Genomic DNA, 144,179 nt, shown 5'->3' with positions numbered 1-144,179 from the left:
GTAATAAAATGAAAATTTAGTTTAGTAAATACTAAACTGAATGAGACAGTGAATGGTAATGAGCGGTGGGAACCAATCCTGCCTACAAAGAGAAAATGGCAGTAGTGAGCTTTCTGCTTAGTGCAGTATGTGCTCAGGTCAAATTACCTCTCATTTAGATAAAATGAGAGTACAGCTGTTAGCCTTCAATAGAATATATTCAATAGAATGCTAGGACACTGTGCTGCTCCTTTTGAGAATGTTTGCCTCCTTTCTGACATGCGTATTAAGAACTGAGAGTAAAGAGAGTAAATATTCAGACATTTTAATCATCTTGCTATTGTGGATTAGGCTTCTGTACTATATATGCTTGTTTTTTATCCTGGGAACCATATGCGAAAGGTTCATAAGAGTCAGACAGACAGAATGTCCCTTTTTTTTCCTTCCTAGAAACTAAATAGCATTCATTTCTGAGAATGCAGAATGGCCAGAAGTCTGGCTCTTGCGTGTTTAGCTTTTGGTGATACCAGCACTGTGCAGCATAGATGTGTAGTACTTGCAGCACTCATTTATAGCTAGGTAAATATGTACCTCTATAAGAGGTTCATCTAACCTTTAAAAATAGGTTAAAATGGAGAATGGTTTTAAAATGAGACGGGAGGTTTAGGTTGGATATTAGGAGGAACTTTTTCACCTAGAGGGTGGTGACGCACTGGAACAGGTTGTCCAAGGAGGCTGTGGATGCCCCATCCCTGAAAGCATTCAAGGCCAATTCAAGGTTGGATGTGGCTCTGGGCAGCCTGGTCTGGTGTTTGGTGACCCTGCACATAGCAGGGGGTTGGAACTGGATGATCACTGCGGTCCTTTTCAACCCAGACCATTCTATGATTCAATGATTCACTCCATGTAGCCTTTCAAGACAAAAAGAAAACAAAATAAAAATGTATAGTGAGCAAGTCTGTTATGACTTGCTTGTGTGGTATTTCATAAAGTACTAATTTCTGAAGATTTCAATAATGATCTGAAGTTAAATCAATTTAAGACGAGAAATATAATGATATAAAAATGTGGTGGTTGTGTTTGACAGGTTTCATTTGCTAAAATTCCTTAAATTACTACAATTTTTTACTTTATATTGATTGAACTTCATTTTGCTTTTAGCAAAATACAGTCAAATTTGCCTTATGTAGGAAACAACTTGAGAAGAAAACCATCAATTGAAATATGATGCCCTCTTTAATTTTGTGCCACTAATCATGCTGAATTTTGTGCATATCTCCAAAATTAGGATTGTAAGGCATCTCAAGAGGTCACATGGACAAGCAGAATTCCCCTCACTTCATGACATTAAAAGCTAAAAATTCATCATAGATGAAAAGTAGTTCATATATCTCCTCTACTATATCATGACCATATCAGATATACCAGAGCAACCTTCCTTGGTACTCTTTATCCCTTTGTTTCTTCTTTAAAGTCAGGAATTTTACAGAAATGATGCTAAAGGTGAAAGAGAAGTGAAAAAGATGACAGAAAAACAGCATTCCAGTCTGTTGGTCTGGAGTTATACTGAAATCTGGTAAGAAGAATATCAAATCTATAAACAAGTTTATTGGTCCTTGCTAATCCCTTTCTTCAAAGCTCATGTGATTCTGTGCATTTAGTGATAAAGATATAAAACAGTTGTCTGTTTTGGATACTGAACTTCTACATTTATAATTAAGCAGCCATTTAGTTTTCAGTATAATAGGTTTGCTTTACCAAAAAAGACAAACTTGTTTTGTTGATGACAGGTATCTTTGTTTGTCGTCTTAATAGTCAACAATGGGTCTGAAAGAAGACTGGTTTGTTTGGGATCAGATACACCTAAATCATTGCTCTTTAATCCATTTACGTTTGCAGAAGGAAGAAGAATTTTCTGAGCTTTCATAATCTTTTCTACTGCTAGCATGTTTTGCTGTAGCATTTACATCTAGAGCATTTTCAGACCATCTGCAGCAAAGCTGTGTGCACAAGAAAAAAGTCATTACAAACTCCATGTTCTTTATATAAATCTATTCTGTGAGCCCCTCCTACCATCGAGGCAGGTTTTTATCTTGTTTTTTTTCCTTACATGATGGATGTAATACTGCTGCTTATGTAACAATGCAATGAGTTGTTTTTTTTTTTCTGTTGGAGGAAAAAACAAGGTAACCAAGCAACAAAAATCCTTTTTTGCTTTTAATGAAATTGCTTTCCTACAGTTAGGATACTAACACCAATGCTTTTAGGAGCTGAAGAGTGAAAGCCTTCAGTGATAGCCTTCCTATTCTCCGCATACTTATTTTAGTAATGATTGAACCTTCTATTTGTAGAGAGAAGTTTCGGGGAAGCATTGCACTCCGATGCACCCTCTTTCCATTGCACTCATTTTCACTATGATCCTGTCTTGATATGCTTTCCTGCATGTGCAGGTCAGCCTATGGGATCACAGCACTCTCTTTGTTTCAGTGATGTTCTCCTCATTAATGCAGATTTTGCTATAGGTGTCAGTGTTTAAGAACTTCATGTTAGCACATGATACCTTACCTAAATTATAAGATGCTTAAGCTGATGATTACTTTTGTCCTCTATTTCTTTGTATATGTTGTTGTAGTCAACGCAACATGACCTTAGCTTTTGCTTGAGGTCAGTAGGTCCTCATGCAACCAAAATGATTGTGAATCTTATAAATTATAAGCAGTCAAATATTAGAAACACAAACAGATCATAGAAACATGGTGAAATACCTTTGCTGGCAAGCATACTCGTATCTCACATCTAAATTCAAAATCTGATGTTATCAAGTAACTGTTTTGGTTCTGATTTATTACTAATACTGTATTTTGGTCAGAGAATTCGGTGAGAGTGTATTATTGGTGAATGTAATGTGTTGGTTTTTTTGAGCAACATTTTACATGGAAGTGTCTTAGTTGGTACATCAAATTCCACAGAGCCTCCAGTGCACAGTTGTTTTTTCCTAATGATCCATGTACAAATTGAGAATCTGATGAATGAGTTAAGAAGCACACAGGCTCTGTAGCCATGGTCAAATCAGTGCTTGCTGGGTAAGACAGCACTTTATTCTGCATGGTCAAGGGGCCATGTAAAATGCCTGAGATTCAATTACCTCTGCCTGCTGTTGATTTTCTTTTTTTGCAACAGTAGGAAGTCTGGAATACAGCTCCTTAAAAATAGGCACCTCTATCTGCATAGGTGCGTCACAAACTGATCACAAAACTGAAATAACAGAACTACGTGAAGAGAAGCTTTTATATCCATCTTAATGAAGTTAACAGGAAAGGTTGTTGCTGCCAAGGGAGGGGAGGGCAGGTTCTGTGTCTTGGGGCTTAGGAGTTTATGCTGCCAACTCAGCCTTGTCTGCATTCTCCCTTCTAGTCAGCAGATGTGTGAGAAGGACAAACCTTGGCACTGCCAGTATCCAGGTGCCCAGTATGTGTGTGTGGAGATGGTTCCCAGTTTTCCCATCAGAGCTCCGTCTCTGCCTTTCCCCCTCTCTGACTGCCCAATCCCCCACTGGCCACAGCAGGCAGGAGGGAGTAAAGGGTTGTATTTCTACTGCTGCTGCAGTGATGCATTTCCTTCACTGTCCCTAAAGAAATGAGGTGTAAGTGTGAACTGAGATAGGGCTGTGTTGATTTGTCAGTGCTTCCATATTCTAAAGGTGTTTCCAGTTCTCCCCAGGCCACGTGTCTGTGTGTGACTTCCCCTCCTGAGCTGCTCCCTGGCTCTTCAGTCAGTCACAGCTCTTTGCTGCACCTTTCCCTCAGCTGTGAACTATTTTTAGAGATTTTTCTCTCATTAACTTTTTATTAAAAAATCACAAAAAAGCCTTTAAAAGTTAAACACTCCTTGAGCAGAAAATTGTTATAGAATAGATGAGGAGTGAAACTGGTAGGTATTGAATAGGATCTAATGGAAATAAAATATTTACAGAACTGTGACTCAAGAGCTGTACAGATTTTTAGGTGGGCAGAAGTGATCTCCTGGATGGCTTTGATCCAGCAAAGCACTTAAGGCACAGGATAGTTTCACTGAGATAATTGAGAAAATGTATGTGTGTGTGTGAGTGCTTTGCTGGACCTCAGCCTTGAAAACATTACGCCTTCATCTGAGTTCCATCTTTAGTTTTTATTTTTATGTAAGGACACGCATCTTAACTGGTTCATTGCCTTGATATTGTGAGACCAGCGAGAGATTGTATCAGTCTGTAGGTGTCAATCAATACCTACTAACTGAAGACAAGCATGATTTAAAAAAACCTAAATATTTAATAATTATCCTTCAGAGGCACTAAATCTGTCCCATTTGTAACAAATGACTTACAGAAACAAATCTACTTTTGAACTGAAGTGTACTAGTATGTTCTGTTCTATGATGATTGTCTTTAGAAAACCCACAAGTATTAAAAGCCTTCTTGAGTCCCTTTCAACTATGTGAGTTTATGGATGTGCTTCAAGGGGAATTATTTCTGAGATGTGCAATTTTATTTAAATTCTTCTGCTTAAAAGAGAAAAGGTGCAGGATATGAATTGAAGATGTATGTATCACTCACTGCTTTTCCATTCACACTTGGATGTAACTTGAAGAACAGGTTTTTTTTGTTTAGTCCCTTTGATGAAGATAATAGGTTCTGGCACAGGCTGCCCAGAGAAGTTATGGATGTCCCATCCCTGAGGGCATTCGAGGCCAGGTTGGATGGGGCCCTGGGCAGCCTAATCCAGGGGTTGGCAACCTGCCTATGGCTGGGGTTTGGACCTGGGTAATTTTTGAGGACCCTTCCAAACAAAGCCACTCTAGGACTCTGTAATCATCCAGTATTTCAAAATGCTGGTTATTACTGAGTCATTCTCTGTTCAGGTCTAATTTGATCAAAAAAATTATCCTTAGCGAAATTGTCATTATTTTTTTATATCAACCAAACGACCAAAATGTGAACGATTAATTTTGACAATTAATCAAAATCTTGAAAAATTTCATTTGATATAAAAGCAGAGCACAAGATTATGAAAACATATGTATTACAAACAAATCAGATAGCATGAGAACGTGAGGCAGTTCACAGAAGGATAACATTTACAGTCATAATATCCTGATGACGATGATTTATAACAAATACAAAATCCACTTAGTGGCATTTAACACATGCATGTCAATAAGCAGCTGTTTCTAGTTTCCTGAGTTAAACTTATGCAGAGCTGCCCTATACAGGAAAGGGGGAAACAGAATGGAATGACATTTGGTGCTCATGACTGCTATTCTGTCAAGAATGAGATGTTTGTTACAAATGTTCAGCCTTAAGATTTTACTTATACAATATGATTATTGTGAGGAGTTGTGTACACCAAACCCCCAGTGCTGTCTTGAGATTTCTGTGAGCTGCTTATGGGCTGAATTCAGAATTTTACAAATTTCAGTAGTTTTAAAAAAACATGATTTGTCTCTTATAATGTATTTCCTGGTTGTTGGTTGGTTTTGTTGTTGTGTTTTTTTTCTATGGGGTAGGGTAGAAATATTTATATTTATATTTATGAAATACAAACTGTTGACTTCTCAGTGAAGTCATCATGCCTGGAGGAAGAGCAAACTTGAAGCCTCTTGTTACACTAGGAATAAAATCCTAACGCTAATCCCAAATAGTTTCGACTTGGTTTCATATCCCTAATTGTTTGTTTTGTTTGTTTGTTTGTTTGTTTTCATTTTAACAGCGTATTTGTGGATGCTACACAGTACCCACCTCTTAGAAAAATGTTCCAAATGTATGTGGACAGTTGGACAAGATGACCTTAGAGGTCTTCTCTGTGATTGATTCTATGAAAATACCATCTTTGCTTAAAACCTGGATAAATCTTTTCCCCCTGCTTTACACCACCTATATCAAAATAAGTATTCTTAATAAAGCAACCACATTAGACTTTTAACTGGAGAGTCATAAAAAGAAAGTGAAATAATGTAATTGGAATAGTGTTTCCCTTAGGGGAGTTATAAGATGTTGTGAAAAGATAGAATTAGTCCCTCTTGAAAGGGTGAATTGAGTGGGGAAAAAAAGTGTGACTACCGAGGTCACCATTTTCTTTTATGCTTTGATGGTTGCATGATGGTTATGAATGTTTATGAAAAAGATTATACAATCTGCCAAACCAGTAAATACAAAGACCCAGCATTGAGTGGTATCCATAGGATATCAGCGTTTAATAATGTCTGTCTTCTTCTTTGACTGGAAATAAATGAGGGCTTGGGGATTATTATTTTTTATTTTTTCAGGAGCTTTTCTTTGTTTGTTGCATGGCTGTTTGAGGGCAGATTTACCTCCTTGTTTTTCATAAATATTAGCATTCAATTTGCATTAAAAAGACAAGATTATGAGCTCTTTCAGCTGAATCTATTAATCTTAGTGGTAGGAAGTCTGCCAGGCTATCTTGTTTGGATGTTTTAAAGTGATTGAGCATATAGTAAGGTTATCTGCTTTTTTTTTAATTTTTTTTTTTTTCTTTTACTGGCATTACCTGTGCAGGAGGATGTGCAGTATGAACAGCTCTATTTCAGAGTTACAGAGCATACTGCTGTATCTTGCAACTTCCACAATCGCATCTTTGGTTCTGCCTCAGTCAGTCTAGTCTATCTTCTCTGTACCATGTATTTTGCATTCCTTTTCACTGAGCTTAATAACCTAAAACTTCCTCACTGTCTGGTTTTATTTGTATATAAATAATAAACTGATACAGAATTTCACATTTCGTCATCATGACAGTATATGAGATGTGAGTACTTAGTGCTTTATTATTGAGTGTAAGTAGCATCCATAGACTATTACTGCTTTATGTGGCACACAGCTCTCTGAGTTCTGGCTTGTTTTTAGCAAGCTGTTTTGACTTGCAAACAAATCAGTCAGTGCCATGTAAACTGTGCAAATCCTGCCTGAAGAGCCAAAGCTTCCTGACATATTTGTCAACAATCCTGAATGAATAATGTTAAGTGTACTGCTGCACAGATTTTCAGCAAAAGACAGGGGTTGCTGGGGTTATTGTTGTTTTTTTTCCCTAGGTTTACAGATTATAATTCTTCATGCATAAAAACAGTTTCAGATTATACTGGTTCTTAATCTGTAGTTGCTTATCAGGGCTCCTTGAAACTAGCCAATATACAGAACTTTTGGCATGCTCTCTGATTCCTGCAGTCTTTGGAACAGTGACCCACTGCAATCAGCTGACAATTAGGAGCCTGCAGCTGTGCCCTTAGAGATGTCATTCATAATCATGACAGAGCTGTTAATGCACAGATTTCTGATAAATTCTGTAGCAGCTATAAAGGTTACTAAAGATAACAAAGTGATTAAGTTGAAAAACATCTAGCACACTGTATGATTCTACACATGGTAAACATTTTGCTATTTTCTGACTTATGACTTCGTTTAGAATGACTGAAGAGTATAGACTAAATAGTCAAATACAAATGAAATTGTTTGGGAGGACAGATGTAATTCCATTGGCCTTATGAAAGCGTTATTTCATTAAATCTCATCTATATAAGTGCACCAGTTCTGTTCAATTAAATCAATACTTTGTGATGGCAAGCACTGGGAATACCCAGAGCACGTAGGCAGGCTCTCCTAACTTGTTGAGTACCACAGAAAAGGAAAAGGCTTTTAGAACTCACTGGCTGAGGAGTAACTGAAATGCTTAAGGAGCCCCTTATACAGTTACTGCTGTGAATGCTTACATGAACCTATTGATCTATCTGCCTTCTGATGAGGTGTTTCTCTCACTGATAATTTTCCTCTGCTGTGGATAGCACTGTAGGGCAATCCTTTCTTGATTGTTTCATTTCTTTCAGTGAGTTCTGTTTTAGAACAAGATGCATTCATCAAAAACAAAATGACCATTTAATTACTTTGGCCTACTGTGAATGGAATTTGCTGATCCAGCAAAATGCTGAAGAAGATTCTGCTTTAAGGATGAAGTTAAAGGTTTTAGTGTCACAGGCACCTATGTCCTGAAAATTCACTAAGTCTTTGGAATTGGAACTTGGTTTGCAATCCATGTCTTTTTTGGCACCGCAAAGCTGTTAAGAATGATAAACCTCTTCTACATGTAAGAAATGCTGATTTATGCACGTACCCTCAGGCAGGACTTGAGGTGATGGGACAAGGAGAAGGTCCCACTATCTTGTGACCTGCTATGAAGATTGGTGGGGAACATCACCTTGAGATGCCTGAGATGTATGCTACATGCACAGCTTAAAATTAAACGGATGAGGTTTTAGTGTGGTCTCTGACACAAGCAGATCTCTCCACTGTGTTAATTTTTACCTACTGTGTGATGCAAATTAAGTCTCGCACCTTATCTCATTGTCTAGTAAATAATGCATAGGCTCAATGATGTGTCTATATAAAACCATTGTCTTCTAAAAATTTTCCTGCGTAACAGCTGATATGCATTTCCATAAATACTTCTGAAAATGACAGCGTGTAGTTTTTACAGTAGTTTTACTGTGGAGCTCTGTCTGCCTTTCAGAGACTTAACAGACATTGTCAATGCAGCTGAAAATTCAGCTGAGGAAGAAAGTATCATTTTCATTTTGTGTCACTGGAGCAGGCGTACTTCAAGTATGTTGCAGCTTTTAGCAGTGCTGCTGGGATTCTATTCCTTTATTTCAGCTAGTGACTCATACTGCAGTGCAACCAGAGGCATCACATTCACATCACCTATCAGCTTATTATTCAGGGCAAAGCAATTGTTAGCACGGTAAAATATTCCACTGAATACTTTGTGCTTCATTTATGAAATATTTGGTTTAAAGGAAAATTCTAATCTCTTCATCCTAAATCATCTTAATATGTCTCTGATATCCCCCAGACCTTCTACTAATGTTATTTCACGTTTTGTTTTTGAAGCAGCCAGCAGTGTGCTTGCAATCACAAATCTATCTGCAGCCCTGCTTCTATAACGGCACAAGCTAAACACCAATGAAACTTTGCAGAACTTCTCACTCTGCTTTCATACATTGCCAGAAGAATAAAGTTTTCAGCAAGGCTGATTATTTCAGGACAGAAGCTGAGATATTTGGACCAAGTGTAATAGTGAGTTCCACAGCTAAACTAGAAAATGCTGTTTTTTCCTTCTTTATTGGATTTTCACTGCGAAGTTCATCCTTTATATTTAAACTTTTTTACTTCTGTTTTCACTTGAAAACCAGGATTCTGGGATCTTCTGTTTTCCACAAGTATTACATAATTTTCTTACCTGTATTTTTAAAGAATGTCTTATCCTTGTTTTTGGCAAAACAAAGCTCTAACTGGTCCTACCAACAGACCACTGGATGACTATTCTGCTAGTATCTGCAGGCTCTAAAGGGATTTAAAACTAATCATTTCTTAAGTATTTCCCTTTCTTAGAGGAGACCATAACAGTAGGAAAAGGACAGAAAATCGGAGCAAGTAAGAAGCTGAGTGGACACTGTAGCTAATCTCATGATGTGTTCTCACCAATAGTAATTTCCAGTGAGTTTGCACAACATTTCAGAAATATTCTGGTTTCAAATACATTAATTCATAAACACTCAATTAAATTAAATGTCTCAGGACATGCTGCTGTTTTGCAGGTATTCATTTTCATAATATACGGCTTAATTACAGTAAGATTAAGCTGAGGTATCTTTATTTTTTCATTAACTTCCACTAAACCACAGTGGCTGGCCTAATAATATCGTCCGTCTGCTTGTTTCTACCAAGCATGTTTTATTTCATTACCTCTTAAATCCTTTTTAATTCTTCTGGAACTATTGCCATAGGATCCATTCATGCTTTCACTTTAATGAAGCAAATTGGAGCTGGTTTTAATGTGTTTCTGCCATAAATTAAGCTCTGTGACTGGAGAGACCTGTGAAGGATTCAGTTCAAATCCAGTAAATTAGCTTGTTTAACAAATTAGTAGCAATGAAATGGCCAGGAAAAAAAAAAACACAAACAAAAAACCAACACCTTTTTAATCTTGGCTTTTTGTTGTTGTTGTTGTTTTTTTAATGTCACCTTGCAGAAGATGTTCAGGCAACAACATTGGTTTATCTGTGAATGAAGGACTGCAGCTTTGTGAATCACCTCCCTGCACCCATTAATTAAAAAAAAAATTACCCTGGAACAAGGTAAAATGATGGTCTAAATGAAAGCTTCCATTAATTCTTATTGTTTCTTGTTTTAGCCTTTAAACAGCTGTGAAAGTATACTGAAGCTCAGGGAGTTTTATTTTTAGTCCAAACAATGACAGGACAAGTCTAGAGAGTATGGAGTAAGTAGGATTTGTGAACCCTTTGCCATCAGCAAAGGCTGAAAAAAAATGTTGATTTTTTTTTTCCTTTGTTTATTTAATTTAATATAGTCTTTTAATTCAGCAAGACCTGATTTATTCCAATTCTATTCTTCTAGCTTTTTTAATGCTTATTTTTTGAAAGGAACCTAATAAATAGTATCCTTATACTTGTTGTAGAGTATTTATGCAGGTGTTCAGAGATTACGCCACTGTAGAAGTAGAGGAGAATATGTATGCAAGATAATCTAATCTTGAGTATTTCTTCCCAATAAATATGCATTTTAGATACAAACCTTTAGTCATCTGCTTAAAATAGGCAGGAAGAAAGTGGGTTGGGGGGAAGGTAGTTTTTTGTAGATCAGTTTTGCCCGAACTATCAGTGAGCTTCTGAATGAAAGGCTATTTTCTCCACAGCCCCTGATGCGCTGCCATCACAACCTTGTGGACAGAACGTGAGCTGTTTTAGGTGTTTTAAAACTGTGAAGTCTCCTGCACACCATAGGATACTTCTGTTGGAAGAGACTTTCAAAGATCATCAAGTCCCACTGTTTGACCCTGGCAGTGCTAACAAAAAGTTTAAGCATATTCTTGTGTATATTATTCAAATGCCTCTTCAATACTGGCAGGAGAAGAGGCATATGAGTAATCAATTATCAGTAATTACTGATGACATTAATTATCTGTATTTCATGTCAGATGTAGTTATTTGTAATAACCTTCATGTATTTCTTGTTAGAATTTTGTCTTTGCTTTCTCCACTACTCACTTTGTCCCAGAAATACAGTAGCTACGGATCAGAAAATGAAGATAGGGGAAAGTGAATGGAACCTGATGAAAGTTGGCTGGAAAGCAGCCATGTGGAATAATCCACAATTAGAGCTGAGCGCTGTATTGGCTGCTAATTTGTCTCTTCATTTGTGAACTGTAAAAAGACTGATGTTTGCTTTTCTGTTTACTTTCTATCAGTATTTCAACAACCAATGCAAAAATTCAGCATGATCCTCCTGTTTCATGTTTGAATAAAAACAGCTATTCTCAGAACATGGTTATCTTTTTAATAAGCTGAGCCATCAGGTTGTTTGCAATTTCAGTGAACATTTCTGGTATTTCTGGATATTCTAAGTTTTTGTAGGTGCACGGGATACACTATCCTTTCTGCTACAATTTCTGGGTAAAACAGTACTCATGTCTTGAGAAATACACGAAATAGGTGACTGAAAGCCTAAGCTTTAATGCAGTTATGCTGAACACAGCATTTATCACCCATGAAAATCTCAAGTCAACTGACTGCAGTAACCTGAGTAAAGACCTATCCCATGTACATACTATCAAAATTAGAACAAATTATTGATGTTAACAGGGAAAGTACCAGAGCTTATCTCTAAGTAATGCCCATGGAAGTATTCCTAGAAGTGTTTGATTCTGTTTTTCTGTAAACTAAAGGATCAGTAAGGTATGCCTGCATTCCATCTCACAGCTAACATTTTTTCACTCAGATCTCTAACACAGAATCCAAACTGGACCATCAATGTTGTTAGTAAAGGAATGTTTTGTCTCAGACCTTAAAATCACTAACTTAATTTTCCCATGTGGATGCAAATCTGAATGATGAACAAAAGAGAAGTGAAAGAGTGAGCAAGAGAACCAAGCTGCATTACACTGAATTTCCTTTGAGAGTGACAGTGAAAATGATCCTTTTTCTTGTGATTGTCATCCTCCCTCAAAAACATGCAAAAAATATTTGCAAAGATTTGATCACAGTACAAATAGGAGTGTGTTTGCTCATTTGTTGAGTTTATGCAGTAAGGAAACCAATGTGCTGCTGATCCACAATGGTGCAAATGAATGGTGCCTGTCTGTCAGTATATCTGTCAGCAAAGAAAACAAACAAAAAATAAATAAATATAATAGTAATTATTGTACTTTGATACATTTCTCCCCAAGGGACCTACACAGCTTAACCTTCATGACAATCGGTGATAGTTGACTTGGATTTTTATTCCCTTCACTGCTGTTTGAATTGTATTCCTGAAAACATTTTGGAACTCAAGGGAATCCAGCTTTTAGTGGTATGAGTGAAGGAAAAACACTTCACTCTAGGATGACTCAGGACACGAGATCTGTTTCTCCTACTAATTTACCACAGAAAAATTTGCTAGAATTCTGGAAATGTTAACACTGTTTAAGAGGCCCTTTTGTGCATTTGTCATCCATTTACCATAATAGAGAGCTACTTGACTGGGAGATATTGCAGGTGTTGTGTATTACAGAGCATTCAAAGCACTCCCTACGTGTTACAGCTGATACACAAAAGATCATTTCAAATGCTTGAAAATGAAGCAGTTCTATAGTAATGTGACCATATAAATGCATGTGAAAAGACAATACGTTGTCAGAGATCCAATTCTCTGTTTAAAAAATGTGAGGAAAACATAGGCAACAGCTGCTCAAGAGAAAAATACTGTTTAATACTACAGCCTGTAGTAGTTGTATATGAAACCTTAGAATCACTGCACTCTGCAAGATGCTGTCACTGAAAACAGACAACTCAAGACCAAATTCATCACCCTATTTTCATTTCTATTTTTTTCTCTAAGGACTGAGAATTATTTGTAAGCTGTCAGACTCAGTGCTGGATAAAAGTGCTATGCTGTTTAAATTAATAAGCTGAGCACTGTAGAGAACATACTAGTAAAGGATTCCTGGACACATATAGCCATTTAAGGGTTAATTTTGGTATGAATACAGCACTGACAGAAACTCTTACACTGTGCACCATTCAGACTTTTTTTTTTTTGACTTCACCATTACTGATCTGCACCTATTAATCAACACTGTGCAGTTTTTATTTATGTTTAGAATGACATAAAGAATGTCCTTGGTACTAATGATGCAATGTTTTTTGGATTCTGTTTTTAACCATATCCCTTATTGGTGATGTCTGTATCTCTTGGACGAGTCTAGCTAATTTATTTGCTTCCTCCTAAGGGCTGCAGCAGCAATACAGTGACTCAGCTAATCTAAATTGTTATCTGTTCTGGCTGGATTGAAATATTTTCTTTGTATATGGAACCAAGAAGATCCTCAGTTTCAGAAGAAAATTTATATTAATTACATGTAAAACTGGGTAACTGATTTCAATTATTTGTCAAATTACGTGATAAAGTTAAATTTCGTGCAAAATATAAGTATCTGACTGTTACTGTACATTGCATTATTGTTAACATTAATATTTGTGCCTGGATATTGGTATGGGAAAAAGAAGCTTAATGGAAAGCACAATGAATCTTTGACATAAAATGAACGTTGTTGTGCTAATAGGACAAACATTAAATATTTTCTATAAATAAAATGGTAGGCATTGAAATAAAAATCTCCCCTATAGATCTTATAACTGGCAAAAGTGATCCTGTCTTGCAATGAAGCATCATTTTAGGATTCCCGACTTACAGGAAAACCCACTTATGTTAGCACTGAGTTCTTTCTCCTTTATACTCTCTTGCAAAATAGCAGGTGTGGGTAGAGGCATTGCCTATACTATGATATTCTCTTGGAAAAAATGTCCTGTCAGCTATCAAAACTGCTTATTTATCTGAAGGCAGAAATTAGTATAACTTGAGTGTCTCTCCTTGTCACAATAAATGGCACAGAACAAGGTACACCCCTGCAGGGATGCCCACTTTCTAGATCAGAGGTAACATCAGTGAAAGGAGTCAAGCTCTATTTGTTTTAAGTAAGACCTTATGTCTTGCTTTAGGGAAGTATTTCTCTAAGAGTTCTTGAGTTTTAATTTCCCACCTCATGACACTTCACACTTCTCTGATTTTCACTCGCAAGCTGTAAAAATCGTTCTGCTAAGGGATTGGAGATTAGGTTTTTCATGCTATGCCATTGCTAAATACTAATTATTCAAATCTAAATGTAAGGCCTTAAAGTCTTATAGAGCCAAGAAAAGGTCAAAGGGGCTGACTCTGTAACTACATGCTATATAATATTTATGGAATTCCCTAATCTATTACTTTACTAAGAAAAAACCTTCCAGTATGATCCTTGATAAGGGAAAAGTATTGTATAAGCAAGAACAACATAACCTAGTGTGCATGCTTCCTATTGATTTTATTTCACACTGAAAAATACAGAAATAAGATTATTGTAACACAGCACTTCTATAAGGAAAGGGAAGGAAGATTATTACATACCTCTTAGTTGCTGTTAAATCTTGTAGCATCTGAATGTCAAATGTCAGATTATGGATCTGAAACAGAGCAAGAGATAAATGAGAAAAAATTAATCTCTCAAATAACCTGGGAGTGATTTTAAGTATGATTTCTTAATTGTACTTAAAGCACAATTACCTTCAGAGTGATTAAAACATACTATTAGTGAAATGCAACTGACTCACATAAGAGCTATTAAGTATCAGAAGTTAAAAAGTCATTATTTGTTAAGACTTTCACACCCTGCTCAAGGCTAAATCTGTTGTTCTGTCTTGCACCAGCCTCTTCTGTTTGTTTCAAAGGGACGAAAGGAGTTTTTGTTTTTTCTTTTTACTCATTTGTGGTCTCTGAAAGGAGCGTCACTCTTAACAGATAATCATAAAAATTGATACGACCATTTTAAGAGCAGTTACAGCATATCAACAACCATTACTTCAAGAGTTTAATTCACTGTATCCCATAAACATTGTCACTGTGACTTACTATTCTTTTTGACAGTGCAAAATATAGAGGTAGGTTGGTACTTGCATTTTGTACTGCTGTGAACGTCATAAAAGTTTGCTTTTGGAAAGCACTTAGACATCCATTTTAAGTCCAATTGATTATTCATGGGTTCTTAAGCATCTGTGTTTCTTTAAATGGCCAAAATATTTATAGAGAGGTATACCATAAGAACATTAAAAGGCATAATGATTGTTATGTAAACAATGGAAGAGTGTTTCCATGAATACAGCACTTACTACATCATGATTTTGCAATGTTAGCACTAGCTAAGGGAACTCAAAACTATACTCTGGCTCCCTCTGAGAAACCATCAGGAACAGGTTGAGAGCCTGTGGGTTAAGATTCCGAATGGAACCAGTAAAGGACAGATGGTGATCAGGGCCTGATCAAGGCGAGTCTGTTGTCAAGGTTTTTTTGCTTCAGCTGCAAAAACTGTCCTCCTCGCATTCTGATGGGGGGATTTCAACCATTTGGATGTCTGCTGGGAAAGCAGCACAGTGCGCTTCAAGTGATCCAGGAGACTTCTGTAGTTCATACATGATAACTTTCTGGTTGAGGTATTGGACAGATCTATCAGAGGTGAAGAGTGTCTGGGCCTGGTTCTCACCAAAGCAGAGGAGACCATCAAAGACGAAAAGGAAAAGCACATTCATGTGTTAGCACAGTGCATCTGTGGGTATGCATATGTGTGTCTGATATAATTCAAGCCTTCAGCTCCATTTTTAGCAGAACTTTTTTTTTTTGCTTCTTCGCCTTTTATCTAGTATTCATGCAGTATTCCTATTTATTTTTATTCTTCAGATAACAAACAACATAAAATGATGTTACAAGGTAAGGTGCAAGAGCATAAGTACAGCACTGAGAAGCTGTCCTATAGAAACATATTTAATCTGCTGACTCCATCAAATTCCAGTGATGCAGTCACTGTGAATATATATGTTTGTTAATCATAGCTCCTATGGCTTATTTCTTTTTGTAATGGTGACTCTCCTCCACACTGAAAAATTTCCACACTTTCCTGACAGAATTATCCCAACATTGCATATGTAGTCTATAAGCAGTTTGTTTGGAAAGACTGGTATTTACTCATGTGCAAAACAGTAAAAGGGTCTGTTTTTGAAGTTGTTATATGTTACACAAAATCAGAAGGTTAACTGTTTCTAAATCAGTCTTCTAGATTGTATGAGGAAACATCTCTCACTGAGACACAAATAAGTTACCTGCTTCTGAGATCAGTAGTACAACAAAGGCTATGCTTTCAAAACTAGAAGAGTAGAAAGCACAAGAAAGACAAGTCACATAGGCATACTGCATTACTGATACGCTCCTCTAGAAATGCAAGTAAACTATATTTGATATATGCTTTATTTATAATATATGTATTTCTTAAACATGTCCTTTAACATACATTGAATTTGTCAGTCAATTCATGCAGTTGTTCAATTTTTGCTGTAAGCTCTCTTTAAACATTAATTATTTAGATTTCTGTGGCATGAATATTGAAAAATTTGAAAAACTGCCTTCGGTCTTAATAGAAGTTTGTCTGAGTAAGGCTGGCAGTATTTGACCCTTCAGCAATTGCACAGTAAAAAGCACTTGAGGTTTCTTTGTATTTGCATTAATGTATTAAAAAATAAATAAAACCCTTAAAACATGGGATACAGTGAGCCTAAACATTAGGTATTTATTATTGGGAAATGGAACACAAGATTGCTACTAGTATTGTAGCTTCCACAATTGGAATAAATCATGGGACAAACTATTTTAATAGATTGTCTATTCCATAATCATTTATTTGTTCTATAGTGATTAATCTCATAGACTGTAACCTGTCTTTGTCTATACAGAATTTTCCAAGATTCCACTTCTCAGCAAGCATTCCTCCTGAGACTAAAAAAGCTCTTTTCTGCCCTACTACTTCATCCACGTTCAAAGCTTGCAAAGGTAAAAGTACTGACTCATATATATATATATGTATATATATATAGTTTATAAATTACGTCACGATTTTTCTGTATAGAAGTTACTGGACTGCAGAGCACGGTGAGTGTGTAATACAGTACTTTGTTTTTTACTTTTTCTTTTTTCTTTTTTTTTCCAAGAATGTTACATGGATTTTTGTTCAAGGAAATACTGCCAGAGGATCATTTGCTTTTGTACTGTCAAGGAGACACAATGTTCCTTTTGACATCAGTACAAGTTAAGTCAGTTTGGTCATTGAGCCCCTTGGAGATTACAGCATCTTCTTCCATGCTCCTGCTGCCCTCTCTTTGGGATTGTTATGGGTGAAGGAAGAAGCTCCTGTCCTGGCAGCAGAGAGGCTGTTCTCCTGGGACAGAAGTGGGAGAAAAGTGGAGTGCTTTTTATTGCCTCCTTAAATACTGCTACAGCCATCAAGTTCTTTCTGACTGCTGGAATTGTAGAGTTATTTAGGTTGGAAAAGACCCTTCGGTTCATCAGCTTCAACCATCATCCTAACACTTCCAAATCCATCACTAAACCATGTCCCTGCTGGTTCTGAGTAGATGACACATCTTATTGTATTATTCTTTAAGCCTGAAAATTGCAAGATATTTACAGAAAATAATAATTTAAGCATTTACACAGAGAAATAAAACCGATCTTTTTTGTAACTGGAATGACCCTGTGCCTGATAGAATGTGAGGAAATGGCCTCAAGTTGCACCAGGAGAGGTTTAGACTGGATATTAGGAAGAATTTCTTCATGGAAAGGTTGGCCAGACATTGGAATGGTCTGCCCGGGGCAGTGGTCCAATTGCCTTCCCTGGAGATATTTAAGAACAACTTGTACAGTGTATTTCTTGCCAATGCAGAACTGTGTAAATTGGTATGCTTATAAAATGTGAAATTGGCCAGGTAAATATTTACTAAGCTGACATAAATAAAAGAGAGCTCTTGTGCCTTCATTTACGTTGATACATTTGAGAGTAACGTAACCTGAAAATTTCTAAATGGAATTGCAATCAGATATTCAACTCAAAATATAGAACACCTCTTTACCAGACTTTGTATGCCTATCTGAGCAGAGAGAAATATCTCTTGTGTTACAGTCATGCCTTACTCATGTTACCATGAGCAGTTGTCTACCTTTGTGAACAGCTATTTTCAAGGATGAAACACCGGAAAAGTAAAATTTCATCAAAAATCTCTGACAAATACCTTGAGAAGTCACTAAGCATTGAAGCCACTGCCCTTGAATGCATTAGCTTCACAAATGCAAGGTCAATTTTCCCTTTAATTCTGTGGTTTTGCTGCCCTCCTCTTTATGTTTTAATAAAAAAATGTGAAAAAATTAAAATATTTTGTTACTTATATATGTTAAGTATATTATATATTTTATGAGGGCTGTTCCAAAGGTAACACCCTCTATTTTATTATGTTGGCCCATGATGTCATTGGTGGATGTTGGTGGGATGGCATAGAGGTTGAATCTTCCTACCAGTATTCCATGATGTTCTGTTGCTGTCTGACAGAGGGGCAAGCTGACAAAATGGCATCTGACATGGAAGTGTGTACGAAGCAAAGATGTGGAACTGAATTCCTCTGTGTAGAAAACATGGCACCTGTTGACATTCATCAGCACTCATGAATGTTTATGGAGATGAAACAGTGGATAAGAGCACACTGAGGTGGTGGGTGGTGCATTTCAGCAGTGGCAGCAGTGGCTGCGGTTCACCTCCTCCAGTACAGGCTTTTAGCAGTGCAGTCTGCAAGCTCCTGTTCATTGCTGATGAAAATGCATAGCTAATGGTGGTGCCTGTGTTGAAAAACAGTGTTTTGTAGTTGAGGATTTGCTCTATCAGTTTCTGTGCTCATTGTATCTGTTGTAGTTTCTATGGAAATAAATAGGCGGCATTGCCTTCAGCACAATGTACTCATATGCAGCCCAAGACAATTCCCCCTAACTTAGTGCATCCTAGGCAAGCAAAAGGTTGGACTCTCATGGTCTAGGTAATAAAAACTTAGGTGTTTAAATGATCTCCTGACAAAAAGAAAAAACAGTTTGGTTAATTTGTGCTCTCTCTTGGTGATTTGTTCTCTGTGCGTTCTCTAAGTCAAAATATAGGATTTTGGAAATATAGAAGCTGATTTTGTGTCCTTTCTAATGCAATGACTTAAACAGTTACTCCCCGGAGTGCCTATTTTTGCCATATCTTCATATGGCTTAGCTGTACTTCTGCCACCTTGGACAACAAAACACAAGGAAGATCAGAAATAGAAAACTGACAGGTTTTTGCTTCAGGGACATCATAGCAGCAGGTGTTTTGGGAGAATTCAGTGAGTCTGTCTACTGAAAGTAAGGGAAAATGGGACTGCTGGAGGTCAGACACCTCTGGTGAGGGAAGTTGTCATGATGTATTTGGAAAATTGCATATTGGACATTTGGAAATGTTTGATAGAAACAATACAGGATTGTAAGAAGTGCATCACAGGTGAAATGAATTTGAAATTTTAGTCTTTTAGAATAAGAAATATTTCAAATTCAGCAAATCCATTGCACAAATGTTGCTCTCATACCAACAATCAGCATTCACATAAGTGACTAAAATTTGTGTTTATGAAGAGCATTATATAACTATCCTGCTATCTTTAAGGGAGAAAAATATTTAAAGAAAAATCGGCCATAAATAAAGTACAGAAAGGGGTATATTGTACTATGATCAAATTTGTTTAGCAACTCCTGTAATTAGAGATACTGTATGTCACATTTATACGCTGCATTATATCCTTGTCAGGAAAGGATACTGAAACATCCACTTCAGCCCTCATTTTCTGTTTCCTTTATACGTATGTCCTTTATCAATTGCAGCTATTATCTGCCATATTTCTATGGAAAATATATGACAATTTTTGATGACCTACTGGTTTAAATAAATTATGAGGCTTTTAACAAGGCTGAATCTCTGCAAGGATAGCTACGTTCTAAAGGAGTACATTCCTTGTTTGCCTTATTTTCAGCACAGAGATTGTCCAGCACTTACTGAGTGCCTACTGTTCCGAACTCCATCATGCTGTCAGCTATCAGCGTTCCGTCCCCTTGGTTCTGTCTCTGTTCTTGCCCTCACCTGGCTGGCAGGCAGGAAATGTGTGCACTGCTTTCCTACTGCAGGCTTTGCACCACAGGCAGTGAGAAGCCCTGCACCCTCCTGGTGTGGGCAGCCAGCTTCTGCCTGCTTGCAGGCTGAGCTGTATGTGCACAGCTGGACATAAACACAGCTAGAAGCGCACCATTAACTGACACATATGAAATGTAATTCACACAAATAATGGAACGTGTTGGGTTTTTTTCTAACCATGTGGTGCACAGAAGCCCATGTGGCTCATAGTACACACTAGCACATAATTCAAAGAAAATACCTCCCTAGATTCTTCCCATTTCTGTTTACTATTACTATATGCAATATACAATGTACAGAATAACGGCTGAGAAGATGAGTAATTTTTGTCCATTGAATGAAATTACATGGGTCTACAAAAATATTTGTGTCAATGAATAACTGGTAGAGAGAGATGTTAGGAAGTTTTCATTTAAAATGTACTTGAATTCAGCCTGCTCAAGTGTTAAGTATCCCTGATTTCTAGCACATATGACTTGTCTGACTCTTTCATTTGCAAGACATACAGTTACCTGAAAGTTGCTTCTCTCTAAAATGCTAATGTAATATTAGGAGGCACTTGACCAGCCTAAAGTTTAGCTTGACATGATAATAGCAAAAGAACATAAATTCAGATCATACTGCTCCTAAGCTGCATCTATGTAGGTCACTCTGAAAGTAATGCCTCCTCTTTATTTCCATGGAAACTACAACAGATGTAAACTGCACAATAACACTATTTGATAGAGAGAATTCTCAGCTATAAGCCAAAGCAGTGCATTTTCGCCAGTGATGAATAAGAGCCCACATGCCATAAAAATCTGCACCAGCAGAGGTGACCCACTGTTTCACAGCTGCTATGATAGCATCACTGCTAGGAAAATGTTGCCCAGGAAGCCTGTCTTTCATTGTCTTGAACAGATGGAAGTCAGAAGGTGCTAAATCTGACCTATGTAGTGGAAATGATAGGACAGCCCAGTCAAGACTGGAAACATGCCCCAAGGTCTTCAAACTGATACAGCACTACTTTCAGAGGAGCCCTCAGTTTTGAACTTTTTTAGTTGTTTCTTTGATAATACCACTGTGTAGATGTGAAAAGTCATTAATAAAGCGTACTGATCTGGATACATCATTCGTGACCAACACAATTAATCTCCAGCAATTTGATCTTTTCTGTATTGTGATTTCTGTGTTAGGAAACAAGACTGAAAAATTCCATTGCACTCTCTGCTTTGATGTTGACCCAATTTATGATTTTTGTCTCTCAACGTACCTGTGATCCGTAATTCTCACTTCGTAAGAGATGTAATCAATGTTGAAATAACTCACAAATGCATAGTGAGGTGTTGAAGTATCATGAATAGTGAGTTGGGCAAAGACAGCCATTATTAGTTCTCTCAGGCAGTGTTCTATATAATATTAAATTTAGCAGGTGCTCTGTCATTGTACTGATACACTTGGAACAAGAGTTTTTATGTACAGTAAAAGCCACAGGAAGAGCTCTGCTTTTTGTTTTGGGCTGCCCTAGGGACCAAGTTCATTGAGGTTTTAGCCAAGCTCGGTTGCCAGTTACCATAGTGCAGCATTGGATTTCTAGTGTCATTACAGTACTTCAGGGTTGCTTTGAATGGCAGGAATCTAACAGATGTTTTAAAAAACTCTGGAGTCTACAACTGGAGAATGATTCTAAATTTTTAAAACTGTAGTCAACATAATGGAAGAAGTAGAAAAAATGCACATCCTAATTGCAGGGGAGATGCTAATAGAGTAATACATAGTGAATGTAAACAGAATATGTAAAGCTGGACATACCTGTCATACGCCTACAGAGTGCACAGGGTGTATGAATGGGGTTCTGCTGTTCCATCAAACATCCAGCAGCTGAGCTGAGGCTGTTGGCCATGATTACAGTTGGGATCAGTCTGTATAATCTTAATGCAGTTACTGTGCTGCATTGAGAATGTACAAGAAAGTACTGCAGATAAGAATCAGATTTCATCAATCAGAAAACAAAAGTTTTCCAAGCAAATATATTAACAAGGATAGGGATCTTCCAGCCCACAAACGGGAGCCATCCAACTGCTTGATGGTTAATCATTTGTTAATCCATTTTACACTAATGGATCCTGACAATGAAATTGCTCCCAATCATATTCACTGCCTGCACATACCTTGCCTTCATACAAAAGAGTGCAGCTGACACTGAAGGTAGGTTTTTGGCCTGCAATAGAGCCCTGCTTAATACTTTTGTTAATGTGCAGAGTGGAACGGGCTGTAGCTCATTCTGCCGTGCTTAATTTTGCTTTGCAAGACTGGCTGCTTGTTGTCAGCGAAACCAGCACTTCTGGTGGTGCGTAGGAAGCAGTCTGGCCAAAGGGGGCTGTTTTTCTCCTATCACTCTTCTACTTAGAACAACACTTTCAAAAATATCTATCATTTTTGAGGAAATCAGACCGATTGAGTGTTTTTCAGTAATATCTTCAGCAAAGCAGTCGGTACTCCATAAAAAACCTTTTGAGTTTTTCTTTAATTTGGTCTATAGCCTTTTAGAAGGGAAGGCAGGAGGGATTGTTGCTGCAGCTGTTGAAGTGGGAACAAACAGCTTCTCAGTCTTGTGCTTTTACCATCTGTGAGCATGTAATACCAGTGGAAATGATGCACACACATTTACCACAGCAAAACGCAGTATTCCACTGTCTGCAAATGACTTGCTTCTGTGCAGTGTTGTAGGTCATCTAGCTGTGTAATTGCGTTTACAACTAGGTTTTTGGACAGCCCAATGCTACAAAGAGCAGTTTATTCTCTCCAGGTCCCAGCAGCTCTGCCTTGCTTCTGATCCAAGCACGGCTCCACAGCTGCTCTGGAAGCACTGGCTGGGGAAAGGATGGGAGCACTCCAACGGCACTTCTGGCCTCAGCTTCCCCCCCTAAATCCCCCCCGCTCCGTTTCTATGGCATTTAAAACGCAGAGGTTCTTCATAGCGTTTTTACTGTATGAAGATTTCCTTGTCCATGAGAGCGGTCGGGCACTGGGACGGGCTGCCGAGGCTGCCGGCGGAGCCACCGCCTGTGGAGGCGTTCAAGCTGCGCTCCCAGCCGCTGCACTTCCCGCCTCGCTGCTCCCAGCTGCGCCCCGCGCCACCTCACGGCACGCGCAGTCCGTCCCCGCGTGGCGAGCGCTGAGCGCGACCGCCAACAGCTCCGCTTGCAGAGCGCGCCCGCTGCCGTGCGCTGTTTGCTTCCCGGGCTATAAATAAAACCACATTCGCACACGCGGTTCACGCCAAGCTCCGCGCAGCCTGTTGCAAGGGAAGGATGCTTTACCGCGGGATTTTAGCTTAGCTACAGCCGCTGCCGCGGGCGGGCTCGGCGCCAGGGCGGACCCGGCCCGGCGGGACAACCGCTCTGCTGCGTCGCATCCCCGCTGCGCCCCGCGGCCTCCGCTCTGCTCCGCACCGCTGCTGCACGCGCTGCTGCCCCCTGCAGGCGGGCGGGCGGGAACGGCGGAGGCGCGCGAGCCGCAGCGGCTGTGGTGAAGGCAGCGTCTCCCCGCCCCGGCCGGCAGTGAGGCGGCGACCGAGCCCGGCTGCGGATCGCAGAGCCCGCTGCGGCGCCCGCCGCCCTCCAGCCCGGCTCCGAGCCCTCGTCCAGCCGCCCTCCAGAGCCTCGCCTTTCTCCCGCCCGGCCAGATGATGAACTTTCTGCGGCGCAGGCTCTCGGACAGCAGCTTCATCGCCAACCTGCCCAATGGCTACATGACGGACCTGCAGCGGCCGGACCCGCAGCAGCCGCCGCCGCCGCCTCCCTCGGCTTCCTCGGCGCCCGCCTCGGGCTCCCCGGCCGCGGAGCGTCGGCAGCCGCCGCAGTCGGCGCCCCCCCAGCAGCAGCCGCCGCCGCCGCAGCAGTCGGCGGGCAGCAGCTTCTTCAGCTCCCTGTCCAACGCCGTGAAGCAGACGGCGGCCTCGGCCGGACTGGTGGACCCCACCTCAACCTCCTCCTCGGCCGCCGGCAGAAAGTTCAAGCTGCTGCTGGTCATCGACGAGCCGCACACGGACTGGTAGGTGCCCGCGGCCCCGTGCTCCCCTTCCCTTCCCCGTCCCTCGCAGCCCCGCTCCCCTTCCCCTGGGATCCCGGGGGGTGGTGAGGCGCGCGGGGCGGTGCGCGGGGCGGGAGGGGCTGCCTGCAGCCGGGCTGAAGCGGGGCTGGAAGATGGAGCCCGGACCGGAGCCCCGGAGCGCCAGCAGGGATCGGGAGCCGCGTCCGTCGGCACGCTCAATAAAGCTTATCTACCGCACCGAAACAGCGTATCCTGTGTTTAGTGAAATAAAGAACGCGTGCGAGCGCGGGGGGCACGAATTTGTTTTGGATGCCCTGCGGTTGTGGCGCTACGTGCGCTAATTCATATTGATGAGCGCGCTTGTTTTCGTGCAGAGCTCACCGGTGCTGGTGCAGCTGCTGAGATGCGTGCTGGAGAGAAGCTCCTCCGGGAGATCGGTGGCGAGTCCGCAGTTGTGCCTTAGCTCTGTGCATGCGTGTGATGATTAGGGTAATTAACAGCTTTGCTTTGGAGTGGGGGGGGGGTTGCATCCACGATAAACATAAATACGTGTGATTTACCAAAGCCAAACTTGTACTGCAACTCGTTCTTTCTGTGCCTCGCTGCTGCCCATGGAAGAGGTCACAGCTTCTTCAGACCCGCTTGTCGTGTATGACTGTGCTGAATGTTGTCGTGTACAGAAAGATGCTCGTTTATTAATCGTTATCAGCTTTCCCTGCGATGTGTTTACGTGTCAAGCTGTGAATCCCCTCACTCGGTGTCGCCAGTTGCGGTGTATAATATCTAAGTGGTGCCTAAAAATAATACAGAGTAAAATAAGTGTGTTGTTATAGCACTGACATCATTTGGTAATGGATTGTGGGTCTGTGATTTTACTGTCAGCTTCTCGAATTTGTATCCCCACTGCCTAGACGTATGTGTGCAGCTCTGATTTGAGACCATTTGCATTGAAATGGTACTTTAATATCATACTTGATACAGAAATTCAAGCATAATAAAAGTGGAGTTATCCATAGCAAGGATACTACGATCATTAAGATAATGTTACCCGTTATGTCTCCCTTTAAAAACAAAAAACAAACCCGACAAGGTTGTTGTATCTGCCAGACTACAGAGAAGCCTGTGTGCCTACGTCATGGAGATGCATCCATGGACACTGCTCACTGCCTTGCAGATTCATCTGTTTATTTGACATTCTACAGTGCACACAGTGCTTGGTAAATTAAATAACTACCCGTGTTCATGAAGTTTGTTTCTGGTAGCATCTTTCTGGTACTGAAGCCAACCTGTGTTTTATAACCACAGAGTGTTTTACATATTTGAAAAATGCATCCAGTGTGAACACAATATTTCAGCAAAATTGAAGCTCTTAAAGGTCTGTTTTGTGAATGCCACCAACTGCAGTTCAGGTAGGAGGCCAGATGCATTCTCAAATGTACACAAGGTCATACTTGCCTGCTTTTTCTCTATGTTTCTTTTTCCTTCCCAGGATATGTGGTATGGGTACATAGTAGTTGTATCAAGGACAGTTTCTTGTTACTGTGCTGGTACCGTCTCGCTTTTCCCTCCAAAAGGCAAATCAGGTTGCAACTGGGGATTTTAAAATGAGTGTTGAAGTATAAATGTGTGTATTCTGATAACATATGCTGAAAACTTTGTTCCATACCGTTGGAATTTTGGACACCCATATTGTAATGTAATGGACTGCAATGGGATTTGACTGTATCACACTTATGAGCAGGCTTGGGCTACACTATTAGTGATAATTGTATTGAAGGCTGGAAGTGGCAATAGATAAATGACAATGATCTGATGGCTCTCCCTCCAGCTCCCTGCCTGGTATGATGCACTGACGTACGATTTAGTGAGATGAGGAATGTAGAGCTGCTGTCATGTGATACGTGGAAAAAGCACCATCAATAACAACAACAACAAAAAACCCCAATACCAAGTAAACCTCTTACAATGAATGTAGATTCCCGAGAAACAATTTCAGTTCATGGATTTAATCCTGAGATGAAGATTATGTGCTGGGAATTTTGAGCTGCATTGTGTTTTCCTTATATTGAAAGTGTATCTATTGCCATTGGGTTGCAGTCTCAATAGATATCAAAGAATTTCAATCTGGTTCATAATGCAGTCCTACTAATTCAGTATCCTCTTTTGGTAAGCTCTAGAGTATGTATTAAACACCTTCTTTTGTGAGCTAGACATACTGCCCCTTAATTTTAGCACCAGAAGTACATTGTGTTTCAGTCGTGTTTAATTTCTATTAGAAATTAATTCATGCTTAAAGTCTGAGATTTAATAACCCTTCCAGTGTTGTAATTGTATGGGTTATTTTACAAATAAATGAATGTCCAGTTGTTGTTTGCATTTTTAATCTTGATTTTGGTGCCTTCTATAATTTTCTTGTCTTAAAAAGTTTTTCCTTTCACAGGTTTTGAAATTATTCCTTTACTGTTTCTTTTATGGCATGGGGAAGTTAACTGATCTGTGCTAATTTGCATATTTTGCCATGTTAACTTGTCTGAGTCCTTAAGGAAAGAAAGCAGGTATAGTCATCTTGTCAAATCATGCTCCTTACTCCACTGACACTCAATCAGCTCCATGTTAGAACTGTGAAAGAAGGTTATTTTCGTACAGGATCTTCAGAAACTTGCAGCTATATAAATGAGAGAGACCTTCAAGGACCTCCAATAAAGACAAGTCTGCAAAATAAGCTGATGTCAGAGGCTTTGTATCAGTTAATACTGTTACCCCTGCCTCCATGACAAGTGAAGGAAAAAAGGAAAACAGGATAAAGATTTCAGCCAGCTTCCAGAGACAAACCCAAGACAAGCTATACTCATTGCTTCTGGATATGACAGAGTTCTTTCTCCTGGTATCCTACATCAAATGATCCCTTGGTCCAAAGGTGGAAGAAAACAACAGTCATTGTTGTCATTTATCTTTGAAGCTTTCTCTCATTGTAGACTATCACTATAAAGAAGGGATGACTTGTAATTCCAACACTCCTTCAGATGAAGCAGTGCTATTCATTTCTATAAAAGCAGTGGGAAAGTTTTTCTTACTTTTTGGATCATTCTTAATGCATTTCAGTGTCATGTTCTTTTCATCTGCAGCTGCATACTGAACAGGTATTTGTAATACCTTTGTTGATGTTCCTGAGTTATCACATCCAGTTGAGAACCTTGCAATCTATTTAAAAGGTAAAGCCATTTTGGTGGAAAAATGTATGATTGCCAGTCACTTCATGAATTTGTTAGGGAGGGGAGAGCTGCAAAGAACCACTTTTACTTTTAGGCTTTATTTAATAGGCTTCAGTCTGATTATTTTACAGGTTTAGGTATCTGTGTTGCTATTTTTACAAATGGAAGAAGCTAAGAAGTAAAATCATTTGCACAAGGTCCTCCAAGAGCCTAGTGACAGAGCTGAAAAAACGTAGATATTTTGCTTAACCTTTTGAGTCTCCTTTTCTAGCTGTTCTAAGTGTCCAAGATTTTCAGCTACATATGTTTATTTTACAGTGTATTGGATTTCTTCAGGAAATAGCCATTGTGTTCTGCATGCAAAATGTGCTGAATATTCAGTTCTGGGTGAGCAATTGATTAGAGGGCGTGAATCGGTGGTAAGGTGCCAAAATGCTGCCTATGTAAATCACTGCCTTTATTAAAAGTTTATCTGTATTTAGAAAGTTGGTTCCATACTGAAAAGTTACTATTGCTTGGCTGGTCTCATGCTTTAAAGATTGACTCATGGGTCATAGTGATGAAAGAAGCAGATGGAGAAAGCACAAATCTTGTAAGTATCAGTGCAATTCCATTCTTCTACTTTTCTTCCCACCCCAATAATTACACATTTCTTGTAATGTTTGCTGCTTTAGTAGTTCCCTGTCTTTTGATAGGTTCAAAAAATCATTTCCAAAACTCTTGTACTATCTATGGGCTGATATGACTAATCATGATGTTTTTAGTCTCTCTGGCATTGTCTCATTGTGGAAAGTCACTGATTTATGATACAGAAATTTACTTCAGGCTTTTTTTTTCATTCGTTTGCATTTGTCCAGGCAAATAGAAGGTGAAAACAGCTTCAGTTAAAGATACTCAAGATGTTATGTGTAAGGGTAACTGCAAAATAACTCAACAAGATTTTATTGCGTTATTCCTATAGGGATGGTTCAGTTGTGCATAACCAATTTGGCTCTGAGTATTTCCAAACCAAAGTTAAACTAGAATCAGAATTTGTTTTACTAGATAGCGACATGTTTTAATAATTGCACCATTCATGGCAAGTCTTCTGTTTGCAAGTTTTCCAGTCTTAGAAGGTGTCACTTAGATTTTAGTAATGCACACATGAGGGCAGATGCTTTGCCAGAGCTCTTGATAATCTTCTGGTTAACAGTAGGGTGATGGTCTCTGGAAGGTCAGTGTTTTTGCCTGTCTTCTGGCATTACAAAGCAAACTACTACTTACTCATAGAAAGAATAAGGCCGTAGTATAGTGGGAAGGAAAGTCCAAAATGGGGACAAGTTGTATAAGCAGAGGTGGGAAAACACAGTATATGATAGAGATTGTGTTTTGACAAGATATTCATAAAAAATGAAAGTAGAAAACACTTAGTGAAAAGGGCTTCTATCCTCTAGATCATGAGTTTCTCTATTTAAATGGTTTCTTACGTGCTGTGATGTAGTTTCAGGCAGCTTAGTGTGCATAAGATGCTCATTAGGAATTTGAACATTCTGTATCTGTTCATTTTGGATTTTGGCTGTCATCTGCTCTGTCATGCTCAGAATTGTAGTGAATCCTGCAGACTTAGTTGAAAAGTGAAGTGTCTCCAAGGGACTTTCTGTATTTTGAGCTGTTTCTGTTTTAAACAGATGCATTAGTCTCTGTTCTGTAAAAACTGCAGGACGCAGCAAGCTGTACTTGTTTCTATTAAAACCGTGCTTCTCCAAAAGACCGATGCTAAATAAATATTCTTGCAGTATATCCTTCATATAACACTTCAGTATTTGCATTTTTAGTACCCAGTTCTTAATAGTACAGTGAAATGGTTCATATGCGGAATTTTATTACCTTCAGCATTCATCCAGCTTGCTCCCAGCGACTGCTCTAAACTACAGAAATCTCTTTAATATTTTATGTTTGTAGATAAAATGCATTTGGAATTTAAAAGTACTATGGTAAGACCTTTAGTGTTTGTGTATGAAGTTGTGTCTGAAGAATGGAACAAGAACTACAGAAAGTCGTATTTGGATACAGAACCTCTGAAGAAGAATTCTAGGTCAGACTGGGTGAAAAGTGCCAGATGAAAGGGTAATTACAAGTAGGTGGAAAACCTGTAAGGAAAGGGCAAGGAGAGCCATGAGCTATGAAGTAAATATTGCCTGAAATAATGATATTTGTCCCAAAAATGAGGCTATTTACAATGTAGAGTGGAAGAAAAAGTGTAAGAAAGTGATAAGACTATAAAAGTGCCATGGGTGGGAGGACATAATAGCTTGGTCTAGCATGTAAAATATTTGCTTGATCGCACTGCTGCTTTTGCTAATTAAACAGCTCTGTCTGTGCTAAGTCAGACTGACTTCTGAGAAGGAGGCTAGTGCACTTTTAGACAGCCAGATGGAGGAGAATAAGGATGGGTATTCGTGGCAACATAACTGCAGACTGTGAGTAATTGGAGGTTTGCAAAAAAGTGGAAGAAGTGTTTTGTTTGTCTGTTTTCCAATACCCTTTTCACAACAAGTGTATGTCCACATATCCACCTGGCTGAAACAGAAATATTCACAACCACTGACAAATACTCTAATAAAAAACAGACCTGTGGTCTTTTCCATCAAATTCTGCTGCTGCTTGAACATGCCTTGTAAAGATAGTATTATATTTGCTAACTTGTTGCTTTTAGCAATAAGCTGCTGCATTTACAAATCAGCTACTTTTGTCTCATTCAGTCACTCTTTGGTAGTTCTGCAACAGTGGAAATTGCATCATGTTCCTTTGAATATTGCTCTAGAGGGGACTGATTTTCAGGGCAGAACAACGTCTAAAGCAGAGCAGCACCAACCCTCAAGCTATACCTAAAGTGGGCTGTTTTCTGGTTTGGCAGTGTCAGGCAATAGCATGGGACATCTGCTTTTCTCATTGTGATTGTGGCTGCCTCTCAGCAAGTGTGCTGCCTGGGCTGCTTAGCTGATGAAGGCCACCAGAGGATGCCTGCTTACTCAGCTTCTTTCTGAACTGCAAACATCAGCAGAGGTGGGATTCAGTTCATGTATGAATCCAGTAGATTGTAATGAAGAAGCTGGGACTTTTGGGTTTTTCCTTTCTTTCTTTCTTTCTTTTTTTCTTTTTTACCTGCATACAGCAGCTGTCTCATCCCTCTTCCTGTGTACCAGTTACTGAAGTGAGCAGAAGACACATAGGGTGTCACTTAAGTTGTTGAACAGGAACAGTGTTTTCTTAAAGCTTTCACCCCTGAACACCTGTTTGGACTCAGAGCGTTTTTTGTAGTTATTAAACTCTCATACAAAAGGGTCAGGAGAGTTCAAGCTTTTTCTCCCCTCTGTGGACATCAGGACACAGTCTCACCTTGTGCAGACAGAAGTGTAAATGTACTTTCCCTGTTTTTGTAAAAAGCACCATGGGATGCATGGTGTCTAATGAAGCGTGATCACCTCTTTTTTCATCCCTTACCAAATAGGGAAGAAAAATGGCACATAGCACCATCAGCCAGTCTGGTGCAAAAAGCTGCAGCTGAGGGCAGTTTGGGTGCAGTATTTGCAAAGGAACAAACTCCTTAATATTGATCCTCAGATTGGGACCCACTTCTTCAGAAGATTCTGCAGGAGCAGAATTCTAAGTCCTTAGACTCTGTGTGGAAATAGTTTAGCTCTTCGTGTCATGCTCCTCAAGAGAATAGTTTTAGGAATTTAGGAAGTAACATTCATGGTGAAAAATAGGATTATGTGCAATATATAAATCAAAGTAAATGATGTTAATCAATAAAAGCAGCTTGTTTGAATGCATGGTTGATCAAAGTCAACATCTCTGCTGGATCTGCATTTGGCTCATGTGTTGTAACAGATAGCAATTAGCATGTCAAATGGATTTCATTTTATGCACCATGAACAGTGGGATTATTGTGGACCCATATAAAGATATACATATGTATTTCTCTTTCTGCAGAAAACCAGGGGTGCTTCCCTGAATGCCCTGTCCAAGGTTGTTCTTCGTGGTAAGGGCAAAGTATTTTGTTTTGCCTAGAAACTCAGGGTAAAAATCCTTGCATATGAAACTGGTAGCAGTTGTGTAAGGATGTAAACGGGGGAAAAGAAAGTTAGAAACAGCTCTGATCAGGTGGTTAAAGTTATAAAAGTTCACTTGTCATCCATATCCTTTAAAAGAAAATCAGGTGACAGGACTCTGACCCAGCCTATATACTTTTGTTCTCTTCAAATGGGATAGTTGTATCTCTGTTCGTGCTCAAATTAAACTGTTAGTAATGCAGTTATTGTCTTCTACAATTCTCTTTATCAGCGGTCTCCCATTAATACTGCTAAGTGCATTCTGAGGATTGTGTGCAGTCATTTATCTAAACTATGTCAAGAAGTAATACAGCAAACTTCTAGAATTATTCAGAAACTGAAATCTTTCTTTAATAATACATATTTTTTTGTTGTTGAATTGAGCCTCATTGCAGTTGTCTAGATAAGATGAGGAGGAAAACTCAATCTGCATTTTCCATTTAGTTGTCTTTTTTAATTAACAAGTCCTTATTTGACCTTTCTGCTGAAACAAAAATGGAATATTTAGCATGAAAGTACTGTGGAGTTTAACAAATGACATGAAAGGTATAAAATACTTACTAGCTATGGAATGTCTCATCACTTGTTTATTTGCCCATGCAGTTCTTCCATGTGAGTGGTTAAGTACTTGCATAAGCTGCCAGTGGATTTTTGTGCAAGTTGTAGGTTCATCACAAGTTTTATTCTAGCTGATCCTATTCAAAAGAGCAATTTCAAACCACTTCTTCAGGATCACTTGATTATTTCGGAAAGTATCCTCATGATTTTAATTCGTCACCTTTTATTTGAAAGAAGAAAATTGCATGATATGCTGGTTATAATTTTCTAGCTACAAACTAGAATAAATATGCAAAAGCAAGTTCGTCTTATTTCTTTAAATCTACATTTATTGTTTTAAAGAAGGCACACTCACTTTTTCCAGTAGTAACAGTAAGTGAAGATAACCCCCATAAGAACTTGGATGTGACAATTAGAGAACTCCCTGAATATCCAGGATTTTTAACATTGTGCTAAATAAATATCACGTTAAGGAAAGAAAGTTCGGAAGTTGAATCATGTGGACTTAAGGCCTCACCTGATCTACGTGCACAATTGATCCATGTTGCCCAGGATGTACAGCAGAAGAAATAGTAATAGGACTGATAAGTGTTATGTATGCTTGTTTCAAGTAGAAGCTGTACTGAATGAGCAGGATTGGAAATTAGAAACAAGAGCACATGGCACAGTTAAGATGGAGCCTTGATGTAAACATGCTGAGTTGTGCTCAGTTGTTGCCTGGCTAGATAGATTAAAGCCAGCATGTGTGTACCTCCCTCTGCCATAAGACATTCAATTTGTCTTTGCATGCTCAGTGGCTCTGTTCTTTATATCATGGAGTATGTGCAATAGGGAGGCTGATAACTTTTGCTCAGCAGTAGTAATAAAGTGGGGAGAGGAATTTGAAACAGACAGAATAAAATCCGTTTCTGCACAGAATTACTGTTTACCATTATTTCTGTACTGCTTTTCACGTAGTTCTGTAATGAGTAGTGAAACATATTTATTCCTCTGAGGACTTAGAATTAAATTAATAAGTACTAACATAGAATGTTCAGCTGAGTACTTGCAGGGAGGTCTCAGCCTGGCAATCCATATGTTGACTGTTTTGAAATCTTGCGAGTCTTTGAGTAACACAGCATACTTTGCTCATTTGACTGTTCTATAAATCATTCTGCCCCTTTTCTTTGATAATATAATTCCTGCAGTTCTAAAACTTGCCCTTCTAGTCTTTTCAGACACTTTCTGTGTCATTTGAGAAACATTCCAGAAAAGGTGGCATTGACCTCCTGGCAGCTGATGGACAACGAAGGCTAAAAGCATTCAGTTGTAGCAAACAATTGGAACAGATTTCCTACATTCCTCAATTAGGTGCCAATAGTGCAAGCAATTATGTCATGAAAGGTTCAGCATTTGGGTGTATTCTGAATGTTTAGGACAGCTAAAGATTGTGATTAATATAATATCATGCATATTTGCAATTTATTAAACAACTTAAATACAATGCATATGCCTCATATTTAAAGTAAATATTTGTATACAAGGGATGGATCTGAAAGTTTCCAGACAATTTTTATGGAAATACTTTTGTAAATGTTTCATCCTTGGACTTCAGTAAAATTCTTACAAGAGATATGGGAATGGAAAAGGGAGAATAGCAGTAACCACTGAAATAGGAGTAAGGGTTTGTTTTTATTAATTCCTAAAGTAGATGTTGAAATGCTGGGAATTCAGTCCTATGAAAATCAGTCGTGACTGAAATGTATTTCAGCTTAGAGAAAATCCCTCTTCTGGGCAGAAGTCAGCACCATGACTCAGCTGCTGCTCTTTTCTGATAAAATGTATGTGGGTGGTTATGCTGCAGTAATCTCTGTAGCCTTCCCTTCTGTTAGTGCCTACAGACATTTTTCTTACACCCACGCATGTTCTCTGGTTCCATACAACAGATTAATAGTTTCTTTGTGACAGTTGGAAGATGTATATAGCAGATTCTGTGCTGTATGTGTATAAGAGGTGTATGTCTATTGTTTTAAAGAAAGCACTTTATAGTAAAACATATGGAGTCAGAAATATGGGAAATATGTTTAAATAAAATTATAAATCTTACGTGTGAACACTGGGACATCCCTGTTTTCTGAACATGAGGAATTTATCTTATTTCCAGTGTGAACTGCATCTGTGTTTTTTCAGCAGAGATTTGTTGCTTTTTAGTCAGGGGAAATCACTAGAACAAGCACTATGTAAGATGTTCATGCTAAAATATCTTACAGTATATGTAAAAGCTGTTAGGTGTTTTCTTATTTTCCTTTAAAGCTCTTATGTGCTGGACAGGTGTTGCAGCCTTCAGCAGGTGAAGGCAGAGAATTTAATAAGATCGGGATTGCTTATGTTTTTTGAAGACAAGTTACACAGTATGGGGTTCTACAATGCTGTGTCATTCCAAATGAAATGAAGAGGAAAAACAAGTACAACTTCTATTACATAGTATGTGTATATATTTTTCCTTGGTTTTCTTTTCTAGTGTGTTTTTTTTAATTTAGAGATAAGTAATATTACAGTCCACATATAGATAGGATGACAAAGATTGTTTACTGACTGTATAACGTGGTTTAGAGGTCACTGAGGACATCTTCCTGCATGCATTCTCATCCATTCAGAGCATTCAAAGAGCACGTTATCGTAGTACATGCATTACATCTTTACTGTGAACCTAACTTGCTAATCCTGTTTTAGTTTATATTTTCTAATCAGTATGAATTCATTATAGTCTACATCTCCTTTTTTTTCCCCCTTTTTAAAGATTTTTAGTTTTTGTAGTATTTAAAAAAAAAGTGCGCATAATTTATAGAGTATGTTGTGTGGGACCATTGCTAGAAATGAAACTAAATTACAAAAGGAAGTTAGAGATTTATAGCTCTGTCTACTCTCAGATGAGTGGGAATCTTAACCATTAGCTCATACTAACAGAACATTTTGTCAAAGCAGCGTTTGCTGAAATGGCCCATATCTCTTCTGTCAGCTGCCCTGTCTTAAAGTCAGTTGTTGCCACAATTCATTGTAGTTTTCCTTGTGATAGTCAGGCACTTTGAGAATGGCCTGCTGCATCTCTGTTAAAGAATAACAGTGAGTGAGTAACCAAAATGGATGAGGTTATCCTTTTCTGAAGGTATTTTTTGCCATAACTGTCAGGTTTTATTGTTTTTTAAATAAAAGCTCCCAGTTATGTTTGTTTAGGTGGATTTACAATAAATAGGACAATTTCATTTTAAACCATTTACAAACAACATTCAGGACGATAGAGAAATTGACAGAGTAAGTTTCTAAAATATTAAGCATTACTGAGAGGTACTAAAGTGACATTGACTCAGAATTTGCTTTTTCTCAGTTTATAGCTTACGTAGCATAGAAAGCATTGCTTAAGGGTCTGAGGACAGTATCTTCCATCTGTATGTATCTCCCCAACTCTGGTTATGTCTTGGTTTCTGCTGGTTTGTGTAAGTAACTCATGCTCCCTTCAGGCTCTGTACCAGCCAAAGTAAAGGTTATCTGAAAAAAGGAGGCTTTGTGCATTGACCTACATAGCGCATGCATGACTCACCAACCTTGTAGACTGTTTGTTTAGGGCTTACTGTTGGAATAAAATCTAACAATAACCCTAATTTTAAGTTGTTTTTTTTTTTTTGTTTTTTGTTTTGTTCTCATTGCTATATTTCCACACATACTCACAATGTCCTTGTGCCAAAAGTCATAGGAAGTTTAATTGCCTGACTATTTATGAGGTATCGTAGTACACAACAATTTTATGTATCCCTACAAAAGAGAAGGAGGAACCTAGGAAGAAGAACCTGGCCTCTGATCAGCCATCTTGCTATTTTTCTCTAATTAATGGCTGTGACATTCAAGGATTCATTTTAATAATGTGAGCAATAATTGGAAGTAAGGTGCTCTGTCAGTGATTGCACTTGATAACAGCCTTGGACAAAACAAAAATGAATCTCCAGCTATGACAATTATGTTAATGTTGATAACTCCTCTTTTCTGCAGGGGCTGTATTTTGCTTTGCTACAACACTACCACCCTACTCCAGTTTTTTGCTTTTTTTTTTCCCTGTTGTGGATACATCTATTTCTCACCATCTACTCCTTACTGTTTTCACTTGCTTTCCTATTAAGCTGACAAAACAGGACAGGGGAAGCAGACTTCAGTACTGTCAAAGATTAATTCTGTATAACACGAGATACGTAGAATTTAGGCAATTATAAATTGTGTCAATACTTAGAATTCTAAGCATTACTGCAAGACAGTAGAAATTATTCATCTCTGAAGAATCAGGGTTGTGTGTCAGCCTGCATGTGATAGTCTGTGTGATGGTTTTATAGCAAAGTATTATGATAAAGCTGCTAGCTTTATTCTCTGGGCCAAACCCTGTCAGAGGAGGGAGTGTCCTTTGTGACCTCATTCGTAAATATGATCTCTTCCCCATGAATGTCAGGTGGAATGCAATGAAGTCTTACTGTTCCATGAAAATCATAACAACAGAATATGAAAATAATACCATACATTGCTGTTTGGATTGCTTTTATGTTAAACATTAAGAGCTTCGTCGAGGCTCTGCTTTTGATAAAGGTGGTTATAGACAGTAAGCTCTTCTGTTTTCTGCTCTGTTCATCATCCACAGTCTTAACTTTGTCATCTTATCCCAGGCTTATCTTGTAGTACAGGAAGTATGCTGTATTTATCTGTTGTTTAAACATACACTTTTTTTGTATTTATCTTGAACTATTTTCAAGGTTAATTTTGTTGAAAGTTATATTTCCACTTCCCCTAGCTGAAAAATGGCAGTAGCAATGTGTGCTATGTTCTTGCCAGTTTTTCTTGAAATAACTGTATGTAAAAGAAAAAAAATTAGAGAAACAATATGGAAAATACATTCACTTTAAAAAGACATTCTCATATTTAAACGTGGATTTAGAAAAATCACTATTGTGAGGGTATGGCTCCAGCATATAATTCTAATGGAACATTTTAATATTTTCAGCTATGCTGTTTCTGCCTAACTTAATTGGTTTAATTAATGAAGAATGATTAAAATAGGACCGAGCTTGTGTCAGAGTGATCTGATACTGACAAGACATTTAAAACTGCGTTGTAACACTATAGAAAGGGACCTGCTCAGGCACTTCATTCACTCTATGTATCACTATCTATTTATTTATTTTTTATATATTAATAAAGGGCTCTGGCACTAGTGGAAAACTCAGGTTTAAATTGCTTATATTAACTATCTATTACTAATGTAAATTTTGATGCCTTTGCCCATAATAATATCTACTGAGGTGGGAAATCTTAGTATTCTGTTTCAGGCAGTTCTGACTCTGGTGAAAGTTATGTAGTTGTAAAGTATATCTAAAAATGTATGATGTGGACTTCTGCACTAATCGCATATTTTATTTCTTTAAGTTTAACTTGCGGACTGGAGGAGAAGTCACTCAGTTCCACCGAGGTATTTAGCACTTAGTTACTGCTGTGTATCCTTGGTGATACTTTTCTGTAATTGTGGAAGATGATGGGGAATATTGTTTTGTAAAATATTGAGGCAAGAGGAAGTAAGATCACAATTGCAGTTCTTCACTTAAATTCACTCTCCAGTGTGTTTATAGAGCAGGTACATTTTCTATATCTTGAAATGGTTAAGTTCCATATCATAGCAAAAGATTTTGTAGATGAGGAGCTAATCCACAGCCAGAGTTTAAGCCTGGAAAAGGGTCCACCCTGAGTGGCAACCAGGAGATTGGCAAAGGAGTTTCCAGCATCTGCAAGATCCAATTACTGTGTTATGACAGGTGTGTGCCAGCAAGGGGGCTATTGCAGGAGTTGTTTAGGTTTTTTCAATGCCTACAACAGAGGAATTTAATAAATACTTTTCTTAAAATAGGTCTTGATACTTAGAAGCTTGTAGAAAGTCTTAACTGTCAAACAGTAATCGTGCTTTATGCACAAATGGATTTCCCAACGGATGACATTTAAATTGGTTCCACTCATACAAAATACTGTCTTCTGACTTGCAGATTTTGTCTGAGGTTGAGGAGATAATAGGCTGACTCCTGTCTTATCTATGTAATATTTCTTTTAGACAGAATTGCTAATACTGAGTTTGTTTAATGCAAAAAAAAAAAAAAAAAAAAAAAAAGAAAGTTCTCTTAAGGGATGGAAAAGAATAGATCTGTGAACTTGGTTCTATATTTTACCTAAAGGCTTTATATAAGCTATGTAAAGAGATTAAAATTGAAATCATACTCTCTTATCTAACATATGAAATAATTTGCAAAGAAATATTCTGTTTTTCCAGCTGGTGGAAAACTTCAGCTTCTTGCAGAGTAAACATTACAGATATAGATGGCAGGGACACAACACAACAGGTGTCTTTTAAAAATTTAATGAATTTTCTTTTCCTAAAACCACATGATAGAAAATGCAGCCTTATGCACGTACAATTTTTCTTTTAAAAAGTGAAAGCCAGAATGTTTATGTGGAATCTGAGTGTACAAACAGCCTCGATATGCCATGTCTGAAGAATGCTTGAATAGGTGGGCATATTATGAATAAACATTAGAAATACTTACATTTTACTTACAAGAATACTTACGACATTAAAACAAAGGAGTAGTCCTTGAGTAGCAAACTGTCCTGTTTGCTCTTAGGAACAATGATGGCATTAGGACTCAAGGTAAAAGATCAGATTAAAATCTGTGTTTTTTTGGTTTTTTTTTTGTTTTTTTTTTTTGTTTTTTTGTGATTGCTTTTTGTTTCTTTATTAAAGATACATTTGTTGATTTCAGTGATACTATCTAGATGTGATGTAGGAATATAAATGTCTAATTTATATACTTCATGATTTCAAAATATCTTTTAGTAAATGCCTTTCCTGGACTACTTAGCAAAATTTATTCCAGGGGCTGGGAATCTAATTTCAGCAATGAGCAGCTGAGTGTGACAGGTATCTTCAGTTACAGGAAGAACAATGTGATATCTGATTTTCTATGACTTATGGTTTTGTTTGGAGCAGTATTTTGCTAATACTAGCTAACCCAATAATAATCTATTAATTTATTTCAAATGAGAATAAGTAATTAGGTCAGATGTAATTTCCATGCCTTGTTCTCAAGGGAATTTGTAACATGACTTTCCACCTCTGCTGTGTGGAAGCTCAGGTCCAACGTTACCAAATCATTTAAACCATGGGGGTGGAGGCTTTTGCATCTGGCCATTCTGCAACACTATCAGTTAGTGGGAAGAGGGTATGAGATGTTCCAGTCTCCAGCAGTTTCTGTCATTGTCGTGTTCCTCAAGCATAGAAAAGCAGCTCAGAAACATAAATAAAAAGGCCTACCAGTACTAGCTGTAAGACTGGTAACACTGTGAATACTAACAACTGGCTTTGCTGATGTTTCTATGGAAAAAAAAAATCTCAGAGAATTTTATGGCAGCACATAATATATTTGCATATGTTTTCCACACACAGCATATGGCAATTACTCAGATTGCAGCAGCCAAGTGTTAGGCACTTATGTTACTTATTTCTAAGTTTATCTGAAACATACATTGCTGTTCTGATCGGATTTATGAAGATTTTCATTTTGTCAGTCTTTAACATGGAGCTAAGTCCTTCAGTTACCTTTATTTGTTATGGTTCCCATTAGTACTTACATACTAAACAACAGAAATAAAATACAAGAAAATTGCCTCTTATTTCTTTCATAACTAAATAAAGCTATATCATTGAGATGCCATGGGAGGGTGCTCAATTCATACCAAAGTGTACCTTTGGGAGCTGCTTTGACCAATGAAAGTAATTACTGATTCTGGAGTACTGTAAAAAATGCAAGTTTGCAATCATATTAATAAAACCTTTTATTAATTTCTGTGGTAGTCAGTGGAGTTGAAAAAGTCTCATTCAGTGTTCATCTACCAACTTCAAAGAAGGAATAATCAGTTTAAATTTAATTAGAGCATATGAGTCAGCTCACCAACAAGTAACCTGTTTCTAAGCCTTATTAGACAGAATTTTTAGTATTTATTCAGAGCTGTTTTCACCAGAAGTCTTAATTCCTCTAAATAGTTTTCTGAGCCAAACATGTGCTTAAGAACCCGTGCCATGATGATTGAGTACAATAAGCTTTAATTAGACAGTTAAAATATTTTCTCAGATTTCTTCAGTTGGGTCAGTAGAAGCAATATTCTATTCTTCATTCCATTCCATTTTGGAATTACTGCTCATCAAGCCTGTTGTATTTACAGGATCTGTTTCTATGTCTGATTTCTTCCTGGTGTCACATAAGGTGAAGCTGACTAAAGATTTGGTGCAGGGCAACTTTAACTTGTGATATGGTTTAATATAGCCCAGCAGATTGGCAGCTGTGTTAATTCATTTGGATTGGATAATGTCAGAGGTGCCTGTGAAAAGTTCGTCGTCACTGTCGTTTTGAATACAAACTTGCAAATGTTAAGACTGCAAAGACTTCATACCCTTCAGCGGGGTATGCACACGTACCCTTCATAATTCTTCCAGCAGGATGTCATGCCAGATGATAAATTAACTTAATTAGTAGAACTAATCCCATCTGTCTTGTCTCTGTGCTGAAAAGCTACCAATTTCTTAAATCATAGCTTAATATCTGAAGAATTTGTGCTTTATGCTATGAAATCTTTGATGACTCTTACTGGTAGATATATGTCGCAGATACTTGCAGGTTCTAACAGTTGTCAGCAATGAAGATAGTGAAGAGAGTTCCAAGATAGTGATGATCTTTCATGTCAGTATGGATCTGTTTTTAGATAATCTCCTGTAAGTAACTCATTCTGCTAAAGTGCAAGATAAAAAACAATTTGTATAAAATAATGTACGTTATTTTTAACTTTAAAGAGAACATTCATTACACTCTTCCAGTAATTCTAGTACTGTTTGGATTCCCTTTTCTCCAATAGTCTAAACAGTATATCCTGACAGTTTTACAGGAACCTTAATCAATCTTACTGTAGGCAGAGTACTCCAAGTTTTGATTTGATAAATATAGCTGGCTTACCCAGTGAAAGTTAAGAATATTAAATAGATATGCTTTTAAGAGACCGACTGTGTTTTTATGTGGGCTATGGAGCAGAAATCAAATTCTCTGTGTTGGTTAAGTGGAAAAGGTTCTGTTTTGACATGGAGATTTGGAGCTGCGGATGATCTAATTATTTCAGTTATTTGGGATTGTTAATGTTCTGTTCTCAATGCATAATACGCAAAGCTCCATTTCCTTTTTTTTCACAACAGTTAGTGATAGCCTCATGCTCATTTTAAAGTAAAATGCAATTTATAGGTGACAAGTCTCTTCAATTGATCTCTTAAAGGCAAACTTGAGACTTTTGCTGGAAAATACAATTTTTATTTCCCCTAAATAAATTTCTTATAGAATACTTGTTCCCTTTTCTTCAAAAGAAAACAGAAACAAGAAAACACTTTTTTTCCCCAGTTATGCATGTAGTGGTAGAAAATAAATGCTTAATTTTTTGGGGAGGAAAAAAAAAACACCAGCAGCAGATTTTTACAGGTCAGGCTAATAATTTCTTTTTGTTGGTGCTAAAATTGGAGTTGGAGCGCTAAAAACAAACTAGAAAGCACAGCCAGTTTTCAGATATATTCAGAGTGTTCTGTTACAAATGATGTGGCTTGCTAATTGCTTTTAAATTAGGGTATTTGTGCCTGTGATGATCGTTGCAAAGCGTCATTAGTGTCTAACAACTGGAGTAGTGTCCTAATTGGAGTTTGATTTTTTCAAAAGAACTTGAGGATTTGGTGCTGTGGGCTTGCAGTCTTATTTTAAAACATCCTTATCAGTGTGTATCACCATGCCATCCTCCCAAGAGATATAAAGCGTTGAATGACATCACTACATAAATTGGATATGTTTTAGATGGACTGGTTAAGTTATTTCTCAATCTAATATAATTTCCAAGATGCTGATTCTGAATTTCTCTTAGATTTTTGTATTGGGTTCAGCATTAATAGGGAAAATAGCAAATGAATATATATATATATATATCAAGCTATTGAGAAGGCAGCCACTTACACAGTCTACAGTAATCAAAATGGGGGGGAAGGGGAAGTAAGAGCATATATTCTATTTCTGTTCATCAGAAAGCTGTTAGGCCTCTCAAATATTCTTTCATCACTATTGCTAGTTTTAAGCTGCTGGGGAAGCTAAAAATGCTATGAAATTTGTATACCTTGAGTTCAGTAAGCATACCGATATAGGCACTAGGTACTGCTTCTTCATCTTCTTTTTCCCTTGGGCTGTCATCAGCTTTTGGTGACCGTGCAGCTCTGTGTGTCCAGGGGCAAGGTTGTTGCCCAAATGAATGAGTGACTTTAGCTGCTGAGATAGTTAGCAAGTGGAGAGAAAGCAAAAACAAACTCCTAAAAAGCATTTCTAATTCACAAGTGATTGAGCAGTGAAAGGGAGGAGAAATTATTTTCTGACATATGTTTACCTGCATATAAAATTCAGGGCAGGAAGCTGTGAAATATGTCAATGGAAGGAAAGCCATAGGAAGGTCTGCAACTGGTAGGTGAGGTGGTTTTTTGAGGTTCCGTTGGGATTTTCATTATCTGTTGATCACAAGAACAGTTTTTCCCTAGGGATGGAGCTGCCTCCTGTTTTGAGTTTGAACAGAGTGATTGTATGTAATTTTTACAAGCCATAATATGAATTAGTCAAATCAACGCCATGTGTGCAATTGCTTGACATCTGTTTGTATTTCCATTTCAGCATTATTAGACCTATAGCTGCCATTAACAAAGAAAGCTTACCTTTTAACTTTCCATACTAGATAATAATGATTGTGTATTTACTCCAGTAATTTCAATAAAGCAGCACTGTAGGAAAAAACATATCAAACTCATTTGCAAACAATAGAAAAGGGGTAAAACTTCCTGCTTCTGTCCTGTATAAACTGTAATTCACTCTTCTTGCAAGGCTGACTAGAGCTCTGAGTTAAAAAGTTAATGCTGCTTTTATTATGATTTGTTGTAAACTTTATAGAAGCATAGTTTAATCTTTTTCTTTTTTTTTTTAATTTTCTTAAAAAAATTTAGTGGCAATGAGATGTTATTAAATAATATTTTACTGATTCTGGCATTTCTTTCCATTCAGTTTGGATTGATAAAAATTGGTTGTTCATTTTTTATGCGATGGGAAAAAAGAGGGATTCCTGCCCTATCTGCAATTTAGGTCAATTGTTATTTTATAGACTTTTAGCAAATTGTTAGCTTCCTTCCTGGAGAAAGCAAGCAGTTGTATTCTTCTGCCTCTGAGTATTTACAGTCATTGTAATAGATATACAACAATTATATGATCAAGAATTTTTTTGTCATTTTATATACATACATTGCTATAACTACTGCAGATTTGTTTATTTTTAATGCATTCTGTACAATATTATGCTGGTCTTTTTTTTTTTTTTTCTCTGCTAAAATTCAAACATGCATCTTTTTAATCCTCTCCCAGCAGGAGATTAGCAATAGCATTTCTTCCATCAGCTGACGAATCTTCCTTGAAATACTTTGTTTTGCCTTTTTTTCTGATTCAAAATGGGAGAAAAAAGATTGCTTAGAATGTTTTAAAATGAAGCTTCTCTTTAGATCTCTTAATAGTACCTTTTTGGCCTCGTTGACACATTTGTATTACTCATGCCTGCCAGTACTGTCTTGGGGTATTCAGTTTTGGAGAATTCTTTTACTATTTGCACATATAATCTATATTGACTTTCTTCTGTTAAAATAGCTATTCAGTGCTTCTGCAACTGTACTCCATTGGCTGTGTGTGTGTTCCAGCATCTATACATACGCACTTTGTGATCTGCACTGAGATTTTATTTTGTCAGCCTGAAGGTGACAGGAAGGTGATCACTGCTGCAGTACTCTCTGTCCTTTCTTTAGAAGCCAGTGAGTAAGCAGCTGGGTTTATTTATTTATTTATTTATTTTTCTGGCCTTTTGCCACAACTGGAGAACTGAGGCATAGAGTCTCTGTGGGAAAAGGTGTTTGGGAAGGGGTGAATGTCACTAACATTTCTTCAAGACTTTTGACAGTTGGAATTTTATGTATAGATGAAGCAAGTGAGGGAGATCAAGTAGTCCTGTCTTTAACAGTCAGATAGCTGAGAAAGGAGTATTTTGGCGTACTCCATTTCTGGCAACAAGGACATTTAAACCAATACCCATCAAGTAGATTACCTGAGTTACAAACTGAAATGTAACTTATGATACTGAAATAATCTAAATGTCAGAAAAAAAGAGCAAATGTTTTAAGGTTTGTAGCAGAGAAGCATGCTAAGAGTCGGTGTATTGTGGCTTCTGGTTTGATGGGTTAAAGGAGTCTGTAGCCAACTTCAAGGAAATTATACCTTTGACAAAAGCTGTGAGACTTCTAAATGGCTGCAGAATTAATCTAAGGGTGTGGAGATCTGCCTTTCAAAGCAGCACACCACACAATTTTCCATCCTTCTAAGGCTATTGCTGTGCTGTAGCATTCTGCCTAAACCAGCTGGTAATCTGTTAAATGTTTCTCTTCTCCACTGAACAACATAGCATGTGATATAGTGGTATGTAACACTGCCAGCAGCAACAGGACTGCAGGGCAGCAGGTGCACTCAGCTGAACACTTGGATGGAAAATAGGAACGGCTCAGCATGGAACTGGCAGCAGGGTTTTAGGGTGTACCATATGCATATGGAGATGCTTGCAAGGAAACAGCAAACTTAGATTTATACCACATTAGAGAGGTGTCCCTTTCAGATATTGTTAATCATTGTTCAGTAAGTTGTGAAGAGCCAACTGGGTCCTGTCCAAACACAAAATGCTTCTTCCTGGAAAGATCTCATAGTAGTTTCATAATAAATCATTTTTTATAACAATAAAGGTGTGTGTGTTTTGTTGTTTTTTTTTAAAGTTGTAAAATGATTAGATGAAATAATCAGTGAGTATGTATTTCCATTTCCCTTTGAAGTGAACTGTCTCTAAGTATTTTTCTATTGTTTTTTAATTTTCATAGGGCCAAATGGTTTATAAGATTCCATTCCTCCCACATGTGTGTTGTAAGTGCTCAGGGGAGACTGGGATGACAGAACAAGCCTTGCTTTTATCAGAAGTTGAACTAAGTTTTTGTTGTTGTTATTGTTGTTTGTTTGTTTGTTTTCAGTAAAATCAGTATGCATATGTATGAGATTCATCGGCTAAATAGATCTGCTGTCTTTTCTAATCTTATCTGTTGTTTTTTTCCCCCCTGTATCCTTCAGAAATGCATACAAATAAGTTTGTTTGTTTGTTTTGCCTGTGGTTTAGCAAGATATCAAGTATAGCATAGGTGTTATCAGGTATTATTAGGTGCTAGGTGCAATTAATGAGACTGGGAAATGATCACGTTATCAGCCAGAATTTGTAATACCATGACAATCCAGTGGCAGAATGTGATACAGAATGTGTAATAACTTGTCTTAACTGTTTCATATTTTTCAATGCAACTGCTTTGCTTCTGTGAGACAGATGAGCTATATGAATAAGATTGTAGCCTTTCTTTAATAAAACAAGTCTCTATTACTTCTACCTATCATGATCATGGCAGTTATATGCATAAGATATTTCAGTTACATTTGACAGACATTACTCAGTACTTCTTGCATGTCTTTTGATAGCTTTCCTTGTATTTAATAGTGGATGCTGCTAATAGGCTAATAGTGTTTTGTGAACAGGTGCTGGCAGTAGCTAGTAGCACAATTCCAAGTAGGTGTTCTCAACATGGCTCATCGGGTGGGAGCTGAATGTGACGTGGAAATATGTTGTGTGAAGTACTGAGCAATGTTTCCAAAAGCATTGAGATTAATTTTGGAAGTTCTATTCAATGCAGCAGCCACTAAGTTTCCAACAGAAACGGAGCAAAATTCTACCAGTTACTATCTATAGGTTTGATGTCACCTAAGTGGAAATTGTAACTAGTTCCTGAATATAGGCTACGTGGGTCTAGTTTGACTGGTATGCATTCTCATTTGTTGTGTTGCCTCTGTTTCAAATTTGAAGCACATGTGATGGCATTACTTATAATTTTGGATAGTGTTGCAATTCGTCTTGGGGTCATAACAAAGTAATAAAGGAGAGCAAGTGGGCAATTGCTCTTTGCTCGCTGTGTTACTTTTCTATTTACTGTGCCAGCAGTCAGCATGGGTCTTATGACTTCTTTAGCTCAGATGAGTAGGCACAGGCCTAGCGATCAGTATTTATGTGTAGTAAAATTGTGATGGTTATGAGAGGTATAGAAATGCTGCTTTGATCAGTTTTTTTTCTTTTCTGTAGCAGTCACGTATTTGAGTTTAGATGATAGAGCTGTTATTCGAAGTTTCAGACAGACTGTTCACAAAAGAAGTATTATAACATCTTTGCTTTCTGTGTGGCATTTGAGCAAAATCAATCTTAACAGGGTGCCAAACACTTGAGCCAGCTGAGCACCAGGGAAGTCCATTCTGCTGTGCACCACTTGATAGAGGGAGATCCCAGGGTTGGAGCTGGTCACATTGCCATCTGTTAGGGAATAAATTTGAGTCAGCAAAGTAATGAAGTTGATGTACTTTTTATACTGAATTCAGCCCAAAGTGTCTTATGAAGTCAATTACGGGGGAATATTTTGATACAAATATAAAATTGTATTGTCTGAAGGCAATAATATGTACATTACTAATGAGCCTTATTTTTCATATGGAAATAGACACTTGTGACTGTTCCTCAAAGGACTTTTCCTAGTTGTGAGTAGGTTTATGTACAAATAACTGATTATAGATCTCTATTGGTGTGATGTAGCAACTTTTGGGCAATACTGAGTAGAACAAAATGCTTTGCACATTTATAAACATCCCCATATTAAGTGTGTGTATGTGTAGGCTTTCCTTTTAGAACTGCGTATAAAACAATTCCATCTCAAAACGATTTTGTCAACTTGTGTAGCTGCTATAGATCCTGCTTGGAAAGAGGGAAAGCTGTTATTTAGCAAACTTTTTCTGTGTATTGGTCTAACAAACATTTAAAACACATTATGAGATATGTTACATAATTCATCAGGTTAGAAAATACATGCTTCTGTAAAGGACTGTTTAAGATGCTTTTAAAAATTACTTGATGTAAGTAAAGTTTTCTAGAGGATGAATTTCTTTCTTGTAAATCCGTATTTGAGCTATCACCTTTATTAAGACTGTAAAAGAAAGTGGCATAGTGTGTAATTGGATCCTTTTATGTTCACAGAGGAAAGAAAAACAGCTGTTCTTTCTTAAAATTGAATACATTTACTGATTACAAACACATGGCACTATGAAAATGTCCTCTTAGATTTTAATGCTGTTGCAGATACGTTATTGAGGTATCTGGTGTGTTTCATGGCAATGGACCTTTTGGTATATTCTTGCTTTTATCTGTTCTATTAATCAGCTTGCACTATACTCATCATGAAAGTAACAGGGATGTAACAATGTAGATGCAATAATAAAAGTGAAGAAGAGTTGAGAAACATCATAGTGGACAGAACAGAAAGAGAAGGTATGAATCATCCCCTTTTATAGAATTCCTGGCAATCTTTTATGTTTATATTCAAAATGAATTGGCACTGTATTGAGCTCCTTTCATTAGTCCCCCTTTTAACTCCCCTTTCAGTACAAACAGACTTTGTCATTCAACTCACACTCTTTTTGGTGTGTTGAACCTTTGAGGTTTTCCTTCTCTTCAGGCTTATACTGCTACCTGTTCTGACTTGTGTCTAATTAAAACTGTGAAATTTAGGTGTGACATGAGCATTCAATCACATGCAAATACTTATATAAAAGCAAGGAGACTCTTGTAATTGAGTTGATTTCACAAGCTTTGAAATTCTTATGCATGCTATGAAGTTGTGTAGACCAAATGAGATTTTACTTCTGATAATTTTCATTTCAAACATCCTCTGGGCTCATATTTTTAAGCATGCTATAGACACTCGTGTATTTGTGAAAGGGGATGAAATAATAATTTCATATTTAAAATCAAGCAAAGGGCTGAAGGAATTTAGAAGCTCTCTCACTGTAACATTAGGAAAGAATGAAAAGTGATAGCTAAATGCTAACTTAATACTCTTAATACACTTAAGACAGGTGTTATGTGAATTATGCTCATGGCTTGCTAGAAGTAAATTAAGGCTACAATCTGGTTTGTAGGGAGCAAGTTGTTAAGAAAGGAATTGGCCTTGTCCCACACAAAATGAACAATATAAAACAAGAGCAATGGATGAGAATAGCATCTGTGGCTATATGGGATAGAGGAGGAATAATTAGCTCCCTGTCTGCTACTCTCCTGTAGCAGAGTAATATACGAATGGATGCATGCTCTTTGGGACATGGTTTTTCATTTTGCTGAGAAAGGCTGGAAGCCATATGTAGGCAAATAAAGGAAGTCAGCACAATTTTAGGAACTATGTGGGGGAAGGGGCAGACATCTGCTGATTTGCCTTTAGCTGTAGAATCTCTAAAACAAGCGTGTCTCAGAAGCCATAATAGAAATTTCAGTGGGGAAAAAATGTAGAGATATAGCTTATTTGCTGTGGCATTTCTTGCTTTTCTATTCTTGTGAGGATAACAGCCTCATATGAGTAAGAAAAATAATGAAAAAAAAAAAAAAAAGCTATTCCTTTTTGTCTAAGTCAGTTTATGCATACCAAAATACTGGAAAAACAGAAGCAGTGCCAGTTGTAGGCATTCAAGTCCCTCAGTGAAATACAACTTCATCAGAGCACGAGACTTTAAAAAATATTAGTTATGAGAATGAAAGCAGATAAAGTCAAATATTTTTAAAAACGTTCTTCTACTTACAAAGTTATTTTTTTACCCAAACAGCCTCAAGTATGGTAGTTTGCCTTTCTCACTTTCACCCAGTTCAAATCAGATTCACATTTGATCATGGTGTTAATAATAAATATTCTATTGAGATTTAACATTTTTGAGGCTCATGTCAGTAAGTGTAAAGTCTGTTAAGAGTATTAACAGGTCTGTGAGTAAATAATCTACATCCAGTTTAGTACCTGATTTTTATTGATCATTCAGCCCAAACCATCTTTAGCCATTGGACTTATCTTTCTTATGGTATACATATCAACTACATTAATGCTTTAACAATTATTTTGAACTTATATATAATTTGGTTTTAGGGAAAGAATTTATAGCAGTCTTTTCTCTGGGCTGGCAATTTTCTCTTCAAATTGAAGAATTTTCTTGTGTGTTAAATCTGCCAGGCACAGGCTGGTGCTTGGTATGCAGGTGTTCGTGCATTTCTCTATCTAAACCAGCTAAGCAAATTACACAGATGAAAGCTAAAGTAGGCAAAATGAGCAGTGCTTACAGTGTTCCTACTTCTTCTTTCTTTTCCTAACAGACATGGCGCTCTGAGAGCTTTTAGCCTTCAGCTGAAATTTAAAAAAGAAATCTTCCCCTCATTTAGATCCCTGCTATTGAAACTAATTATGCTATTCATGCATAAGACACAAATGCCTCCCCTCTAAAATGTTTCTTTGATGTAAAGTCCTTTGTTGTAATTGGTACTCTGAAATCAGCGACCTGAGAAGCCACAGGTGCATAACCTACAAAGACTAAGTATGGTCTCTGAAATATTTGGAGGGGAATTGTCTGCCTTATTCAGATTAATACATAACTGTCTTCTATTCAAATTAATGTAGCATGAACATTTGTTAGAAATGATATTCATAGGCTGCCATAAATTATTCTGCATGTATATACTTAACTGCTTCTTGGAACTGGCTAGTAGTGATCTACTATTGCTATATAATGTTAAATTCTGAGTCATTTGTGTTTGATAAATGTATCCTTCCCCAAGGCACGAGTAGTATGCAAGTGACTTGAGCATGTGGTATTAACTTCTGCCGTGAGTCATGGAGTGAAACGAGAGCAAGAATAATTTTGGTTTAGGATTTTACATAATCAAAACTTTGCTTTGATTTTTTTCTGGCTTTGTTCTCCTCTTCCATGTGGAAGCATGTGGAAAAAAACTCAAGTTGCACTGGGTGAGGTTTAGGTGAGATATCAGAAAGTTATTCATTGTGGAAGAGGTAGTTAGGCACTGGAGTGGGCTGCACAGGGAGGTGGTGGGATTCCCATCCCTGGAAGTCTGGAATTAATTTGATTGTATGCGTAATGGCAGAAATGCGAAGCCCAGGAAAAATATAATTAAGCTTTGTGCAGAAAACCATAAATCATTGACACTTTGTTTAAAAAAGAAGAGGAGAGAGAGGAAAGAAAAGCTAGTTATATTTAGCATATTTTTGCTGTGCTTTCACTGGGAGGTTAGGCAACAGATGACAGAATAATTGTTGATATGTGTTTCACTGTGTTAATTTACCTTCTGTCTACCTGGTGATGGTTTGCAAAATACCATGTAGTTAGTAATTCTTGAGTATGATACAATACTTGCATGCTTAGAAGTCCGTATTTTATAGTCAATGGAAATGTAACAGGCTGATGTCAGCAGACATCTACATGCATGTATGCGTATATGCATATATAGGCATATACAGATACAAGTTCCATTTCAATTTCTGGAAAATTAGCCAATTAAACCTGAAATGGAAATACTGCAAGTGAAGTTAAAACTGTACAGAACGATCAACAAAATTGTTGACAAAGTTTTTTAACATTTAATATAAGTGTAGTACTGCATGTACAGGAGGATGAAACCCAAACTGCCTCAAAGCAGCTTGAAAAAATAAAGGAAAAATAAAGGAAGAAGAACCTGATAAAGGAAACTTCCTTAAAATCTTGATGTGAAGCAGGAAGGGTTGGAACAATGTTTTGTGTGACCAGAAGGAAGGCAGAAAGCATGAAGGAAACCTTGGCTTAGCGAGTCTGCGTCTTGCTTTATGAAAAATGCGTAGGTATCTAGGTGAGGTGAGAGTATAACAACTATGGTACAACTTCCGTGTGAAATAGCTAATTTTGTTTCTGGAAGGCTCAACTCTTTAGTACCAGTGTCAGCAAAACATTAGGAGAGATTGTAAAGAACTCTCCTGGGGAAAAAGGAGATGCCATTCAGAGAAACGATAATTTTTTAAAAATCTTAATAGTTTTGTGAATTTAATGTCTTTTCTGTTTTTTCAATCTGTGACTATTAATTTCAGTTTCATCTAAGTCTGTGTCAGTCAAAACTGTTTGCCTCAGCAAGCTTGAAGATGGAAGCCAACATTCCCCTGTTATGGAGAAGGCTTTAACAGGCTTTAACAGTTAAGGAACGTAACAATATGTTCTTTGGGTCTGATTTGCATCCTTAGTGTTTTTAAATGAGTTAGCACTGATATTTAATTAGAACTGTAGTCACGGCACAGCAGCTGTTCAAGTCACAGCAAAGTTCGTCTGACAGTTGCTTTTCCATGTCTTCAGAGAAGCCAACACAGTTTAATAACTGCCCTACTGATGTAAGCAGTTTTCTTGTGAGCATCTTTCTTTCCCATTCTTTTTTCCTTCCCCCCCCCCCCCCCTTTTTTTTTTATTATTACAGCTTTTGGAACTGAGTAAGAATCTCACCTGTATTTTCAAGTCAATAAAAGGTTGACAATTCACTTGAAGAGAATAGAGAATTTACAAAAACATGCATGCTGTTTTCCTTAAAGTTAAATGTATCTCTTACTCTAAGCTCGTGATTTTTGTCAGGTCCGTGACTCAGAAATTTATTTATTTTTTCATGTTCAATGTTCTTGCTCTGACAGATTTTGCCTTCCCACAGACTACTCCCATCTGTTCAGGGTGATGGGTTTGCTGTCTGTACTCAGGAGGAAGCATATTGTGGAGTTTGAGTGAGAATTTTACCTAAAGAAACCACTAGTTCTTGAAGTCTGGTTCAACTTGGTTGCCAGGACTACTGCATCGTAGGCAAATAGAATAAAAATTTTGCAGTCCTCTCGCATAAAATTGAGAATTATAGCATTCTGACTGAAAGGGAGGAGAAAACTGTGTGCTAATGAAATACAGATTCTGTATAAACACTGTGATTGTGGCATGTTCCATCTCTCTAGTCTTAAACATATGTAGGTGGATGGATGGGGAAGAAGGGAACAGGAATAAGAGTGTGAATCTAGGAATGGTACAAAGAGTTATAACAAATGTTGTGCATACTACAAAAAAAGTAAAATCTAAATAAGAGATCTCATTAGAATTGATGAATTCTCAAAATGCTACAAATGCCTGCCATTTCAGAATATTTTCTAGCTGACAGGTCTGGTAAAAATTCTCAGAATACCGTGATTTTTGTGTGTATAAAATGATTAATTGTTTTAACAGTTGGCCACTACCACTGGAGGCTGCTGTTGTTGTTTTGTGTGTGTATATTTTTGGGTTTTTTGTTTGATTTGTGGTTGTTTTTTTATTTTTTGTTTTTTTCTTTTTTAAATCAACAATTTAGTAGCTTTCACACTTGTTTCTGCTGCTGTCCAAGTCTGTACTAGAACATCACCAGTTTAAGGACTTCCCAGCAGATGGCGGTGTTCAACCGAATATAGATAGAAGCCTGCGCTGTTTTGTTTCTTTTAGATGGCAATTCCTGTAGAAACTCTGGTTCAGTTACATAAACGTGGGCATTGTAGAAATTCACCTCGTTTTGCTTTGCCTTCCTTTCACAGCCAAGTGGTGAAACTGGGCAGCTCGTTAAGTTTGTTTTGTCTTAAGTAATTGTTATTGAGTGGACAACTTGAAAGGCATCTAAAAGGAATATCTATAATCGCTGCTTTATTAAAAATCTCAGAGTGCTTTTGGTTGCTCTTAAATCTTAATGGATGAATCTGATCTTACTGGCTCTGCATCACTGGTGCATATTATGGCAGTATATATTTTTTAAAAAGGGATCTACTAAGAATTTTGGTGAGAATTCCTTACCAAAAACAGTACATAAGATTCAGTTTTCAGCTCAACTGTGTGAATTTATTTGGATTTAACTTATGGGTTAGAAAAATAATAATAAATTGAGAAAAGCTGCATTTATAGAAAACAAAGCTATGAAATTGGATTTCTCAAGTGGCACACACAGGACCAAAGATGGAAATTGCTGTTCTTATTTGTAGTCAGAATTTTTATTGGCTGATTACATTTCAAGAAACTAATTGCCCTGTCTACAAATCCTTGTGGCATTTTGCATTTATCGAGCCATTATGAATTCAGTGATTACTTTCTCGTTGTGTTGCATTTTTTTTCAGTTGTTTTTGTCTTTCCTATTTCACAATTGGAATAAAGAAAATGACAGGCAGGCAGTTATTATATATGAAGGTGATATGAGAGCTGTCTAAAAGCAATCACTGACATAACTGAAGACTAGTTTGTCTTGACGCAGTAGTAAGCTAGAATAACCATAGCAGCATTTATTTCTTTAGCAAATTAAACTTGCAGTGTGAATACCCTGATTCTCTCATTCTGAAAGGTTTTCAACACATCCTGAGCTTTTGTCCCAACAGGCCTTATTGTAGAATAACCAAGAAAACATTCTTCTTCTGAATGCTGTTATTTGTTCATGTTTTGTTTACTCACTGGAGCGATCATCCTTGCCCAGAGTCATAAATTCACTAGCAAAAATATTTACCAGTAACTAGCTGCAGATTTGGGATGTTACGTAACAAGGACTTGCACACGCCTGCTTTTTCCATCTTTGCCAAGTGGCAATATCTTCATGGGAAAAGTACTCCTGTCTTTTTCTGTAACAGCTCCTCATCCAAATGAAACAGTGCCATAATCTGCAGACTTCTGGTTGCCCAAGGATCCATTAGTGGAGAGGTGACTAGTAGCATAAGTGAGCCACTTCCCATTAGGGACTGAAGTGGGTAGGCATAGCCCATAAAATGATGTAGAACTGGATTCAGTTCATCTCTTGGGCATCCCTCACTAACATGATACATGTTGCCAACTAAATTTAAAGTGATCTTTCCACAGAGCAGCCCCTAGAGGGAAGATCTGCTGAAATCTAGAACTTGGAACCACCTTTGCTATTGTATGCAAAAGAGAACAGGTCCTGTTCTCACCCCTGTAGGCCCCGAGGAATTAATCACGTAGATGTGAATGGTTCAATTATGAAACTATTACAGATATTGCTATGTTCTCTTATATGTTAAAAGAGAATATTTATGTCTTAGTTGTTTTGTGTTTGTTATACTGCCATTTTTGGCAGTGATTCTCATAACCATATGATAACTAACAGCTTGTAGTTGTGCAAAAAGTAAAAGGAAAGCTCAGCTGGGAGGGTGAAGAGATGTTGGAATACAATTCTGTGTTCAGCAGATGCTTCTGCTCATCACAGCTGTAATGTACTGCCAGTCAGCTAGGCTCTGGGCTCCTGGGGGACTTGCAACACAGGCCTGTTGGGAGACTTCTGCTCAAAAGGTTAACATGCTGCTGAATTTCAAAATCTGGGATTTGTGGAACAGTTTCCATTAGATTTTGCCCCACTTTCAGGGCTGAATGTGACTTGGTGTAATACAGACAGACCTTGCATAGAGTGGCTGGTACAGTTGCATAGCACACACTTGGGACAGTGTGGGACTTGCTTGATTCCAGTGTTCATTAAGCACTAAAAATTTAGATCAAATTTGTTTAACAAATAAATGAGGATGTGAGCAATTGTGGGATTTTATATTAATGAAATATATGGTTTGACTAAAATAAATATATTGTTCATGAAAATTTTTTAGTTTTTTATTAATTTTAGCTTCTAATGAGATGAACTGTAAGCAAATAAGGTGCTCACACATCTGCTTACAAAATTCCAAACATGAGACAGTACTTTCATGAAACTTGATGTCACATCTTCATTTTGATTCTCATATTTTATAACTTCCCATTTGTCTCTGTATTCTTGAGGCGCATGATGCTTTTTCTGTTAGATTCCGCTAGGCTTCACCTCACTTTTAGTTTTATGGACAATAATTCATTTAGGGAAGAGCTGAGCACTGCTTTTCAGTCTAGTGTATTAACTGCAGTGCCAAATTATCCTAGAGAAAAAAATTATTTGCAGACTTCAGCAGTACCAGAAAATTCTGTTATTCTCCAATTCACAATGGGAAGCTGGAAGTCTTTAAGAACACAGGCTCTTTTTTGACGTTTTAGAGAATGTTAAAAATCAAGAAAACAAACTGTATTTTAAGTACAGACAAAATTATGTCTGATTATACTTTTAAATGTAGTATTAAGATTAGCTTAGTTTTATAATGTACTTGGAAAGTTTAGCTCTGAAGAGAGGAGAGAATTCCTTTCAGTGAGGGGGGGGAGAAAATTTCCAGTGATAAAACAAAAGTCCTGGTACTGAAAATATAGAAAGAAAGAGATATCCTGGAGGTGTCAATTAAAGAAGTATCAGCTAAATACTCACTGGAATAGAAGGTCAGAATAAGCCAATATTCTGTATTATACAGCTCTGTATTATCATCTTATCACATTATCATCATTTTTAAATCCTGGATGTTTCACATACACAGCTCAGCAGCTACAAGAAGATGGAGCAATTCTTGGAATCTGCCACATCATTCTGTGCACTTCCCTGCAGAACAGGGCATAAGATTTGGTTTAAAAATAAAAATAAGAAAGCAAAAAGACAAAAGAAAAGTTAAAATAAAGTAGTAATATGGAAAGAATAAGCATCTGATGCCGAAAATGCATTTTGAGGCTTATAGCACTAGGAACCATTGAAACATTCAGCAGCATTTAGAACAGTAACATTTCATAATTGGATTAGTGATGTTGTTCTGTATAAGAGCTTGGAGTTTTTATTCAAAATACAAATTTAACCATGGAAAAGCATAGTGGTAGTTTGTTTTAATGAGTCTAACAGATTTGGAAAAGGTTATATAACATGTTGCATTAAGTAAGAGGTCTTCTAGTGATGAGGGAATGAACATTTAAAAACTCTTTAATTTGTCATCTTACTTGCAGAAATAACCAACAACACAGAAATTACACTGTGACCATAAATCTAGCAATGTACTAGTGGTAAATATTACATAATTGTAGATGTGGGATTTAGAGACATAAACAGAAAGGCAGTCTAGCATCTGGTCATGAAGTTCATTTTTGGTAAAGCATGCTGTTCAAAAAATCCAGCAAGTTTAAGTCCAAATTAGATATTCAAGTGTAGGAGGCATATTCCTTCTGATCGAAGCTCTATTGAAAGTACTGTATTCAGGCACAAAATAGTGTGGCAAATAGAAGGGATCCTGATTAAAACAACAGAGATGGTTCTTGGGCTGGAAGGTCTGTACTGTGTAAGAACAAATAAATAGCCCTGTTTTGTTTCAACAAGCAAGGATGGTAACTTCATATGTCAAGGGAATGGGATAACTTTGTTTGTTTGTTGTTGAAAGTGCTATTAATAAATCATGTGATTAAAAATTGGGATTGAGTCAAATTGTAGAAACCTACAAAGGTGCCACATACATACAAAGCTGTTCTGGAAAAACAAACAAACAAAAAACAAAAACAAAAAACAAAAACAACCCACAAACACTTTAGCAAGAGGGATATGTAGCATAGGAAGGGAAGTGGAATGATTGCCACTTAATCAGATTGCATTCTTTATTTCTCAGTAGTTCATTATTTATCAAAAACAGTTGATAACTGTTTTTCAGTTTTTTAACTATTGCCAACCTGCAGTTGTGAATGTTGCATTACTGGCAGGAGCTAGTGCTTGAACAGTGTTTTTCTCCCTTGAGAAGACAAGGCCATGACTTAATCTGAAGCAATGCAGTAATTGTAAGGCAGTCATCATGTGTGTCATGCTGTTTTTATGAAATTAATCAAGTTTCTGTGACTTCTCAGATCGCACAGTGAATAACTAGAAAGAACAACACTTGTATCCTTTCCATTTCAATGTCTATATTGAATATAAAACTTTATCAAACTCAGTGATTAATGACAGGACTTAACTAACTTGGTGCAAGGTTGAACTATGGAATCTGATAACATAAGCTGTGCTTTTTACTTCAGAGCTGATAGAACATGCTGCTCTTCAAATTTACAGGCTCCTGGTAATGGAGATTAATGGTAATCTAATTAACCCCACCTCAAAAGAGAGCACTACCAATGATAGGAGTCATGCATAAGTTGGTATGTTCTGTGCTGATTTTATGGTGGTGGTCTGCTTCTTTTAAGACAATTTATGAGGTAATGGCTTAAGAAAACATGTTTTGCATTAGTAAAATACTGATTATGTCATGTGCAGAAGTGTAACTTTACTATGAAACTTCTTTAAAAAAATGAATTCAGTAGTCATTTCTAAACAGGTTTGAACTTGAAGACTGTATTTATTGTTATTTTTTTTGTTGTTGTTGAACTTTTTCTGTTCTCTCACTGAAGCTATTGATCCACACATCAACTTCTTGGAGATCTGGCTGCTTACGTGTGTGTCAGAGTTTGCCAAAATATTTATATATGCATGTGGAGGTTCCTGTGAACCATTTATGTGAGACCGTATGTGTATGTATAAGTAACCTGGCTTGAAGTGAATTATGCTGTTTAGATGCATTGATTGGCTGCAATTTGTGTACTCTAGGGGGTGCTACTGTTCTAATTGGTGAACAAACTTTAACTCTGGTTGTAAACTGGCACTGCAATTATTTTTGAGCATACAAAGCTCTTATTGAAGTGAACAGAAATTGGATCCCACTGTTCCGGCATGACTAAAAACCTACTGCTTAAGCTGATCTAAATCTTGTGCACATTATACAGAAATCATACTACCAATGCTTCTCTAAATTGACAAGAAGGGTAAATTATAGTTTTTAGGTATGTGAGGTGCTGTGCAAATAGGAGACTTAGATGAGCAGGAGCTTGCAGGACTGGAACCCATGTTTTTACAAGATGTGTGCTATTTAATAAAGGCTCTTGCTGGTAAACTCTGCACTGCTGTTTAAGAATCCAAACTGAGTAAGCATAAGTCTGTTATATGGTAGGAAATGATTTTCCTGTTGTTTTTGTTGCCAGCTGATTATAGCATAGTGTTAATGCGTTGTTCACTTATCATTGATTTCATGGCATAGTAAGGTATAGTGGAAATGTATAAAGCTGCTCAGTGATTTGAGGAAAATGTTTCAGTTTTTATTTAAAATATGTTTTAAACAATTTTACTACTCACTGCTTCATTGTCCTTGCCAAAACTGAATAGCATGAGATCATATTTGGCTGTATCTATAGCAACTCTATATTTCATAGTAGTTTAACTTTAAGTGTGAAAGATTTTTGACCAGAAAATTAATTGTGAAGCAAGAAATTCAAAATATGTGAAATACTTATGCATAGATTCTGACTACAAGAAGTTCATGCTAATAACTGTAATAAGGAGCAGTAAGTGCCAATAAGGCATTCAGGTGCCTTGACTAGAAGTCCCATTGTTGAAAGCATTACTCCCTTTCTGCTGAGGTGCAGAATGAGAATTGATGTACAAATATTCCATGCTTGGGATGAAGATGAATAAGGTGTACCTGGAATTTCAAATTACATTTCAATGCAATTCTGTAAATTAATGACACCATATTTTATTCCCCATTTTCCCGTAGGAAAAATAAGGTAATTATTTAAGTAATGTCTTTATTAGAGGATTGCAAATAGAATAATCAAATTAGGCATGACTGTATTTCCTAAGCATGGTGAATAAGACACAAGCTAAGTTCTATTTCACAGCATACTCCTAGTATGAGTACCTCAGAGTTTATTCTGGAATGAGATTCTTAGAATGATTAAAGCTGGAGAAGACCTCTAAGATCATAAAGTCCAGCCATCAAGCTCTCATCACCATGCCCAATAAACCCTGTCCCTCAGTGCCACATCTCCATATTTCTTGAACTCCAGGGATGGTGACTCCACCACTTCCCTTGGCAGCTCATTCCAGCACCTCACGACCCTCTGTGAAGAAATATTTCCCACTATTCAACCTGAACCTCCACTGGTGTGACTTACTGCCATTACCTCTCTTCCTACCACTGTTACCTGGGAGAAGAGACAGACTCGCACCTCACTGACACCTCCTTTCAGGTAGCTGCAGAGCACCATATTGTCTCTCCTGAGCCTCCTCTTCTTCATACTGAACAATCCCAGTTCCCTCAGACACTTCCCACAATTCTCATGCTCCAGACCATTCACCTGCTTTGTTTCTTTGCATATGCTCCAGCGTGTGTCTTATTCTTTGCATTGTAAGCTCTTTTTTTAAAAAGAGATATGGATAAAGTCTTGCTGTTTGTGGATCAACATTTGGAGAATACTGAATATTACACATTTTTTATATAGCTAATGTTGGTTGATGCTAATTTGAAATTAAAGTTCTTGTAATGTTAGTCATGCTTGTTTTCAAGCCTTAGATGACATAATTTCAGTACTTACTATGCTGTTTATTTTCAAAGCTGAAGTCATTTGTTGAAACATGAATCGTGCCAAAGCATAGTTGTTTAAAGGTTGCATCATCTCTAAATGATGCAGAAATAGAAAAAGTAAATTTAAGGGGGTAGCATTTCACCTTAACTAATGTGTGGAGCACATTCTAATAAATGCAATGAATTTAATGCTGAGGAACAGTGGAGCCTCTCTTTGGTTCTTTGTGGTTTCTTAGTTCTATTTCCTGTCATGAAGAAGTAATCAGCTGCTGACATTTCTTAAGGTACGGGCTCCAATTGGCTTACTGTGTCTACGGTCAAGTTACCATTCATCTCTGAAGAAACAGTGTTACTTTAAGATTGTTTTACAGTGTTAAAAGGGCAGCTACACTATAAATTCACTGAGTTATGTAGCCAACAGAATTCCACTTTAATTTTATATGACGTCCAATAATCTATTTATTGTATGCATTATAAATAAAAGTATACTTCCATTATTATCTTCTTACTAATAGCATATTCATACTCATACAGAACTCATTACTGAATAATATTTTAGTTACACACATTACAGCACAAGCAGTTTCTTTGCTTATTATCATCAGTTATCCAAAAAAATTGGAGATGTTTAAGAAACATGTTGCCAAGGGCAGCATTTGCCATTGACCGTCATGATATTTGATTCTTCCAATGGTGGGTCTCCTTGGGAAAAGGATTTTCCAAAAGCAATAGTGAGTTGTTTTATTACATTGTTTACATTACTTCCACTTGATGAGATAATTTTAGTTTAACATAACAAATAGCATTTTGTCCAGTGTTGAAAATGAATAAAGTAACGTTTTGTTGAAACTCTGTGTTCTGTTTTATTTTTCTTTTTTGTGGCAGACATTTTCGTTACTTTTACATGTAAAAGTACTTTAAGCATTGGCCTGAATGAAGAAGATAAAGGGATACTGTATCCTTTTACTTAACTACAGAGTACTTTTTCAGCGAGTTATTTTGTTTGTTTATTTTCATTCTTATTTATTCCAAAGCATGTAATTGCTAGGTTAGAGATAAAACTTGCAAAAGGCTAGAAAGCTGACTGCTTCTTAGGCATGAGAGATTGGACCATTGTGTTTTATAACAACAACTGCAGTTCATAACAGCTCATAATCTCTCTTTCAGATTAATTACAATGACACTTCAATGTTGAAAATCACATTGGGTGATCTTAAGGAGAATCACAAAACAGTATGAGATGGGGTATTAGATAATATGTAAAATAATTTTTTCATAAAGTAAATAAATGAATCTTTATGTATTACTCATTGCAGATATATATCGTTGATTTTTATCTCCCCCTTTTCCTGCAGGGCCAAGGCTTTTCGAGGAAAAAAGGTCCTTGGAGAATATGACATCAAGGTTGAACAGGTAATTAAATGACTCAACCATTCAGATTGGGTTTTTTGTTTGCATAGATATACAAATCTATGTAGTGTGTATATATAGCATGCACACTATATATACACACGTATAAAGGCTGCTCCAAAAGTAATGCCTCCTATTTTATTATGTTGGCCCACAACATCAGAGGTGAATGTTGGTGATGTGGTAGTAGAAACTGAACCTTTCCATCAGTATTCCATTACATTTTGTTGCTATGTGGCAGATGACAGAAGGGAGGAAGTCTAACAAAATGATGTATAACATAGAAACGTGTATGAAGAAAAAGGATGTAATAGAATTTCTCTGTGTGGGGAAAAAATAGCACCCACTGACATTCATCAGTGCTTGCTGAAAGTTTATGGAGATCAAACAGCAGATGTGAGCAGAGTGAGCCTGTGGGTGTTTTGCTTTGTCAGTGGCAAATAGCAACAGTGAGCCACCTCCGCTGGTGCAGCTTGTTATGAGTGTGGCATGCAGACTTTTGCTCATCGCTGTCAAAAAAAAAAAAGTAGAGCTAATGGTGGTGGCTATGATGGAAAATATTACTTTATACCTGAGAATTGGCTCTATAAAACAGTGTTATTGTGCTCTTCGTATTCATTGTGGTTTCCATGGAAATTACTAGGAGGCATTACTTTTGGAGCAACCTACAGACATATATATGTGTACCTGTAGTCCTTTGTACTTTAGCCAAAACTCTCAAGTCAAAATGTTAATGTGGACCCAGCTCACCTAAATTCACTTTAATACTGTCACATCTAGCTTGGCTCTTCTTTATCACACTAATTATAATTCTTGGTTTGGAACAGCTTTGCAGGGATATTCAACCATATTGGTGAATAGAGGGGAAAATATAAATGCTATTTTGTCTCCAGATACTATTCACAAATACCAGACGCAGGTGATATCATGTGTATTCTTTACTATTAACAGGAGCTCTGTGTGATTGGAATTTCCCTCATGTGATCTCTCTCAGGACCAGGTCTACCTTAAATCAGTGTGAATGTGAAGGTTTCTGAACCCTCTTAATCACTTTGTAATATATAACACCTTAAATTGTGTACAAATATTACTAACTTTAGTGTTCTTTTCTTGTTACCAAATAGCGTTACCTTATTTTTGTTCTGCTTACAGCATTCAACATATAATCTACAATATTTTCTGTCAAGTGCTAAGCTTTTAGAGTACAAAACCTATACTACGGATCTTTTTAATCGTATAATATTATCAATGAATGGGAGAGATTATTTGTCAATCTCAGATTAAAAAAAAATAAAATGATTTTGCAATATACAAATACGTCAGTCTCTCACCTTTTGCATTGTTTTCACAGTAATCATATATGTTCCCCTTGTGTTTAGAAAATCATTATAATGATTCAAGGAAGTATGTGAGCATGTGGAATTTAATGGTGAGACATCTGTGCTTGAAGTCAAGAATGTGCTTTAAGCCACTGAGTTGGGACAGTGGCCAGAGGAGTCAATACCTGCTTTAACTGACTGCTAAACTCCTGAAGTCTTACCCAGATTTCACTCAAAAACCTTTAATTATACAATTTTTCAAGAGCAGACTAATGAGAATTCTGACAGTCTCTATCCTTGATTAGTGTCTGGGATAGCACAGACACTTTTGTTTATCCTCCAGGAGACACTTGGCCGCATTTCAATTATTCTGCTGGGTAATGGTATTGTAAAGTGCTTTGAGAGTCTAAGCTGATGAAAGACTGGATAAATGGAAAAGCATCCTGTTCACTTATTTCAAATAACTGTAGATTTAAAGTATGGATTTGGTTCCTTTCAAATGCCACATTTCCTGCATGAGAAAATTATTTACCTGTGAGTTTTGCAAGTGAATTGTTTGGTAGCACAATGTATTTTTGAAAAAAGTGTAAAAGCACAAAAAAGAAAGAAGTAAAAGCAAATGAAGGGAATGGGAGAAAAATCAAAGAACACGTAGTGCGTTGGGCTACAATTAGCATTGTGCCCCATACCAATCAAACATATAATCCCTACTGCATCACAGCCCTTCTTTATACAGCTTTCTACATTTTTTCTTTCTATTACATTTTATCCAAGTGTGTTGCGCCATTACCCATACTGTGACCCACACTGTTGGTTTAATATTCTTTCAGTGCTCATTGTGTTCCAAGTATATACTGTTAGCAGTTCAGATACACAAAGGGTTTTGGGAAAATAAAATAATACAAATCAGCTAATGTGAATCCTCTTTTCATAGGCAGAATTTTCTGAAATCAACTTGATAGCCCATGCTGATGGCAATTATGCAGTAGATATCCAAGTATTTCGAAATGGCACTAAAGTTGTCAGGTAAGAAAAACAAAATAAGATAACAGCAGAAAGCAATAAGTGGCATAATTTACTCGTGTTAGATGTACTAAGTAATTTTATATGTGGTGGGGATTTTGACAAATACAACACAACTTGATCACTAAGCGTGACAGTGGAGTAGATCCTGAGAGAAGAACTCATCTCTCAACATTTAAATCACATGGGAAATGGAGCAGGTCACCTTTGAGCTGTCTGCAGCTGGTTCTTACCTGACTTCAGCTGCTGATGTTTTTCTCACAGAGGCCACCCATGCAGCTTCCCACTACCAAAATTTTGCCAATACAAAAGGGAATTAAGTCTGGTATAAATACATGTTTGGGAATCAGTTATCAATTTGAATATTACATTTCTGTCAGATTTATGGCAGTCTTGGTGGTTTAGTACATGCCAGATGAGTAATAGTTGTTTCTAGCGTTGCGTGTTTTCTATTCATTGAATCACAGAATATCTCAGGGCAGAAGGTATCTTAAAGATTATCCATTCTGTTGTGCTGTTGCCAACCACTAGACCAGGCTGCTCAGGGCAAGATGGGACTTCACAGGGGCTGAGCTGGCAGTTACCATCCTTGCCCTTCTGGCCACAACTCCTTGGCCGGGCTGCTCTCACAAGGTTCTTTCTCCAAGATACAAATATCTGGGATTGCCCCAACCAAGGTGCAGCACCTTTGCCCCTTTGCCCTGCTGAATCTTGTTAGTTTTGCATAGGTCTACTTTTTAAGTCTGTGCAGGCCCCTCTGGATGGTATCCCTTCCTTCTACTGCATCAACTGCACCACTCAGCTTGGTGCCATCAGCAAACTTGCTAAGGGTACACTCAATCCCACTGTCTGTCACTGATTAAAATGTTGAAGAATACTGGTCCCAAGACGCACCCTTGGAGGATACCACTCATGAACAGCTTCCACCTGGGCACAGATCCATTTCCCACAACACAGTGGCTGCTGGCAGAGGCATTTGCCTGCTTCATTTATCAGTTCTTGAGCAATGACATAAAAGAATCCTGAGAACATATTCAGAGTTTATGTAAGTGATTTATCTTTCAGGGGCAAAAAACAAAAAGACAAAAACAAAAAAAACAACACCTGAAAAAACACAGTAACTTGTCTCTCGGTAGAGCTGTAATATTGTCTAGATGCGGATATCTTCAAAAACAATTCTACCATTGATTAGTACCAACATATCTCTTCCTTCCTAGGTCATTCAGACCTGATTTTGTTCTTGTTCGGCAACATTCCTTCAGTATGGCAGAAAATGAAGATTTCAGAAACTTGATCATTGGACTGCAGTACGCGGGCATCCCCAGCGTCAATTCTTTGGAATCAATCTATAACTTCTGTGACAAACCGTGGGTGGTAAGTGATGTACTGAAAAGTTCTCTTGGTGCAAACTGAGGAACTTATTTCTGTTTGCTTATTTAGTTCTTGCTCGTGAACACTGAGTGACCAACCGTAAAGTCACAGAGCAGTGAAATATTTGTGAGAGGAATAAAAAGCAAGCTAAGGTATTTAAACCATCCTTTTTTTCCCCAAATATGACAGCGTAGGCAGTGTGGAGATTGAGAAAAATATTTGTGGTATAAATACTGAAAGAAGTGAGGAAACTAATGGAAAGCCTATCCACTACTAACATCCTTCCTCAAGTGAGGAAAGTATTTATTCACAATTTGTGTGTGAAAAGCGAGCTGAGAATATTTTTCATATTTGTGGTTTTGAACATAATTTAAAGACTTTTAGCCAGTGTTTTCCTCATGCCTGCAAAATTTTTGGGGCTATGCTTCAGCGAGGAAACCTAAGGCTATTAGTTTCATCATTTGAAAGCTCTTTTCATAATCTTGGGCACATTGGTTAGGAGCTGACCTTTTTACAGTTACACCTGGAGTAGTGAGGCACATTGGAGAATCACTGATACAGTTTTAGTGTAGAAGCCTATTCTGCTTCTCATTGCATATTTTGTAGCGATGGAGGTAGACTTGAATCATTTTTTCATTCATAGAGAAATAATTAGCAGGAACAAGTTAAAATATGATGCTGTAAAAGATGATTATGGATGGTACTATCATTTCCTTTTATAGATGTGTTCAGTTGCCAAGACCTAATGAAGCTTTAAAGAATCCTACTTGCTATAAGTAACCAGCAAGTCCTGTTGTTTTTTTTTTCCCTCTTGATGCTGCTGCATAGACATAACAACTTGTGAAGGGTGTCTGTCGCTGCACGGATGGGAAGTCTGGATGCTGAGCAGGCTCAGCCTCTAGTGAAGGAAACTGTTGGCATAGTGACAAAGTGCTACATCATTCTCCTATTCAGCAGTGTGGGTAATAAAGGGAGAAAAATAGGAATTCTTTTCTGGCCAACAGCTGGAAGAGTGGAATTACGATCCTGAAAACAGGCTTATCTGTATTTTGAGGACACCTGAAAGATTCTGGCATTTTATTATGCAGTGTTCCAGATGTAAGCCCATGTACAGATCACTGTGACTTTACTTCACTGTAGGAATTTATTGCTATTAAAGAAATGTAATAATATACTCTGTTATGCCAAAAGTGATTTCCCTGCTCTTCTGCCCTCATTCTGAGTCTGATTATAGCTTTTCCTTTTATCAGACTTCATTGTATTATAAATATCAGTTACTCTTTGTGCCTTTTCCTACAGTTCATGAGTGGGCACTCAAGTGAGCTTTGAGCAAGTTTGAAATTTTTTCCATCTTGCTCCTTTTGCCAAACTTACGTAACTCCATGACTTCATGTGTTGAATTTTACTTCATGTTGTTTTTGCACATTTTTCTCCTTATTTATCTTCATCTTTCTCTTATTGAACACTTTCTCTGTTTAACTTCCTGTTCTGGAAGGTTGTTTTTGTCTGCCCTTTTTGCTTTCTGACAGTATCACAGTATTTTCCCCGGACTTTTCTCCTTCTTTTGTTGCTATAAGAAGTTGCACTTCTGTGCTTTCTCATTCTTCATGGTATATTTTCATATTCTGAACTGCAGATTGGGGCACTGGCATGAAAGTTACAGGCACTCTGCAGGGAGAAGCATATAAAAGAAATGAGCTCTGTTCATTCCAGCTTCCTGTTGACAGAAATTATTGAAGCTGTGCCAGCAGGCAGACACAGGCACATAGATAAGTTTCAATATTGTGTCATAGTATTTTCTAGAGAATGAATAACAGATAAAATGAATGTCCATAAGAAGAAAAGTCTTTTCCAAAATCTGTTTACTGTAAACATACTTTCATAAGTCAACCTTCAGTGTTATTTTGTCTTAATGAGATAAAATGAGTTTCTCATCAAATAAATTGTATTTTCAACCACTCTAGCAAGATTGATCTACGTGATAAGGAATACTGAGGACAGTGAGCAGCTAAAATATGGGAGTATGTGGATCCCACCCACTCATGCTGTTCAGTATCCTTTTTCTACTCTTACACTTCAGGAAGCCGTGGTAGCAAAAGCAGCGTCTTCATTTCAGGAATGGAGATGAAGGGCTTGTACCGCTCTTCCTCAAGCATTGAAGATTTGCTTTTTTAGGTACTGGATGTCATTGTATGACTTACAATATCTGAACAGGTTCATATCACAATGTGTGGCAGTCCCCTCAATAAATTCTATTGGCCTCTTTGAAAGCAATTACACTAAGAGAAGATATTTTCTTATAAACCAGTTTCGTGACTCATATTCAACTGAAGGGTATTCTGTAGGGCAGCCAGAGAACAAACAGTCCACATGTGCTGTTCTTTCAGTCCTGATCTGAGCAGAACTTTAAGCGTAAAAACTGTACTTTACTTCTCTGTCAGCCAGTGAAGACCCTGATGACTTTGCTCAGTCTGCCAGCTAAAGCTAAAACACATTGATGGATTTGTAGTGCAAGAGCTGGAAGTAAATTCCCAAAACTGTCAGAAGGAAGGTGGAAACTTTTATGTTTTTTGGTTAAAAGTAACTTACTAGCAAGTTTGAGTGCTAAATTGGAGTAAAGTACATAGTAATTATTATTATTAAATTGTAACTTCATTCCTGCAATAAAAAGCAGCCATGGATTTGCTTAATTCTGCTTTCCTAAACTATGAAAGTTCACATGAAATGACTTGAGAACAGCAGAGAACTTTAAATAATGACTATGCCACAGTGCAGTGGATTTGTTTTCATTTTCATGTGGCAAGCTTTTACAGCACTGTATTCATAAATCTTTGAACTATGAAGTACTTATATGTAAATTGACTGTGTTTTCCTTTGACTAGTAGCTAATGCTATGAGGCTAATTTAATGGAAAAGTAGCTCCAGATTTTTTTTTCACTGCATTCTTTAATTTTTGTGTGAAGCTGTTGTGACTTTGCCCTTTTTTTCTCTGCACTAAGGAGCAGAACTGGGACCTCTTGACATCCATTATGGACTTTCATTGCTCTGAATGTTTCCAGAGGCAAAAATTAGAAGCAGATCTTTACTAATTGCTTAACTTCTACTGAAAATAATCTATTTAAATAAAGTCTAGAAACTTCCATACCTATCACTGACATTCCCTTTCTACGAAGATATTTTGGCAGTTTTAAAATAACAGTTTATGTACAGAACTGCTCAAAAGTAAATAATTCATTGTTTCTGAAAACAACTTCATGTTTTTTTCATCTGAGCACCTGCAAAAAGTTTCACGAACTTACGAGGGTCCTTAACAGTGACACAGGAGGGCTATATCTGCAAAAATACTGTTTGCATTGTTGGGCTGACTCTTCCCATCTTACTGTGAATCTTCATTGAATTAAGTTTTACTGTTTTCTCAAAATAAACATTTTAACTGGAGGATTTCATACTGGGCGAGGGGAGCAACCCCATGACACAATAAAATCTCTTTATTGTAGTGAGACTGAAATTCACCTGAGAAGTGCCTAAGCACACACCCAGGTCTCATTAAAGTAAACAGGTGCACAAATGTTTCCTTGAACAGGACACTGAACTCAGTGTTCCCATAACAGTGGAATCAACTGCACATTCTTATTGCTGCCAAATGAACCCAAGAAAGAGTTTTTATTTCAGTGACTCAGTTCATAAAATTTTGTTTCCTTTTCTATCTTTTTGTTCTAAAATAAGAAGTTCCAAAAGTCATCTTGATCTCGGCCTCATGGTATGACTAGTTCTCTTCTGACAAACACTTTATCTGTTTCCATGCTTTATGCTTATAACTATTTTTTAATTCTCTTAGTCCCTTACTAATGGGCTGAGCAGCAGGACTTGAATAAAAACTAGTGTGGAAGGGCAGCTCAACTTGGTGATCAGCACCAATATTCTTGTGTGAGGCTGGACCCCAAAAGGGTTGGGGAACAATTCAGTTTGTGTTGTAAAATTACTGCAAGTTCCCTGTAACTTATCTTTCCATTCACAGTCCAAGTGTGTTATTTGAATCACAGCAAAGAACCAGCACTATGAAGAGCACAAAAAGAGTGACACAGATACTGTTCAGGTAGTAGTAAAAAAAAAACAAACCATAACAGTACCAACAAATACAAACACAAACACAGAAATTGTAACAAAAAACAAAGGATGATGAAAAATCTTGGTTAAGTTCACTCCCACCCAGTGCATGTGTCAAATATACCCTTCCACACAATCACTTCTTTTCCCACTGAAGGGGGCCTACAAGTGTTTGTCATTCAGACTGCTGGCTTCCAGGGACCTGCTTTTTGTACCAATGGTACTGAGTGTTTGTGCTTTTGAATGTTTCTTACTATTACAAGGCAGCCATGTTTTCCTTGAAGGACCAGACTTACAAGCCACAGCCTAAAAATGGTTTTCCTTCATCAGGATGCTTTTCAGGGTGGGATCTGAAAGGGGTTAAAAAAAAGAAGTCTGTGTTTTGCAATGTTTGATTAACGTAGTCTGGTCTTCCCACTGTTGTTCAGCATCTGCTCTTAAGAAATGTATGTTCAAAGAAAGCTTTCAGGAATACTGAATACCAAAATTGTTAGAAACTTTAACAATTTTACTTCAGAAATTTGACCCACAAACACTGATACAGATTTAATTTATTTGGAAAAGGGTAAATTTTCATGTGAGAATACAGGAGTAAAACGCTCCCATCTCAGCAGCTTTTTTTGGCAACATAGTGATCACTTTTTTTTTCTTTTCCCTTTTTCTCTACTACTGGGGAATGTATATATATACAGCTTTTGTACAGCTTTCTTATGTCTTGAATGAATGTCCTTATCTCCATAAAGAGAGTTGTTTTTCTCCATCTTCCAGTAAAAATGGGGGAAAAAAAATCGGGAAAGAATCACAGGATATCCTATGAATAAATTTTTAAAGAGGAATTTTTCATAAGGGTAGATTTATTACTAAATGCTTTGTTTTAACGTAATGGTTTGGCTAAAATAATGTATTTGATAGGCAGTATTTCATCATGGAATTTTAAATTTGGGTCTTGGATAAGGACAGGAATAAATGGTAAGTTGTCAGGAATTCTATTTGCAAACCACCTTATTTTGGTAGCTGTGATAATATTTCCTTTCCTTGAGGTCTGTTTTCTACAGCACACATCCAACTAGAGTTTTTTAGGCTTCTGGTGAAAACTATTCATCGTTAAGGTATTTTCCACTGGCCTTCAAAATTTAAATATGTGTTTTACCAAACCTAAGTAAACACCACTAAATTAAACAAATTTTCTATGCCAGCTGGATAGGCAGTGCAAAGCTTTCATCATTATTTTTTTTCCCTTTAAATGGTCTTTACTATCCCTTCACCCTCAATTGCATTAACAGAGCATTTGATCATACCGCATCACAGACAGACTTGTATTGTTCTCTGCTTTTTTCCTGTTTGTAACCAGCAAATCCCACTATTCAAACTGTTGTGCTAATTTGTTTATGTCTCATGTTGGCATAATGACAACTAAACACATCATGGGCATGTACAAGCCAGAGCTTTGGAGTCTTGAGACAATAGTGGTCTTCTGACTGCCAAAGTCATCTTGCTCCCTGGAAACCTCATTTGCTAAACTGTAATTTCAAGAGAGATTTTGGTTTTTGAACTGCTAGAGCAGAAGAGCTGATCTGCTCACTGAAGAGAACAGCCCTTAAATATGTTTCTATTTAATAGAAGATTGCAGTTTTGTGTTCAAACATCGCTTGGCTTTTTATGTTCTTGCTACTGTCTACATTATAGGTAGAGAGGATATGTGTTGAGGAAAGGGCTCAGAGAAAAAATGTTAATAGAATAGCCAATAGGACATAACTGTTTAAATTACCAACATCACTGTTGATTGGAGACAGTGGAAGAATGGCTGTGTGGCTAAGGTACATGGCTAGAGCCTAGGAAATTTAAATTCTCTTCTTTCCTCTTCATCTGACTTGTATATGACACGCAGTTTGTTATTGCTCTCATCTGTTTTCCAATTTTGCAAAATTGCCTTTCAATGTCACTGAAGTGCCAGAAGGTAAATTAATGTGAAATATATTTGATCTTTGAATTGAAGATGGTAGGAAATGCAGTATTATAATGACTTCATCACAAAATAATCTTAAAATATGCAGAATATGAGGTGTCTGAAAAGCAGTATTCTGATTTATTTCATTTCATGTAGGTGTGAGGATTAACTCTTAGAGATACTGTTCTTTTTTCCTCTGTTTAAGATGTTGTAGCTTGAGTGGATTAAAAAGATGTATAGAAGAGAGAGGAGAGAAACTAGATGGTGTTTGTGTATCTTATGCTGAGCTTATGAAACACAGAAGACCAAAAGCAGGGTGATGGTATAAGAACCCTTCAGCAGAATGTGACTGGTCTCCTGAGATTTTGTTTTGCCTTGTTTTACAGTTTGCCCAGCTGGTGTCTGTCTACAAAACTCTGGGTCCGGAGAAGTTCCCGTTAATTGAGCAAACGTTCTATCCAAACCACAAGGAAATGGTATGTGCAAGTACTGCTACTACACTGGTTAACTGGCTCCATTAAATAGTAACTGTAAGCACACATGATCCTTTTCTCACTTCCTGTCTGTTTTAAAAGCTATTTTGGTAGCTTTCAGAGGGATGAGATGTGGTGACCCCTTGAAAGCATTGTGGTAGTTAAATGAAGATTTTCAGAACTTAAGGCTGATGTTTTTTCAACTAATCAGCCTCAGACTTTCAAGAGATTAAATGGCTGTAGAGACACAGAGCAACTATTAAAGCGCAAGGGTTACTTTTATGTTTTGCTTCAAACTAATTCTTTAAGATATGTTCGAAGACTTCATTATTTACCTAGATGACATGCTTACAACTGTAGAACTTTGAACTTACCTAAAATTAGTGTGTTTGTGACTTACATGTTCATGTACCTGAGCTGGCATTGTTTGATTTCCACTCTTTTACACATGTAAAAGTATTCATTAAAGTGACGCTCACGATCTTCACTATTCTTTTTTTCCCAAAAAAAAATTACACTACAGATTTTTGTTCTTTAGGTGGAAGTAGTTACCTTCATCCTCAGGTTGTTCCTGGAAATAGATTGAAAGATACTACATCAGTGTGGCTGTTTCCTTGAAACTGGCCTGGCAGAATGTAAACAGTTTCCAACTTGCTTTTATTTTCAGATAAAACATTAGTATGTTTTTTTTCCTTCTCCTTCCCTTTGGGTATTTTGTTCCTTGACATTGCTTATTAGTGTCTGAACTGATAAGTTATTTGTCTTTTGTTCAAACTCTTGAATGCCTTTACTCTCCAAATTTGAGTGATTTTTTTTACATATTTTTCTACACAATGATTAGTAATCTAGGCAAATTCTGTGCTTCAGTATTGCATTGCCGTACATCATTCAAATATGCTGTAATTTATGATTGTGCTGAAGATCATTTGTGTGTTTTTGCCTTCTGATGAAATTCTGGGGGAACTTTGTGACTTGAAAATAATCAGGCAACATCACATTAGGTAGCATTTTTGAATTTCTAGAATAGGTGGTAAAATTATTTCAATGTTGGAAGTTTTTTAGTTAATAAATTGAAATGATATGCTGTTTGAATTTTCATTTTTAAACACTATTTATGGCCTGCCTTATTTGCATTTACTTTTACAGAATTTGATTTTTACTGTTTCACCTTTTGTAGTTCCCCTTGTGCTCATGTATTCATGTCTTTTCCCCCAAATCACAACCTAGAGTTCCTTTCATCCAGTTCAACCCACTGAGGGGTAAGGAGGGGAGAGCAGGGGTAAACTGCAGATCTGTGGATTGAGTTTTTGGCTGAGCATGCTAGTTGTGCTTCTGGGTTTTTGTTTCTTTCATACTCTGGCGATCGTTTGTACTGAGTCTTCAGGCAGCAGTAAAAGGTAAATAAACAAAGATGCCATTCTTTTGTGTAAAACTGGAGCTGCTTTAAAGAAACACTTCTTGAAACAGAAACATTCATCCATCTCAAATTGATTAGAACTATACAAAATGCTGTAAAGCTTTCTGAACTCATTGCTAGTTGAGTCATATTTACAGTCTTTCCCTCAGTAATTAGTTCCCTTTATTTCACTGCACTTCCACCTCCTATTTTATATCAGGAAAAAAAATATATTCACTGTAATTGCTGGGCATTTTAATAAAACTTGACTAAAACATTGTGTCAAGATTAAAAAAAAACAGCAATATTTAAGGATTTTATTTCTCCAGTATTCACCTGTACCATTTCCATTCTCTGATCTTTTCTCCAATTGTAAGTCACATGAATCACTTTCAAGTTAAAACAGAATGTTGTACCAGGCTGCGTTTCTGCTCTGACCATCTTGACAACATGCATGTGGTGTCAGGAAGTAAAAATAAAGTTAACCTGCTTTTAATAATGTACCAATGCCACTGCTGTCAGAAACAAATCTGTATATAGGAAAGTAACACCCAGAAATCAGCACTACTTCATATTTTTCATAATCTTTATCGGTTTTTCAGGAAAAATAAGAAATCATTTTGAGAGGGTTTGGTTTTCGTAAAATTTTTCTTGAAATATTTATTGATATGGAAAAAAAACACCCCATATCTTCTTATCAACCATAATGGGAAGTTTTGGCACGATTTTTTCAGACAGAAATCAAACTGGACGGCCAATAATTTTGAAACATTTCATATTGGATATTTTATGGCAGATTAAATATAAAACGTTTTAAAAACTCATTATACAATTCATGTTATAGTTTGTTCATAAATACTGAAGAAAACATTTATTTTTACAATGTCTACAAAGAAGGCAATGAGAGTTTGGTTAGTTCAGTTTAAAGTCTACTTTGAGGAAGAAACATAACTGTGTTTAATTTAAAAGCAGAAAATATCTGTTTTCTGCTGAGTGATATTCAAAATGCACCATTACATCAAAATACTTCAGGAAACAAATGCTATACTTTCTGTGTGTGAAATATTAACCAGCCTTGTGCTTGATTTGAACCTTGTATCGTTATTAAGCTTTTGCATACCTTGTCTATGAATTGTTCCTGCTTGACAGGGGAAATTATGCCTGGCTTTTTTGTTGTTGTTTTTTTTCCTTTTTTTATAATGTGTCTCTGAGCTGTTAATATAAATACACAGCACTAGCAACGATTAGCACTGCCAGTGTTGTCTTTGCAATATGAGTTCCTTATTGGAAGAAAAGTGACCTTCATATTTCCCTTACGTAAGCAGTTTGTGCACACACGTATGTCAGTGGCTGAAACTGGCCAACTGGTAATCTTTTGTTTGTCTACAGCAAAAAAGAAAACCAAATGGGCATTGTATTTGGCAGCACACGTGTATGTTTTAATTTAGGACTGCAAAGAGAAAGTGACAGGCAACGTTTACGTCCCTACTAAGAGACATAGGTGACTCTCCCTCAAAGGAATAATGCTGAGTGTTCCTGTAGGTTTTGCAATGTTTGCAGTTTTAAATTCCTATGTGAGTAATACGAGAGAGTAATCCTTAGGCAAAATTGGAATGATTTTCAAGAAACCCAATGAAGAAGACTAGATTAAAATGTAGGATCCATAACTTGTATCGTGGTTCTCATCCAGTTTCTAGAACATGAGCACTTCTTGAACAGCTGTCTAAACTTTGGCTCTTAATAAGTTCTGCAGTTTTACCACTGTAAACTGTGATGCTTTCGTAAACTTATGTTTGTGTGAGACTGGCTACTAACCACAGTAATCAATACTTAATAATTAAAACCCTAAAAATAATTGAAGGCAAACTGTCATAACTCTAGTGTAAGTTCATGAGTTGCCAAACTCATTATGACAAATTACAATGGGCATTCATGAATGAAAAGTCATTAATATAAATTTAATTTAGTATTAAATATGGTCAAATATTTGAGAGCTTTTTAGAAATCTTGCAGTGTAAGTTATTAAATATCTTGTACGTATATTTTTATATGAGTTTCTGAAACCAAGGCTTTAACAGTGCTGAAATAAATTGTCACATAATTAGAGGGGCACTATTAAGTACTAGAGCTGCAGTGATGATGGAAGTGGTTTCTGTAAACGTGTAAGCAGTTTTCACTTGGTGTTATTTGTGTTGATTCCACAAAATGCTGAAGCATTAGAACATCTGCCTTTAGTTTCCTATAGACTAGCTAGACCTTGTAGAATATTGAGTTGGATATTGGGGTTTTGATTATCAACTTTGTGTTTTAACTTAATTATCAACAAATGTTACAACTCTGTAGTTAAAGAAACCCGTGGCATAATTAAGAAACAAAATGTGGGGCACAGATTGTTTTGATCTCAGAAGCGTTCAGCTGGTTTCAAAAGGTAAGGAAAAAACAAGGATTTTTTGAATCTTTTATAGCAGATTGTTAAAATACTTTACATATACACTGTACAATAATTCTTTTGTATCAGAAGACTTTCACATGGGGAAAAATAGTTCTATAAAACATTCATTAGTTCATCAGAATGATTTGAAATAAAACATGGAGCTCTTTTGATCTGTAGGTTAGCAGAAATAGGGGACAGATTTCTGACCATTCTTATGTTCTCATACATTCATATTGGTGGAAAAAAAAATGAAAAAAACAAACAAAACTTGTTATGCCTTATAAAACACAGAGCAGCATTCTCAGTTTGAGCCTCTCTGTACAAAGCACGACTTCAGGAGTAGCTACCTCCAGGAGATTTGTTCCTCTTCTTGCCTGAGTGCCAATTCCAAAGACTCATACTTTAGCTTTACAGGACAATTTGTTTTTGTTTCTAAGCAATGGATACATTAGATGATAGCAGTTCAAAGCTGTGAGCGTGCAATTTTTGATGGAATTAGACTCCAAGGCTTTTCAGGAAGTGATCACTTTAAGGTTCGCTGATGTCAATAAACTCTTTCTCTGGGGGAGGGCCACCTCGGTACCAGCTGCAAGTGCCATCACTTCTCTTGATACAGGCGTAATGCTTGGCTTGGTGCCCGTATAGCTTTCTTTCTATCAGCCAGTCTGTCCAGAGGCACTCGTTTGGTGAAGTGATTGAGCAGGGCACCATGTAGCAGGTAGTGATCTAAATGTGAAGCAGTACATTAATTCAGTAAATTGAACGCCTCTAAAAGAACAATAAAATACATGGTGTATTTCACCAGTGAAAAATGCTCTTTCCTGAAAGGTGAGTTCCACTAGTGAAGAGTATTTTGTTGTATACTTACCTTGCAGCCACAGCCCATTTGATATCTCTGGTTAAGACTCTTCTTTTGAGATAAGGATAAATCATCCCATGGTTCAATGTAGTTGCATAAGTGGATGAGGACTTTACCATCATTTAAAATCTGGCCTAGAGCATGGGAAATAAGGAAAATAAGGCAAGCAAATGAAATTGTTTTCTAAATACTGAACTAAACTGAAGTCAAAAGTTTGTAACTAATTGCACCAAATTTGTCATACTTCACTGTTTTTTCAGTGAATTTTATTTAAAATGTCCGAACTATCCTTTTGAATTGATGCCAAAGATTTAACAAGGACATTTCTCAAAAGATGCTGATAATCTGCAAAAAATATCTTGGACAAGATTACAGAACTCCATGGGTATAAATCTGCAGTTACTTGCAACACCAAATGTGATATAATGTAGGTATGGGTTGTCTCACTAAATACATTTACATTCATAGGAAAACTGGTACTGTTGCTTTTAAATGAATCATAATGGTGATGACATGGTTCCCATTCACTAATTACATAGTTACTGGCTTCAGCTTCCTCTGAGACTGTATTAAGATAGAATCATAGAATCATAGAATCACCATGGTTGGAAAAGACCTAAAAGATCATCCAGTCCAACCGTTCACCTATTACTAATAGCTCCCACTAAACCATGTACCTCAACACAACATCCAGTCTTTCCTTGAACACCCCCAAGGTGTTCACCCCTTCAGGTAAAGGATGAAAAGCATACAAGATTGCACATTAACTGTAGCATTATACAACTTGTCCATTTAATTCTGTTTGTATTAATTAGACAGCACAGAAATATATAGAGGGATTTTCTTTTAATAAAAAAAGTTAGTGAAATTTGACATTGAGCATTTAGCTTTTTTATTTTTAATATTTTGTTGTGTTTTACCTGTCAGAAGGTACTGTTTTTTGTTGTTGGCTTCTAGTTTCACTCCACAGAGTGATGAATCAAAGGGAGTATAGACATACTGCACATCCTTGAGCTTTTCAAATCCTTTAAACATCTGAAAATTATCAGAAAGTGAAGGTCAGAGGGGGAAAAGAAACATGAAAAAGCGTTGTAAACAACAACTGAAACAAGTATATGGTGCACCTTTTGGAAGAAAAGGCTCTGAAGTTTGAACTTCTCTGAGAAAATACCAACCACTGGGCCCCATCTCTCCATAAAATGAATTGTCTGGGATTTTAGAAGAATATTAGGCTTTTTTTTTCTTTTTAATCATTTTAAAATCTGTTTTTTACGTGTTTTTAATGGCTCTCTAAAGCTTTCTCTTTGTATTATATTCTACTTGTGTCTCCCATTTAAAGAATAAAACAGACCCAGCACTCTTCTTAAAGAAGGTGCTGCCGTGTTGAATCTTTAATGATGAAAAAATTACCAATATATTTGCATGTAAATTCTTGTCTGATCAGTGCAATGGTGTGCAACTCCTAGAACATAAAACATGCTAGTAAATGGAGCTCTGTTCCTATATTCTGTCAGTAAAGCATACAGTTGTTACACATCCAGTTGATAATTTTGCTCAATAGAAAATGGGAGCTAGCTCTTAGAATTTTTCTCCTGCAGCACCAAAATGGATAGGTTCAGAACCAAAGCCCATGCGGTGTTTGGATTGTCTGCTCTCTAACCAACACTTCTAGCTATGGCTAAGCGAGCCATTAAAAGACAGAAACAAAATTAGTTATATCCAAACGTGAGAAGTAACCATAAGATGCTAATCAACTTCAGAATGCCTGTCATCACCTACTATGACATAACTGAAGCCCCAGCACTCAGGGGGCCCTGTTTCGTTACATCATGCTGTGTGTTGACAGCTGTGGACAATTGCAAGGTTCACAGCTCTCATGGGCAAGCTCTCTCTGTTGCAGCTGGCGCCCCTGGAAAATATGTTCATATTACTCAGTTTCTCTCAGGAGATTTAAATAGTACAGCGTGCAACAAAATACACAGTAATATGTTAGGTTTTTATGAAGCCTTATTTATAGAATTATAAAAATAGTCAAAGGTCATTGCTCTTCCCATCCAAAAACATTAGGTACTCATTTGAAATACTTAGTAAAAGAAGAAAAAGATATCCAGAATAGCAACTTAGAACAAAAACAAAACAAAAAAAATACTCAGCATCCTGTACAGAGCTATGGTGAAATAGAATAGTGTAATAGAAAATGCATGTAATGATGATGGACAGTGTGTCTACTGTTATTAGGTAGAAGCCAAATGGAAATGACCTCAAGAAGATGAAGATGCAGAAGCAGGTCATGTGTGCTGCAGAGAATGTGCCTCATAGCTAAAGCAGAGCTCCAACTGGAAGGACCCAAGGCCTTCCTTACTTCCCATGAAAGTCTTTGATTCCTGTCACCTTTGGAACTGGAATCCCTTGCTTCTGTGACACTTAAATCCACCTTATTTGGGGTATGCTAGGCACAGAAGTTTAGTACAGAGTTAACTGTGTGAGCTATGCAAGCATCTTGTGTGTGTTCACTTTCAGAAACCTCAGATAGGACTACATTTTATAGTAGGGTGCAACTTCATGTGTGTAACCTACTACTTGATCTGAATTATCTTGAGCCATACACAGACTACATACATTTATGTAATATATGCAAATATGCTTATATATACATGAATTAATAGCAACAAATATTAGAGATCTGATCAATATTTAAATGAGCATTTTGAGTTTCACTGGAGGTAGAGTTTGGTATTGTTGAATAAAACTCTATGATAAATGAGGAGCAGCCTTAGGCACTCATCAGGCTGCTGTTTGTTTGTTTTGTCTGTGATATTCCAGCTCTGATTTATCTCTGGTTTTGAGATGAATATTTGTTAAACCATTTCTTAGATATGTTTAGTTCAGTAAATTGTATTTGATCTTCTCTGTCATTTTTCCACACCTAGAAGTGTGGATGCTTTTTGAATAAACACCAGGATGGCCTGACCCAGTTCTACCTTCTGATATAATGCATTTACATCTGATGAATGCATCACTATGAAGTGTACATATTGTTTAGTTATCAGCTTGAACATCATCTCATACTCCCACTGTGCACAGACCCTGCACAGAACATTAATGAATGTGTCCCCTTACTGGAGCTGACAAAATAAATGGAAAAATCCTATGGGATTCTGATTTTTTCTTATTTTGTGCACTGCCATTTACTCTCATTGCAGCATTCACACAAATTCATTTTTCTTAGCAGGGAAGGAATTCTGCTTCTGTATATGTCCATATCCACTTGTGGAAAGCTCTCTCTATTGCAGCTGGATAGATGCTGCAGATGCTTCTCTGATATCCAGAGTTCTCTCTTCGTTTTTCAACCCTACTCTTAATTCAGTGTAGTTCACCTATGTCTAACCTTGAAATCAGCTGAATCCTTTTCCAGCTTTAAGCATCTGGAGCTAAACTGTGTAGCAATATACAGAGGTTATCAGTATTGAACTTCAAATTAGCTGAGTGATTCCATGTACCTTTATTTGTTTGATTTCATACCGGATCATTTTGTGGGTATCAAGAGGATTGTCACTGGCAGGAACCACCTTTTCACTGGATATTTTTGCTCGAATCACTGTAATAGAGGGGGAAAACAAAGTTTAAAAGCAAGTGAGCATATACCTGATTTCACAAGTAATAGCTAAAATTATATTTTTCTTCTATATTTATTGATTTTAGCATTTTTATTTACACTTTAGCTAGAAATAGAAGTTAAGCTATGTCAAGAAAGTTAAAAGCTGAAAATAAAAACAAATGGCCTGACTCTTCAATAAATATTTATCTTTGACAGAAATATGTTCAATTTCTTGGATATTTTCTCATATTTCAGGCCAAAATTTTTCAAACTTCTTAATGCTGCTGTTAAGATATCCTTAAGTAAAGCAGAGCTGCTAAGCCAATTCTGGTTGCAGCTGCTGTGGTTCTGGAAATCTGAAATGAGTTACCCCTGAGTTTTGATAACATTGTCCCTCAGGTGCTAATATGTTAAAAGCTATGGTCATGAAATGCACAGATAACAACGGTGTTGCATTCACTTTCCTAACACCTTAGATTTTAGCTTGTTATTACCAACCTTAATTGCATTAGTCTGTAAAATTGAATTATTTTCTTTCTTGACACAATTCACTTATTTCCTATTCTTAACACAAGGAAAGGAAGACATTTCTATGATAGAAAAATAGTTTGTTCTCTTACCTATGCTTGTTTTGTGTTCTTCATCTATATTGTTTAAAATATATCAGGAAAATTTGGCACAGGGAATAAAAGCATACTAATAATATGATATATTTCATTGAGCCCAAAGATTTTCTAGGGACTTCCACCACCCCAAAATTATTTGTAGTCTAGTTTTGGCTTCGTTCTGTATCACTGTTATTGTGTCTCCTCTGCAAATATGCTACTTGTTAGAACAAGCTGTATCTCCATGAAGAGAGAGTGGCAAAGGCCTTAGGTTACACCTCTTCATGCAGGTATCACAGAGAGCAGAAATTGTTGTTCAGCATTAGAGCTAATGCATTAGAGCATTAATTCCAAACTCGCTGAGATGCTGTTCTAGAGTTTGTCCACTCTTATCGTGAAATCCTCATACTTAATGTTCTCTTCAGAAAATCAAGTTGATGTTGAGGAAATATATTTTTTTTCTGACATGCTCCCTTCCATCCCCAGCAAAGTTGTTCAATAACTTAGCGAAATAAAAGGAATAGGAAACCCAAAATGCCATTTTTCTTATAGCCAAATAGAGGTCAGTTTCATATAAAAGTGGGCAATTCTCATTTCCTCACTTATTAGCAGAGACAATTAGATGTAAAAATCAACATGGTGCATATGCCTGCAGCTTCAAAGCTGGAGTCATCCATCTTTTGGCATGGGGCTCCCTCCTCCCAAGCCATTCAAACTCTTTTAAAGACCTTTAGACTTTCTGATTGGATTGAAAGGAAAGAGTTCTTTAAAGTATGAGCAGCAAATTCTTCATTTCAAATAGTAAGTGGCAGCATCTCTTTAATCATCTGCAGATGTGTCATGTTCCCACAAATTAACAGTACTTCTAAGCGCTTTGATCTACTTCCAGACAAAAAGTGTTGTGGACTGTTTGTGCTGTGCTGATGGAAAGGTCAGATTAGAATCGTTTTCTGTTGTGTGTTGTTTTCCTTTATAGCAGTACTTTGTAAGGAAAGGTTTCAGCATAAAAAAGTTCATTCAACAGAAAGTAAGGGTTGAGACAACAATTTAGACCCATAATTTCCTCAGTATCACAACATGTTTTATATGCAGGAAATATTTTCTTTCATACTGAATGTAAATATATGTAGGATAATTAAAACTACTTTTCCCCTTTTGCTTAAGATTGAAATATTATTAATTTTCATATTTGTATTAAATTCTTGTTACCATCTGACAGGAGCGTTACAGGTTACCTACAATAGCTCAAAGAGTCTCCATCGAATGCTGTAAGGCAGTTTGTCATTATGAGATCTTTTTGTGGGTGTGTAGAGAGGAAAAAAACTAAAAAAAGGAAGAAAAAGGAAACTTATTTGTGTAAGAGAGAGTTTCCAGATGGTGGAATTAGTCCAAACTGAGATGTGTTTTTTTCTAAATGACAAGAAAGTTTTTACATTAAAGGATGTCTAAATCTTCAGTTATTTCGGTTTTACATTTCTCCTGAAATCAGATTCATGCACACACACATTTTTCGGGTCTTTTAATCCTCCTCATTTTTTTCTGTTCTTTGATTTTTTTATTTTTTTTCAATCAGTCATTTTGCTGTCTCCTAAAACCTCTGATTCATGTGGTTGCTTCTGTTTTTAACCACAAGCACTTCCTGATTTAGCATTCTTGGGCCCAGCCATCTCCTTTTTACTCATGGTTCAGAGGGTGGTTATAACTTAAGATTCCTCCTTTTCTGTACTTCTTTTCAATAAAAGGTTTCAACTGTGCCATTGCTGGGTTGACTTCTCTACTTGGCTGAGAATAACCTCTGCATGTTTAGGGCAGTAATTTCAGTTTATCTCTCAGACAGTTGTTGGTTCCACATGAGAAATTCCACATGAAATGCATACGCATAGGTTTTATCTTCTAATGCCAGTAATTCAGTCTGCCTCAAATTTGTTCCACATTAAAAATATTGGATGCATTTCGTGCTAATATTTCAGCAGTGGGAGGCTGCATTTATGCAGTGCTCCCATGTTTCGTAACTCGTGGTATTTTAAGAAATATTTTGTGTTTTGTAGCTGAAAACTGTGTTGGGTAGCTGAAATAGGAAGAAATGAATGTGATCAAAGCTATGCAGGTGGTCAGTTAGAGCCTCAAAACAAAAATCCTAATGGTAGCTATTGGTTCCCACTATGGTGTTTAGTCCATGCTGTTAAGTTGCTGCCCCTCTAAGCAACTGCAACTGCAACTGCACTAGGGTCATATCACACTGCACTTATAGGAGGGCACTGTTCTATTTAGTAAATCAGCTTGACAGTTGCATGTTTATTATTAGATTATCTATTAAGAATATTTTTCTTCCTCCTTTCCTACATAATATCTCCCAACCATTTCTACACCAATGAAAGGTAATTTTGAACTGCACAAAAGGACAGAAGTTACTTATCATAACATCAGATATATTTCTGTTGAAACAATGTGGAAAAAAGTGTTGATTTTATATAATGCAGAGGTGTTCAAAGTTAAAAGGTTAGGCATTAGCCTTGTATTTTCTAGTAGTGTGTGGTTTCTCTCTGAAATCAGATACAGCAACTGTTTACAGGTACACAAATGTTACCATCACCTCATCAAACAGAAGGCATTTTATGTGCATTCACTTTTAAATATATAAGCCTAGAAATATATTTAAAATAATGCAGTAGCTGAACAACCTGGACAAAGTTATCAAGATTGTGAAGATCACATTCCTTCCTGCTTGATAATATTAGTGATAGTGATATAATGATAATGGGTAAACCTAAAAGGAACATGCAGTAATCAGGAGCAGATGTTGCACAGTAGTTGGAGTTGTGGACACAAAATATATAAGGAATTGGTAATTCTACATCCAGATGAATTTTAAATATTAAAAAAAAAAAATTCCTTTTACCAAAGGGGAGGAGCAAGGATTCTTATGAAACATGAGTAAATTAGAAGGGTTACCTTCCTTCTTAGTTGGTTATATCAAAATAGAAATTCCTGATTAATTCTCAGTTTACCTGATATTAATTCTTACTGGTGCCAATACAAATTTGGACTGCCTGGTAAAGGTATGTCTGACTGTTTTTAAGAATATGGATTCCTCACTGAAATTAACCCTAAAAGCACGGACCATAATGGAATGGTTTAATACGTTGCCCTTATCCTGAAATGTTTAAGGCCTTTTAAAAGTGAGTCCTTTAACAATGAATATTCTGGTTTCTTGGTTCGTGCTGAAGGATTTGCCAAGTAGTGTCTAATAAAAATGCCGTTTTTATCTTGTTTCCATTTATAATCTCCTTCATTTCTCTGCTCTTAGTCCAAGAGCCCTAACCCTAGCGCTGAGTTCATTTCGCATGTTTTTGTGGGAAATGAAAGATGACTCCTATATTATAACAGTTGTGCTACCAAATCAATGACAGTAATACCAGTTTGAGATACAACTATACACCATCCTGAGAAAATCTAACAAATCTGATACCTGGTGCTGTCACAGGCAAACACTGCATGTTCCACATAGATTTTGCCTTTCATGCTTACAGCATAGAGGTGACTGAAACAGTTGTTTTGCAGCATTGATTTTTGAGCTATTATGCAAGCCTCTAGTTGTTGCAGACTTCAACAGAGAGTAGAATAATTACCTCAGTAGATCTATTGAGATGCTAGCTTGCCTTTATTGTTTTCTGAGTGGAAAACTAAGGTGAAACACCTATGCTTCCTGTTCTCTTTTGAGAACCAAGCACCGTGCTCTTGAGTTATCTTTAAAAAGCTGGAAAAAGAGCAAATGTGTTTAGCAAACAGCTTATCTATTAATGTAGATTTTAACAAGGCTGATTGGCAAACAGCGATTTCATTTCCAGATAGAGACCTAATTGAAACTGTTGTACTTGTTCAATTGTAAAAAGAGTGCTGTGGCAGCAAAACTTGTCCAGTACTGAGTGAAACTCAGAACATCTGTTCCTCTGTTTGTAGGATGTATTTCTTAAATGTAAGTATGCATTGTTAATAATCTCTTTCTACACAATTCCTAGAACAAAAGCCAAGGAATCTATATTTCAAAAGATGCCTATGTTAGATAGGATATGAACACAGCCTTTTCCTGCTTTGTGTTTTAGTTTTCTGATATTCCATTAATAAATGTTCACAACTGTCTGTAAAATAATGAAATCAGTGGCACCATAATTGACTGTCTTTTTGAACATCACAAGAAAAAAAAACAGAACTTGTTAGGCTGTTGGGACACAGACGCTTTGGATCTGTACCCACAGATCTGGTTGGACAATATAATTATAGGAGTCTTTTGTCCTCTACTCCATAGAAACACTGTAGAGGAGCACTGCCTTGTTTGTGTTGCATGAGAAGGCAAGTGTGGTGAGATAACAGTATTATATGAACAGAAAAATCAAATCCTTCTACTAAAATTTTATTGCTTGGTCTGAAGGAGCCCCAGGGAGATTTTTGAAAAGGAAGTTAAAACTCAAGAACTGAGCCAAACCTAAGTTGTATTAATCCAATGTAAAATAGAAAACAGAGAGAAAAAGATGATGGATAAACCTATATTTTGCACATTGAGAGCAAAGATTACATGATCTAATTTAATATTAGCAATAATAATAATATTGCTAACAGGCTAATAGTGCTGCTGTGTAAATGTGCAAATTCTTGGAAAAAGAATACATACACTTCTGAAGTCTACGAAGCAGAAACAAATAATTGTTTTACCACTATTTGATACATACATTAATTTGCACTGATTATCAACTTTTTCAACATAAATGCTTTGCAGACTTCGATTATGCTGATGTGTTTTATTAGTGGTTGTCTGCATCTGAAATTTCTTTCTGTTGAAGCTCATTAGGACTTTCTGGTAGGTCAGGATTTTGTGAGTCCCTGTGTGTTTTTGGCTTGGGATGCAAAAATTCCTTGTGTTGAAGGGAAGAGTTGATTTTGTTTGGCTCCCTTGTTAAACCAGATTATGTAGTCCTTTTATTATTATCAGATGAAGAATATATTCAGTTTGTAAGGGGGAGGTTTTTATACACGTTGAAATGGAAGAGGTGATTTTCTTAACAGATACGTGCTAGTCTTATTTATTACACGAAAAACATCATGATTTCCTAACGTTGTTCAAGGTCGCTTTTATTTTTCTGCACTGTTTTTACAGCTGCTACTCATGTTACCAGAAATATTTCTCTCTACTTCACAAGCCTCAAATACCACATCATTTGACTAGTAATCAACATCTGCCTAATTTCAGCTGAAGAATAACACTCTCTTTATACTCTGAAGTCTGTAGAACAACATACATCATGTTATTGTAGATTTCCATTCATGGCTGCATACCTCTTCCTCCATGCGGAAGAAACCCCGTACTGTTGAAATACTTTTAATGAGAAAGTTAGGGATTAAAATTGTTAGATTAATAGGATTAAGAATCTGGCAGTATTTTACAGTCTGTTTTATATTATTTAGTCATTGTTCATAAGCTTGCATTTTGTTTTCCACACAGTGTATGCAGAATGATTTTGAAACCATGGGTTTTAATTTCTTATCCCTATAATGTTCGGTTTTAAATAAAAGGAACATAGTTGCTGAATTATCCTATCTTGCACTTAAGTCAACAGTAAGTTGATATTACTGAGTTACTTTTAGATCAGTGAACTGCAATAATTGTGAGTTTTTCTCTCACAACAATGAGCTCAGTTGGATTTTTTTCCACCGAAGTGTGATTTTTTTATTGTCATCGCTGATCTGATTGATCTAATTGACAAGAGTTTTGTGCTCTGTGGATATATCTCTAAAATTCTATCCTGTTGCTCACTATTTCATGATGCCACCTCATTATCCAACTTCAGCTTTAAAGCTGTCAGGAATGCTGCCATGAAAAGGAAGAGAGAGAAGTAGGATAGAGTCCAGTATGTAATTTCACTTATCAAACTTACAATTCCTTGAACAGAAATTCAGCTTTCATATCTTTCATTTTTGCTACTTCTTTCCAGTCAGTGCTGATTTATCCTAGAAATATACCTGTGCATTGCTGTCACTGATTTTCACTCTAGAGGCAGAACATTCACACTCTTCAAGTTTGCTGATGATGCAAAATTGTGGGGAGTGGCTGTTACACCAAAAGGTTGTGCTACCATTCAATAAGACCTGGACAGACGGGAGTGTTGGGCAGGGAGGAATCTGATGAGGTTTAATGTGAGCAAGTGTAGAGTCTTGCACCTGGGGAGGAATAATTGCATGCACCAGTACAGGCATTGCAGGGAAGGACCTTGGAAGGTCCTGGTGGACAACAGGTTGGTTGTCAGCCAGCCTGTGGGCAGGAAGGCAAATTAAAAAGAGTGTGGTCAGCAGGTTGAGTGGGGTGATCCTCCCCCTCTACTCTGCCCTGGTGAGGCCACATTTAGAATACTGTGTCCAGATCTGGGCTCCCCAGTTGAAAATAGAAAGGTATCTCCTGGAAGGAGTCCAGCAGATTGATGCTAAAAGGCCTGAAGCATCTCCTGTATGAGGAAAGGCTGAGCAACCTGAGTCTGTTCAGCCTGGGGAAAAGAAGATTGAGAAGGGATCTGATTAATGTTTATAAATATCTAGTTCTGCGATTCTGTGATTGCTATCAAGCAAATAAGATCTGTCCCCATTTGGTAGGACAATAATATAAATATATAAATAAAATACAGTAAGTACAACGATATAAAATATGAATGCATATTATATGCCAAGTACTATAATCTTTCCATGCTATGGAGAAGTCCAAAGGTGTTTTTTTAGACAACTACAAGATGCAAACTGTGTGGAGCCCTTCTCTGATGGTGAGGTGTATTTTACATTGAGTATTTATTATGAGTGTGAAGCCACAAAATCCTCATGACATAAAAAGACAAAATGGCATAGTACTCATCATTTAAACAAAAGGAAATTGATAAGAGCTTGTCCCAGACTTTATTCTTTGCCTATGTTTTTTTTTTTTTCTTGGGTATCTCATATAGACGCTAACATTTCTGAATGCTTTCAAACAATTATTTAGGGACACAAGTAAATCTGTGATTCCATCCTCTCCACCTCCACTTTCATTCCGCCTTAATCACAAGAGATCTTAAAGCAGACTTAAAAAGTTACAGACTTAAAGTGAAAGTGAGAAATTATGCAGTAACTGAATTACTTACCATGCTCAGTAACCCTAGAGACTTTGTCTCAGGTTTTACTTAATGTGAAACTTAGAGGCATGGCATGGTTTCTCGCTTTTAGTATGTGATAGGTTTTTATTCTGCAAGGAAATACTTGAATGTATCTCTGGGTACACAGATGAATGAACTAAATAAGTGAAACAGATGGAATAGTCTCAGTAAGAAGCTGGATTGACGTTCAGTTACTAATGATTTTGGTAGGTGAAGAGCTGATCTCTTTGTTTATTGATATTTTGGAAGTACAGATATGTTGAAACTGAAGTACAAATCTTGAAGTACATGTTTTAATCTTCTTAAATCTTGGAAAGCGTAGGTATAAAATTCTTTATACTACTAGCAGGAGAAGTTTGATGTGTACTATTGCACAGGATACTTAATAGCATGGCCATTTCCATTCAAGAACCAAGGGGTGCAAAGTACGCAGGTGTGGCTTCAAACCTGCTGTGCTTCAAAAAGGAAGAACAGCTGTAGAGGCATTGCCCTGATTCCCATTGGAGCAGCGCTGTGTGGGAAAACTCAGCCTCGTGCTGCCCACTTCCCCAGGACAGCCCCAGCCCTGGCACAAGGGCTGGAGAAACTGCCTTTGCCAAAGTGGTTAGTGGAGGTTCCTCTTATGCAGGGCAAACTGCACCACAGGTCTTCTGCAGATCCTTTGAAGCCATTTTGATCTGCTTACAAGATGTACTGTATCCAGAATAAATCGAGGAATTCATCCACAAATGCTTAGGTCAGGCTTGAAGTATTACATATATACAAATGCATATATATGCATATCCAAAAATATATTTACAAATATTTATTTGATATATGTACATCTGTCAGTTGTTTTTTTAATGTATAGAAATGTGGGTGATAAACAAAGAGATCCATGATAGAAGTATTCCTTAGCTGAAAAGTACAATTGACTTTAAAAAAGAAAATTAATGTAAGTGAGAGCTTGAGCACCAAGTCCAAATATAAATTAGCATTATTTTACAGTTTTTTATTTAAGCCTAATTAAAATATCTACCATTTCTAATATAAATAAATAAATAAAGGACCTTGTCTTAATTAGAGTAGCCAGAATGAATTCCCTAAAGTATATACAACTCGTAACAAGTATTTTCAGTTTCCTCTATACTGTGAAATTATTTACTTAGAAAACTCTCAAACCTGCTGAAAAACTTATTTTGTTATGTCTAGGAGTGCAGCAGATTAATATAATTAACTGTATGCATACGTAGTTAAGCTTCTGGAAGTGCAACTTTATTTTCTTTTGCACCTGAACCCCAAGTTTGTAATGCCTGGTGTAGGTAACTCAGTGAAAAAGAGTGCTTAACACAACCAGATTAAACAACAATTTAACTGATGGCCACAAATAGAGCTTGGAGTTTGTCATGGCTACAAAGATTTTCTGTCAGAGTATAAAAGCAATTAATCAGTATGCAGAAGGTATTGCCTGCCCCATAGAGATGCTAATTTTGTGACACTTTGGAAACTCATGTTCTACATTTACTGTTCACACTAGATGGAAGCTAACCAGCCTCAGCTTGAGCTAATGAAATCAAAAGACTGCAAAATGACACATTTTCCTATCCCCATGCAGTATAATTTTGAGATCTTTAGTTTCTTTCTAAAAGTATTTTGACAGCCGCAGCTTTGATTGAACGTCATGAAATGCAGCCATCCTAAAGACTGGAAAATCCTATTTGTGTAGAAACTCTATAGCCAGATTAAAACAAGTGAAGGCATATCAGTTTCCTGCTCAAGTATTTTTGGAAAATATCAGCAACAAAGTCAGATGCTGGAGCGCAGCAGAACAAAGATCAGATATTTCAACATGTTGTCATTGGGGATTTCTTTACATTTTGCTTTCCCAGAGTGCTGTAACAACTGTTGATACGCACAGTTAGAGAGGATCTGTATTTAGATGGAGTAGTCTAGTATAGATACTGTGAGTAGTAAGCATTTAGAAGTCCACATATTCTTTGCTGCTTGCTCTAAGTTAGGAGCTAACATAGATGTTGTTTTTATGAAGGAGAAAAAGAAAGCCCGCTCAAATAGTGCAGTAATTTCAACAATCTGTAACCACAAAATGTTCTGGAAAATTAAAAAAAGACAAAAAAATCAAGAAAAACAGATCAGCTACTGCCACATTTATTCCCATAGCCGTATGTTTAAAAGGGTTGTCTGCAGCCATTCTGTTCCAAAATCCTCTAAGAGTCGAAGCCACATGGTTAAAAATATTTCTCTACAGCTGTACAGAAAAGAATGCGGCAGTTAGATTAGCTCCACTCGATTTGCTACCAGCAGTTCAAAGCACGTCGTTGTTAATGACTCACCTAAAGCAGAATCGCAGATGAGCTGCTGCGGATGAGCAGGGGCACAGCTGCACGCCTCCACCAGCTCCTGAATTCTGTGGGTCAGCAGCAGAAGCACTGAAAACAACAAGGTACTAAGTACAGGATTCATGCTGCCTTAAGCACAGCTAATCGGTCTGCCAAGGGAAAATGCTTTCTTACTGTTGATTTTATATCTAAACTTCCTACAAACTATCTGGTTTCTTCGGCGTCTTCAATTTCAGCAGACTTGGGTGGTTTAGAAAAGCCCTCTAATGCTCAGTCTGCTTATGTTAACTGACTTCTAATTTCCCTGACATAGGAACCTCTTATTTATGGCCCAGACACTAACTGGTAACTCCGCCTTCCTTTAAGGAAAAAGCACATCATTGGTGAAAGTTATTGTACCAGAAGTGAGATTACCTTAGTAAGCACTGCAGCGTTGCTGTTATGAGTCAGTATAACTATTAATAATCAAAAGCCTTTACAAAAACAGCTTTTACAAGCTTCTGCAGTTAACTTCATGATCTGTAGCAGAACAAGGATTTTTTTTATCTTTTTCTAGTAAATTTTCTTCCAGCCTGAATTTACAAAATAAATCTGCCACCTTCTCTATTCTGGTCAAGTGAACAGCTGTCCTTCATTAAACCCTGTTTTCATGTGCAGTCCTTGGTCTTCCCCTGCACTTCTGTGCATTTTCTTGAGATGACATTCCTGTTTGCAGGCTGGACAGAACTTCATTCATGAAAAAGTAACGTTTCAGTGCTCTATTTGTAAGGCTAGAACAATTAGCCGTAACAAGGAATAATGAATTAAAAATAAAAGCTTCAATAAAGGGCTTTTTTATTATTTTATCAAATATTTAATATAGATTTAACATATGTTGGAGGCACAGCTTTTTCTCTGCATTCATTTTCAATATTAATCCTGATCAACACAGATCTGTATCTGCATTTTCTGGCTACTGTTATGCATGGAACACACACATAAATTCCAAAGCTTGGAACTGTTTTTTCAGCTTCAGATCTTTTGATATCAGAGTCTGGATATGTGTTCTAAATGTTCTAAAGAAGTAAAACGGTAGTAATGTAAGACATAGGTTGATATGGATGACAGAACTTAAAGGATTGTATTTTTTGTCACAATTCAAGTTTGAGAACTGAAAATTCAGTAATGTAATTTGAACCATTTTAATCAAGGCTTATGAAAAGCTATTTTTGTTGAAAGTTAGGCGTACACAAAGTAGTTTATTATCTTTATAGAAATATGTGCAGGTATTTTAATGGCATCTGTGATTTATCATCTGTAGTTGTAGGGCTATTGACATTCAGATCTCACTTGGGGTGGCAGGACTGGAAAGTGTTGAAGGAGTTAATTAATTAAGACCCATTGACCGGTTTCCCAATAACACTGCATGCCTGCTGCCATAAACCATCCAAATAAGCCAGTTTGATTACTGTTTCAGTAAAATACAAGTAATAGACAAATAAATGCTGGGCTAAGCCTTTTCATTGCATTGATACTGCAGTTCTTCCTATTGGTGGTTTCTCAAGGAAGGTATCCTGTGAGGTTGTACGGAATAGCACATTAAGACTGCATGCTCGCCATGTTTAGAGGAATGAACTCTAGAGGAATGAAATCTAGAGCAATCACAATAATTGTACAGCCAAACTGAAATCATTATCCTTGTAAAATAAATAATTTTTAAAATAATTATGACAAGTTAAAATTTAATTCACAACTGCCTATAGACATAGCTGGGAATTTAGTAATTACATTTGACTGTGCAGAAATGTAAACATGCTAAAACTAAATTTTGTCTGGTAATTGTACAAATGCCATAAAAAACACATTTCTTGAGATCTCATATGGTATTGCCTGCAGCTGTTTTTGGAACAAGTCAGTTAGAGTTCTAAGTGTATATCAAAGCTCTTTGTACATATGCAGAATACCTGGAGAATGGTGGCTAGGAAGGGGCTTCTTATTCAACATACACATCCACTGTTGGTCTCTCTGGAACTAGTCAGTGTTGTTAGAGATACTTGGAAAATGCTGTCAGCAGCAAGACCTGTCAGTGGTAATATGAACTTCAATGAAACTTATGGCTGTAACGTTTCTGAGCCAGAGCATGGAACAACTGGCTACCAGCAGCACAACACCAAAGGCAGACATGTACACCACACTAATGAGCAGTTCCGTTATAGGCTTATCTTTCAGATCTTCATGAAAATGTCAATACAGTGTTGATATTAAAATGTAAAAGAGAAACAATTTTGGAGACTTCAGTAGAACTGTTTTCTGATAAATCTTCATTCTCAAGCAAGACGTTTTGTCAACTATTTTTTAATTCCAAAACCAAGGCAAGATAGCTGAGGAGTATCCTTCATAGTGGTACCTCATTTATCCAAGGAGCCAAAGATGATCTGTAGCTCCTGCTGATACCAGTATGACAATTGAGAACCTGCTGCCTCTGAACAGTGTCAGTAAGCATTAGATCTTATCTTGAAGATGCACTCTGCTTTTTAATATTGCATATTCTTTTCATCGCATCAATCTAATTAACTTTAGATCTATGTCAGTTAGATTTTGACCTTACAAAGCACAAAGATTGCTTCCAGAAGACACAGAAATACTCCTTGACAAATCTGTAACCATAGTAAGCTTTTATCACAAGCAATAATAAAGAAAAGATAGCCAACATAAACAAAAAAACACTCAGTCTTTCTCCTATTTGTATAAACAGACTAACTGTACAGGGCCTCTTTGACTGCACTGTTATGTTGATTTTCCTTTGGTTTGATATGTAAACCATGACATCATAGCAAACTGTGTCATAACACTAATGAAGCATGAAGCAGGACTAAGCAGCGCCCACTCCCTGCTTATCATCTGTTATAACTAACACTTGCTAATAAGAGGCAGAAAACTGTTTCTCCAGGGGCACAGTCACTGACTACGTCAGCTCACGATTGACGTGGTAGGAAGAACACTTGGCAGATTCTCTTTTTTTGTCTAGCTAGATAAACTTAATGCTGAATAATTCATTTCTATTTTCTAGTAAAATGCAATGAAATAATGAAGATTGTGGATCATTTGCTGTATTTGTTGATGTGTATGATAGAGAAAGAAAGCAGGAAACTTGACTACAGTCAAAGTTATGATCAGCTTCATCTCTTCTCAATGGAAACACTAATTTTGCCTACGTCTTAGAATTCTCAATGGGATTCTTGGACAGTGGGTTATCTTGTTCCTTATAATTTTTACTATTCATCACTAGTTTCTATCATCAGCATTCTGGAAAAGCTTAAAGGTCACTAATAGCCAAATTTGTTTCTTTTTTTACCTAATGTCCTCTAGCAACCTGTATTAAGAACACCAGACTACCATCCATTGAACTTCCTCAATGCAGGCTTCCATGGACAGAACTGCTGCTTCCCCTGAGCTCCAGAACAAACTCATTGCTTTTATGATGTTCTCATTTCTTCCCTGGGAATGCACCTCTTAACTGTCTGCCCTCTATATTTAATTGTTCATAGGATGCAGCGTTGTGAAGTCAGTTTATTGTTTCCAGGAGATTGATCTGGAGCATTTCTGTGGGCGAACTTGATTTTGGTATTTGAGTTATGTCAGGTTGCTCTGAACTCTGTTGCTTGGGGACTGTCCAAGCAGCTTTTTCACAGGCTTTTAAATTATAAAGGACCATCCAACAGAGAGCTTGCTGCCTGTTCCAGCTGTAGAGCAGTTTGAATCCACATGATGCATTTGTCTGGGCTGCCTGCTCTGCACATTAGTTCCTGACTGTGCACAGAATATAGTTTTATACCTATATCTATCCTATTCTCTCTCTATTGTGGGAAATGAATCTTACTTTAGAATGATTGTAGGCAGGATTCTCCACAATCATAGTTTATCTGTTGCCTTTTTGTTGCTTTGCTAGAGTACTTTTCTCCCTAGTTTTCTTTTGGCACTGCATTTATTTCTCCTAAAAACTGCCTTGTTTAATCACAGCACATATCCCATACAAAAACGTAATTATATTTAAAAAATCCAAATTGGAATAGTGTTTCACAAAATAGGTGAGTTTTCATGGATTTTAATCCCTGGTATCTACACATGTACTACAGCCCACTTAAAAAGGCATGGTACTTATAGCTGTCACTTCCTGAATACTACAGAAAAAATACGCATTAGTTTTACATTCGCAACAATTTGGATCATTTTATTATAAAGTTGTGGAATGAAATTGTTTTAGGGGCAGCTGTCTGCAAAACAGTTGTTAGAATGATTGGAATGGAATGAAATACTGACATTCCAGAATCAAAATATAATAAATCTCTGCCAAGACTTTGTCTTCTCTCGAATTTCTATTAGAAACGTCTGAGAACTGCTCTTGTTGTTTCATTGCCATTAGAATTCTTAATGTCTCTGAGAAGTTAAGACAAGGTAGAATCCAGTATTCTCTGTATTGCTACTTGTGTAAAGGGAATATGGGATGTTTCTCTCTACAGATTTTACACTTACTTTTTTCTAGAATGGTACAAGATAGTAGAAACTCTGGTTTAACATCTCTGAATTGATCTCTGTTGACAAACAGTAGCTGCTGAAGTGTGGAGTTCCTGCAGTTTCAAGTGATGAGGGGAATATGTTGAGCTACCCCTGCTGGTGATAGAGATCTTCTGCATGTTCAAACCCTACCTTAGGTTTGTTTGCCTTAAACCAAAGAGACTACAGAAAGTACTGCTTGTTTATTGATTTAGGAGCCTTCCTGCCAGTTTCTGAGAAAGAAAAAAATAAATGAATGAATAAAAGAACACCTTAGATTTAGTCTGATGCACGTTCCATAAATAAATGACATGGAAGTAGATTGGCTAAGTGAACTTTGCTTGGGGATTATTGGAAAGACAAATATTTAAACAAGTTCAGTCATGTTTATGAAGTTGTTTTTGTGTGTGTGTGTGTTGCTACTTTATTCCCCCCCTTTTTTTTTTCTTCTATCATGGCTTTCTTAGTCTACACAACCATAAGGAAATTAAATATGGAGTGAATCCTGCCTTCAAAAAGCTGTTTTCTGCATTGTTTCCAACAGAGGGCTTTTGCCTGGCTTACTGTAATATGCAGCATTGGGTATATTTTGTATTATGTCTTAACATAATTAAAAGTAAATTCACAAGTATTCCAATCATATCTCTTGGAAATAAAATATCTGCAATACATAACCAGGCATTGTTTAAAAGTGAAGAACTTACAAACTATTCAGCATTTTAGTGATCAAGGCTTAACTTTTATGAATTTATATTAAATCAATAGACTTACACTGCAGCAAAGCACTCTCATAAAGCTTTGAATATTTCTGAAGTAGGGAAGGGTGGTTATTATTCCCATTACATACGGTGTATGTATACAGGTCCACAATTTCAAAGCCAGTTTCTTATTAGACAGTTCCTTCCAATTTCATTATGGTCAAACTGTGTCACCTTTAGCAACCAGATTAAATTCCACTGAGGGGGAAAAAGAAAAAAGATTTTCGACTGAGAGCTTGAGGGTTTTTTTTTAGAAGAGAATAACAAAGCAAAAATAAGTTGTCAGAGAGGGATGTCAAATCTCTGATCATCACTACACTCATCCCAAGAAGTGAAGGTACACTCATCAGGCTAATAATAGTGCTGTGGCTGCCTCTAGTTGCAGTGTAAGTTTTGTTTCCTTTTCAAACACCAGTTGAGTTTATTTTGTGCGGTTCACTGGGAGGACACGACTCTTGTTGATAAGTTCAGGATTTTTTTTTTCTCCTGCTGCTGCCCTGGAACTGCAAGCAAAGGGCAGAAATTCGGTTTGAAAGAAATCATAATGATGAATTCAAGAGGGAGAGAATCACTGAAAGCTTCTTAAGAAGTACTTTCTTTTCTTAATCTAAAAGCAGTGAAAATGTAGGTAGCATTAGAGTGTGGGGATATCGCAGTTCTTCATGAACACAGCATTAATCAGATTGGTGTTTGTGAGCTTTGTAACTCTGTTAATTAACTACCTGGAGCTGGCAGATATAGCACCTTTTTTGAGACCTTCCTTTCTGCAGAGCAGTTTTTGCATTGTTCTTTAAACTTCCCAATCCTAAATCTTTCACATAGACAGTATATGTAGCACTTCAGAAATATCTTGGCATTTCAGAACATCGTTATGATATTTCATTGATTTTCATAGTTTAAAAGAGGTTCTGACCATTAACTAATGAACCTTTTGACTTCATTGTTTTTGAAGCCAGTTTGCTTGTCATCCTAGAAACACAGAAAAGGAGTGTTTGACGTAATAGCTTACATCAGTGGAAGAGTAAAAACCCACAGCGCCAGCCATTTCAAAATGCTTTGTGGTCTCAAGCTGGCTAATCCAACAGATGTCATGATGTGATCCTCAGAGACTTGATGGCATGAGAAACGTGCTCTGTGTTCTATTTGTTGTGAATGCATGCTTGCCTTAATCAGTGTTTCTTCAGCAATTTGAGAATATTGGGTTCAATTTCTCCCTCAGACTGGTAATCCCGTCAGTGTAAGTTCTCCTTGAACTAAATCTAGATAGTTTGATTGCAACTAGAATTATTTTGATATCTGTTGCCTATCTGTATTAGGAAAAATTAATATAGTCAGTGTATCTATGTAATTAACTGGAGAGGATGGGCATATAGTGAGAGGATGAGGGGAAATGGTTTTAAACTGGAAGAGGGTTGGTTTAGACTCGATATCAGAAAGAAATTCTTTATTGTGAGGGTGGTGAGACATGAACGAGTTGCCCAGCAAGGCTGTGGGTGCCCCCTCCCTGGAAGCATCCCAGACCATGCTGGATGGGGCTGTGAGTAACCTGGTCTGGATGGAGGTGTCCCTGCCTATAGCAGGGGAGTGGGAACTACATGGTCTTAAAGGTCCCTTCCAACCAAAACCACTCTATGATTCTGTGATAACATCTTTGGCTTTTCTGAACTAATGGTAATAATTCCAGTAAAAAATGTAGAACCATGAGAGATGTTGAAGGAGCTTTGGAAAATTTTATTGCTTGTTTGTCATGTGTTTTTCTTTCTCATTAATTCTCAATAATATACTATTGTGTATGGTATCATTATTTATTTTATAACAGAACTCCTGATTAACCTAAAAAATTAATAGATTTCCTCTATTTATTATGTACATGCAAGGGTTCATGCAGTATAGTTCATCTCTCATTTATGAGACCATGTCAAATTCATCAATGTAATTTCTGTTGTTGGTCTTCCAGTTTTCTATTCTGATTTGTTACCTCTATTTCTAATTGTCATAGAACTTACACTATAGTGTAAAACCTTTGAAAAATAAGCAATGCTTTTGTCTAACAGTCCTCCCCCCAAAAAACACTTTTGAAATTACACATGCAATGTCTTGGCTGAGTATCAACTCAACTGAAAACTTGCACACCTGCCAGACCTTCTCACAAGATAACTTACTACCAAGTAACTACAGTGGGAATTCAAAGGAAACTCATATAGCTGGTACACTTTCAGTGTCAGTAGCACAGCTGCATCATACATAATGTTAATCCAAATATATGAAAAGTCTTGAGGCTGCCTGTTAAGACATAGTAACAGGAAAGAAAGGACTCGAAAGAGGTGAGGAAAGGACTAAGATCAAGTTATTGCTTGATAGAACAGTACCACACAATCCTGGTATCTAGTTAGTGTTAGCAAAGTGACTGCATGATGGCACAGTCTCCTTGTACAATGGGAGGACTGTGGTAATTAAAGCGAGGCCAGGAATAAAGAAACATTGCTAGAAAAGCAAAATAACTACAGCTTCATCAGCCCCAGGTTCATGGGACTGCCACAGTGATAGAAGAGGAAAAGCACTGGGAAAACTTAATATTTCACTGCCTTTTATGCTACCTGGTTTTTGTCTGTATGATATTTGAAATGCAATACTCAGCACCTTTTTCTGCTGCAACAATCTCTTCACTTGGTCTAAACTGGGATGTGGTATACCACCAAAATCTTGATACTGGACTCCAGAGGCAAATGAATTGTCATTCCTTAAGTGATGTTTGCACACTTTCACATTTTTCTCTGGGAGAAAGCAGAGTTGGTTTTGTGTTTTTTTTATTTGGTTTTGTCTTGAATTAGTGTTTATTCTGATGGTCCTCAGAGGATTCCACAGCTATGGAATCACAGGAAAATACATGGTCTTCTTAATTACAGGAGTGCCATTTGTAGTGCTATACTTAGATGTCTGCCTGCATTTCCATTACCAACCCTGTGTCCGTGGTTTATAGTTCACTCATAAGAATGTGCTGCTGCCCTTCTGAATTCAGGCAATGATTTGTTCCCTCCCTCTTCAAAATTGAGAAAAGAAACATCAAGTAGCTGTTTTTAAAATATGAGAGCAGTAAGTAATTGGATGCTGATTGACTACACAGGCCTTTGCATTCCTACAGTTCACAAGAAATCTAATTTGAAATGCAGAGCAGAATAAAAATGCCCACTAGAATCAGAGTGCTAAAATCTGGGCAAGGAGTCTTTTAACGACTTACACTGTAAGTATAACATGTCACGTATCCAACAGGGAAGAACTGCTTTGCTGCAAGTAGGCCCCAGTCTTAAAACTTCCAAGAAACAGATTAGTTGACAGTGAAGTCTGAACTGTTCAGTGCTTGTCCTGACCGATAGCTCCCTAAAGAGCGGCAAGTATTTGTATGATTTTTCATGAGATTTTCCTCTGAATCCTGATCTAACTTTAAACATTTATTAGCGTATCACTGCTTCACAGGGCTTCTTCCTAGAGCTGCCTCTCAGACTTTTTCCAGTAGATTCACTTTGTTGAAATGGAACTTAAAATAAGCAATACCACTTGTGACTTTGTGATCAGCTGAGATGATGTAAACAGAGCACTATTTAATACACCCCGATTCTGTATAAAATAACAGTTGCAGTTGATTGGAATATCAGAACAGTCTGTGGATCTCTATTCAAATAACCACATGCCAAAAGCAGATCTTCCCCTGTTGTGACTATTAAAATCATTTTCATAAATGATGCAGCTTAATCATTTAACTCACAGCTGGCTTCTCTAACGTTTCCTTTCTGTTCTCCCTCTCAGCTAACAATGCCGACATTTCCTGTTGTTGTGAAGATTGGACATGCTCATTCAGGCATGGGAAAGGTGCAGATGCTACTTACTGCATGTTAGGAGGCTGGGTGTTCATCTAAAATAATATGCATGATCTTTCCTGGATATTTTAACTCTTCGCTGTCCAAATGCTGTCTTTGACCCTCACCCTTGTAAATCTCTGCTTGTCTATTATTCAAGAAAGCACCTCTCTTTAGGAAAAAAGCCAGACAAAAAAGCTAATTAATATTTTCATATTGACACCTTCTAAGGCAGTTTATGTTTTGCTTTTCTCAACACTTTTAAAACATACTGAGATGCTTTCCTGAAGCAGAATCTTGTTAATGAAGTTAGTTGACTGTGGTGAAACTATTTAAAAGTCAATGTCTGTTTGCACAATCCAACTTTTTGGACCTGGGATTCTCGGATGGTTTTGCCTTGGTTCTCTACTAGTTACAGCCTGATCCAGGTTCTTTCTTCATTTCCTGTCTTAATGTATTCCCTGTGGTTGTTTCATACTGCTGTGTAACTGCTGCTTTCTTTCTCCAAAGTAATTGCATTTAAGGGGTGAGTACTGTTGTTTTGATACCACTTCTCTCACAGTGATGGCTCAAATGATAGGATTTAAACACACTTTTGTTAGTGTCAATGAACATTTGTAGTCATTACAGATTATGTTTCACTCATTGAAAACACTTTGATACTGTGTTTTATATTTTAAAACAAATCATCAGAGTAGTTGCATTTATCCTCTTTGATCTCCAAATGCTCTATGAACACATTTGCCACAAGAAATAGAAAGCTGATATATTTGTTGTCATTCAAAAATTGTGCAATTTGAATTGTGTGCTATGATCTTTTGCCTACAACTTTATTTTTGCTTTATTTTTTACTTAGTAAATAATAAGAAATCTGGCAGCCAAATTAACTGGGCGCAGAATTAACCAATAATTACTTAAACTGTAGTTACTGTGGATTGCATACATGAAGTATTATCATGTTTATATCATACTTTCAATATTCACTTCTTGTTTATAGAAGATAGTTCTGTTGGACAAAAATATCCAGCATTATCAAATGTCTATAAACACAAATTAGATTATTATTGTTATTATTTAGCTATAAAGTATTTTAAGTCCTTAAGGACTGAGTGCCAGCCTTACGTAGTGAAATGCTTACTATCAGAGCCCAAGTAATGGTTCCTCTTGTACCCCAGTTCTCCCAGAAGGCATTGCTAGGAGTAGTGTTTCCACTTATAATTAGATTCATACACAGTATTCAATTTTCAGAAACGGAGTTGAGACCAGGAATTGTATCTATTTTGCTGGTTCTCAGATGAAAAATCATTCTGAATCCAAGAGTTGAGAGTAAATATTTAGGCCTTTTGGCCTCAGTATTTGGCCTGACTCCTCCCTTCACTGGACACCATTCAATACACAATTCCTGTCTCACAGCCATGGTGCAAGTCCTCTATTAAGTACCATTTGACAGTGGAAGCAAAAGGGATGCTGGGCTGGCTAGAAGTTGGAACCTCTTCTAATATTAGATAGTATGATACATAGTAATCCCTGCACCCTTTCCTCACCTTGCTGAAATGCACTTTGGGTAAAGAATTACTGTTTCCCTCTCCTGTTTTCTCCTAAGACTTCTCATTCACGTTTTCTCCCTACTTCAGCTGGCTTCCTTTGAACTCAACTGCAGAGATAAAATCTCCCTGTTAAAAAGTAACACTTCTGTCTCCTATCTAAAGTATGTTTGCAAAGAAGTAGGACAAATGGGAAAAGTGATTCCATCCCCACCTTCTGTGTTCCATGTGAATGGGCCCTCATCAGAATGTCACCAGCCTTCATGTCCTCCCTCCTGGGAGATGCATGACATGAACTTGATAGTACGTGGTGGGCACCACATAGATGCAGTTACATGAGCAGTTTAGAAAATCATGAACAATTGCATAAAATCAGTGTTACCGCACCTTTAAACATTCTCCTGATCTAAAAATTATCAATCAAAACTATTACAAGAAAATTGAAAATAAATGTCCACTATCTGCAAGTTGCTTTCTACGGATGAGCAGGTAATATTTTGCATAGAAAATTAGATACCTTAATGCAGGACTGTTACAGAATCCAGAAATCAGATCAAATATCAAATGCCCTTTATAAACTGATGCTATCAAGAACCATATTTCTCATGAATGCCGTTTGAAACTGAAGTCTACATTTTATTTCTAATTGCTGTTTTTTCTTTTGCATTTGCCGTTTACTTGTGGCATGATGACTACAGATCAAGGTAGACAACCACTACGATTTTCAGGACATAGCCAGCGTGGTAGCACTTACTCAGACCTACGCCACTACTGAACCCTTCATAGACTCCAAATATGACATCAGGATCCAAAAGATAGGCAGTAACTACAAAGCATACATGTGAGCCAAAAACTTATCTTTTCATCATTTGTTTGAAAATTGATAAGCACCAGTAAGTTTAAGACTGTTGGATGAGACTCTGAGTAGGAATGTGGTGACTCCATGCCTTCATTGTCATACTCTTCACAAAGACAGTGTTTTAGACTTTCTGGATTTATCAACGCTTTTTTCTTTAAGTTGATTGTCATTGGGAGGAGGAGAGTAACACAACAGGTGAGCCTGCCAGAGCAGCATTCCTGACAACTTTTAATTGCTTTTGCATGACATCTATAGCTAGATGGCATTCGTTCACAGCAATTTGAATGGTGGAACTTTAATGGGAGGGAGTACTCTCCTTTTAATATAAAATAATGAGAAAAATTCTTATCTTATAATGGCCTTCGTATATATGGGTAGAAATCTCTTCTAATTTCATAGAGATATGTTTAGAAATCATGACTATATGAGAGGCTAAAGTGTTGAAAGCGTTGTTTCAGTTTCAGAGTAGCAAAACAGATTACGGGGTATTAATTGATCTATGGTAACTGCCTTTATGCATATTTCTACTCTGTTTCAACTATCAGTTATCAATGTAATTTGACATTCAATCATTCAATCATTTCATCCATGTTCAGATAAGTTAATTCATCTCATGCATGTGTTCCCTCATGCTTACAGTTCTGAGGCAGAAAAAAATACTTGGATGAAAACACACATCCTGACCTCTTACGTCCTAATCTTTGTTTCCCCTTGCCTTGGGTTCTCCTCTGCCCCTTTTACTCTAATAGTGTCAATTTACAAACATGCTCTCCCTCCACTTCCAGTCACCATTCAGATTTCTTTCTTTATCTCATACCTTTTAATGCAGCCATTTCAGCCTCTTCAAGGCTGGGACGGTGCTTTTCTCTCTCATGGGTGTTTGATGCAGAAATTTCTTGTACTCTGTTTCACTTCCTCTGTTGTTCGTAATACGCAGAGTTGATTTATCTCTGTCTTACAGTTCCCAAGTGGCACAGCAGTAAAGCCCAGCCATTAATGGTTGGGACATACCTCTGGGTACCTGTAATCAGATGCAGTGTTAGTAATTAGATGGTTCATTCTCTGTGGTAGAACCACTACATTCATAGGATGGACTTATAGTTTGTTATTTTTTTTCCCTTGACTTTCAATTAGAATTCTGTTTAGTCTCTATACTACTCTATAGTAGTAGTCAGCCAAATGTATAATTTTTTTAACGAGAATGTTTCTTCTTCACAAAAGAAGCTGTTGGTCTAAGGATCAGAGAGGGGGAAAAAAAGAAAAAACAATTAGAATGGCAGCCTGTTTCTGCTAACTTTATTCATTTTTATGCTTCTGTTCCCTCAGAATCTCTGGGTTCATCCAGATGCTAAGAGCCCAGCCATCATTTTTTCTCTACTTACTTTCATGTGGTTAAATCACAATAAATGAAATACTGATTCATTTGTACAAAGCATTTTGAAAGGAGATTTACCAAATGTCTATAAAGTTCTTCATATGCATACATATGCATTATGTCAGTAGTATATTGTTTTACAGCTGGTTCTCATTTTGTTCTCTCACACAGGAACAGAGTACTTAGAGAGCAACCACAAAAAATACAAGCTGAGCAATTGCTTTTCTAGTTTAAAGAGTTATGAAGAGTTTCATTTTTATAATTCTGTGGGAAATTGTGGTTTAAGTGGATCCATGACTCACAAAACACCGCTGCTTATCATCTGTCTGTAGAGATTATAGCCAAAATGCAACATTGGATCTCTCTAAATACCACAGCTCCCCAAAACACTTTGTGATGCAAGCTTAATGGCACTTGGTACCATTACGGAATTCATCTGACTTAAAGGAAACAGAACTTAAAGGATCAAATAGAATGAAGAAAATCAGAAATACAAAAATTCTACCTTTAAATCTCTTCTCCAAATAATAAACTGAATGCATAACAATTTAGTTTGACCAAAACTTCAATAAAACAAAAGTAGAGTGTAGCAGCTGAAGAACAACAATAACTAGAAACAGTTCATGATTTGTGTCCTAAGCCTATTCTCAAAACATCACTTAGGTTTCAGAAAAGAGTGATCTTCTTATACCTGGTATCTCAGCAGGTGAAAAAACATATATACATATTTCTTGCAGATTAAATAAAAGGTGGGCTTGAAATACGATGCTTAGATTATACTCACAAACTAGCAAAGAGTGAAAACTGGAGGACAAACCAAAATCAAGCTCTAAAACAGAATGGAGACATTCAAAACTGACATCTTGACTGTCAAGTATTGGGAACTAAATCTGCAGTGGTATGGATCTGAAATAAGAAGCTGAAGCTTCATTTCCTTGACGGTTGTGTTATTGGTATGCTACAGGTTATTCAATCAATTCATAACTGATTAAATCTGGTTGTTAACACTTGCACTTAGTCATAGTAGGTTTTAAGTTTTTCCTCAGTGATCTAATGAGGAACAGAAATGTCATCGTCATCCATCATAACATTGTGAACCCTGTTAAAATCCATCATGTTTTAGATATTGTATTGTAAGCTGCCGAATACAAGAAATGTGTAAGTACTGCCTCAGTATCCATGTGAAAATCAGAATAATTTAGGAGGTTGGAAAATACAAAACTACTGGCTCCCTTTGTAATATTTTTCCCCTTTCAGGAGGACTTCCATATCTGGAAACTGGAAGACAAACACAGGCTCTGCAATGTTGGAACAAATTGCTATGTCAGATAAGTAAGTCTCATGCAAAAGGTAATTAAAAAAGAAAATCATTTTAAGTCTTTTTTTTTTTTTCTTTAAATCCCACTGGTGTGCAATTTGCAGTAAATGAAGGTCCTCTGTTCATTTTGGCACTAGATGAAAAAACATGAGAGAAGTGTTTCCCTGTGAGTTGTCTCAGTTAAGAATCCAAGCTAACTATCAGGCTTACAAGCTTACAGGCACTTTTGAGCTCCTGAATATAAATCTGCACCTAGAAAGCTACTGGAATTCCCTTCCAAATATTCCCTTTTCAGATTCAACCTACCAGTCATTTCCTCTGGTTCATTTGATCTCTTTTACTTTACCCCATGTCACAGCATTTAAACTTTTTCTCCTATGTTACAGAATGCAACAAAGTGATTTGATTTTAACTTTGCCTATTTAAAGTGTATTTCTCTCTTCTACTGAATTGCTTATTTGTCATTATTGAATCATCCGGTCAACTGCACTGTGAGTCTTTCTGCCCAGATGCTGAGATATAACAAAGCTTTTTTCCCCTCATGTTATCATTCCTGCTCTGTACTTTGTTTTATTGTGCTTTTCTCTCCCATCCTTGTTCTGGTCACCTCTTAGCAATTTGGTTAATCAGTCTGCAGTATGTTTGGATGCCTCACTCTGCTGCTGCTCAATACTGCTCATTTTCTCCGATCACAAAATATAGGCCTCTTTTACATGCAAAGAAAAGCTGTGGCACTTTTTATGGCTACGAATTTTATTTTATTCACCTTCTGCAAAGGTTTCTCTTTTACATTGCAGCTTTATTTTCCCTAAATTTACTCCAGTCAGTCAATGCGTCTACAAATGCTGAAAACTCTGTACAGTAAAAGTGTAATCTAAATGGTGCTTTAAAGTTCAGTGGCAGCCTTTCTCGGTTGATTGGTTGGTTGGTTTTGTGTTGTTGTTTTTTTAAATCTGGACCTACAATTACTTGTAGCTGAGAGAAACTGAAGTGAACCATTGCCTGCCCTAAGAAAGGTGAAAACAAATAAGATGGGAATTACAACTCCCTGCTGTCCAACCCCTGTCTAGACTGTGTCCTCACTGATCTCCCCTCTGGGGATGGAGTGGAGCCACATTATTTTCTCATTCTCACTCCCCTCCCACCTTCCTTTAGACCGTGAGGTTATGCCTTCACTAAGAGGGAAAGAGTGTGTTTTACTCTGCGTAATTACAGTCCATGAACTACTTCTCGGTAAAAAAACAAGCACTTTAATTTGGCCATAAGGAAAACTAAATAGTATCAAGGATGGGCAATGAGTACAAAATGCTAACCTTGCACAGCCTCCTCACTGTAAATGCTCTGTGCTGCTTTGGTTCTGCTTCTACTTTTGAATGTAACATAATTAAATCATATAGGTATGTTCACTTTAAAAAACACTGGCAACAAACCAGAACTTTTCTGCTGATGAAGACAAAAGCATAGAAAAGAGGGATGTGTTCTCATAACAGCAATGGTACGCCACAATTTTAGTCTGATTACATACAAAGCAGAGAAAGGAAGTAAAAGAAAATTGAAGTTTTCTGAAGAGCTGAAGCACTTCAAAGGCACACCAAAAGCAATCAAATCTGATGCATGTGCACTTCAGGGCATTTATAATACGTCTCATGACTTAGAAAGAAGTGTTTTAAAAGTGCTGCCTGAGTCAACATTGCTGACTGAACACAAATGTTAGTCTAGAAATTTAGTAAAGAGTGATATGGAGCAGGAAGGGATGATGATGAGGCAGGGAACAAGCAAATTTCAACATTATATGTTCTTACTGAGCCCTTCATTTCAGAGAGGCACTGCTCCCCAGTTGGGCCAGAAGAATACCGGCCTATTGTAGTTGTGCTCAGCTCACAGTTCATGTCAGACAGCACTCTGCTATCTGTCAGTTCAGAGGATGCTGCATGCTACACTGATTCTGGGAAGATAAGGACCACAGCCTCTGGACAAACCTGCTGTGCAAGCCTTGGGTTTACAGCACTGCAGGGTAGTCTACTCAAGACATCTTTTTCCAAATGCAGTTGTCTTTCTCCAGTTGTGTTTGTCTGAAGAAGATTGACTGCTAAATGTGTTCTTATTCAAATCTGATTTATTTTTCAATTTCTTAAAGAAAATATCTTCCTTTTATTTCATATAAACTTTAATTATGTGCTGTTAAAGACACGTTTTACTGTCCTCGTGGCTTGCTGAGATACACGGTGATATTTCAGAGCAGAACTAAAGGTTGTTTATAAACACAGGTGTGCATGCAGTCGAACCAATCAGTGCACCTACAGATACTGAGATTGCCAGGACTCCAACAAAACTTCTCATTTTGGACAAACCATTTTTCTCACAGGATTAAATATATATATATTATATATATATATATATTCTCATAAGGATTTTTTTTTTTTTTTAACAGCTGTATCGATTTCTTCTACTTAAGAGATTTCTTTTTTCCATGAGAGCAGAAAATACAGAGAGTGTGATCTAATCAGTTTACTTGGGAAGGGGACCATTACTAAAGATATTTTTATGTGAATCAGACTCACGGCCCAGCAAGGCGTTTCTTTTCATCCCACAATGAAGTCAAACACTATGTTTATAACATCAATTATTTTTTTTTTCACAATGGAAAATAATATGATGTGGAATATTTATCATCGTGGCTTAAAGGCTGGATCAGGGGAGGGTCTATAAAAGGAAATAGCCCTTATTTATACTAGCCAGTGAAAGAGAAAAAAAGCCCACGATAAATGAATGCTTTAAAATTGCTCTTTTTTTGGGGGGGGGTCTGGGGTGGGGAGGAAAATGTGTTCTTCAGTTGGTGGAATGGTGATATCTGCCTGTATAAACTTTCAAGATCATATCATCACTTAGCGATGTGCCCAGACACAGCTATGTTATTAGTTAGTTAATGTTCTCAATGCTGCTTTGTGTTGTAGCAGTCAGTCCTTGCCATTTAACAAACACACACAACTTACGTCACCTCAGAGCCCTCTCAACAAAGTATTATGGCTCCCTGTATACGCTACTAACTGTTCTGTACTTGATCACAGGAATTGCCTCACTTCTTTTCTAGTAAGTCCCCCTTCATTCCCTTGTTAGATAATTTCTCAATTCATAGGCTGGATTAAGCTCTTCAGGCAAGAAAAATAAATCATATTACTACATGTAGAATGTGTTAACTGTCCATTCATCAGACCAAATTTCTTACCGTGAGGTTGGAAATGCAGTGTAGAGTTCGGTACCGTATGAAGAACTGCATTTCTTGATAGAGTTGTAACCATGCTTCAGAATTTTATACATTTCTCCACTGAATTTTCCTGTAATTGTCTGTAACCCTACATGAAGATGTTGTGTTTGTCTGCATGCTGCATAACTTTTGCATAGTGCCATCTGCCTGTTCCTCTCTTCTTGCCTTAAGACCTGCTGTTTCTTGATTTTTCCTTTGCATTGTTCAGTATAAAGAAAAGCTGCTACTTAGGAAGACAGTTTGGTCAGTAATTTAAGACAGTCTCTCTCCTGGTTTCCCCAGGATAAATCCCATCCATAATTAAGTACACTACCGAGAGTGACAGGCAGGACGATGGTCACACTTGCATCTGTCGCAGATGTGCCAGTTTGAATTTCACAGGATAACAGAAGCCCCATTCCCTGCCTTATAAAATCCTTGGCATCACTGTAAATACACCAGCTACTATTCTAGGAAAAATAAATTCAGTAAAGCTGAAAAACAGTGAAAATTCTGTGTTTCAAACAAACTTTATATAAAATACGGTATTAGATGAAGGCTATAGAGTAACAAGAGCCTAATGAGATACTTACAGAAAAAAAAATTGTTTCATAAAACAGGTACAAGCTTTGGGTTGACACCTGTTCTGAGATATTTGGTGGTTTGGACATCTGTGCTGTTAAAGCTGTACACGGAAAGGATGGCAAAGATTATATTTTTGAGGTAAGCAATCCCGCCTTTTTCAATATATCCTTTATATATTACAAATATGGAAATGAAGAACATTTGTGATAGTTAAGCACTGGCTTATTTGTGTTTCTGGAAATACCTTATTTTTGAGCAATGTTTAAATCATACTACAAAGCCACAAGTCCAAGTTAGTGGCAGCATTGCTGGAAAATGTAACCATCTCATACGGTAATGCTGTTAGTGCTTGAGGAAATGTACACAAACTGCTGAACAAAACCAAATGGAGACGTCATATTTTCCCAGCCCTTGTGACTGCTTTCCTGATCAGACTTAACAGTTTTTCCTGGAAGGTTTATAGATAGCATTTTCCCAGGGGAACCCCAACAAAATTATATCTTTAGATGGAAAGGCAAATTAAGAACGAAGTGGAAACAATTTTATTCTTTTCTATCCTAAATGTTACTTTTAAGATCTGATTCCTCATGAAACTCCAATGCTAGAACATGTTGCTGTGGATCGTTTGGAAAAGTTTTTTCATTTACCTTAATTATGTTGGCTTCTTGTAGATGCCTCCCTGGTGGGATGTGCGCGTTCCTTTGACCAAGTAATGAAATAATAAATAACTTGCAGTGTACGCCTTCTCACATTTTTAGCTTTTGGTTCTTAATTTGGATGCATTTTATAGATCTGAGTCTGTTTTCTTGGTGCCACTTTGTGCATTGGCATCTCAGTACTTTTTAAGCTACTCTAGATATCTTCATGAGTTCAGGCCAATCCTACCATTATTTTCCCAACATTATAAAACAAAAACATTTCCAGTGTCCATTCATCCTTCAACACTGCTGTAAATGCAACACCCATGGGAATTCTGAAGTGTCCATTTGAGCCTTCTTGTTATGCAGATGAGGGATAACTTATGCATCCCCAGGAAAAAAATCCAGACCGACCTGCCAGAAGACAGCAAGGACAAAGTGCTTGGTTGGTTGGTTTGTTATATGGTTGGTTGTTTTGGGTTCTTTTGCCTTTTACTTCTGTGCTCCAAAGAACCGTCTCCAAACCCTTTCAAATGAATTAATTGAAAGGGCTGTCAGGTTGCTCAGGAGGAAGCCCAAGTCATTTCTGTGTGTAACAATCATAGCTATTCGTACAGTTCCTATTCTTTTTACTTCAGTTTGAATACTCAGCTGCAAAGCATCATTACACCAGAGACAAATTGTAGAAATTAGAATTCTATGAACATATAATTTCAGCATACAAAGTTTTAACCACTTTATCAATTCTTGATAACACGGGATAAAATTAAGGTCCATTAAGCTGTGAAAACTTAAATGGCAGAAAGGCATTTAATCTTTCACTTTTACAATTAATACTGCTGTAGTTTAATAATAGAAGGAACACAAAATGGAGTGTTTCTTGTTCCTGAGCACTGAATAATACCTTTTTCATTACTCATTTCTGGAAAACCAGGCCTCTGGGAAACAAAACAGAAAGCTCATATAGAGATGATGAATGCAGTAAAAACAACAACAGCAGGGAAAAAAAATGGAACAGAATCCTTTAATGTGGCCTCGTGGATAGTTACCAAATTTTGCTGAAAACTGAATGAGGGAGTGGGTGGGGAGGGCTGCTGCAAGTGTCTTCTTTCTGCTTATTTTTATCTTAAGCTGTATTAAAATTAGCTTCTGAGTGGTTTATAACCTAGCAAGATGCACAACATTTGGATTTCCTAAGGGATATTTTCAGTAACTGTAAAACAATTTAAGAAATTAAAAAACAGAATGTGATTTTTTTGAAGTCCCAGTAGAACAGACACCATTTCTGAAGGTGCTGCAATTGTTTGAACTACCAGAAAATGTACCACTGGCTTTTATAAAGCGTATCTGTCTTACAAGATCTAATGATACAGCACCAGTATTAAGTATGCTGTCTTTTGAAGACTTGCGTATTTCCATATTCACTATCCTGGGTAATATTGGCTAAAGTACACAAAAGAATAGGGAAGCAGGGAGTGAAGGTGATGAAACGTACTTCATGCAGTGTTCGTGTTCAGTTTTACTTATGCTTGTAATGCCTTTGAAATGTTACAAATATTATTCAGTTACGATTCATTCTGAGCTATGTCACAATGACACAAGTTTAAGGAGCCCAAGACTGTAACACTGTACATCCAACTGCTCAGAAGCTAAGCTTACTTATTCTATCTAATTCATATCCAGTTCCAAAATTCAGCACCAAATACTGGACATGAAAATATATACTTTTAGTATTATTTCATGGTATTATTGTGAGAGGTGTCTCATAAATCATAAACAGACATTTAGAATGGAATGGATCAGGACGTCAGTTGCTCAAAGCACATCTAACTCTCAAGTTGTTCAGGACCTACCCTTAAAGACATAGGAGAGGGGAATTTTTCTGTTCCTTTCATTCCAGATTGAAATGCAGTAACATACGTTCATCTTCAGGCTGTTGGGTCCCTCACTGAGGGATGTTTGATTCACCTTCCCAGCCATCGTTATTCTTCTTCTGCAAATCTTGTTATTCCCTCACTGCAGGAGGGACCGTACACATTTTCCTAGCTGCCAACGTGTCCCTCCAGTGCGATCCCTGCCAACTTCTCAGGTGTGGTTACATTTCCAATTACAAATAATTCCTGCATCTGCTGTAGAGACCTCTGGGAAAGCCCCATGATTACTTCATATCCAGTCACTTCCTTACTTCTCAGAAATTACACCACCTTCTCTCACATCCCACTCAATCTTAAATGACCTTCTCAAACTCTTACTTGTTCTTAATGTCAGTTACTTTCCCCATACTTAGAACTCTTCATTAAAATCTCTTTCAGGCTCTGCCTTTCTGGTCAAAGTTTTCACCACAACTGCAGACATCCAGGTCCCATAAAAAAACATGGAAGATGAAAACACTTGTACAATGGCAACAATACAACCCAGCTTCTCTTATTCACAGACCAAAGTAAATGTTCTGGGTTGGTTTTATGTTGTTCTTTTTCCTCAGTCCTCACACTATCAAGAACGAACGTTCAAAATTCCTCTGGCTCCCTTATTAATCCCACCCCATTTCCTTCAATGGTCATCACAGATAAACAGCATATCTCTTCTTTCTTATCACTTCACTTCTGGAAGTATTAAAACACCTCCATGTAATTCACTGACCTAGATCACTTTCTAGATCTGGGCAAAATCCATGAGGATTCCTTCCAAATGATGCTTTCCTTCTTCATCCACCACCATCCTATCTCTTACCAGCTCAGCTTACTACTGCATCAACTGCAAGACCTGTCTACACTAGTGAGAAATTGTGTGTGACATTTTTCATCTGGCACAGACTGGAGATTAGATGGGCACAATTTGGTTAGTACAAACAATCTAACTGGGTCAGACATAATAAGATCCATAGAGTATATTACTGCTCATGTAGTTCAACTGCTTTATCCTTTACAGTCATTTATTAATTCCTAATGTTGCTTGTGGTGTAGGCTTCAGTCACTTGTGATCCACATCCATAAGAAACACCAAAATGCAGAGCTGCAGATGACACACTGCCACCTTTTCCTGAATTGAATGAAAGACTGCGATTTCTCAAAAGCAAATTAAATCCTTTGTTACTGCAGAAATAAGAACATCTATTGCCACTGTGAATAGTAGTCAGGGTCACTTATTATCCTATTAATTCTCATGAAGCACACAGAGATACACATCAAAAATAGGTTCGCTTTGGAACTAACAATTCCTCTGTAGAAATTACAAGTCTTTATAGCCCACTGAAGTGAACCAAATTCAGTGTTAGTTTTATCCATTAGAAAAGCTGAACAGAATAATTGCTGCACTGTATTGACCAGTAACATGCACCATGGAAAGAAGTACGTTCTTATTGGTGTGTCTGATATTCTGCTTTCATTATGTTTTGTTTTGTTGGGTTGTTTTATTTTTGCATCAAAACAGCACATCAGGAACAACAGGGTCTTAGTACAAAGTTTTCTCTGATCAGTAAGGATCCTTACTGTGATAGCAGAAATGCAACTAAAAGCTTGGAAGCTGAAGTTTTAGTTGGTATTTCCACATTCTAAATTAGCTGATGCTGATCCACATCCTGCACTTTCTTTCTTTTTCTTTTTAAAGATGATCTTATATTGTACACAGATGTGGAATAAGTTTACTTTGGTACCGTGTTTTATTTTACAGGTAATGGACTGTGCAATGCCTCTGATCGGTGAGCATCAGATCGAAGACAGGCAACACATAACTGAATTAGTTGTAAGCAAAATGAACCAAATGTTGTCCAAAACTCCTGTACCATCTCCTCAGAGACCCACTGCCACTCAGCAGCCTCAGGTAGGAAATCTTGGTCTTTAAAATAAAGCAACTTTTTCTATAATGTTACACTAGCATTTTCCTTCAAGAATCTGGCTGGACATCTATGCAGATGTGCCCTCAGCTACAGCAACTCAAGAGCTTTTCAGTATGTTTTCTAGATTTGTCATATTTGAATGAGATGGGTGGATGTCATTGAGTAGTGGGGTTTTTAATGGTTTTCTTGATATGTTTCTACAAGCAAACCAACAGGTCTGGATTCAGTGAATTACTGGGTTTTGCATTATTTCTGTTCAGTTTTGTCTACATAAAATGTTGTGGAAGTTTAAATATCACCACAGTATTTGCCCTGAGAATATCAGTAAGAATGCTAAGATAATAATTCCTGCTCACGTGCTTTTCTGAGACCTTAATTAAATGATCATCTTTTTCTGTGCTACAATTCAGGACAATAACTCTGAAATCTAGTAAACTCCTGAAATCCGTTTAGCGTGCTGTCCAACTAGTTTCAAAGTCTGAAAAGTGATGATTTTCAGTTGTTTAATTTCACATTGTCTGATAATTAAAGCATGTTGACCACAGAATTCTGCCCTTTGCTTTGCTACCAGCTGTCTTTCAGACTTTGGACATTATCCTCATTTCCATTTCTGTGCGTACAAAGTCTCTTCTATAGACACTTTAGAAAATTTATATGGGTGCCCTTAATCTGTACAAGATTTTAAGAGCATAAAGGGGCCACCTAAATGCTGAGCAGCAGCTCATATCAGTTTATAGGCTAGGCAGTGTTATTAGCTTCAGCTTTCATGTACTTCTTTTAATATACTAAAGGAATAAACCATGACAGTAAACTATTAAGGACTGTACTACTGCTTTGTACCAGTGCAGCTCCATGGTGATCAGTTGATTAACAAAGTAATCCAAACTATATTGTGGAAATAGCCAAGCCCAAATCCAGAATCTATTTTTACTGCCAGAAGGCTCCATACCAGGTAAACAATTTGAAAACAATTTTGTGGCACACCTCAGACAGACAAGTTCTTGAGGTAGGGTGACTAATCTGTTCTTCAAATATATCATCATGTTTTAAGTTATAAAAATACACCATCCCACATAAAAAAAAAAAATGGTGTGGCTTCTATTTCTATTGCAGCCACTCAAACCTAAGTACAAATGGCTGAACCACACACAATGGAGACATTTCCATCCAGTATGACTCAAGTTTATTGTATGGAGCACTGAAAAAGAGGGACAATAAAGGGAGCAAATAAATCACCTTATACCAAAACACGATTTCTTCTGTGGCTATAAAATCAGTCGTATTTACAATTGAAGCAAAGTGTCAAATCCGGAGTTGCCCAAATTGTGTGTATCAACATTAATCAAGATCTGTAGCAATAATGGACAGATTCACAGTGACTCAGATGCTTTCAGTCACTAAATCACTAAAGGTGAGGTCCTTTATAAGCATGCTTCCCTGGATTTCAAAGAAGGTGATGGTGCAAAAACGTTTGTGGTTACTGGTGTCACACAGTTACCTGTTACCTATTACCTGCTGTATGTAAATACAGGTTTTACTAATTTCCACATAAAACTGCCTAAATAAAACCAGGTCTAGAATGGAAACAGGATAGGCAATATTTTTAGAAAGTGTCTAAATTCCTACGTTTGGGTTCCTTTAATTACTTCTATCCGTGGCATTGGGTTTGTCATGCACAAAACAGTATTTCAGTTTATAAGTGCCCTCAGTGGTCACTACTGTTCCAATTAACTAGTAATCCATCAGAAAACAATGATTAGGAAAACAAGCCTTTGTTTAGAGCTATGCAGCCAAATCTTGATGGAGGAGATTGGCCTCGGAATATGTTCTGAAGGCCAACAAAGTTCCTTCTGTCAGAGTGCCAGAAGTAGCAAATTCCAGAAATACGAACCTCAGACAACGCTGTTGTTCGTGTTGAAACCTCAGATCTGCAGATGCTGTGATCCTTAAACCTGTTTAATTTGAGATATCAACTTATTTACCTATTCCATCACTTATTCTGTATGAACAAAGCAGTATACCCAGCCAATAAACATGTAGCATATCTGTAGCTGTTAACTGAGTACCTTCTGTTGTCTACGAGCTCTTTTTATTGTGTGTGGGTACCTCAGGCAGTTTCTTTATACTTCGACAGCCATAAGTGACTACAAACAGAATCCTACTACTTATTCTTTACTACCTGTTCTCTGCATCTGCCTAGAAGTTCTTTTAAATCATAGTTCCTAGGAAGCAAACTGCTTGTTACATTATGATGTTTATTGACTTCTTGTTGCGACTCCATGGAAAAGCAGTCAGGCAGCAGCAAGATGCCCAAACCGTCAGAAAATCTGACTGACATCGAGACTCATTAAGAATGGGAAAAAGCACTGCTGAGCCAGGTATACACAACAGAACACTAAAAAATACGTTTCAAAGGTCAAATTGTAATGTTAGAACAGTTCTCTCAAGTTCTTTGTTAAACTGGAGGTTCGCTCCGGTCACTGCGGTGTGTTCCAGTTCCTTGAATCCCAGCGACACCTCGTGGCCTTCCTTGTCTTTGTGACAGCTGATCTGAGCTGCCTTTGGTACCACAGCGTGCTGCAGCACACTGCAGAAACTGCACTGCCTGAAGCAACTGCTTGGGCGTACATTTTACCTATGCAGAATGCTTTCTCTCCTGCTGTTTCTGATAACTCTATTATAATGCATTTACACCATTTAATTTCATTGTTTTTATACAGAACGTATGTGCTTACTTAATAGGTACATATATATAACTGTACGTTTATACATGTGCAATATTTAGCTTTGTGTATTTGAACAAGAGAATATCATTTTAATCAAGGTGGTTTTTTTAACCTTTTAATTATTTGCTTTTGTGAAAATGCAAGAAAAACAGTTGTTATGATTTTAGATCCTAATCTAAATGCACGGAATTAGGAAAAACAGAAGAAAATAGACTTGTTATGGACTTCACAAGAGCTGAGTGCTTCTTGTTAATAGGCATGAGGCACGCTTCATTCCACCTATATTTACAACAACCAAGTTTAATTATCACACAAATAATGGTAGCATATATTTTACTACGCCAATTTTGTCCATCTTTCATTATGACACCTCTTCAGGGCAGATCCTATGTTCTTTACAGAAGCGATAGGGATCACAGCAGACTTAACTGATGGATTAAGGGTACTTTTAAAGAGTTCTGACTCAGTTTTTTAAAACACAACTTCATTACACAGTTTGATTTATTCTAAGTATTTAAGCTTGACGTTCAGAGAGTGAGATACTAAAAGCAAAGTTCACGCAGGAAAATAAATCTTAGGCTTTTTGACAGCAGTAGGACACAAAGCACAGATGCTGAGCAGAGATTTCATTAAAAAATACTGCAAAATTTAAGATAACCTATTTTAAAATGTTTGTTAAGATCCTGTACCAGTAGATGGAGTCGTCACTACGGAGGTAAGTACATATTGCTCCGTTCTTCTACCAGTGATGTGTGCACAGTTGGTTTTGGTGGCTGTGAATGTACAGTGTACAGTGTAGATGGTTAAATCACAATACCGGTAAGTGCTCATCTTTCCTAGCTTGTTTTGAATTAGTGCGCCACAAGTAAACAAGTGTGCCTTTATAATGCCCTTTTTAAAGGGATCTGGTGATACTTCAGTATTAGAAGACACTAAAGGGTGTATATTAGAATGTCAGAATTATTTGGTTAAAATTTTTACTAATTTTAATAGAAATTAGTGAAAACTGAAGGTTTCAGGATGTTGCCTTGGCTTTGTGGGTTGTATTTTTGTGTGCTTGTGCATTTTTTGAATTAGTATTATTAGTATTGTTTTGAGTTCTGACTATATTGGATGTTTATTGTCAGTGGAGTACCTGGGAAGAATACATGCATGATAGCCCTGCAGATGAGCTGAGTAAAGCTTGATAACAGAAAGAGTTGCCCACAAAAATACTTCATAGAAGAGAAAAACAAAGGGAAAGATCCCATAAGCAATGTGACAGACTCCAGCATCAGGACCAGGATGAGCACAGTGACTTGTTTGTAGGATAGGTAAGTAAGGCAACAGCCTTACTGCTGCTAATTGTTGTAGTACATGAAACAAACAAAACACTGGATAAAACTGTGAAAAAAAACAAAACAAGCATATAAAAATTAGCCACATAGAGATAAAAACACGGAGTCTAAGTTAGATCTCTTTGTTTGGTCTTAGTGCTGTAATTACTATCATATAAAATCTTCGTTTTTTTCTGTTTTATCTCATTTTTCATCATTTTCTACTATTTTGCTTATTTAAGCTGAACCTGATAGAACTATCTCTTTTTTTTGAGGTTTTTCCTTTGCCTCCTTTACCCACCGTGCTGGGTGTTTCTCTTCTACTTCTTTGTTATCATTCTCTGTTGGCACTTGACTTTCTTAATTTGATTTGTCTGAATTTTAAGTCATAACCTCTTAGGCAAAGCCATTTGGCTTTACTCCATGTTCAACTTACAAGGATTCTGTCCCTCTCCCCATTAGACATCACCATAGTTTATTTTGAATAAGGACCACATGGTAGATAAGCATTACAGTTTTTGAACATGGATAACAACCAAGAGAAATTGCAGAAAAATCCTAAACAGTGCAGCTCATTTTCAAATATTCTTGAATGATCAGCTGGGAAAAAGTAAGCAACCTCCCTGTTCCTCCACTGCTCACCCAGTGGTGGATCAGTGCTCCATCTGCCTAGCTGCCAGTAGTTCAGATTTCTTTTCACCTGTTCAAAGACTGTTCTCCAGTGTCTCCTCGCTCATAAAAGAGACTCAAGCAGGTTCTCAGATTCCAGCAGGTCACCAGTGATGCCTACATGTGGCTGTGTGCTTGTACTGTGTCAGACAATGCAAGGAAAGAAGCTGACACAACCATTGGCATACAGGCCTTGCATTCTGTTTGAGTCCTCAACTTTACCCTTCTTTGGGGTATGGCTCTTAGCTCAGCGACTTGTCCTTTCCCAGGCCTTTTCCTGCTCCACCATTCAGTAACACTGATACATTGTTCTGATAAACCACTCATTGTAAGACCAGACTGGAGTTAGCTCCATCTTTTTTCAGACCTTCTGTTTCAAAGCACAGATTTCAATTCTGAATGGATCCAGTAATGATGGATCATTGTGACTCCAGGTTTTAACTCTTCCTGTTCTTGAAAGGATCCCTTGTCATCCCATATTAAGAAGACCAGAGGAGCTGATACAGCATAGCATCAGCCAGCGTCCCTGGGTGCCAGGGTTAAAACATTCCTTACCGTTTCAAATAAGAGCACAGGATTTTGACACTATCAAGCTCTAAGCTAGAAATATCTTATGTACACTGAAAAACTTGTAAGGAAGATTAACTTTCCAGTAACTAGAGAGCCTTCTAGATATGCTGTACCACTTTCATTTTCCTGTCCATCTATCTTACAGTTCTCTTTCTCTGGTATAAATATGCACACTCATTACATTTCAGTTCCAGCTGCTTTAGCACACAGGGAGCTCTCTCCTATCACATAGTCCACATTCCTTCCTGGTCTGTGGGGAGCAATTTTTTACTGGGAAGAACTGCCTGAAAGCTGCTTTGCAACAGCATAGTTTAATCTTCCCTTTTCAAAAACTGAAGTTGAAATCTGGCTTCATTAAGCAAGAGTTGCAATAAAATCAGATTGCATCCTTGTCCATTAGAATTACCATCTGCCTCTGGAATGGGACCAGTTAACTTCAACAAGTGCTGCTACTTGTTAAGACACACTTTTATCTGATAAGTCGACATCCCATATTTTCTATAGGAATTTCACGTTTTGTGGTAGCGAGTGGGATATTTCTTTTTCTCAGCAAAATAATAGAAAATAGATCTGGAAAGGCAATGTGATGTCACCTGTTTCATTATCCAAGTGAAAATACTGAAGTGTGCCACTAAATAGCAGTGAATCTACACTAAGATATTTGTTTTTCAGAGTGTGTGTAAAGATATTCAGGAAGAAAACTCCTCTCTAGGAAGAAATTAGTTCTCTAACAATGGAAAGCACTCTGTATACAAAACATAAGCTACAGTACTTTCTGATGTTTAAAACCAAAACTTTTTCAGTGCATGATGTAAATACTGTTCCAAGTAAAAATTAAGCTGCATGGCTTGTTTCCTCCTCTTAGCCGTCATTTCCCTTCTCGTTCAGAGGAAGCCTTCAGTCTAGCTTGCTCCCCATCTAGTGCTTTACCACTATAATGTTATCCTAAAGGAACTCTACTGCCTTCAAGCCTCTTTGGCTAAACTAAGCTAGCTGAGTTCTTCCACGTGCTCTAGGTACAGACTCTTCCATCTGCCTGATCAGTGTAATGGTGCTTTTCTGCATCTGATAGGCTTATGTTCATCTTTCTTTACCAGGGGTGATGTTCCTCCATTGTAAGGACTAAGTATTTATATCTTTGAGACTTTTCACGCAATCATTCACTGTTGGCACCCTACTTAAATAATCTGAATTATCTCCCTGCTTTGCAATCACATTTCTTCTTAGTCCTTCTGTTAACTTAATTGTTTTACTATTTATTCTTGTTTCCTTTATGCAATCTAGAATCACAGAATCACATTCTGTGATGTACCTCAGCTTGTACTTGGGCAGTTCTCAGTTGATCCTATTTCTTGATCTAAAAAATATGGCTTTCTTTTCAAATACTGAAATACCTACAGAAAGCTTCTATCACTGCATTACAAAGAAAACCAAATGAAACCCAAAAACAACAATGCATGCTCCAACTTTAGTTCACAAAGTCTTCAAACACAGCCAAATCAATATCAGTTTTAGCTGGGACTCAGTTTAGCATCTCTCTTGCCTAGGGGCTGTTTTCCTGCCAACTTGCTGCTTTTGCTTCCACCCTTTTCAGCATTCTTCTGACTATTCAAAATTCAAGTATATATGAATCTAATCTGCATTTACATAAACAGATAGAAAAATAAGTAGTATGACTGATCGAATTCTAATACAGCATGCTTTAGGAACTCTGTTTTACTCCGGTTTTGCCTAAAAAATTCTAAAGAGATTGTTTCAGGTGAATATGGAAGAGAGGGAAGTGCTACAGAGACGTCTATGGGCACTTACATTTTAGACAAGTAGCGAGGTTTTTGCTCTGGCTGTACTGAACTTAGACAGTATTCTATAGACCATTATGCAGCCAAAGCACTGATTATTATAAGCAGATCTGAGAAGTCAGTTTTGCATTCCTGAAGTATTCCTGGGACTTCTTGCTTCCACAAGTACAGTTGTATTTCTTCTAGTAGTTCTGTAAACAATAATTTCCCTTTGAACAGGAGATTCTGTAGCCATTACTACCAATATCAGCAATCCTCTCTCTTCTGGGAATTTTGATGTGATTTAAAAGCTGTATTCCTGAAATGAAAGCAAAAAGGGCTCCTTACCACAGCAATTACCGGACCTCACTTAAGGAATTTTAAACCATACTGAACGCTGTCATTTCCCATCTCTGCATTACTAATTGCTGTGCAGTATAGTACTACTAACTGGCAAGTCTTGAGCATCCAAATAAGAATCTGTTCAGGGCCATTTTCCATTATATAGTCCACACTCTAATCCTTGATTCTTGTAGTGTTTGAATTAAGCAGTCAGCAAGTTTGTAGATGAGAACTGCAGTGCATAAAAACATGTTTGTACTGAAAGAAGGAGGGTGAGCTTCAAGGCTGGGCAACAAAGGGGAAAAAAAACAACAGAAAAACAGGAGGGGTGAAAACATCTGCAGGACAGGTCTGGTCCAGCATCTCTGTTCAGAGGGGCTGTGCTGCTTACATGGAGTTAGCAGCTCTTACAGTTACATTGGCACACCACGTTGGAGAGGTGAGGAGTAACAGACTGCAGTCAATTTGCCAACAAGTGTTTAGAAGAAGCCTGGATTTTATTAAAGACCTTGGCTCAGGACAGCAAACAAGAGTGGTTCAAAGCCTGTGTTTAATATCAAGTATCAAGGCTTCTGACTGTCTGGGGAAAAAAAAAAACAAGAAAAAACCCTCTTGAAAAAGACTGGATTACTACAGACCATTGAAAAACCATGAGTAAGAGTTCTCAAATAGGAATGTAGTGCTAATTAGTCTTTTTGGGTCAGCCTGGGTGGGTTGGCTAATTAGCAAAAGTAATATACCTGTGTGATTGGCCTGGAGTGTGGGTGAGGTTCCTGGAAGCACCAGGTGATATCTGGTGAAAAAAAGGATGTGTGGGTGGTAAAATCAAGACAGCTGCAGTCAATGACTGGAGTGGGGAAAATACATCTCCAACAGAAAATGCACAAAGGCTTTAAACTTCCAGAACAGTTGAGGTGAGGATTAGCAAGTTTCTATAAGGTTTATTGAAAGCCTAATTTAGGATAAAATAATTTCTTGGTAAGATAGAAAGATATGTGGATTGCATAAGTACTGATGTTGTCAAGTCAGTTAAATAGCGTGTGTGATAAAACCTGAGACCATTTCAGTGCAAGAACAAATGGCAGACTTGCTGCAGCCTCAAGGCACGGAGGAAATGGGGGCCCTACAGATGTTGTTTTAATATTAAAGCAATGTGAATTTAAAGCATCAGCTTGGTTTCAGTTTCTAAATAAAATATGAGTCTTCCCTATGTGATCTTTTAGTAGAAAACCAGCAATGTTATATTCTCTCTGGTCTTTGTCACTGCACGGTGCTCCTCAGTGTATTTTATGGCCTTCTGCAGGGCTAGTAAGTCTATCGCATGCTAACGGTAGTAAGATTCTTTACAGAACACTACCTGTGCAATTTAACTAAGTCACTCGGTCAGTTCAGTCCTCCAGAAAGCTGCTGAAAGTCCTTAAAGCCAAGTACTCCCACTTTCCCTTTAAGGGCACACTCCACGTGTCATACTTCAACACTAAAGGAAACAGAAGCTCTCTGTAATGCAGAGCACCCAAATGCCCTACGGGTGTGTAGAGGAAGGTGCCAGGTGCATCAGAACAATGGTGCTAGAATATGAAAGGAGTTGGCTCCTCTAGGGCAGCTTTTCAAGGTTTCCATTCTCTGTGCTAATTTCCCCAGTATCCAAGGAGTTACTGATGAGCTGAAAATTATATAGAGTGGATACCACAAATGCTTAATGTGTTATTAAAACAGGAATAGGATAGAAATTCAATTTTATGTGTGGTTCAGAAAGCTAGAAGAAGAAGAGAAATAGAACAGGGAAGTCTGTAAGTCACACTAAAGCATTTTAAAACTATCTGGTGGCAGTGTGTCTTCATCCCTACAGCGATGTTTACTGAGAGCTGCGCAGCTGGATCAGTTAACACAGGGATCAGATTTTGCCTCATTCACTTTGTATGTATCATTTTTACACCTCAGTTGTTCTCCTGAAGGTTGGTAACTATCACAACTTTTGGACTGTCTTCTGTCCTTTCATTTGTGTAGCTAAAGCAGACAAAGCAATTTGGAACAGCGGCATTCAATAGAGCGTTGTTGTAGCACTTAGAAAGTACAGTTTGTAGATTGCTGTGCTGGAATTTGGATCACTTGAGTAATATTTATTGCTACAGTTCTGAGATCAAATACAAAACTATCAGAAAAAAAATAAGATTTGCAAAACACCATGTTACATTAATTTCACATTGACTGTTTAATGTGTTCTGGATTTTCCCTCTTGACAGATGGCAGCTTAGTTCTGAATCCTAAAATTGTGTCCAATTATTTGACATATTTCACTTTTTAAATATGAGAAGTGAGTCCAAGACGAAGCTTGGATTCGAGTGCTAATGTTCTCAAAGGGTTTTCTGCTCCAAGATTTTGGTTCAGGCCCATCTTTTCCTCTGGACAAATATATATTTGAAAATGATACTGCTGAATAAATTTACTGTTTGGAAAATGTAAGCATTACATGTGTTTCTAATAGCACGTCAGATGGAGCAGCATGAAGTAACTTTAATTATTTTCATTATTTATCTGTGGTTTTTGCTTCCTTCTTTCATTTTGCTTAGCAAAGTAGTTAACCTAGAGTAGAACATCTCTCTTCCCATTTACAGTCAGAGAATCAAAGTGAAACTACCACTGCTGTGCTACTGCTTCCAGAAACAAATGTTAGAAAAATACATTATTTCCCGAATCACACAAAGGTGTCTGTTGAAGTTCTGTTCAGTGTACTCTAAAAAAGACTGCAGAAGTGATGAGATACAGAAAAGTGGTTCAAGGTGCTGGGAACTGAAGGAGGAAGACCATACGCAAATAGCGGTAAGATCTGAGAAGGCACTGCTTACATCCTGACCACGTGCTGCAAAGGGAAAACAAGTTGTTGTTTGGTTTTGTGTTTGATTTTTGTTTTTTTTGACTGGGTTTTGGTTTAGTCTGGGATTTCTGTGTCATGACCAGCACCAAATGAGAAGGTTTTCTGGAATAAATTAAAATTGTACGTTCAGCCCCCAGCCAATAAAGAGATTTCAACTGAAAGTAATGGTAAATTAGTGGAAAACTGGAACTAAGCTACTCTAATTTCCCTCTCTTCTGTTTTCAAATATATTTTCCAGAGTGGATCACTAAAGGAGCCAGAGCCAAACAAAATCCCACCTCAGCGACCACCACCTCAAGGTTGTTTACAGTACATTCTCGACTGTAATGGCGTTGCAGTAGGACCAAAACAAGTCCAGGCTACTTAGATAATTGAGACTAAAAGCAAGAGTTAAAACAAAAACAAAAATATATTAAAAAAAAAAAAAAAACAACAAAAAAACAACAAAAACACAATCTTTAAAGCAAACATACCAGTTTTGTTCAATTTTGCATTGTTCAGTGCTGACCTGGACTGTGTTTTTTCTATGCAGTGTCAACTATACCGTCTGGTTGTTTACTTGTTCATGTCTGTGCGTGTAACGCTTACCTGCCTTTCTCTGTAAAACTTGTGATTTCAGGGCTGTTGTCAACAGTGTACAAAGAATGTGCCTCTTTAGAGCCCAGTGCAACTGTATGGATGGTTAGACAGTATTTCTTAAGTATTATATATCTGTCAGTGAAATACCACCAAGGTTCAAATCTAAATTCTTGGCTTACTCTGTGAGTGTGTGCACACTATGCTCATCGCCTCTGTGTGTGCGTGTGTGTGCGTGTGTGCATGACTAATAGGTAGGTGATCCAGAACTATTTTTTACAGCCTAGGTTAGAATTTGCTAGTGAGGCTTTTTATTTATGGTTTTGTAAAGTTTGTTAACATTTGAGTTTTACTTATATGCAAGTGGAAGTCTAATATTTCAGAGACTCGATAAGCGCGATACAGTTCTTCCCAAGGAATATTTAAAATAGCTTCTATTTTACATACTGGTATTCATATTTTTAGTACTTCTGCATTAAATTATTGGCTACAAAGCTATGTAAATGGGCCACCTATGTGCAATATCTCAGTGAAAGTGTGAGTACTTAATGTATCTTATTTCAGTTACGTAGTTCCTTTTGTTGTAGTTCTAAATGAGTAACATCTACGGAGATTTTTAAGTAAAAAATCAATGCAAATATTTTAAAAATCTTACGCTCACCTAAGAGTTAAATCCCAGGTTATTTGGTGAGAAGTACCTCAAGGACTGTTAAACTTCCTGTAAGAGCTCATTTTGTTTTCCTAAAACTGAGAAGGATGGATATGGCAGACCAAAGTACCTTTAACCAGCTATAGGTCTCGCAAGGCAAAAATATTGGTGGTTTTCTTCACCAACTCAGGTCTATGATTTTAAGCCTAGAAATCTCAAGATAGCTATAAAGAAAATTTAGTGCCAGTGTTATCCACGTCAACAGGGTTTAAAACAATTGCTTAAAATCAAGTGTGAGACAAGACTTGAGATGCCTAACAACTGTAAGGTTTTCTGTGGGTAAATTAGTTAGGATTTTTTCAAACCAATTTATAGTGTAGTATTACAGGAAATATACAAGTGGGCAGTTAATCTGCTCTGAGAACTCTAGCCAAGAGTCTCAAGCTGCACAATGCTAGCATACCATAAAACTTTGTTCTGAATGAGCCACGGAGCTCTAATTTGAATTGAGAATACGTACAGAGATGAGCAGCCGTTAGCTTAGTGTGAACAGTTCTGCTTAAAGGGAGAACAGCTTTATGTTTTGCTGCTCTTTTTTCCTGCAAACAACAGGGGAAAAAAATATATATCAGTGAAAATCATCATTTTTAGCATTTGTTTTCTTTGTACAGTCTGTCTGGTAAGATGAGAATTAAGGTATGCATTATTAGCTATTTCAGTGTGTGTAGTAAGTGCTACTGTTTACTACCTATCAGTAATTCACATGAATATTTTGCTTTAGTGATCGGCATTCGTCTGGGTCAGTGATCATTCCCATGATGGCATTGACTATTCTGTTCTATATTAAGAAAATTCCACATAGAGTCAGGTTCAAAAATCCTTACCTCCAGACACCATAAAAGTGAACCAACTATACTGCCCTGGGGTGAAGAAATGAATCTGATGATTGATTTTATTTCAGGCAGCTGGTATTTTTTTGCATGTAGTAGTACAAGTATTCACAAGTGCTTTTCACACAACATTTGTGAGCTGTGTGTGCAAAGAAGAGATGAGTGTTACAGAGAGAATTTCAGCTTGTTGACTGTAAAGGATTTACAAGGGCACACACTACTGCTACATACTACAGACAAGAAGCAAGCCAAAATGTCTCTGCATGTAAGCATGCTTAGGTGCAATATTGTGGTAACAGGGAACAGATGTTTTACAGTGTAGGCTTAATGTTCAGTTTTGTTATTTTTGGTAAAAATTTCTTTCATGATTGTTGCCTTTTGTACAACCCAGCTGCAAGAAAGTGAGCAAATGCTGGAAGTGTGACAGCAGTATATCTTTTATGTGAAATCTCTTGTACAGCTTAATGTGCAATAAAAGAAAGTTATATCTGTCTTCAGTGTAAAGTTTCTGGCATTCAAGCCTGTATATACAAGTGGGGGAAAGAAATCTTTCTGTTTTTCAGAATTGAGTGAAAGGAGACTAATAAGAAAACGATCCTTATTAAGATGTTGCAAGGCCATGTTATCACCTTCAAATATTTCCTACAAAAGTGGTTAAAATTAATAAACGATGAAGGCACATTCCTTAACATACAGTACGTGCTATTTATCTTTCTGCACCACAAAACACTGCTATAACTGTACTGAGACTTCTTGAAGCATTAGGACGTGCTGTTCTCAGACACACACACTGGAATCTCATATAGTAAGTGGAAAACTATCTATAATAGCAATTTCTTTTTTTTAATCACAAATCATAACGTTATTTCCAGATATGAAGATTTTCTCCATAGAGACTCAAGTAGGTGAAGTCTTCTACTAGCACTGAATGTATGTGTAAGAGTTCAGCAAAGCTTTTTCCCCAACTGAAGCATTATACAAACCAGTCTCTCAGAATTTCATCCTGTCCCTTCCTCCCCTTAACTCTCGTGTCCCACGTGCTTAGTCATGTGCAAGAATCAAGCTTTTCTGACAACTGTCAGCCAAGAAAACCACATTCAGACGTCTGAAATGAGATAAAAGCAGCACAAGCACCGATATCTGACACAGCACTATTTCGGTCAGAAAGCAGGAAAAAGAAAAGCCCTCACTGATGATGTAGCATCTTTCAGCCACAGATTTCACAACTTAACTCTCCACCACAAGTGGTAATTTCACACTTGCTGCAGTACTTTTTCAGCCTAGTTCCTTCTCAGTGGGAAGATCTCCTTTTGTTTCTTGCAATGTTCTTCATGTATTTCACGAAGGAGTTATTGGACGATTTTATATTAGTTTTGTTGATATAAGAATGACTTTAAGAGGAATATTACAAAAATAACTTCTGTACTTTGGAGGAATAAGATTGTAATAGCTACACAGATAATAGGAGCTGTATTGCTGAACTAGATTCTGTTGGTGTATGCAGTTCTCTCGCAGCCTTTTCTTTAGCTGGGCCGAGATTATACTGGCTGTAACTCCACTGACTAATTGGAAGTCAGTAGGGTTACTGCTGGGATCAATCTGGGACTTAGCAATTTTATAGATGCTCCAAGCAAGCTTCTAGTGTACCAACTGTAAATTGTAGAGTTGACTACGTTAAGCTGCAGTGCATAGAATTCCATAGAGTTTTGCCTCAAAAGTATAACTATCACATTCGAGGATTATTTTAAAGTGTTGGATATGAATCTAATAAGAGCTCTTTGATACTATAACATTATGAAGTTTTTCTTGTGCTGAACCTAGGGGGCCCAGTGCAACCCCAAGGAATGCAATCACAAAGCCAGGAGCCATTGCAGCCACAGCGCATGTACCCCCCTGGGCAGTCAGCAAAGCCCTCCACTTCCCAGCCACAGCGTCCACCCGGACCTACGACCCAGCAGCCACGTGCCCAGGCTCAAGGTCCTTCCAGCACCCGATTACAAAAGGAGGCAGAGGCACAGCCTGCACCACAACCACAGCCTGCTCCACAGCCACAGCCTGCGCCTCAGCCCGCCCCGCAGCCCGCGCCGCAGCAGAAGCCTCAGTCTCACCCGCAGCTTAAGTAAGATTTGCTTTATCAGTTTACTAGTCTCCTCATAATAGTTACATTTTGTTGTTGGAACTGTAATTTGAGAGCTGGTCTGACATGCATATAAAGATATACACACGTTCCCCAGTCTAAAATGAGGTTTCAAAGAGCTTACTATTGGTTTGTCATTAGAGTAGCATTAGTTACATCCTGCGCTATACAAGATTTCATTAGTTGTGCAATTTATGCCCCAGCTCGATCTGATGTGAAAGCTCTTGATCGTTCTCTTTTCTTTCCCCTCCTTTTTATGTCACTGACTCATGATCTGGGTGTGCTATTCGCCTGCACAGAAAAGAGGAAGTCTTATCTGTTTCAACTTTTAACCTTGCAGTCACTCAAGAGAACAGATTCCAGTTTCAAAAGGCCTATCTCAGAAACAACCCGAATGAACAAGCCGTCCAAATGTTTACAGTAGCGCTCTGGTCATGGTGCACATTGCTACTGTCTGTACAGCACGTGTAGCTCAGATCCTTGCTAGACACATCAGCAGGACTTGCACAGGCACCTGCCTGTAGCTACCTCACTGCTGGAAGCCTGTTGCTCTACAGAGCCAGCTACGTGCTGCAGTAATGAACGTGAACAGGATCTGTAGCCATACATCCTCATAGAGCTTTAGAATGAGTGAATGGAAAACATGGAAAGGGTATTAGCAGCAATTTGTTGTTTCTCAGCATGTTGACCCTGACGCACACTGCTGCCAGTTGAGTTGCAGATACATTGTGCTTATTTTGATGAGGAAAAAGCCATCATATTTTTCAGCATTTCTCATGCTTGTACTGGTGTGAAGCAACTCTGTGTCCTTGCCTGAACACAGTTCAGCCAAACAGCCTTGTTAGGTGAGAAGATGCACAGATTAAAACAATAGTAAAACATTTTAAGCATATTTGCTTCTGAAGAAAGTGTTTTCTTGCATTCCTGGGGCAGTATATTTCTTTTTTTTTTTTTGCTTTATAAACATAAAACTCCAATTGATTCATCTATTATTTATCTCGACAACAGACAAATCCATTTTCTTAAACAAGATGAAAGACCCCAAACTAGTTTGAAACTTAATTTGTTCATTTCTGATATGAAAAAGACCGTACCACATACACTGCCCCAGCTTTCTGCTTTTCCTCAAATGGAAAAGTAGACTCTATATAGAAGCGGACAGAATGAATGCAATGGTGAAGATGCAAACTGGAGAAGTGTAGTTTTTCTAACTTTCAAGAACTTTTAGGTCTGCACCAAGACTCAGATCTCCTGCCTGTAGGATTAACTCTATTTGCATGTGCATACTTTGTATTCACCCACATGCTGTTGCCTAACCTGTATGTACATGTTATTAATCTGTGAATAAATATTTAATTAGGCTACTTATTGTGTTACTAATCAAGTCAAGTGCTGCTTCCCACCCTCCCTCTTTCAGTGAGTACAAACAAACATTTATCAGTCTATTCTCATTAACACAACTATAATTTACAAAAAACCTAAAATGCCTGCAGCACTGTTTGCTGTACAGACGTGGAGAAGTTGCAAACCATGGGGAGTATAAAACAACCTGAATAAGGAGAAGTTTAACTATAGCCAAAACTGAAATCCTATTATTGTACTGAGAGAAAAATGAAATCAGTTAATGCATCAGTGCATGGATATCTTCATAAAGAGATTGTAACTCGTTATTGTTCTAGATTTCAATTCAAACCTACCTTTTAAATATTATTTTACCTGAGTTAGTTTTAAACTTCAGACATTTTCTTTCTTGTATGCTATTTTATTCATGCTTTCAGAATCTTAAACCACGTGTACATGACAGCACTAAAAACAGCACAGGATTACTAGACTGCCTGCTAACAGGGAAGCACAGCGATACCTGATTTGGGGAGTTTGTTCAAAGATGAAAACTGTCATTAAACCACCGAGTTTGAACATTATCTAACACACAGCAGTGGACCGCATTACAACTTTAGGTCTCGTTCTTCAAGATCTCATCATGCGGTGTCGGGTAGTGATTTGGATTTAGTTGGCAGGCTAAATTCTAATTCTAATTCTGAAGTTCTAATTTATGTCATCCAATTTACTGAGATATAATGTTTCAGATATGTAAAAAAGCTGTGTGTTCTCAAAATAAAAGCTAGTCCTACTTCCCAAATCAAAGTACAGAAGGAATGTGCTTTATTGCAGCAACTCTGTATGCTGTATCTAACCATAGTACTTGTGTTGAATATTCATTCTGCGCAAATGGAAACTGTTAATACCTCACAGCCATTTTTCCTTTTCTTCTAATTTATACAAGCTACATGTGGATGGAAGTGGGTAGACAATATGACCATACCAAACATGTTGCATTTTTGTCTTGCAGCAAGTCGCAGTCCTTGACAAATGCCTTCAGTTTCACAGAATCCTCCTTCTTCCGATCATCTGTGAATGAAGATGAAGCAAAAGCTGAAACGATTCGAAACTTGAGGAAATCCTTTGCTAGTCTTTTTTCTGATTAGCCAGCTCCATCTAAATGCACATAGCATATAGTCTAAAAACTACGTGAATGTTACATAGGTTTTGTTTTCCCTGTGACAGTACCTTTCTCTCCTGTGCTAACTGTTGTATTAAGCAATATGTTAAACTCACAAAAAGAAAGCAAACAAAAAAACCCACAGAAGAAGGACTTTGATGAAATACCATTTGGGAACATGTATAGTGATAAACAAGGTAGAGCTCTATTATGAAAACAGAATGCCAAATTCTGAAGTCCTTATCTATTGTAATATTGTGGCCTTACTGTGACTGACTATATTATCCTAATTGAGACTTCTTTGTAGATCTGTGTTAATAAAGCATTGAGTTATGGGTTTCTTCTTGCTTTACCCATTTCCAATGCATTGCAATGCATGTGTATTTTGTGTGTAAATGTTTTGTACTGCAAGAGTAGTCTTGATCTGTTCTTGCCTCCCAAGTTTAGGAGGCAGTTCACACTGACGTTCTTGTCAAGCCGCATAAATAGCGTGAGAAACTGAAGCACTTTCTTCCTCCTTATACAATCTTGCCATCAGCTGACTGTAGATTTCTGATGTATTGCTGACTTGTCATTACACTAAATTAATGTCATAAATAGAGTGTATATGTACTATTGTATTCCATGTGTCTATTCCAATTTATTTCCAAATTGTAAGCAGAACTGATTTCAGTTGCAAAGAGGATGCATGATGTTACCCTTATTTTTGTGAGCACCTTCTAATAAATGTAAAGTCCCACGCCGGTTTAAAAGATGTCTTTGACAAAGCTTGTTTCAACAGCAGTATATATTGTCTGTTTTAACTGATATCAGAAGGGCACTTCTGCCATTATTAAATGTTTCGACACAAGCTACAACTCTAAGAAAACAGACTGTCAAAAATAATTCCCTTTTAGACTGGCATTATTAAAAAATATAACTGTTAGGAAACATGTTCGCATTTTCTATGGGCTGTACTGGTTAAGTACTTCTCTACCTTGCAAAAACAGAACTGATCCCAGACTTTGAGATAGCAGCAGTATTTTAATACTCAAAAGGAAACTGAAATTAATTGGTAATCTCTTGACCATCCCTTTCCAAATGAATATCATGTCATTCTGCTTATCCTGAACTGCGTGCAGCAGTATTCTATGCTAGGAAACAGTGCGAGCAGTGGAAACATGAGAAAATAAGATACATATATTTATTTATACTAGTATATCTGAGGTAGAAACAAGTAACACAAGGTTAACTGCTAAATCCTATGGAATTTATAATAAGTTTATAGAAACACATCTATTTGCCTCTGAAATTTTACTTTCTGTTCTAGCTCATAGACAAGTGTTAGTTTATGAAGTATAGAGAAATCACAGTAACTCTGACTATGCACCTTCTCTCAGCAGATTTGGATTCTTTTGGACAAGGAGTCTGTCTTGGGCCAAGAGTCTGGCAACAAAGCATGGAAACTTTCACCTCAAGTGATGTCACAGTTAAGTTCATATATTGGCATCTGATAGTTGCTGTAGAACAATGCTGTCCTCCAGACTAAGACTGAAATCTAGGGGCAGTTTTGCACAGAAGGCACTGCCCTCTGAAGGATGGAATCTCAGTCTCTGTGATGGGCACATAATCTTTGTGACACAGCCCTCACAGAAGCTCTCTTACTAAATTAAAGATGATTCTCTCTCTATTATTTTTTGCTCCTCAGAAAGGAACCTACAGTTCAGAGAGTGAATTCTGTGGCAAAACAGCTCTCCTTAAATATCGATGTTCCTATTGATTCATAAACACCGTCAAAAGTGATTTTAGTTTTGTCCCCTTCCTGCTCCCCTCTGGGTTGAAACACCCTTCACTAGCAGCAATAACAACCCTGAGCAGTTCTATAGCCTTTTATGTCTGAGAAGCACTTTACTTTTAGATTAGAAAGATTAATCGAAGTTGCTAACGCAAATTAATTACTGCTACAGAGAAAGCATGGTAATTATGCATAGTTTGGCATGGTTCATGATTAGTACATGCCTAGTTTCAGCAATATAGTACAATATGAACTACAGGTAGTTCATTAGTCCAGACCCCAGGTTTTGACTTGAGGCGAAGTTTCTTGCTCATATAAAATTCCCTCCCACCTTTTCCTGGGAGAAAACGGGTTTCACTGCACTCTTTGTTTTACCATCTGGAACAAAAAAAAGAGAGAGAAAGAAAAGAAAAAAGAAAAGAAAATCAAAAAGAGAGCAAGATGATGCAATCAGATCTGCATGGCGTATCCTCCCACACAGTGTACATAACACACTGCCTCCCCGCAATGCCAAAAGTTCTTTATATCTCCAAGCGTGCTAAAGCGTGTCACATACAAGCTCATGCATGCTTTTGTTCCTTATGTACTTCTTCACAGTTAAAAAGTTTTTAAGCAATCTATAGCACATGTTCAGAATACCCATCAGGAAAAAAAAATAGTGAAAAATCTATTCAAACATTTATTCTTCAGTTTGTATTATTTTCATTAAATAAATTCTCTTTTGAATACACGTGCAAGCTCAAAGTACCCAGTTATCCAATACAGTGCTATCTAGGTTTGCATAAATGGTAACACAGAAATAACGTGTGTGTCTGAGGTTTAGCTTTGGGCACATTTGTCTAGACATGTGAGATGTGTACTTCATATGTACCTCTTGCATGGAGATGCGGATTATGATGCCATAGGTCACTATGCACAGTACTCCATCCTTTTTGACATCTTCCACTTCAGTATAATATGAAGTATATAAAGCGACTTTATCAAGTTTAAAGATTGAGATGGAGTCATTTTCTGACTAGTAGGGCTGCAGCCAGTCAAAACACAAGCAAATATCAAAAGATCGTGATTATGGATGAATATGGATGCTAAACTGGCTTTGAAACCACCACTAACTCTTCAATAAAAATTAGACAAATAGCACTAAGGTACTTTGTAAATACTGAGTGTAATTTGTATACTTCCTCCTCCAGAAGAACAAAGTTGTTTATCTCAGCCAGTGTTGTCTCAATGAATACATCACATACAATGAAACTTATTTACAGAATTGAAAAAGTCATTGTACAATATCTGCGCATTGACGTGGTTGTTGCCAGTATTTGGATGAATACTACAAATAAATTTCCTAACAAGTTGTTCATTAACAACAGTTTCCAGTAATGTTGGGTAGGATGCAAGTGGCTGAATGTACCAAACAAATCTACCTTTTTGGACATCCGTCTTTGTAAACAGGATCACCACAAAGCTGGGGGTCGGGGGGAGGGATGGCAACAATACATGATCTGTGGGAGACCAGGGCTGTTCTAAATTGTCAGTACAAGGCCAAGCAATACATATAAATTGACCTCACGTGGCAGTAGGCATTACTGAGCTTCCTCTCAGATCAGGTTTTTCAGTTATCTTCTTTTTTTAATCATTCAGGCATGGAGTAAGAAGCAACTTAACTGAGCTCTGCATTTCTTCTTCTCTGACTAAAGAAAGGTACCTTGGTAAGCCAGCACTGCAAATAGTGATTTGCAAATTTTTATCACTAATAGAGTTTATTTCTCATACCAAAAATAACCAGAAGTGATTCTTGACTCAGAGGAGATTATGAAAGATCATCTAAAGTGTCACAAATGCCCAGTACAAATGTAATTAAGTCCTAATGAGAATACGTCTCCAATATGGAAATGCTTTTTATTAGACATATGTAAAATTCTTAAGATGGTTTTAAAATCTTCTGTGATAAGTTTCAAAATAGGTAACTAAAATTAGTTCTCCAGATCTCTATTCTAAATTTGCAAAAATGATGCTTTCCTCACTCCCTTTAATTCCTCCTCATCCTCTAAGGAAGGTTACGCCACAAGGTAAGGATTTATATTGAGTTTCATGAAGCACTGATTTGGCTTCGTGCAGCTCTTGCACCTCAAAAAATATTTTAAGAAAGAATGCAAATAAAAATAACCTCAAGAAAAAGAACTAAAATATCGTCTAGATAGTCAGGTATTCTCAAGTATCCTTGCACCTGAAAGGAGAGCACAGAAAGACTGTCCCCCTGCTTCGTTTTAAGATAGCTCAGGAGTAAGGGGCTTTTTCTCCCCACAGGTCATGTCACACAGAATTAGAAAGAAAACGAATTTCAACAAAAACAAACAAAAAAGATATTAAGCTTTTTCCTTGTCTTAAATGGGATCGAGGTTTTAACTTCTATTGTGACATTGCTGAGAGCTTCCAAGGGTAGATGCGGTATTAAAAACCAATGCTCTTTGCAGTAGAGGGTACATACTACAGAGAAGGCAACTGTCTTCCATTGCTAAACCTGTGCTCTGTATAAGCAACGATAACAGAAACTAAATGAAAAGTGTAATAATCTGACAAGACTGAGAATGGATTAATAGAGAGCTTCATTCTTTACAAGTGAACTTCATTAGCATTTGTCTCCTAATTATTCTCATTTTACTCACATGTGCCTGTTCTTCTCACCAATCCCCAACAGCCAAATTCCTCTTCAAGGATTTATAAGCACAGAGGAGTAACTATATTTTTGTTTGAGGGCAAATCTTTGAATTGTTTCCATCTCCTGCTATTGCTCTACAGTTCCTTATGCTATGAAGAGTAAGTAAGAACTTCTTGCTTCCTTAACTAAAAGAGAAATGTAGGTAAAGATCATGTATGTTTTTAAAGTATATAGATAATCACTACAAAAGAACGCCTTTCTATCTGGATAAGAGACAAGGAGGAGAACAAACAAAACCAGTAGTGAAAGCAGGTTGCCATTTTCTCGTTTAGGAGTTACTTATCAAATGTCTTACGAAAGTTACTACAACTCTTCCCCCCACCTACCCAAAAATAATCGAGTATAGGGACTTAAAATTACACTGTTAAGTCCCTTCCATTAAGTACATGATAACTGAAGTAATGAAGAAGCATTAGACATATTAAAACTAACAAGAGTTCTGCTTTATTAGTATGCTGTGTCCCATTTCGGGGCTGTAATGAAATCTAAAGTACGTTTTCATAAAATTCTCCCACTTAAGTCTCCCTTGCTTTGGAGAAAAGGATCTGCTGGGCAAATGTTTCCCAGTTAATTAAAGACGATGTCAGTGCAAAAGAAGAATATTCCTCTCATTCCCAGGTATTGTAACAAAACATGAGCGTGTTGCTGCTTCATTCGTAATGCGACCCTTCCTTCAAGGTCATGAGAAGTTTTAACATGGAAAGCCTCTTTTCGTTATGGCATTCTGCAGACATCCAAGCTAACACCTGACTTGCCAAGTGTGCTCTAACTGGGGATAGAGTGTACAGATCTCAGCCTGATGATTATGCAAGTTTTAAGCCCTTTAAACAGTATCTGGCTATCCTGACTGCATCTATCATTGCTGAATACTTCACAGCTCTGGCTAGTGCAAACCAAACTCCTACAGCCTGGGTCCTTTTGCGTATTTTTCTTTCTTCGTAATCTGTGATAATAATAGTGTCACAAACACGAATATATCTTTAGGCATGTTTTTCTCTGTACCTTTCTTTTACTCATAGAGAGTTTGAGATCACATGTCCCACTGGCATCATGTATTAAGAAATGTGGCGTGCTGCTGGGGAGTCTGCCACCAGAATTAGCCTGCAAACAAACCCTACTGCCAAGATGCCGTGTCAGATGCAGTCTTTGTAAGATTTGTCTCTTTAGATCAACAAACAGCTCTAAGTGCCAGATATTACAGCTTAAGATATAGGGAATGCTCCTTTCCTCCCCTTTTCTCATTGGGAAATGGAGATTAGTCACTCTGTCCACTAGCTGAGCCCGGCCTAATTACTACACAGAAATGAAGGTAAATCAGAACTGTGATGAACTGCATTAGTTAACCATCTTGGTGACAATTTAAGTATATTAATTAGCAGTAAGTGCTGCATGATTCATCCTAAGACTCCTAGGAAATTGGGTTGTGTTTCCATATAGAACAGATTCTACCTCAAACGCTGTTAATATACAATCCCAACCAAACATCTGTCTTTTAATGATCTAGAAAATGGGTGCTGCTAGCTACATCCACTGCTATTTACTGTAAAGGCATCTTTTCTCATTGCTTGATGGAATTGTAACAAATTTGGGTATATGGAGGAGACCTGCAATTTTAATGCCTCTGCCCCACCTGTTATGGGAATGTCTCTGAACTGGGATCAAGGAAGCATTCTTTTTCTTATTTAGATGTTTTCTGTCTGTTTGCAAGCCATGACTTAATCTATTAAAAAGTGAAAATATTCTTTTAAAGTACAATGTCTCAATCTCTTCTAACCTTCAGCTCAAGTTCACTTACAGGTGACCATCGTATGAATATATATTCATTTACTCAGCTTTGTTTTACAGCAGATTTTTGAAGACATTGACTTTTTTTCACACTTTTTTTTTTTTACTAGAAAGGGAAAGCGTGTGCACTGACTGTGAGGCATACAGAGCTGATGTAATTTCATGGCAAGAAGACTCCTGCTGCCCTTAAGAATGTTAGTACAAGTTCTGAACTGACTTACCCTCCTCTGGAATAATTATGCATTCCACTCTGGCACATTTTATCATGCAGTTCTCCTGCTTTGTAGATTACATGTCTTGAGGAGGTACAAAAGGGAAGAGCAAAGACTGTTTTATTTCTATACATGCATCTAACAATTATATACACACACACCTCAAATAGTACTTTTAAATGTAAAATTATGTGAGAATTTACAGGCGTATTTAATATGTACATTAAATACAGGTATCCTTTCATGCATCAAGGAGATGCAAGCATCCCTTGGGAGTAACACAAAGTATGGGGAAAATATATTGTTAAATTATAATTGAACAAGCTAGAACTTGCTCAGGTTAAACAGCCCACCCTCAAACTGAAAAAGCCAAATTACGCCCTCAGCAACTTCTGAAAAGCAAAGTGCCTTCAGTGGATTTCTGCAGATTTAACTGTCTAGAGCCTACAGCCACATCAGAATAAGTCTCAATGATCTCAGAGATTAAGCAGTCCCTGGCCGAGTAAGTATTTGGACGAGACCACTTGGCAAATGCACACAGTGTTAGACATCAGCACAGGATGCATTTATAATTGAGTGCCTGGGTGTGAGGGAGTGTTCACAACATCAGACTTACAGATATCGTAAATGTACCTTCCAAAAAGCTTTTAGGAGGGATTTATTAGCTTACCTCTGTCTGACTATAGAAGCCTAAAATAGGTTAAAATATATATATAAATATGTATATATATACACGGAAGCTTAAATGTCCTGAGTTCTTTCTGCAACTAGCAGATAGTAAAATCTGAATGAAGGTAAAGACTGAACACAGTTATGTGTATTGAAGATGGAGAATAAAATATGACTACCTTTAAAGGCTACAAAGTCACGTCTTCTACTGAAAGGCAAAAATACGTCTGTTACATGGGACAGCATGAAGCACAATGCGATACAGCTCTTCAGAATAAAGCCAGGCAGAGATTTTACTGTCCTTACAGTGTCTCCTTCAGATAACTTTTAGTGTATTTCCTTGATATTTAGGTATTTGAAATAATTATGTGCAAGAAACACCTTTTATGCAATGACACGTAAGAAATCTAGTGCTTCATTTTGAACACCCCTGAAAGTCTATGGAAACTCTCTTCCTTATTCTACTAACCAGATAATATTATGTGCTGGAGACTTCTGTGAACTGACTGGTCAGTGTTACTGAGTTGCAAAGTCTCTGTGTTTCTATAGGATATGAAAAACAAACCTTAAAAGGTTACAGAGACTGAACAGTATCTTCAATTCTCATCAAACTCAGGACTTCAGGAAATCTAACAAGCCAAAAGAGTAGCAGAATGGTTAAACAGGACTTCTGGACCTATCTATATCTGAAATGCCGTGTTTAAGGCTTACAATCCTTGCTATTCTCTGCACATGTCTGGCTTCCCATTCTAACTAAAAGCCACTTTTCTACAGATGGATCAGGTTTATAATGAGAGAATATACAGAGCATCACACAGACCATGTTGGCAAAATGCAGTTATTCATTATTTCTATGCCTGTTCTCCCCACTAAGACATTAAAACCTTTTTTTCCTCATCTATTTCAGAAGTCAAATTTTCCATGAAATTCAAAACTAACACGTGAAGTTGCTAAATAGCACTGATGCTTTTTGTGCTCCCTCACACATATGGCTAGCTGAGAATACATAGCAAGTCCAAGCTTGAAATGAATCTTTTTTTAAGCAACCAGTATATAACACTAAACATGATTTAATAATGGAAAGACTGGCACAGCCTTAAAGGAATATCATCAAGAAGGCAAGGTATGCTTGTGACTTATTATAAAACAGTTAAATCAGGTAGGAAGCATAATCCAGATTCTTTACATAATTATGGCAGAAGGGTGTGGAAAAAGGAGTATCAATTACTTTTTAAATTGGAGAACTTCTAACTGTAACAGACACAATAGATTGATCTCCTATTTCTCTCATTTCCCTTGAATACGTTTGTAATTTTTCATGTATTCTTAGTGTTACTGCCAAGTTCAGTGCCAGCTTAATATTTTGCTAACATTGAGCTTCTGACAAAGGAGTCAAAGTAAGTTTTTTTTCAAGTTTTAACATGTAAATCTTAACCTTCCCGGGACTGTATTATCTCCATGTAATCAAACCGGTCACAGAAAGAAAATGAAACAATTTCTTGTCCTTGTTCCACAAGTAACAAAACCTTATTACATTCAAATTAGCCACAGAGAGAAACTGCTTAGTTATAATAATGAAACAGTGCGATCCAATATTAAGTAAGGCAGCACAGAATTGATTTAAAACACTGAGGACAATTCTATTTATGAAGAACTTGTTATTTTACAGGGCTCGCATTTTAGTTAAAGCACAAATCATTTCTGCTGCAATTAAAAACAGATTGCTGTGTCAGATGGAACACAATGGAGACTTGCAATTAATTTTAAGAATGAAACATACATCAAAACGGTATTCTTATGTTTGTCATTTTAAAGTACTTTTGTTCTGGATCTTTGTGTAAACCAAGCAGCAGTTCCATGGTAAAGGACTGGAACTTCCTTAGAAGTCCTGTTCTTTGCAGCCTCTCATTTTTAATCTCATTCTTCTCAAGAGACTGAGACTAGAAAACAGAAATGTGATTTGTACACACTGGGTTAGGTCTGAGGAATCAACAGTTCTTTACCAACGCTATTGAAATAAGAGGTGTGTCTGTGATTACCAGAGATCTTCCGGTGATAAAAGAAGGATTGCATCAGCTTTTGGCTCCGCGTGTCAGAGTGACTCAGCAGAACGCATTTCCATTTTCTTTCCGGTTGGAAGATGTTGAACCTTCATTAGTGCTTTCTCTTAAAACGCCGTGAAACAGGCAAAAGGGGGATGTTATTAGATTTCTCATCAGAATAGGCTGACCATCTCTGCCGCACGGAGCTCACTGATGCCATTCTACCGTATATATTTCTATTTCTATTTTTTTAGCAAAAAGAAAGCATAGAGGTTTGTTTCAGAAGCTCTGCAGCTGCTCCATAGTTAAGTTACCACATCATCCCTCCAAGTCTGCACAATGCATAACACAAGAAATTCTGATTTGGAATTAAAGCTAAATTGTGAGAGGTAACCTTTCAGGTAATTCTAGTGACTCTGTAGTCCCTTCATCTATGATTTTGACCCTCAAAGCATCATTTTCTCCTTTCCTTAGAAATTTAGAGAAAAATAAAACACCTAAGGAAATTCCCATGCCAACTCTGGATATTTGATTTTAGTCTGCGCTGGATCAGTCAGTCTGGGTTAGAATCAAGACACTTTACCTGTTCCTGGAGAATTCTTCTGATTGCTTTGAGTACATCTGCTGCCATCACTGAGAGTTAATGTCCAACTACAGGTAGTTTACATTTGTGTGTGGCCTTTTATCTGCACTTCTTCCTCTGCATTCAGCATGAGCTGAGGTCAGCATCATCTGATTTAAACTAAGACCACCACATCTTACTTTCTGTTCTGCCCTGGTCTCTGATATTTAGATCACTTCCTTGACCACTGTCAGGAATCAATTTCAATCTGTACATACTTTAACAAGATGCTTGAACAAGATATCATGAGACTATGCGAACTACATTTCATCATCGGTGACAGACAGCATTTCCTTTAGGCTATGCCGTGCTTAAAAAGTAATCTTCAAGAACTGGGAAAATCTAAAAGCTACATTTCCAGTTAGCTGTGTTCTTAGAAAATGAGTCTGAAAGGATCACAATGATAAACATATGGGAATAAAAGTGACAGTCGAGAAAAAGAACAGCTATTGAAATCAATCAGTCATTGTCAGATGCGATACGATGTTCCAGAAAGTCTGTTCATTCTCCTGAAATAGGACCGTGCATTTTCTACTTACAATCGTGAAATTTGAAAGGAAGTTTAAAAACATTTTTTGAGGCCTGCCATTTCCTTTGCATCAAGTTCAATAAGTCTGAAATAGGTGATGAAATAAAGATGAAGTCCAGACTAACTTTTGTGCACAATTTGCACAATACGGTTCTAAAATACAATCCATCATCTAATCTAGAAATGTACCTCAGTGCCAACTGTGGTTTTCAGCACCATGCCCTTCTGAATCAGCACTGAAAGTGATTTAACAGCACAACAAATCAAGCCCCCCAGTCACTTAGGTTCTGACAAATGCAAAAAGGCTAAGAGATTTTCTGCTTATTTAGTTGATCTCGCTGCAACAGTGTTGAAAGTTTTTTTACAGTAATTGAACTAATTTATTTCATTTTTGCAGGAGTTGGTCACATTCTTGGAACAGACTGAACTTTGAGAGACTGGTTTTCTATGTGAAATATTGGCACCCAATCTGCTGTTATGGTAAGCATCCTCTGTTCACAAAACATACACCAAAAGGAGCCCAGTGTATTTACAAGCTAATTACACTTGTCAATGAAGGTTAAAAATCAGGTGTGTGCTATCAGGAGGACCTAAGTGAGAGAAGTCCTTAAACCTGCAAAACTGATAACTCCCAAGCACAACGATCCTTTACATTTTAGAGAACTGGAAAGGTGGTTTATTATGTGTATCAGAATTAACAGGGTATGTTCTTAAGGGAAGAAAGATTTCAGTGATAAAGATACCAGTAAAACTTTCGTAACTCAAGAGGACAAAAACATTGCTTACAAAATTAGAAGCCTCCCTTTTGTCCAAAGCATCAGTCACCTTCTCAGAGTGTTATTTTACCAAAAAATCCTGAAAAGCAGGTAACTGCCAGCTATGACCAATGATGCTGCCTTACAAGAAAAGTGGCAGTGAAATGAGCAGCATACCAGAACACAAATACAGTTGTTCCACTGTGAAAGATAAACCACAGGAACAAAAGATGAGTTGACAGAAATGGATAGTCCAGGACCCTTCTGAGTGCAGAGCAAAGCACAGCTGTGCCATGATAGAACCCACAGACACTGCAGGTTGTGCAGAGCCAGCTGCAGTGACAAGGCCTGGGTGGTTGTTCAGCTGTGCTTGCACTGGATCCCTGAGTGCTGTTGTCCAGCTAGTGAGCAGAAAGGCTTTCTTGCCTCTGAGGAGGAAGAGGATTTTTCCCAAAAGCAGAGTTCAAAATAGATGAAGTCCACCCAAATCTGTCAGATTCTCTCTAAAATATTCTGCAGTCTTATCTATGTACGTTTACTAGTTTACTCCAACTGAAATGCTTTTCGATTACTAAGAGAAAAGATTGTTCCCATCAGTCTCTTGCTTTACAATGTATGTAATCTGTGTGTGGCTTGGTGACCTGTATTATTTCATACTCTGAGGACATCAGTTTTTTAACAGTGTACTAAAAATGTACGTCAAAGACTCACCTCCTTGTGAAAGGCCTTTCTTCCATTCAGTAGATTTAGTTAGAATTGATCTTCCAAGTCTACTGTCTTCTCACTAGAGATGCTAGGCAACTGTTCTTTGGTTGTTGGCTCCCTTAGACTAATATTAAAAGTTATCTCACAGTGAACATTTCAGTATTAGAAATCTTCCATTAAGATACTGGTTCACTTAAAATATTAGCAAATAAAGCAAAAAGAAGGAAAATTAGTAGGATACTTTAATTCCATCTTATCCTTTCTGCAATGCGCAGAGATCCTGGGTAGTACTGAATAATGATTTGTCACTCGATGACTGTTGGCTTAATTGCTATTAATGCAATGTTCATGTGCTGTACATTCTCTGCTTTTACACTAATCATTAGAAACTAAGGCATTATACCAGCTCAGTAACTGCAACCACACCCAGTTCCCCCAGTGTCACACAAACACCAGGTAGAATTTGTCCAATGCAAGCATGTGTGCAATCAATCTTATTGATTTTATGAGAAGAGTTTTACACCTTTACAGCTAGGTTTTGAATTTGAACTGATCTGAAATAGAAGGTAATAGAATGAACGCTTATTATTACACTGAAATGTAAAGTATTAAACAAAAGAACAAACAGATGCATTCTGGAAGAGCAACAGTGATGATTACAGCAAACAAATGTGGGTAAAGCAGCTTTCAGTTCTCCTTTAGTTCTGAAATAAAGCTTCCACTGTCTTAATACCACAGCAGCACTAGAGAAATTGTTATTCAATTAAGTTCAGTTCCAGTTTGGATGGAAGAACATGCCTGGCATGACATAATTCCCGAGTAACTGAGAAAAAGAAGAGATAGCGCTTAGTGTTACACTTAGGAAAACTAAATAGTATTCCACACGCCTTCCAGCAGGGGGCAATGCCATATATAACTGCTTAATCACATGCTGGGAGCCCTGCGGTTCCCAGCGACCGGGGGGAGTCACCCCTCATCGTGTAATGGAATTGGACACTTTTTGGTTAGACGAATTCTCCTGCCAGAAAGCAACCAGGAAATTTCAGGTTATTACTGAATGTGAAACAACCAACTTGTATTACTTTTCCTTCCAAAATAGCTAAATGGCAGCTAGGAGCCCCAGCGCTATTAAAACTGAAAGCATGGTAAAATTCAAATATATTTAATCATTTCCTCATTTTTAATTCTTTTTAAATTCAGCTCTGGCAGCATTAGCTTGGAAACTTCCACCTCCAGACAGTAAGAAAACATATGAAAAGGGCTTGAAAAAAGAGGAAATAAATAATACAGCTTGACAGAGGGACAGAAGGCTACAAATAACTGAATGACCTACAGAAATATAACCAAATTATGTCCTCTATTTTACCTCCGATAACAAAATCCTTTTGAAAGTGAATGCATGATTTTGAAAGCCTGCTAGAAAAGAAAAACTTCAGTGCTCTAAAAATAACACCAAACAAAACAAGCAAACAACAAAAATTCCAGCCCTACAATTAAAATTTTCCTGTTAAGTTGTTTGGCTGAGTGAATACAAGCACTAAATTTCACTTTCTTGTTTATTACAGCTGCTGGAAGGAGGCTTTTGGGGTTGTTTCTCTGGCCCCAACCCAAGTGCATGTACACACAACCACACTGCCAAATTCCCCCAGTTGACAACACAGAGATGGGAGGGAAATGAAGGAACAGAAAAAGAAGAGAAATAAGTCCTATTTTTCTACCTCTAGGCTCTGAAACAGGTCTTGGCTGCACTACTTATAGGAAAGATACAATTGCAATTAAACTCCTGACAATGTAGCATACCTGTTAAAAACAAATGAACAAACACACATTTCCGTAACTTTTATTGTCCTGTATCTAGGATCTAGGACTGTCTAAGTCCTACTTTAAAATGGTTAACTGCTTCTGTGCTGAGCCTTCCTGCTCTTGGGAACCAAGACAATTCAGACATAATATGTCAGATCAGTCCTGGGATTATTTTCCACAGGCACTCACTTCTCTTCCCCAGTTCCCAGCCCAAATTCTTCCAACAGCATCACACTATGCTGATCAAATACCAGTAAATTGCTGTTCACTGAGGTCTGGGCTTATAATATGAACACCACAGTATTGCATGTTTTTCATTTTAAATGAAGATCCAGATTTAGGTTCTTCTGAGCATTTAGAGCTTAAACATCATGATATGCTTAACTCTTCCTTTCACTATTGGCACATAGATGTAAGATACTTTCATCTCCCATGTCTTATAAAGCATAACCAAGTAATTCTCATCACTAATGTACAAAGCATTAAGCAAAAATTTACTTTGCTCACATTAAGCAAAGTTTCTCTTTGTCCTGAAGGAAATTGCTTTTCTTCTGTACTTCAATGGGCACCAGGTTGCTAGAAACCCCATAACCAATCCAATCTATAGCATGAAACAGCAACTCCATGTAAAGGCAAAAATATTTACTGCTATTCATGAACAAAGACTAAAGTGGCAGAATCCATTCCTGATATTTTCCCCTGCAAGCTCATATATGTAAAAAAATCAGATATAAAGGTTCAAACTCTGGTATTCCTTCCCTTATCCCTCCAAATTGTGAGGAGTGGAAGTGATCATCAGAAGCAGGAAAGTATTTTGATCTTTGTTACATTGGGACTATGGAATCTAAGCAACTATTTTACAAGACATTGTAATTGTTTGTACTTGCAAAACTGGATTAAGAAATCACTGCTATTCTTAAAACACATTTATCACATACATACAAAAGTCAGCATATTTTTACTTCGAGCTGAGCCTTCAGCCAACCACAGTGAGTTACCATGTACCGCCCACACTCATTCTCGCATCCTCCCCTTCCCCAGAGCAATCACTGCATCTGGCTAATATAGCACAAAACAGTTTCCAAAATGCCTTTACCGGGGCACACCTGCCCTGTGGATGACCCACGTGCATCTCACCTATACTCTACTGATGGTGTCACAATTTCTAGCAATTTCAGTGCAGTTACTGAAACACAGACACTAGAAGTGCTGAACAAAAAGATGAGATTATGGAAAGACTTAGGGGCAGGATTTTATTTATTTCGTATTGTTTTGGTTAAGATACAAGCCCTAGTTTATTCAAAATGAATTGAGAATTAAAGCATCAGAGTCCTTCACAGTGTAGCAAAGATAAGCAAATGAGGCAGCCATAGAATGCTAAGTTTCATCAGACCTCTAGAGTTCCCAAGTACAGTGCCTTACTGAATTTTTTGATGTGTAAGACTGCC

The 144,179-nt window shown here is 37.3% G+C and overlaps 2 protein-coding genes across 3 annotated transcripts; one reads left to right on the top strand and one right to left on the bottom strand.

The window, feature by feature from the left end:
* The first annotated feature begins 23,693 nt into the window (after positions 1-23,693).
* SYN2 (synapsin II) lies at positions 23,694-129,874 on the top strand. Its single transcript, XM_072347762.1, has 13 exons — positions 23,694-24,212; positions 60,856-60,913; positions 63,164-63,255; positions 64,470-64,626; positions 71,065-71,154; positions 98,644-98,706; positions 100,936-101,078; positions 103,729-103,803; positions 107,654-107,756; positions 111,926-112,075; positions 122,606-122,666; positions 126,304-126,601; positions 128,970-129,874. The coding sequence occupies exons 1-13, from the start codon at positions 23,845-23,847 to the stop codon at positions 129,103-129,105; spliced, it is 1,794 nt and encodes a 597-aa protein (XP_072203863.1). The 5' UTR covers positions 23,694-23,844; the 3' UTR covers positions 129,106-129,874.
* TIMP4 (TIMP metallopeptidase inhibitor 4) lies at positions 73,186-89,845 on the bottom strand. 2 transcript variants are annotated; one of them, XM_072347764.1, is made up of 6 exons: positions 89,723-89,845; positions 89,543-89,638; positions 79,341-79,438; positions 76,761-76,875; positions 75,850-75,974; positions 73,186-75,707 (listed from the first exon to the last, which is right to left on the bottom strand). In XM_072347764.1, coding segments are annotated over exons 1-6 (633 nt in total). In that variant the 5' UTR covers positions 89,724-89,845; the 3' UTR covers positions 73,186-75,509. The 2 variants fall into 2 exon arrangements, with proteins under 2 accessions (XP_072203865.1, XP_072203864.1); XM_072347763.1 differs by having other exon boundaries at positions 89,543-89,811.
* Positions 129,875-144,179: the final 14,305 nt, after the last annotated feature.

Source organism: Excalfactoria chinensis, chromosome 12 (genome assembly GCF_039878825.1).
Source record: "Excalfactoria chinensis isolate bCotChi1 chromosome 12, bCotChi1.hap2, whole genome shotgun sequence".
NCBI lineage: Eukaryota > Metazoa > Chordata > Aves > Galliformes > Phasianidae > Excalfactoria > Excalfactoria chinensis.
Note: the sequence above shows the minus strand (reverse complement) of the source record. Positions and strands in the feature narration are given on the sequence as shown.

Excerpts from the sequence above, each read along its gene's own strand:
- SYN2 (XM_072347762.1), top strand. The coding sequence starts at position 23,845 with ATGATGAACTTTCTGCGGCGCAGGCTCTCGGACAGCAGCTTCATCGCC. Across the intron at positions 60,914-63,163 it reads ATGACATCAAGGTTGAACAG|GCAGAATTTTCTGAAATCAA; the intron begins GTAATTAAATGA and ends CTCTTTTCATAG. Across the intron at positions 126,602-128,969 it reads CAGTCTCACCCGCAGCTTAA|CAAGTCGCAGTCCTTGACAA; the intron begins GTAAGATTTGCT and ends TTTGTCTTGCAG.
- TIMP4 (XM_072347763.1), bottom strand. The coding sequence starts at position 89,672 with ATGAATCCTGTACTTAGTACCTTGTTGTTTTCAGTGCTTCTGCTGCTG. Across the intron at positions 76,876-79,340 it reads ATGAAATCAAACAAATAAAG|ATGTTTAAAGGATTTGAAAA; the intron begins GTACATGGAATC and ends GATAATTTTCAG. Across the intron at positions 75,975-76,760 it reads AAAACAGTACCTTCTGACAG|GCCAGATTTTAAATGATGGT; the intron begins GTAAAACACAAC and ends CCCATGCTCTAG.